The sequence below is a fragment of the Dermacentor variabilis genome, chromosome 11 (assembly GCF_050947875.1).
Source record: "Dermacentor variabilis isolate Ectoservices chromosome 11, ASM5094787v1, whole genome shotgun sequence".
In the NCBI taxonomy this organism is placed as follows: domain Eukaryota; kingdom Metazoa; phylum Arthropoda; class Arachnida; order Ixodida; family Ixodidae; genus Dermacentor; species Dermacentor variabilis.
In genome coordinates this window covers 37,222,100-37,331,163 of record NC_134578.1, presented here as the reverse complement: position 1 = coordinate 37,331,163, position 109,064 = coordinate 37,222,100, and the positions used below count along the sequence as shown (strand labels likewise).

General features: G+C 42.1%; 3 protein-coding genes across 5 annotated transcripts; all 3 read right to left on the bottom strand.

The window, feature by feature from the left end:
• Positions 1-2,334: 2,334 nt before the first annotated feature.
• Positions 2,335-25,206, bottom strand: LOC142563933 (uncharacterized). Its single transcript, XM_075674661.1, has 9 exons — positions 25,155-25,206; positions 22,321-22,534; positions 19,977-20,066; positions 14,604-14,669; positions 10,336-10,470; positions 9,060-9,176; positions 7,323-7,456; positions 5,524-5,602; positions 2,335-2,448 (listed from the first exon to the last, which is right to left on the bottom strand). Exons 1-9 carry the CDS (start codon positions 25,172-25,174, stop codon positions 2,383-2,385), a joined length of 921 nt encoding a protein of 306 aa, XP_075530776.1. The 5' UTR covers positions 25,175-25,206; the 3' UTR covers positions 2,335-2,382.
• A 26,275-nt stretch (positions 25,207-51,481) lies between these two features.
• LOC142563563 (uncharacterized) lies at positions 51,482-108,740 on the bottom strand. Of its 3 annotated transcripts, none has more exons than XM_075674147.1 (6): positions 108,572-108,740; positions 106,169-106,213; positions 61,549-61,762; positions 56,405-56,497; positions 52,697-52,768; positions 51,482-51,675 (listed from the first exon to the last, which is right to left on the bottom strand). In XM_075674147.1, exons 1-6 carry the CDS (start codon positions 108,589-108,591, stop codon positions 51,490-51,492), a joined length of 630 nt encoding a protein of 209 aa, XP_075530262.1. In that variant the 5' UTR covers positions 108,592-108,740; the 3' UTR covers positions 51,482-51,489. The 3 variants fall into 3 exon arrangements, with proteins under 3 accessions (XP_075530262.1, XP_075530263.1, XP_075530264.1); XM_075674148.1 differs by lacking the exons at positions 106,169-106,213; positions 108,572-108,740 and adding exons at positions 62,943-62,987; positions 65,647-65,717; XM_075674149.1 differs by lacking the exons at positions 106,169-106,213; positions 108,572-108,740 and adding an exon at positions 65,647-65,717.
• LOC142563562 (uncharacterized) lies at positions 73,548-101,467 on the bottom strand. Its single transcript, XM_075674146.1, has 9 exons — positions 101,410-101,467; positions 96,241-96,312; positions 95,100-95,228; positions 93,038-93,151; positions 81,604-81,678; positions 80,523-80,600; positions 80,344-80,436; positions 76,102-76,164; positions 73,548-74,007 (listed from the first exon to the last, which is right to left on the bottom strand). Exons 2-9 carry the CDS (start codon positions 96,298-96,300, stop codon positions 73,891-73,893), a joined length of 729 nt encoding a protein of 242 aa, XP_075530261.1. The 5' UTR covers positions 96,301-96,312; positions 101,410-101,467; the 3' UTR covers positions 73,548-73,890.
• Positions 108,741-109,064: the final 324 nt, after the last annotated feature.

Here is a 109,064-nt window from a genome sequence, read left to right as displayed (position 1 = left end):
GACGCCTGCCGGACAAATATTCTGATGCAAACTGCACACACCACTCTTGATGCCTTAACTTGGAGCTCTGGGTCCGGCGATCTCATTTAATAACACTAAAACAGAGAAGTCATTTTTTTCATCTGCCACTGCGCGAAATTTTATCATACTTGTTCAATTTAATAGGAAACTTGGAGTAATGACTCAAGAATGCAAAATTCGTTGTTTTCTTGTGGCCGTCATTTCTTTGACAGAAATTAGGGAAAATTCTAAATTCGAAAGAAAGAACCTTGTGTAGAAAGTTCGGCGGTCTATAACTTAGTATAAGTAGTGCTATAACAAATCTATAAACTTTATATATGGAGATACATAAAGCGGGCAAAGTTTATTTAATAAGCACCACTTTGATGTATACCAGAAATTGGTGAGTGGGAGTTATTGCAAAATCTTTTTCGGTATTGTAACGATTTCACTTAAGCAGTAAATTTATATATCAAAATTTGTTCGCTCATTTGTTTTATTACATACCTGCCTTTCACGCGGAGTTGCGGATTTTCGAACTCCCTGTTTCAATTTTTTAGATTGTGCCAATTTCCAGGAATTTTCCTGAAAACTTTTAAGTCCTGAAATAATGTTTATATTTTAAAGTAACTATGCCATAGCTGTTTCTCTCAAATCCAACAAATTTCAGACAAGGGGGTCAAGTGATTGTCTGTTCAAAACATTTCTCCATTTTCCATGTATTTTAGTAATAAAATTGCAGTTGCCTTCGAGCTAAAGCGTGTTTCTAACGATGGGGTATCGCCCAATGTTGTGCGCAGATGCGCCTGATTACTTATTGTCACATGTGAGCATAAACCGGGCAAGGTGTGGGTTCCTGTAAGGATTAAAATCTTGTCGCATTTTGTTAACTTGTTGAGCCCTAGATAGATCCACGTCGTGGCGTTTTAGGTGCCTTTCTGTTCAAGCGCTTTTTTTTGCTGCAAGCTGTGATAATCTCACCATGGTGGATGTTTCGCTGAGCCGGTGCCATGATTTGTCGGTTTACCCGTGTAACAGAACGTGTCGACAAATAGAACCATTGGAACTACCATGTTTTCAGCGGGGGCGTGATGCCAAAATGATATTCATAAACTTATCCATGGTACGGGTGTCAACTTTCCCCACGACTGGTGGTAACACAAACATTATTCAATGGAGACATAATGTCCCTTCTATATGATTTCAAGAAAACCTTGTAAGTAAGTTGTAAGTAAGTTAACGTGGCATACGGTATACTGGCGAGGAGCCAGGCTTAAATCACCACGAACAATATTTATTTTCAGCCGAGACTCTGGCCACGCGGACTCGTGAGCCTAGGCTCCCTCGTGGAAGGAGGCGCTTCTTCTTCTTGGATCCAAGACAGTGATGAGCTTAATTCGATACCCCATAACTTCGATGTCCAGTGATTTTGTGATTGATTGAAACGATTGCATTGTTATTGAGCTTATTGAGCTGACCTTCGTCTATAGTTTTGGGAGTATGTGGGTTTTAGACAGAAACCCAAATGATCGGACGGAATTTTCGATGTCATGTTTTTATGTGGTATATCGGTTTGACCGACTGCATATATAATGTGCTGCCCCTTGCATTCGATTTCGGAAAAAAACCCTAGTAAGTAAACCCGTATATCCCCATATTTTTCCATACAATAATTCCTTCATATTTTTTTAGAAATACCGGTGCTAATATGGAAAACATCATGTTCATGTGACATTTTTAGATACGAGGTTTGTGGAGCATATGAGTATTTAAAACATGAAAAGCGCCATTATTGTGGGGTTCTTCTGGTGATTACATCGCCGGGGTATAATGAGCGCAAAAAATTCAAAAGACTTGAATAACTACGACAAGGCGTATTGATGTTTAACGTTAGCCAACACACGGCAGGATATTTCATTACACATTCATGGAGTGTCCATTGTTTCTATCATTTTTATATGATCAGGGCTTATCGTTGCTATTCATGAGAGTAATTTGGGAGTACGGCGCTGAAATATTGTCAGCCTTGTTATTAATGTAACGCTGTTTTGGATGCTTGCAACAAGAGAGAATACTACAGGATTCTCATTTCCATTGTTGACTTCCTGTGATTGAACGCATGCAGTTGTAGTAAACGCGAATTGGTTGAAGAAAGCTATTGCATCGGCTGCTTTAAAACAGATTACTGTTATTTCCTCAAGAGGTAACGCAGCTTCTTTGAATGCATAAGAAACCATCTCCCCTGCTATTTAGACAGATTTCTGCAAAATAATCTAGTGTAGTTATTCACGGTGCACTGTTAGCTAGCCAATCGACCCCAAACGCTGAAAACAATTCCGTAAACTAGAAAAGTAATATTTCCCAGGCGAATTGTTATCGTTCTCAGGAAAGCCTTTCGATAATCTTCAGCAATGGTGGTTGTATTCGATTCATCGTTTCTTCTAGTGCCTGCAATAAATAAAAACGCTTTTGTCAGCAAATAAACAAATGTACATTACTCTTATTGACTAATACTCTCCTCACGAAACTGCTCCTTCCGTAAAAAATAATGCGACAAATCACAAACGCTCAAACAAGATATGTCGTACGCGATACCTCTTCAACCTTGCCGCCGACAACCCTCTGTTTGCCAGTTGTTGTCATTATTGCTTTCACTATACAAGTGCTGCCACCGTTTTACAGTGCTTGAAGTCTAAGCGGCAAGTACATTCGGATATGTCAATGCAACGAGCTGAAAAACATCCAGCGTTGCCTCTTTTCAAGCTCTTACGTCCAAGCACCGGGTTTTACGTACCAAAACGACAGTATGATTATGAGGCACGCCGTAGTGCAGGACCTCGTAATAATGTTTCACCAGTTGCGTGCATATGATTATAAGTGCACGAAAGCTTTTTTTTTTCTTTTTTTTACAGTCCGCCCATCGAAATGCCGCCACCGCAGACGGGGAGGGGGGGGTACCCCGATCTCAGCAACGCCCTAGCCAATGGCATCTCCTCTGCAGGTAAACCACTTTCAAAATAAGACGGCTAAGTCTGTATTTTGGCCGGCATACTAGGGACAATCAAAGGAATAAGAAACAAAGCCGTAAGCCGAAAACGGTTAACCTCGTTCTACAGAAATTGTTCTGCAGTTGTGTGGAAAGCACCACACACATGCTATAGGAAAAGGCTAAGGATTAAAAAAATAATGTGGGCTCGTATTCAGCAACAAAATTGATGCTTTCGTTTTTATGTGGTTTAATTATTTATTTATTTATTTATTTATCACCAGTTCATTTATCTTTTTCGGTTTAGAACAATAGGTTAGAATTCAACCACCAATGCTAAGTGCTGAACCAACAGGAAGCTAGAAAAGCACACTTCTTTCTACAATAAATTTACGTTTTCTTATCTTAAGAGGAAGCTTTAACCCGGGGGTTCCTGTCTAAATAGATAGCAAAGAGAAATGGTGCTTTAGCGCAACCACATCGCCAAAACTGACGACATTTGTTCCACTTATTAGAAAAAAAAATAAACTGTGGTGTCTGTCCTGAACTAATTTGAGATTTATGTCATCAATTTTTTTTTCAGATTGTTGAATATTGCAAATTTCCAGAACACAATATTATCAAATTCAGAACTGTCTAATTCACCAACGAAAAACAATATTACAGTTCTGTAAACTGCATGCAATAATACATCTAACTCAGAGAAAGTTAATGTATTATACATGACTCTCAAGCAGACCACTAATATATGAGAAGGACGCTTTCAAAACCCTCGTAAACAATTTAACAAATTCACGTAAGGTATAAATTGACAAATCGAATTTGTCCGCTTTTGGTGGTCTTAAGAATGGAGCTTATAGAACTGCGATATGTGGTTTTGGTGCACAGCTACGAATCTCTGAACTTCGTGTGTCCTTTCATCAAAAATCTAACAGGCCCTATAATCTAATTTATCTCTCAAATGCAACAAATGTTATTAAAATCGGTCCGGTGGCCACCTCAGGAAAGTATTTATGTGTTTTTCGTGTATATGTATAGGTGGCATGGTAGTTAGGCCCCAGCTCAACATACCTGTTGAACCTTTGGTTAATAGTTCATGTCTGGCATGAAATGAGGGTGACACTGTAATGCCGCTGTGGTGTAATAAGTGTTGGTCGACTCTAAGCTAAAGCCTAAGATTATGATCATCAAATTAAACTGGCTTTCTATCTCGGCATCATTGCGAGTGCGATTTCAGACACTGCTCAATCTGACTCTCCGTAATTGACGAAAACAAATATGTCAAAATGTCCTTCGTTTGCTTCAAGAGAGCCTAAAATCGTCATTTATTATTCCCTCAAGTAAACTGAGTGAACTAGCCAGAATCGCTAAAGTTAACGTGAGTATACTTATATAGTGCGCCCTACAATATAAATGCCTCTGATGTTTATGTGATTCTTGAGGCGTCATTTGCGCACAACTGCTTTGTTAGCCCGTAAAAACATTTTTCAGAGTCCACAACAAGGAACAAGCGTGACAGAATCGAATAAAGTAAAACCTAAATTAGAAGTTCTAAGGGGCAATGTTTATTTTTTTTCTTTGCTAGGTACAAATGCTGCAATTCTCACTCAAATATATTGGCACAATGGTAAGTCAAGGCTCAATACAGCACTGTTCCTAAACCTTTTAACGCGTTAATCAGTCAATAAATTGTTAAAGAAAATCACAGGGTGTTTTACGTGGCTGATTGTGTGGTAGTGCTGGTCAGTGAAGCGGTTCACCTAATTAGGACACACGAAAGGGAATCGTATGAACGCTCACAATAAAATATGATGGTCATAAAAGCTCGCTCAACAATAACTAAAGGTAAAAGTGAACTTATGCGGTTGGTGTTCTTAACAAGGTATTTATATTGCCTAGTCGAAATCCCGAGCAGCGATATTTCTTTAGCTGAAATTGAGTCAGGCTTGCGTTTCTATCTCGTTTGCTGTGGTTCGTTGAGTCTGCTGACTGATTGCCTGTCGTGGATAATGTTGTGTACTGATGGCCTGTATCACTGAGGTAACACTATTGTGGAAAGAAACACATGACACGCAAATAAATTAAGAAACATTCCCCCTGGCTCCCTAACACGAATATATCAGCTGCAAAGTGGCCTTGGAACACTGCAATAAACTTAATAAATCGAGCTTAATTGAAAATCCCAATTTCTAATAAGAAAATTGTTATTCTGTTGTCATTGTGTAAAGAGCGTGAACAGCTCTTTTGCATAGCAAGAAAATGACGAATAAAAAAATCCAGGCAGCACACCTCTTTCTCACCATACACCAGACGAGGACGTGAGATAGAGTGGCAGAATGAGGTGATGTGAGGATTACGTCAACTTGTCTGCATTGGCGCGGGAAATTCAAATTCACGAGCAGCAAAAGGACCGTCGGTCACAATTTTCTACGCAGCAAGTTCATATATTTGCCTAAAAAACGATGATCGACTTTTGACAAATAATCTATCTATATGACTCAGAATGTTATTTTCCTTAAGTGTCGTTTTGAACTTACGTGAATTCTTTCTTTCAGTTCCTGGACGTCAGCCATCAATTCCTTCCTTTCATTGCTGTCATCGCTTTTTCTCTGTATTCTATAAGTATATTAGAAGAGCAGAGTTGTTATTATGACATTTATCGCCATTATTGCCTATTTATTGTTGCTTTTTGGACCCCTCTCTCCAAAACTTCCCTTTTGAAGGTTTACACAGAACAAGACAACTACAACAAATGTGTCCCTGAATTGACAAAACGGCGTTATCACTGTTGTAATCGTTCACTAAGTACTTGTATTTCGCATGCGCCATTTCACTGCAGGACTTGTGTATCAAACTAGCTTTCTTGAAAAACTCACGCGCAGTTTGATTATATCCATACGCGCTTCCCACTTCAAATAACGTTTTTCATGAAACTGTAAAACCAGCGGTCTTTTCTGCACTGGGCGACTACCCTTGCATGTAACGGATGCGCTTACTGTCAACCGTCTTAATTGCTCCCATAGCTGCTTTCCAAAGCATGACCGCCATGACTTCCAGCTCCCGAAATCGCTTCCGGTTCATGCAGTCGGCAAAATCAAAGCCTTTGAGATCGGTCTCTTGCACTCAAATCCACCCATCGCTGGCGCCTGTATTTGGACACCCCTTGAAGGCCCATGGTTGTAGTGCCAACGCACGGGAAATCGGACGCACCGACCTTGGTTTCCGAGATCGCGTAACCTCACGGGTGCGCATGCTCAGAGGATGACAGCGGTCAGCATGAGATTTACGACAAGCTGTTCGTGAGGCAAAACCTTTTGCCTATTACCATGGGTCGAAGTTATTTACACCGGAGTTTATCCAGAGCACGTTAACATTTTCAGTACGCTTCATAGACCCGAAAACGGTGATACCTATTTTGGTATTGCAGTCATCGCTTGTGCATAAGAATTTTCTGTGCTTCCCCTGCGGCCCGTCTTATTTTTCGTCATGTAATCAAAAGCTGTGATAGAAGTGTCTTTTTTCGTGGGTGCAATATATTTTGGTATTTTCCCGTGCTATGTGCATTAAACTTCTGCAGCTTGTGAAAGCGAAAGTAACCAAATAGTGGGCAAAGCTAACATCTTCACTGCTAGGTAGACTGCTGCACGGTGGGCTCAGGTATACCGCTTATATTAAGAGGACAACGCCAAAACAGCTCTAAATGAATGTCGTTGGTTCAAAGCTATAGATGTGCGTGGAATGGAGGGGCGTGGGGCGTGCGACACACACTAGAAGGGGCCTAGTAGAGGCGCACAATAAAGATGCGATTCCTATTTCAAAGAAAGGATGGGATCCTTTTTTTTAAGCTTCAACAAATCTGATCGAGAGAAAGACAAAATGTACATGCATTAACTTCTCCGGTTGAACGCGAATAAGTATAGTTGCCTGTATAGCTTTACAAATATTCACGTGTCTTCTGGTGAACTATTAGAAGGTACCTATCCTAACATATTATTATTCTTTTTCTGTGCATCTTACATGCACACGTAATACTGTACTACTTCGGATCCTAGACTCTTTGCTATCAGCCTAAGTGGAGTAGTAGGAACGTGTTCCGTAGATGCCTAATGAAGTTTTTGATTCACGGATTTATTTATTTGTTTATTTATTTATTTATTTATTTATTTATTCTGCATTAGAAACTGATCGACAAATACTGTCACCTTTTGGCCGCTTTAGCTCTCATTACACATAGACACATCCAGCTTTGTGATGCCACGCGAAAAACAAATTAATTGCTGATGAGATAAGGAAGTTCTATAATGCATGATTTCGCTTAAGAAAACAGATCGCTCACCTGAGCTTGTCTGTTGTCTTTTTTTCTTTTGCGGGGCACAGCGTCTTCGTGTGAACGTCCAAATCTTTGGCTGCCATTTTTTCTTTACAATTCGGGCAAGTCATATTACGGTACAGGCACGTTGCCTCGTGCTCCTGCAATTTCAAGGGACATCTGTAGAAACCATTCACCGCTGTTGTATTTCTTACTCACTTAGTTAATATTGCTACATCCACGTTTTCTACATCCGATGTAGCTAACGATGTAGCAACTTATTTGACCGGCTGGTCAAATAAGTTGCTGCTTCTATCAGCAGACACAAAACAATATCGAATGTTGTTCCTCTGCTCTTGAAAGTGCACCATAGCGTGTCAGTTAACAATAAAGGCAATTGCCTTTAATCATTATCTAGTGATTGTGAACATTAACCTCAACGAATGGTTGTTTGAAAGAGTGACCACCAATTTTCACATGTTAAGGGCAAGTTTAAATTTGGAAGTTAAATCGTGTCACCATTGACGAAGTAAAAGAAAGATATTGAGCTCACTGGGCGAAACTAATAGACGAAAAGTCGCGACGGCTTTACTGCTGAACACGCTGTCAAGAGGAGGAGGAGACAAAGGGGAGGAAAGACAGGGATGTTAGCCAGTGTAAGTACCGGCTGGCTACCCTGTGCTGGGGAGAGGGGTGAACGCAATAAAAGGCGATAGAAGAACAAGAGGAAAACCTGCGTCGGTGCAGGGGGTAGGTCTATTGACCACGGAGCCATTGCTAGTGAGCGCGTTTCCTCTTTGATCGCGGTTGTGGCGGAGCATGGCTGTCTACGCCGCTGAACGCACAGGCGGGTCACGTGTCGCATCTTGGTGGTGCAAAGATTGGGCGAGCTCAGGTGGCTGGTCTCGTCACATGCGCTGTCTTTCCGCATGCGTAGTGTTGTAGGTAGCCGCGTAATCTCAAATGCGGCACATGCGTTGAAGTGAGAGACAGCTCAAGGCAATCGGTGTCCGTGGCCAGCGTTGACCCCCCAGTGCTGTGAAAGCGAGTGTTCGCGGTCTTCGAGGGTGATCTGTCAATGTTTTCTTGTGCGCGCGAAGCACCATAGTTGTGTGTTTTGTTGGTCCTTTCCGTAAGCGCATGGTGAGTTTTATGTGCAATAAAAAGTACGGGTACTGTAGACCGCAAAATTTTACTATCGACAAAAGAAATCACCAGAAACAGTCGAATACAGGATTTCCAATGCAAGCGTTAAACCCTAAATCCACTGATTTATCTGTGAAAGTTGTTGGTACAGCGCTTCTTCTCCTTCTCCGGTAGTCATGGCGTCTGCACGCTATTACTGAACTTCGTGACACTCCGGCAATGTACATTTTCGTCGCGCGGTGGTCACGGCGGCCTTCCATTGACAGCAAGCCTCGCCTCGTATTTCCTCTTTCTGTTCCTTTCCACTCGTACTCGCCGCAGCAGCACACTAGCAAGCCGCCTCTTCGACTCACAACCTCTGGCGTAATCTCCGCCCTCTAGCGTAACGTCAGCGCCTCTCCGACGAACCAGTGACGTGCGGACACCGAGGCGCCATTCCCTCTACCCTTGTAACCTCATTTCCATACGTTGACTCCGCCTCCGCAGCAGCCCTCTCCTCCTCCCTATGGCGCCGCACCCTCTTTATTCCACCGGCGAAAGAACTTAGGCCACCAACCGCGAAGGATGGGAAAGAGCCGAAGGAACTCATTCCCTTTGAAATGCAAGATTATTTCTTACTTCGATGGCTTTCTTTTCCAGTGGGGTGTTGCAGTGTTTACAGGTCCCGATCTCATGGTCTAGCTTTTCCTTATCAGGAGCACCTGGAAGGGAGTCTGACGAGTCGTCGTCAGTCATCTGCAAAGGAAATTGGCTACAAACACCTGAAGTATCCCAGAAAGAACATCGAAGTATGCGAGTTACCCTTACCTATGATTAGTCATTGAAGCAAAGAAAACAATTATGCAGATCTAACGCAGATTTGAGAACATATGCGAAGTGAAACTCTTTTGGAGCATGCAGTTCTCTTTTTTCATCTCACGCCGTGTGTAGCCTCAAGTAATTTTTATGTTTGTGCACCCAGCTGGTCACAACTTCAATGTCATGCAATATTTATGCTTGTGCACTCCACTGTTCCCAAGCTAAGCCGAAACACAAACACCAATTCTTTCCACAACACTGCACAAGTCCACGCAGTGATGTCACGTGCACGAAGGCGATGTTCGATGTTTCCCGAGGGAAGAATGGCGTGGAGACAGTTGTATGTAGAGCGATAAGAGCGAATATATATGTTATATGGGTACGTTAGCCTATCGAGAGGCCTGGTATGCTGTTTCAGGAGCTACTGTAGGGAGAGCCAGTTATAAGAGATGGATGTACATGCTATACCCCAAGGAGAAATGATTATAACAGATGTACCCACACATAAGTTTGACACATATCAGAATAAATTTAGCATTCGGTATTCCTTGTTCGCATGAAAACATATGCGTCGCTATGAAATTATTCTCTATGGTAGCGTTGGAATCGTTACAGGAAAACCATTCCCTTTATGTAAACCATTGCAGATGATCCGTGTTTTCGCTGACCACGTAATGAAATCTTCACTTTAAGATGGCGGAATTCTTGCAGAGGAAAATAAACAAAAAAATTTAATAGCCGCATTCAGAATCAAGCACCGTAGGATGGTATGGAAGGCAGCAGTCCACCAAGAAGATTTGAAACCACAGTCGATGTTTAGTGAGGGCGTTTCCGTACGACTGGACTGCGGCTGCAGCCTACACCGTGGATAGGCATGTGAGAACAGTGTGGCGTTTTTACTACCGTGGTAATTTTCACAGCTAATAAAATCTCTTGGGGACCGAGATACTAGCAAATTTCTTTTGAAGAAATTGTTAAACTGCACCTCACCTACGGTAAGGCGACTATTTGTTGTGGTAAAGATACCTCTAGAATCGCCACCCTGTTGCTGTTTGTGGCGGTGGCTGCAATTTTGTAAATTCAAGATTGCTCGTACCATTTCAGTGTCGCATTGTGCGTCTATGCACGCATGTCTTGGTGATGGCACCATGTTTTGCATATCTTCGACACCTCGTTGCCTTGCTTTTCCATCGTCCTTAAAGGAGTCATTCCCGGTGTCGTTCACTTCTCTCTGATTTATGAAAGCAGGGACAAAGAAGGAATTAAAAGGAATAGGTTGCCAATTTTTCTAACTAATCAAGTTTCCAAAATTTCCCGAAATGTCATCTTCAACATCACATTTCACTACGCCTACATTAAATGATCTCGTTTATGACCTCATAAACTAAGGCACTTTAGGAAACTCCGTGCGGTATGCTTTCTCTCATGCATCTAACTTGATAACAATAACAAAACCAGCTGTAAGCCTAACATTCTGTGAACTATGCGACGTAAACGTTTTGGCCTTCGCAACACTGTAGTCATCGCATCAGGCGAACCTATTATGAAAAAATGGTGTCTGCGCATTATCCAAGGGTGTTGATAAGAGGCTTTTACTTTATGCGTTCGTCAAGTATTTCTCACACTTTACACAGAGTGCTTATTTGAAAAGCCAGTTTTTTTAACATAGAACTCTCCTTTGAGGATAAGTTGCCTTAGTATTATTGCGTGATTGTATATGACCGAAAAAACTTGGCTAACACAAACTCACTGAACTTGAAGTGGATTGCAACAAGGTGTACCTTTCCGTAATCTTCGTTAGTCTTCAGTTTGTCTGTTGGTCTAACCTCTTTCTTTATTGTCGGCAGGAATTGAAATTCCTGTTCTGGGATTATACGAAATTTCACTTCTGGTAATGTTCTTTTAAATGTCCTAGTTCACTACTGCTGCGAAACATAGTTAACCTTTTATAATCTTGAGAAGGGTAAAAATTCAGCATTTTTGAGACGAGGTACTGCAACTGAAGCGTAAAAATCAGTACAAAGGACCGGTGCTATAGGCGTACGCATGTGTGATAACCTTGTTCGATCCTTGTATTTAGCCCTTCACTTGCAATTCTATTTCATAGTTACGACTTGAAAAAATATAGATTTTACTCGTGGCAACAGGGAGACTGTTTCCATAACGCAAAGTGTTTCTAGTATTCCGGTCACTGATGACATTTCCCTTTTGATACGGTCCTTCCAGTTTCATGTAACCTACTTATACTTGCGCACAAGCATCCATCACAGCCTATGGTGTTTATTGGACACATTCACTTGCCTATGACCAGGTAACAACGCGTACGTGGGTCTGGATAACCTCCCCTGCATTTCATCTCGTCTATTTCTCATTCTGTTTCTGTATTTTTCTTCCTTTCTGCTCTCTCACTGCGCAGTAGCCAACTGGACAGTCGCTCTGGCTACAATTTCAATTTTTTCACTCTCAGTATTTTGGGAGGCATACTGCTGCTGTTGTGTAACAGTGGCTGTCATATTATATTTTGTGGGGTGTCTATAAAAATGTGTACAGGTCAGAATAACAACTTTATCAGCTATGTCTCCTTTTCTACTGACAGGCCACAGCAAAGTGTGTAAGCAGGCCAACTGCGATCGTCCAAAGAAAAAAGGCCTCTTAACCAGGTTCGTGCGGTTCCGCACGAACTCTCTGAAATCTCTGCAATTAGTACATAAACATTCGCAAGTCTACACTCTTAGAAAAAACACCATAAAATTCGTCGGTGCTTATCTTGTCCGAAAACAGTAATCATCAGCTATATCGTGTGAACTTCCCATCTTTTTGCGCAATATGCGCTACACTTTCTGGTCAGGAGATACTTTTTTGCCTCACGAATATGCGCAACTCGTTCGTCACCTGAAAATAGATTGCTGTAGCTATCTAGCATACGTGACACGTTACCCTGCCACGTGACACTTTACTGCTCCTGGGCATGCGCCACCTCTCCGCGGAACCGCACGAGACCAGTGTTTTAGCATAACGTCATGGCTTACCGTAGTGAACCACAATGTCAAATTATTGATGCTGTGAGGAATTACAACTGAAATTTCCCCATTGAAAGCGCATCACCAGCGCTATTCATATGGTGCCATCTGCTCGCTGCAAACTAAAGCCCTTGATGCCATCGCCTTAAGTCTAGGAGCTTCAAAACGTAAACCTTATCTGAGTAATGAAAACAAAGCATTCCTAATGTTTTGCACTCAGCGTGAGATTAGACTAAACGGTGGTTGATTTTACCAATTATTTATTGGGGTCACGCCTGAGAGCAAGTAGAAAAGGAAAATTCTGATGAAGGACGGTGGCCGAAATTCGTCTGGGCGCTGCCATGTTGTTATGCAATCGCGGTAAGCTACCGCGGTAGCCAGTGAATATAAAGCACGCATGCGCGGTGGGTCTGACGGATCACGTATCACGCGAAGCTAAAGTAGTCTATTAATTTGAACGCGTCCTTAAAGAAAGGAAATACGTGCAACACAGATTGCAAATGCTATTTGTGGAAAAAATGAACTCCGGAGGGTAATCTTTTTTAACGCAGCACAACACAGTCGCATGTTACGAGGAAGCTTTGATTCGGAGGCTCCTATCCAAATGCACGCGAATAGAAAAATCGTTTTGAAATCGTTCTTCTCTGGAACCACTGCGAAAAACTTGATGAGGCTTGTTGCATTTAAACATAAATGTTAAAGTCTAACGATTGTCGCAAGCTGAATTGTGATTTAGGGTGGTAATGGTTTTATCGAAAATGTTAAAGATTGCCATATTTCAAAACCGAAACTATCGCATTTCCAACTCCGTTACACAGCAATGGAAAATGTCATGACGATTCTGTACACTGAACTTGCGAATACCTCTAGAGCGGACAAAATGCATGTACAATACACCACTCTAGAATATAATTGAACTAGTGTTAGTGAGACTTTTGCAGAATTCTGTAAAAATTCTAACGATTTCCAGTAAGCTGCAAATTCAGCAACTAAAAACTCCGCTTTCGATGCTCTAACGCATGCAGCCTACAAAACGTCGATATCGGATTTTGTAGCGTAAAGCTACACTACGCGGGTTGGAGCCGAGCTTCACGTGCTTCTGCGCCTGCCATACTGCGCATGCGCGAGAGCAGCGTGACGTCACGAGAGGCGCAGCTGCGTCGCCCTCGCCGCTGCCGCGGCCGCAGCGAGCGCGCGCTCATCGCCGCCGCCGACTGTGGCGCATTCCAGAGGTGTGACGTCACAGTCCTCAAAGACGCGCCGGCGCCGTGCGCGTCCAGTGCTACATTTACGATTGCGGTGCCGCGCGGCACACCGCATAAGCGAAGAGGGCGCACCGTGCGTATATATGCGCGGGAGAGACTGTTGATGCAGCGCGCTTGACATAAAGGTTAAGGAGGGTCGAGCCGCTGCCAGTCGGCGCAAAAGACTGGAAAACCAAAATTCTTCCGACCCCGAGGTTGTCGCTTGGCAGTTGGCCGTCGAGCGTCGAAAGGACGAGCGTGCCAAGGCAAAACATGCGGTCGAGACACCGGAGCAGCGCGAAGAACGCCTAGCGAAAAGACGTCGCCAAGAAGCTCAACGCCGCGCCATGGCCTCCCAACAACAGCGGCAGGATCAAGAGAGTGTCACAGACGATCCTAAGACTCGTCGCTTCACTGAACATGCTATGAAACTGGGTGATAACCGTACGTTTACGCTACGTATATCCTAGCATAGCCTGAGCTAAGCCACTGCCAATTTTTAAGTGCACATTTAGAAATTTCTAAAGCTCGTTTTCTCTTTTTATTGAAGTTTCCTGTTTTTGGCTCACATTTTAAAAAAACTGCAGGAGATAGATAAGCCAAAAATATGCTTCCTACAGCCCTAAAATTAACTTTTGTTCTCAAATGCCACCAATTGTTGAGATCGCACCATGGCTTGTCTCATGAAAACATTTCTGTGTTTTAGATTTATTTTTATAAGCGACATCGCTGTCAGCCCCTAGCTAAACCATCCTCCGAAAGGAAATACTCTAATGGGTGGCTCCCACGTTATTTGCGCTTCAGCTTCAATTGACGCCTGAATCAGTGTCGATGCAGTGTGCTAGTTTCCACAATGCTGTTAGCTTCATTAATTGATTCATTTGCTGCAATATGGGTGTTCAATTAAAAGAGGGAAAATTTGCACGTGCTCTGCACTCATGTATTCCTTTTGACAGTGCATCGAACTGTACAAGAATGCGAAACAATGTGTCGGGAGTGTAGAGAAAATGTATACAGAGTGACTAACTTTCTATAGGGTAACACCCATAGGGAGCTATTTTATTGAAATTGTTCCGGTCATTCTTGGGAGCAACACTCACCTGATACCGCTTAAGCGGTTCGTCAGCGTTTTCAAACAATTCCGGATGCTCAGACCTGATATGTTCCTGCAATCAGTTGGCAATAAGCGCAGAATGAAATTAAGTGCTCGGTACACTGTATTAATACTCGAAAGGTAAATGAAAAGAAAATTAGGTAGAGCGGTACGTTTCAATAAATTATCTTTCCACGCAACGACATAGCCACTTTCACCGTGGGAAGACGCTAGATAAGCGAGAAAAAAACGCTTCATTACATTTGGAAACACGCTTTATATGCTTGTTGCCGCTATTGTCGCCGACCAGCTTTGACGGAGATGCAGATAGAAATCGTCGTCATCAAGTTTTTAAAAAAAGTTGGGTAACGTCACCATCTTGATGTTCCTGCACCAGCTCGACGCGATGTCATGTATTTTAGCGGTGGCTATTTGAGCCCAGGGTTACTCTACATGGCTCCCGAAGGAATCCAAAATTGCGCGTCTCTTTTGCGCACGATGCTCATATGCCACTGGCCGAGCGCAGCCATGCAGAACTTCAAAATTTTGAGAAGAAGCCGACCTTACAGGTTGCGCGCAACGCCGTCCTTCCATCTCGTCTCGCCGATGCCGGCGCTACTGCCATCACTGCAGCACAGTTTGAGCACTAGGTTTGGGCAGCGTCGTTTGTCACCTACGCAGCTTTCGTGCGAACTGCATTTGATGTTTTGGTGAGTAGCCTAGCGTCCTCCTGTGTTGTGCCTGTACTTGAGTTCACAGTATGACATACTGCAATGCACAGTGGCGTAGCTAGGTCGTCTGGCACCCGGGGCCCTTAGCTCTTCTTTCACCCCCCCTCCCCCCGGGTGTGGTCGAGGAAGGCGAAGATATCGAAAATTTTCGGGTGTCTTCAGACGTATATGACAACACCCCCCCTATTGGCCCCGTGCACCCGGGGCCCACGGCCCCCCGCTGTTGCTACGCCACTGGCAATGCACCCTATTGCGCTAATTATAGTGAAATCGTCCAGGCACTTTACTAAGTTCAGTGTGACTAGGTCGCGAAGCTTAGGACAGAAAGCTGTTCAGACCAAATGGCCACCGACATCGGCATGGATGGTTATGCGATCAGCGATCCAAGCGCGACTATGTGAGGAGGAAACGAACAGTGGGAAAGAAAATAGCATAAATATTGAAAGCGACACACAGCTTGATTAATTCAATGACAATAATATTTCTAATCAAGTTTATATACGCCTGGAGAGAAAACAACACACAGCTGTAACTTACTTTATCGTTACCAGTAACTTTCTTCAGCGCCCCTCTCCCTCCCATAAGAGGGGGAGGGCCGTTGATGCTGCTATCATTGCAATGCAGTGCAGCTCATGGGTCCCTATAATGTAAAAACATTCCAATGTGTTTTTATTCCAATCTCCTGACGTCAAGTTTGCGTAACCGCCGATGCAAGCACCGGGCAGTCACCTGCAGGGTTGTCTGAAGAGACCAACCAAAAGCTCTGTTCATAGGAGGTCACTTTTGTTTGCTTCAAAAAACGAATAAAGTTGCCTTCACTGCGTGGCTTGTCGTATCTAATTGGCTCACAAGAGGCGAGGAGCACGCTCAAGTGGAGAGGGATACGATGGGGCTGAGCCACTGCACTGAAAATCGATAACCGGGTGAAGAGGGTGGTACCGGCGCAATTGGTCCGCTTTCCCTTACTTAGCTTGCGGTGGCTCGTCGACAATCGCGGCGGCATGCAACGGAAGCTTAAAAATGACGCTAAAATGGATCCTCAGCAAAGAAGAGCTGGTAGAACGAGGTCGTAACGTGCCGAAAGTTCTCGATAACCTTACACGGCTACGAAAAAGCTTTATTACACGCAAATAAACCTATGCTCTCCGGCAGGTGCGAGTAGCCAGTGCCTGAGCAATCGATGGCAGCCATCTTTTATTTCTTTTGGACCGGGGCAGCCTGCGGCTATTCAGAAGAAAATTCACTTTTGTTCGGCATAATGATTTGACTTTAACGCGCACACGTCACCTTGACTCGATGAGTTGTCGCGGTATTGTGACGTCGCGTGGCAGGCAGGTAAAGTGGGTGCAGCCCGACAACTCTTGACCAATAGCCGATTAATGGTGAAAAGGCGTCGAATCAGAAATAATTATTGTTCTTTTGTTCGGTCAAATCAGGCATAATCAATGTGTACACGTCATATCAGACGGGGAGCTACGACGGTTTTCCTGACGACAGACCAAGTGGAGAGACAGGTCAAATGGGAGTGGTTCAAAATATATTTGACCATTCGCGGAGGGCTGACTGCGGAATCGGAATAGAAAAGGTTGGAATAGTTTTACGTTATAGCGCGCTTGAAGTGTGCAGAAATGCGCGCTTGTAAAGTGCACATGTTCAATGCGCCCCCCTCTCAGGTTGTGCTGCTTTGCTTCTCGACGTGTGTCCGAATTTGATGGCGCTTGTTTTTTCACCGTTCCTTAACCTGTTCATTCAAAAGTAATGAGTCACGACCTCCAGATAATTGTTTACTTAAGCTATTTTCGTGTGGCTGCGCCGGCCGATGGGCTTGGCGTCCGACGATGGGACCAGCACTCTACACCTAGAGCTTTCGTCGGCCTCCAAAGAAAATATGTTCTGGGCAAGGGTGCGATTTCGGCACCCTTACGGCTGGCCTTCCGCTGCGTCGCTTTCCCCATTGGAAGCTCGAAACGCTAATCAGCTCGAATGGCGGTGCATTTGAATACACAGCTCTAATGGCAGGCCACCAAAACAAATTTCGTGCTTATGGCAACAATATTACGTCACTTATGATTTTTAACGGATATTGCGTCACATTATTCTTTATTCAGTCGGAAGTGTTTCCTCATAACACAGATGGCGCTAAGCTCCATGAACAGCCGCTGAACAGCCATGTTTTAAATTTACGAGCTTCTATGGAAGCTTCCCTAGCAGGTTATATATTTGCCTTGCATTTTACTATGTATCAGTCAGCACGGTCTGCCATACAACGTCAACTGCGATGGCTTTTGTGGATTGACCGCGACTAGTCAATTCTTAAAGTTGCAAGAATATGAGGGGTGAGCTAAATATACTAAACAATGGGAAGTTAGTTCCTGTTTGTTAGGAAATGCCATTAGGTTGCATGTTTTAAAGCTTCAGGCACAAAACCCGTAACACAAGAACCCGCCATTGTAATGACCTTCTTGCAAATATTCTTATGCTGCAATGACAGGTATTTTATGGCGCCTGTGTGCTGTGGGAAATGAAATGACGAGCGGGAATGTTTCACTTCGTGGCAAGCCGCTAAACAAGCGTTAAGTTCTGCTAGCGCTCTCCCGTTTTTCTTTTGCTGCATTTAGTTTTCTCAGTAGTTTCCGAACTATTTCCTAAGCTAGGCTGTCAATTCCACGGTTGATTCCGCAGTGTGGTGGCATTCTGCTGTTGTGGAGCAATAGAGAAAATTGATTTTGCATTACCTGTGTGCTGTGTGGAATAAAATATGAAAGGAAATAGTGCACACGGCGAAACCTGCCTTCAGATCGAGCAGTAATGCAAGAACTTTCGTGTACCGGGATTTCGGTGTACAGCGCTGGGGCTTCTTCAAGGACGCCAGATGCTCTTGAGCCTTCAACTACGTAAAACACCACAATTTCACTTTATTGCAAAACGGACGCGACATATCACATAATTTCGCTGCTTGCATCCATTTGAGAGATACGTTTATCAGCATTGTATGAAGCTAAAGTGTGCAGCGCTGCATTCTAAACTGCACCAGCAAATTTTCATCGTTCACAGCTAGTAATTTTGGAAGGAAGCGCTTGCAATTAGCCCTAGTTTTGCAACCAAGCTACTAACTGTGCATTTTGACGTGGAATAGAGGGTGTTGCTGGAATCACGTTAAATCACGAGTAGCATAATGTTCTTTACGCCTTCTTGAAGATACATTTGAAGCACATGTCGGATATATTCCGCTGAATGAAACGCCAGATAACCTGATTACACCAAAAAGCTTCTAAATGTGCGCTATATACGGATCACAGTTTTCGTCCAGAAAATCACTCAATTTAAAGCATCAAGCAGCCCGGCGCGGCATAATCTTTCCCACAGGACAGTCACAGTTAAAAACTGTTTTACGTATGCATAAATGTAAATTTACGAACGTATTACGATAGGCGAACGCAGCAATGTCAGCAATAAGTCGGAAGGTGGCGGACCTTCGCACACTGTTACACTTGGTAGCATATACAGGAACTCGACTTGGGCTCAATTATTCATAAATGCACTACATCCTATTGTAAAGGAGAGAAAGGCTCAACCAAGCAAGTTTTATTGCGTCACAATGGCGTAAACGCAAAGAAAAAAAGCACTGAAATGTGTGACGTTATCCTGACATCCCGCCTTTGGCGTTCTGGTGCGAAATCTAAAAATCTGAAATTTAGCTACTTATTTTCTCTTCTAATAAACAACCTGTCCCTGTTAAGTGAACGAATACGAATTTTGGTACTTTATCAGTTTAAGCTAATTTAGTGCACTTCATGAGTGTTCCGTTAAGAAGAAGTGCACATAACATCAGAGAGAGCTGGAGAGAGAGGAATACAGGAAGGCAGGGATGGCACGGCGGAACACAAAGGTCTCACGCATATGACCTGAATCTGCAGCACAGTTACGGGAACATTTCGCCTTCCACAAACAGATTCTTAGAGTATCTTCTACAAGAATGCGCGTGCGCATGATAAACTTGAGTATTAAATAATGATATGCATATGAAGTCTCATCGCCACAAGACATGTCTGAAGTTGGTCATTATGAAGTTTTACGGTCGAAATGTTCTGTAGAGTAATGTGCATCTCATAAAGCTACCAAGGGTAGTTCAGACTGTTTGAGTGTATAGGTTACAAACGTCTCCTTTAAAGCTGTGATGCGATTACCGAAAATTCTTCCGCATCATTATTCTGCCCCTCTCTACACCAGGTGGCACGTATCTACCGATCTACATTGCAAACGGGACTGTTCCATCAAATCCACGAACTACAGTTTGCGAACGTGACATCTTTGTAGGACATTATGACTGAATGAAAGGTCCCAGTGTAACCGAATACAAGGCGAATATCAAGTGAAATTAGAAGAAATTGCTCAGTGCGTTTTCCAACAGCCAATTTTTGCAGAATGTCCTTATCTGACTTTCTTGAAGTTTGGGTAACGTCTAGATGATTTATTGCGCACTTTCGCGTTTCTCCGCCTTGTCTGATATATTGCTAGCTAAGTCATTGATATGGAGTCACCCCGCTGATAGTAAAGACTCCGTCATAGCAAACTTTGCTTTTCCTCAAGTCGTTTTATGATACAAGGATTCGCGACATGCGTTACGGCTACGATTGAAAGTTTCTTACGACCATATAGTTGAACGGCATTGGGTTTGGACATCTTGGACAGTAGAGACGCACATCCTGTATTTCGGATGTGGAACTCCCTCTTCTTGCCTGAAAAGTAAGTTGGAACGTTGTATTTCAGAACGTTATCCTCAAAAACTCGCAAAACATCGCACTAACTCAATGTCACTTGGAATTGAAATAAAATATACATCTAAGTTTCAAACCACGGACCATCTTATTATTTCTATTTTTTCGCCAGGCAGTCTGCTAAGGTAGGGGCAGCATTGTAAGTTCTTGGGCCAGCGTTTCCGTGTTCCGTTTGTGCATATTGGGAAGTGGAAACAACAGATGTCGTGTTCGTATCAAACACATACAACGGAACAACACTGTGTCATTCTCACGTGGACGTCATTCAAACAATAATTGGTTCACCAATGACTTGATCTGTCGATAAAAGAGTTCTCCCAATCAAGGCGAATTTCTGTATGCATACGTTATCCCTCTAACGTCCACACAAAGTTTACCGTTAAGGAAAATTGAAACAAATTCTTGACATTTATTTCTGCCTATGCAGAGTACATCACTAGAAAAACAAAGAATTTCTTTTTCAGTTACAACTTCATTACTGTACTAATCAATTACCAAATGGTTTGTTGCACTATCTGCGGTCGAAAATTTACTCCAGCACATTAAAAATGCAATTATGGGCTTTTTGTTAGTTTTCCCTCACTGTAATCAGCATATTTAGGCAGCAAACTCGGCATAGCATATATGATGCATTGGCCATAACACGGTTCATTCACGGCGCTTCCCGTAAAGTCACGGTCCCAAATAGTATAGAAAGAACAAGGAAAAATCCTGTTCCATCGGTTATGCGGGACAATAAAATATTATGTCATTATTGCGTTTTCCCTATGCTTTATCTGACGTCACAGTTATAAGGTGAAAGAAAAGTTTGTCCTACACCGGACGGTGCCACTTACCAATAAAGGAAACCCGTACGAGTTCCCCAGAAAAAGAGCGTCGCAGATGTTGAAAAATGAATAACTAGGCGAAATATTATACATCATAGGCTTCGCATGCTATCTGATTGTTCTGTGGTTGTTGCAATGTCCTGGCACTTTGTGTGACATACACCACAGATACGATAAGAGTATCTAGGCAATCTCTTATGTATCATATAGGCTACGCATGAATTAGGATGTTCCAATATTATGGGCTTTTTCCTGTGTCCTGGCTCTTGGTGGGACGTCGCAGACCACGAAAAACATTTTCAACGAAAACTCCGTGCACAGTATCGTTCGGAGGATGTTGGCAGTTCCCCATTTTCCGGTTATCACATTTTGTTCCCGCGCCTAGTCGGCATGCTTCTTGATCACTTGTCATCACATTCTTTATGCCAGTGCACTATCTCTCATTCCACCTCATCGAATGCAAATGAGTGATTACAGTGTCAACAACCTCAATACTGATGCTTCAGTCTTAAGCAAATAAAACAAAAAGAAGTGTACAAAAGTAATTTGGAATTCACAATGGGCCTTACCTCGGAAGCCTGATCATCAAGTCGAGATTCCTCAAAAAAAAACGAACTCGCCAGACGATGATGAACATAGTCTTTTGTGGCGCAAGGGCCAAGTATGACAAAAGAGCGCCCGGGAAAACTCGCCACAGTTCATTGTTCATACATTTCATTGCATCGTGTGGAATCAGCTTACTTTCAGAACGACTATGTAACCTATTTGCGCAATGAAATTTGTGTCTTCATAAAATATAGTCAAATTTACCTTCCCCAAAATAAGGAAATATTGTTTGCAATATTCTAACAACAAATACATTGACACATACATGAATAATATGACCAAAGGCTGGTTCATAAATTACTATATTGCTCAAAAAACACAATTTTATGGACTTTACATGTTCGTTGCTAACAAGTATTGCAGTTTCCCACTCGTAAAAGAACGCTAAATTGCACCATATGATACTGAGATATACCCTCACAAAATAATTCTAGTATAAATGTGAAGTTATACAACCTGCAGTATTTCTTAGGTATGAGTATAATATAACGCTCATATATATATATATATATATATATATATATATATATATATATATATATATATATATATATATATATATATATATATATATTTATATATATATATATATATAGTGTTAAACTTATTGAAGTTATTGAAAAAGATGAGTAACCAACCATAAAGTGCTATTATTGGTCATGAGCCTAGGACGACTGCATGTATGGTCCGTTGCATGATGCCAGCTACCCTTAGAATACGCAAAATGAGAGCAGATATTTGCTTCCGAGGGATGTGGGAAAAAGAAAAACTACGTGCAGTACCTGGTCTTTGGTTGTCCTCCAGTGGTCCTGTTTGCAGATGTAATCGATGCTCGAGTTGAAGCATTCTTCACACAGCTTGTGTTTGCATATTAGGGTAGCCCGTGTTTGCGTATAAAAGCCACAGTTTTCACAGAGCGGAAGATTCCTCTTGTCCTTTTGAAAGATTTCGCATGGAATACGTTTTCCTCCTGATATTCCTACCATCATGAAGTTGCTGTAAAATACAAAAGTTGTGCTACGATTTTGGCATATACTAAATTGGCGCAAATCGGTTTTCATGAAAGCAAGCAAAATTTTTCGATGGTACTTGTATGTGAAAGCTTAAGTGATACTTGTGACATCTTGAACTCAAGCACCATTCAAGAAGCACGGAGTCTTTCGCCTTTTATTCAAGTTAACGGAATGCAGCTTGCAAGAGCTCAGTGTGGCAGGTATGCCTTGAATGTCATTGGCCATTCCTGCTTGAAAGAGAAAAGCACGCTTTACAAAAGAGCGAGCATTCGTCTAACATAGCCGACTTCCATGTCTTACTTCAAGAAAGAAAGACACGAATGAAGGATCAAGGCTTTACCTGCGGAAGTCAACACCCTCTCCTAACGCGTTTTGACCACAATAATTCTTTCGGTTGTCTGTCGTTCTCTGGTCGGGAATAAAACTTCATTTGTTGTGGAAGTGGCAATCGCACGTGGTTAAGTGTATAAAGGCACGGACTATTTCTTCTTCCTCTTTTCTATGCTCATCGCTGGCTTCGTTTCCGATATTGCCCCTCGGTGATGGTTCAGAGCTAACCTGTAGAATGTAGCGTCAGCAAGTCGCAGCAGCTACAGCGGAGCGGCTTGACGACTCAATGCGGGCACAGTGCTTTTCTTTTTGTAGCGCCCGCTTTGCGAGAGCGCGCCTTTCCACACATAAAACTACTACCAGTTTTCTTGTAGTAGTTTCGTGCCTAAAAGAGTGTCAATAACACGAAACACACGGTGATTTCTACGTAGTTTTCAGACCACTGATGTGTGATGTGTTGGCTAGTGTAGGTGCAGTTCTCGTAGATAATGTTACACTAGATACAGTAAATGCAATGCAAGAAAAGAAAAGAAATAGCGACGGTTTGAGAAGTAAAACCCCATACTTCAGCTCTGCGGGACATGGGTTAGAATCCACTCGGAGCACTCTAAATTTTTAAAAATATATTTTATCAACTGACAAAGCACTTGATATTTCTTCGGCAGACACCAGCATACACCGGGAGTAGGCAAGTGACAAGTATTGCTGTAAAAAAACTGCTCTTAAATTTTATTCTTCGGAGAATGTACGTGATCTGGCATTGCTTGGTGTGCAAATTTTATGTTGTGACGCACAATTTGCTAAAGGACACTTTTCGTGAACTATGCTTTAGCACGTTCTGACTGTATTGATGCCCCGTTTTAATATTCTGTCTCGTTTACTTGATTTTTGATCTTTAGACAGCCTATCATTCCTTTAAGCTGCTTGCCTAATAAAAAAAATTAGCGCTTATCACCCATGATCCCATTGGGCCAACTTCTCAGGCACATGCATAATTCCCTTTACCAACCAAATACAAAAAACTTGGCCAAGAACTTTTTATTGCTTTGTTTATTCTTCATATTGCCTGAATACGTGCCAAATAAAATATGGAAATTTTTCCACAACTAAGCGAGATACAGTTGGTCAACAGTAATGCTGACCTACCGGTTAATGGGTAAGGATGGTTGTCTTGTACATGCATTCACAAGGTCAATGTGTGTTTTTGAGAAGCACCTCTATGCCGAAAAAAATAAGAGCTTGCCTAAACAAAGTACATAATTTCCGCATCGGTGAGAATGCGACCCCCAAGTGTTCTAAGACAACGGCGAAGCGTGCCGGTTTTGTCACTAAGACATCTGCTGCTGATCACGGTCGACATTTTTAAGAATACCATAGTTGAGCAGGTAGCTAAATAAAGGTAAGTTTGGGGCCAGACTAATAGTCACATTTGCCTAGTTTTATAGACTGTGTTGTTAGGTCAGTAATTCGTGTTACCTCAAAGTACAGCGTTATACAGCGTTACACAAAACTTCCGGGTAAATATGTGCAAAAGTACAACGATCGTGCCGTATAAGTGATATTTTGCTTCACTTTACCGACATCTCAACATGATTAATTTTAGAATGAGGAAAAAAATGCGGAAGATGGCAATTAAGCTAAATCAAACGCTATTGAATCACATTTTGACGTTTATCACAGACCACGTTAGTGAATGTGTCCGTTTTTAAGAACAAGATAGCTAGACCCAACACAGAAAATGTATATGAATGCGCACCGCCGATTTCAGCGCTTCCAATTCTAAGTTACTCAACATATTTGTGTGGACACATAAATAACAAAAATGTTATTAACCGAGTTTCTATACCACAACACACAATTATAACATAGTGTACACTGTTATGGTATTTTAGCATTTCTGCAGTTTCGATATTTCACTTTATCCTTTATGTTCACGATCTGCCGATTCCTTAGAATATTGAACTTGTGCGTAGCCATGACAACGACTTGTGTGTTTGCAGGACGCATTTGAAATAACCCATAAAGCGGCGGCCATTAATTGTTTCAACAGTTTCACAACAAACGCAATCCGTAGGAGACGCAATATGAATAATTACTAAACGCAGCTTCAAACAAATTTGCCGAAGTTCTTTTTTCCGCTGAAACCTACCAGACGAATTGCATAAGCAGTGCATGTAAAATTAACTCATGCTATTTCATAATCCGTGCCAGCTATCCCTTCATAATAAACACAACATTTGTCAACGAAAGACATTTCAAATCATGGAACGAACCTTCCGGTGCTCTCAGCCATCTTGCAGCAAGCTGAGCGAGCAACTGTGCCGATAGCGGATGGTACGATAGAGCGGGGTGTGACGCTTGGCGCCGTGCGCAAAACCACCATATCGCGAGCAGCATTCTTTTCGTTTTGTTTTCTGAAGCCCGGCTTCAATTGCTGTCGCGACAAACGGTGACTCAAAAAAGCGAAGGCTACAGCCGTTGTGCGAGTTCAACCGGCGCTTCTTGGTGCTGTAAAGAGATTTCTTTCTTTTTTTTTCAGAAAGCGATTATGCTCTCTTTGAATGAAGCGAAAGCGGAAACACTGTGATCGAAGTATTCTTATGTCAGAAAGTTAGAACTTGCTGGCAGAGTGTGCGAAAAACCATTATCGACATCACCTTAAAATAAGCGAATGGCACGGTACTCAAAGTACGAATACCTTTAGTGTCTTCGTTATACCACAGCTTGGAGGCCGTGGTGGTAAGTTAATTATGCTGAACCGAATGTATGTCAGAAATGCCACATAGTGCTAAATTGTTCTGAGCAATATTTTTTTATCAAATGCTGCCGGCTGCCCATTAGCGGGCAAGGCAGGAGTGGGTGCAAGTTCAAGGTAGAGCAAAAGCGAACGTACGCTACTGGCGATAGCATAAAATTACAAAATGAATACTGTGCATGACCCAGAGCAAACAACGCTGGTGGAAATTAAGCGCCACTTGGGAATTAACCAATGAGGATTGTGAAGAGTTTTCCAGAACAAATAGGAACAACGCGGTAAATCTGTTTTTAAGGAATACATTTCTTCTTGCTTTCCATTTTGTTTCATTCATTCTTGGACCAGCCCGTATATACTTACTTTCCGCTCCATTATAATGTGCGGCCTCCGGTACTGTCGGCGCTAAGAGAAAAATCTCGGAGGCAGTGTAAGGCGGCCTCATAACTGGCGCCGTGGTGACGTTGCGTGCAAGAGCGTTTACTCCCGTATTCTTACATTGCTTGTTCAGTGAGTCCGCACTGCATGAGGTCCAGCTGTCCACTTAGGCGGTATCACGTTCCTAAAACCTCTATGTAATCGTTTTTGTTAGAGCATGGACAACTTTCGCCGAGCGCTTTCTGCCACTCGGTGTCCGCTTTCTTGCTTCCACAAGAGGTTTGTTGATAGTACGTCGACGTGAACCTAACCTAACATTCTTCCAGAAACTGACCAACCGCTCACAAAATGCGTATTTCCGTTTTGTTAAGGGCGCAGATACGCGGGAGATACGCCGTATTAACCTGTCCCTTGTGCGCAGGCTTGAGTACCGTACAAAAATTTGTGGGGACTGTGCCGATGTACTAGGGAGAAAGACACGCTGAGCTCCGTTTGTCCCTAGCCGAGTACAAAAGAGCAAGCTCTCTCTCCACTCAATCAAATTTCAAGCATATCGGAAACATATATTCTAATAGTGCGTTTGTCAGCGGATGGATGAATACAACTTTCTTGTATGTCCGGCAAGGTTTAACGCGACCCGGGCTCAGGTCTCCCGCGGGAGAAGGTCAAGGCCCTGCCTCAACGCCGCCTCATGTGCTTGCTGGACTGCCCACATCTGGATTCCGAGGTCTCAGCTGCGCAGAGCGGCGGCCCAGCTCGACGACAGCGTCTCCGGAGCAACTGAAATCCTTCCTATAACTACACTGCACTCCCACAGCATGTATTTGAGTGTTGCTGGTCATTCCTGGCACAATTTTCACGTGTCGTCCTGATGGTTATCTGGGAAGCCACGTTTCAGACAGAATGAATTAGGGAAGGTGTTCGTCGGGAGCTGTCTCCAGGCGACGGCCTGCCTCCTGTTCAATTTGGGACTCCGCGGTGGGTATATCCTTCTGGCGTTTAGATATGCACTGGTTGTATCTGGTATCTGGTGAGCCTGTCCCGTTATGCGCGATGAGTGTTCGCTATCGTGCGGGAGGCGTTGCCCTGTTCGGCGCGGCAGGTCACGTCTCGCGCCGTCCGGTGCACCGTCTCGTTTAGGTTCGGCAGCGCGTCGCCTTCCGTGGTGACGTGTGCGGAGAACCATATGATCCTCGTTCTCGCGGTTTGGATCGGCCCGATTTGACCAGAATGAACAGGGGTTTCTTGGAAATTCTACCTTTGGCGTGATTCTTTACTGCCGTTTGCGAGTCGCTTAGTACAACTTTGCAGTCCTGTTCTATGGGGGCCAGCACGATCGCTACTTCCTCCGCTATTTCCGAGTCTTTGGTGTATACACTCCATGCGATTCTGTTTTTGGAGTTTGTGTCTATGACTACTGCGGTGTATTTTCGGCCGTTTGGATATTCGACAGCGTGGACAAAGCGCGCGTTTCTCTCCCTGCCGAATGGACGGAGCAGAGCCTCGGCTCTTGCCTTTCTTCTGCCTCGGTTGTAATCGGGGTGCACGTTTCTTGGCATGTTTGCCACCATAACGATGTCCCTGATTTTGTTGGGGATTTGCATTTTCTGGCCGTGCTGGTTGCGGTACGTTATGCCGAGCTTGTTCATAATGTACCTTCCCGTCGTGGTGGTCGACAGGCGTTGGAGCTTCGAGATGCGTTGAGCTTCGGCAATTTCTTCCAGGGTCTTGTGTATGCCCAGCTGGGCCAGAAGCTTTGCGTTTGACAAAAACTCAAAAGATTTATACAACGGAACTTCAAAAATTATTATGTAACGCTCTTCAACTCTATTAACACGACAAATTTTGATGTTTTGAAACATTTCGTCTCTCTAGTGGATTGTCTCTCAGAGGATGATTATTCTGCTTTTAGTGGACCATTTCCCCAGCAAGAAATCTAACTTGCCATTGATCAGTTACCACTTTCCAAAACATCAGATCCTGATAGAATGTCAGGAGAATTTTATAAAGCGCCTAAATCGGTATTACACACTCCTCTAAATATATTCCTGCTAGTTTGGATGAAAACTGCCTAACACGATCCTGTACCAAGAAATATTATTTTATTCCCTATAAGTAGGCAAAAAGAAAAGTAACGATCTGTAGAAGGCTATAGACCCATTACACTGGGAATCGTAGACTACAAATTTATAAAGACGTCTTGTCTGATCGACTCCTGTATGCACTGTCGTTGCTATTGGACCTCTCCAGACGTGCGGACTGAAAGACCCTTTCACACAAACCAAATTAACCTAATCCGGACAGCTATTCAGTATTGCTCGTCCCTCCGTAAGCGCTTTTACTGCTTCATGTAGATTTAGCAAAATGCCTTATTCACGTGAACCGCAATTCGCTTTTCGAGCTTTTCGAATACGCTATTCTTGGATCCATTGTTTACAAAGGTGTTCGTGTGGGCTAAACTATCTGTTCTACGGGTATCATTGTTAATCGTAACGTTTTAAAGCCAGCCACATTTATTTTTGTTATCACCACTTATATTTACTCTTTATTTAGACTAATTGTATATGAGGATTCTAAAGTGCTGTAACATTCATGAATTAACTATTCTGGGCAACGAACGCAAACTGTTGGCTTACGCAGGTGAACGTCCCTTTTTCTGCTCACACAAACCGACCATTGACAAAGTTCTTTCGTTGACAGAAAAATGTTGTATGGCTTCTGGTGCCCAGATAAGTTGGTCAGAACACTCAGGTTCTCGGTTTTGCTTATTCTGAGGTATGCGATGATCAAGCGTACCATCTAAATAACTTCGTGTTCCTTTTGATGCATACAACTTTAGTGCACGTTTCTGTCGAGAACGTTTACGGGTACGGCAACGCCATGCGGATACTCCTCACCACTTTTCTGTGTTCGGTTGTGCAGCGGCTAATAACTGGGTACTAGCTACCAAAATATGTTACGTACTGCAGATTATTTATTGTGACAGGACTTATATTCAACCTTCTCACAGAATAATCGCTACTATTGTGTGGTCTTGTAGATATTATATTTTATATTATAGATTGTACATATTGTCAGTTTGAGCACCACAATTCCTATAAGGTTCAAAAGTGTGCCTAGATATTTGAAAGAGTTCATTTTATTCCAAAATTCTATTATCCGGACTTTGTCGAAAATTGTAGTAATCTGCTACTTAGTTCTTAGAATGCCAGATGCCCATACTTTGTTTTCTTTTCATTCATAGTAAGCTGATTAGAGGTAAATGATCTCTGAAAATCAGTAAACTCATCATTTAAAGCATCTTCTAGTTCCTCCTGTGAGTCGCCTTCAAAAATTGACGCTGTATCATGAGAAGACATCAGAGCCTCAGAATAGTTCAAGAGAGACAGGAAATCATTGCCCGTCGACTAAGAACGAACGGAGTAAATCGCATCTTCCTATACGTTGTACCTAGGCAAACGCACATTTCACTAAGCAAAAGTCCGCACATTTCACTTTCGCAACTCGCAGCAAGTGCACAAGCTTAGGGCGAAGGTGGCGCATCTTTCGAATGTCTGCGCTCTTCACTCTTAAAAAAATTCACACCCTTTGAGGCTTATCTTGTCCCACAACAATAATCGTAATCTGTTTTGCGGAGATTTCTTTTTCTTACCCCTGAGCGTCCGGTACTTCCCGGACATCAAAGATATGCGCTCATCAGTGTGACGTAGCATTCTTTGATAGGAACGTAGAGAGTGCATTGTTTTTAACAAAGGAAACGCAAGCAATGCAGATGACGATTATTGTTGTGGCGCAAGATAAGCCCCAAAATGGCGCGAATTCTTTAAGACTAAATTGACAAAACGGGAACTCACTCGAAAAAATTACCTGATAAGTGAACCCCGATTCCGTTGTCACTGGGCAAGTATCGCACAAATACGGAAGAGAATGGCAAGAAAATGCCGCAATTCCGGTTATTCCGAATGTCATCTTGGAGAACCAGGAGATGTTCAAGACGTGTCGGGCTAACGTGCGTCTGTCGGTCACAATGGTTGACCCTACTGTAACACCATGTATATTGAAGGTTATTTGCCTCTGTTAATAGATACAAAATTTGATTTTATTATTATTACAGCATAAAACCTTTTCCTCCCTTCTGCAAATACCGAAACATTAAAGAACGGGCGGGCAGGTCAAGTTGCAAAAAATACGACGAAGTATGCGCGAACTGCAAGTATGTTCCAATCGTACTCTCATGTTTTCTTACCTTGCTTGCTTTACGATATGTGGGCGAAGATTATTGAAAGACGTCAGACGAGTCAATCAAAACTACCGATGAATTTGTTAAGAAAAGTTTATCTGAACAACCATGACGATACTTTAGGCCTCGTCACGTTATAGAAAAACCTTGCGTGAGAGTCATTCCGGTGATGGCGATGCACCTGTCGGGAAACTCGCGTAAACAATGGCCCCAGATAATCTTCAAGGTAATATTGCAGGAACCTCTAAGCTTTCGGTGTTTTCCCTCAAGGATCGTCGCTGCTAGGACTAAGACTTTGGAAAGAAGCCTAATAAGCATCGACATAAAGTTTCTACGGCCTACTCTTCTATGCCTGACTTTATCCTTGTCCTTTGCAGTGGTGTTTTGCCTTGGTCGGTAATTAAAAGCCACGTCTAGCTATTGGGGCACGGCGAAAGGGAAAAAAATGCATTGATGGGCTCCTCTCTATCCATAGCTGTTGGGAACAATGGGGGTAGCAATCTGGGTTAGGCGTATAAAGCGCCTTCTCCAGCTGTCCTTTTTGTTTGTTTGTGAATGCAAAAAGAAAAAAGATACTAATAGTAGCAGTAGTAGTATAACTACTGCCATTACTACTCTAATACTACTACTACTAACTACTACTTATATTACTAATAACTAGTACAATAACAATAAAAACACGACCTGCCTACGCCGGTCAATATTTTCTCAACTGTTTCTTCTAGCCTCAATTAGGCGCAGTTACATTAAAAAAGCTGAAAGGTAAACGAAACAAACAAACGCGGCAGGTGATGCCACAATTACTGGCCACCCAAGACAGGGCGCGACCACGAGCTGTTATGGCGATATTAGGTGTGATCAAGATGGTACGTCACCTGGCAGTAACACTATATAAAAGAACAGAAAGATATGACCCTCAGTGAAATTCACATGGGTAAATACGCAAAGGCATTTGGATTCTGGGCACTTAAACGCAAATGTAGCGTAAACTTGGTGATTTCATTCACGAGTACGTCTGCGGATAATTCAATTGCGGAATAATTGCTTACAAATTTTGAAAATCTTTCGACAACAAACAATTTCACACCTCTGAATCTTTAATAAAAGGACCTACCTGTGTCACATTTCCATTTATTTATTTTATTTTTGCTTTTTTCTAGTTTCTTACTCTTTGTTGACACAAAATTATTTAGTGAATATGATTTTCAATATTTTAGCATTACTCCCACAACATCAAACACATATTCATTAAACAAAACCACTATTGGTTTTTGGAAAGTCGCTGAATGATCTTCCGTAGAGGTATTTCTATCTCCTCAAGCCTTTCTTCTAGCATCTGAAAAAAAAACAACGATTATCTCATTACATGTTCCTTCAAGACACCTTTGTTCAATAGGCATCAATTATTTACCCAGTAGCTCCTTTAAAATCATACTGGATTGCAGGACTCCTAATTGACTCGACAGGTATAAAACCACTTAATACTGGCCTACGTGTTTAGTACGGGCTCATGCAGGGTAAGAAAAAAAACAAAGTCACGTTGTCCTTATCTCAATTGGTGATTTTCCACACGTATGCACATAATAAATCAGAACGTTTGTTTTACGCTTTTACACAGAGTTTATATCTGGAGGTCATACACTGGGTGTACATAAACATACATGAACACCTAATTGCAGCTCACGCTGCAATCATCTGGACTGTTAAAAGGAAGCAAGACTACATTACGCATATAGGTAGCAACAGATATCAATGCATGACAATATTGCGAGCAGTGGTGCCACTTCTTTTTCGTTGCATATAACTTAACTGAGACAAAAAGTTCGGCGGCCTGTTACATTCCTCTAACACGTGAAAGCCTTCTGCACACTTCGTAATGCAATAAGTAATACGATTGAAGGGGTCAGACTTCTTGAAAGACGTAACGAGCCGTAGTGCGAAGTACACCTGCGGCAAGCCGTCGTCTGCGTGCTTCGGTCTCCTGTCTACGCTGCCTTCTCGCATCGTCGCGTTGCTGCTTTCGTAGTTCGGCGTCTTCGGCTCGTTTTCTACGCTTAGTTGGGGCTTCGCACTCACGAATTAGGGGGGTCCGACTCGCTCCAACGACGTTTCTCTTCGACTTCACGTTGCATCCTCTCTGCACGGAAAAGCAGCACTCGCTGTCGAACGCCGTGCTCCCGCTTCTTCGCAGGTCGCACATCGTTTCTCGTTTGGAGAGCATCCTCGGCCGTAGCGTACTTCCCAGGGGGGTAGGCAATGCGTTATGGATGGTTCGGATGCTTGTTTTGAGCTTGTTCTTTATTTAAACGTATGCTCCTCTGTGTGTTTCGTGCGTGTTTCCGATGAATGTGTGAGCCGTTGAAATTTTGCTTACTTACTGGGGTATGAGCCATTGCTGCTGATGATAATTTTTGCACTACTCGAATAGGCGCCGCCTTAAGGAGGTATGAGCCGTTGAAACGAGCCACTTCATGCCCTCGCCTTAAATAAGTTGATACATTTTGCTTTGAGATAGCTAAAGTTGTCGTGACAACTCTCCAGTAAATTTTAAATAACGTAGGAATTTTGGTTAACTATAACATATGCTAACGGGGCGAAAATCACCTACGGTAGCACTTTATACATGTAGCTTCCGCGCAAGTGAGGAATAAACAGTAAATGTATCAGCAGGTGTGCAGGGCTTCTGATTTTCTACTCTATCTGGAAAACGAGTAAAAAGGGTAACGAGCAAGGTAAAATTTTGAGTTTTTTATTCAAACTCTGTGGTTAAAAATAAGGGATGATCAAAAAAACAACAAAGGTGACCTGATTTTCCAAGGCCGAAAAGTTAGGGCTCCTTGTACCGCATTATTCCTTCTGATTTTGTAATTCCCGGCACTTGTGAAAGCCGAACAAAATTCTTTGAAACGCGCTTGACCGAATGTGTTTAACACGACGATAACACTTGCTTGATCTTTATGTAGGTTTACTTCCGATTCGGAGAGCCCGTGTAACGTTCTAGACGCAATGCTCCCTCTCCAGATCATTCGTCGTAGGTCAACTGATAGGCGTCTTCTCCGTGATCCATTTGGAATTTTCGTGCACTATTGATTTGTCCGAACGTTGCGAGAAGCACAATCGGTGCCTTCATATTACCGCGAACGAGCCCAGCCACAATTATGTGTACGCCTGTCGTCGCTAGCACGTCATGTAAGCCTCGCAAGACTACCGCGTTGTGCATGAGACACAAGCAGCTCGTGAGCACCACCGAAGCTAAGGCAACCATTGCTTCTTCATGGTTACCGAGCCCGCAAAACGTACGTCATATGTTGGCCCCTTGCTTTGATACCATCCGTCCTATAGCAGCCATTTTGAAGCATGTTTCTTAAATTTAGTGTTGCTAAGATGTCACTAATTTTCCTGTCGTCTCGCTGAAAAATGTCATTGATCACTCAACAAAAAACATTTGTCGCTACAGAGACAACAAAGCGAGAAAGTCGCTAAATCTAGCGACAAAATTGATAAAGTTACAACACTGTTCAGAAGTATAATAGCAAAAAAAGCGTCATTTTAGATTATTATAATACCATGATTATTCATATCAGTGAGAGCACGCAAGCAGACATGCAGTCCAAGAGTCGAGACAAAGGAGTCGTTTTCTCGTTCGCTAAGAGATCTTGCCTGTCAGCGATTGGATTGTTAAATTGTTTCATGAAAGAGTGAATTGCTAATATTGCTTAGCTGCTTAGCTGAATTCACGAGTCTGTGTTCCATGATGTAACAGGAGTTCGTGTCCACTGCAGGATGAAGGCGTCGCTAGCGTTTACTTGCTTCAGCAAAGGTCATGTACTGCTTGCAAGTTCTCTCATTTCATCATATCCTCTAAACCTCTCTGCTGTTTTCCGTTGGGTTTCATATTGCTTGGCACGCGTCCGATTGCTCAAATAGACCACCAGTAATCTGCTCCACGCAACGCATCAGCTGCCAAATCAAATTTACACCTAAAGACAGTAAATTAGCATCCTTCGAGGTTTCATAACTTGAAGATAAACCTTTAGTGTTCTAATGAAAACTTTAACTGCGTATTCGCCAAGAAGCCTTGAACACTTCAACTTGTGGTGCAGTGCTTTTCTAGCACCGAGGCAGGAACTCTGCCGCTGTTACCACACGCAAGGGCAGCTGGCCGACAGCGGCGAGGCGTTCAAATGGCCACGTGGGCCCCCACAGATTCGCGAGATGGTTCGCAAAACACTGTGGGGCTTAATTCTTCAAGCAGCTGGGCTTTGCCACCAGGCTGCTCTATGCGCACTGGCAATGATGGTATGAGGGGCAGGTTTACAAACACTTTCGAGGAAGTTACTACTAAAAGGAACTACAGACAACTTTTATGTAGTCACTGTGTAGCATACTGAGAATAGTCGCCTTCCTTTTCTGCGTCTATCCTGTCTCCCTGTTTCGTTACTCCCACTGCTGACTATCGTATACAGGTGTCAGTAGCCCAAGCTATAGACAGTTTCAGTGCGGTGAGCAGTTGTTACTTCGCTCCCGTCTTAGTTCTTTTTATTTTATTTATGTAATAACAAGCAATAGTTTACTACCACTGAGTAAAGACATCTACGTATAGTTGGCCACAAATGTTTTCAGTACACAAATTTCGTGAATTCGGTAAATTTGTTTGTTCAACCCGCCCAGAAGTTCTACGTTTAGCTATTTTTATTCATAAAGATATCTTTTACACCCCGACTCCCATTTACGCTATATCCAGAGCCATGTCACTGCTTTGCTTTTGTCCACAGGTTACTGCATGCTTAAACTGAATTCTAGGCTCTGTTCGCAGAGATCGCGGAAATTTAGTTTTCTTGTTTCTCCTGTTCTTCTTTTTTTGTCGCGAATCCCGTGGCCCATACAGCTTTGTGATCGATTGTGCATACGGCCCCGTGTTATATGTGTGGGCGTTACCGGGAATTCGTTCGTATTTTCAGAGCTTGTGCGTGAAGTATGCTTTTGCGTAGACACTTGCTGAAGAAGTTATGTCCGCTCAGAAAAATATGAGCAGGGTTACAACCACTGATGTTTCTTATTTCGCGCATTGTGTATAAAATATTTACTGAAATAAGCACATATGTAAACTCTCACATTGGTTTTGTAAAACAATGCGAATATTGAACATTTGCAGCACCAATTTTCTATCGTTCTTTTTTATTCTTGGTAGGTAATACAGGATTTATGAAGACATAGACTATATAAGGAAGTATGATTAACTTCTTGGATTGTCATGTACATGTATCAGTCAAAAATAGAAACAAAACATGTTCAATATGTTACATGCTTACCGCACTTTCATACAGTAAGAATGAAGCAGGAATGCAAGGCCTAGTTGTAATTCAGCGATACCGCGGAATATATACACACACCAGAATCCTGCGCAATCTGCTAGTTGTTGCTGTGGAATAGATATTCTGTCATTGTTAATTTCATTTTCGTTATTTTAGGCACACACACAATGCTCGCATAGTGCTCAAGCATTCTCTTGCTCTTTGTTTTTTTATATTTCCTTTGTGCTAAGGCGCCCAATACATTAGGATTGGCGTGTCAACCTAACGCTCATTCACTTAGTTCGGTTCTTGCCTCCTTACAGAACCTAAAATATTTAGTTCAATTTTATTTTCCAAAAACCTCTCAAATTAAGGCTGGGAAGCCTCATTAATTTACCTTTATATCTTGGAGAAATTTATATACCACGCGATTTATTTTAACCTCAATAGATTTTTTTAAATCGCCTGCAGCATTTAGCACAAATCTACTATTGACATAGAATACTCCAGGAGTTAAAGCTTACGTACACTTGAAATCATCACACGTATTTCACTAATTACCAGTTATCCATAATGAAATTGTCAATTAATTTCTTTAACACATATACTGATAAATACGAATTGTAGCCAGTGATTTCACAAGGCACATCCACATGCAACGAATTTTGAGCCTAGCACGAGTTTTGAGATAAGCACCGTCACACTTACCGTAAAAGTGCAATGTTCTTGCAGTAACATTTTTAATAAAACGCCTTTTTGTGCGTTGAAGCTCTAAAATTCCTAGAACGCCCTTGCATTGCTTCGCAAACATTAGGAATGCATATCAGAAAGCTGGTATAGTCCTCCTAACTCGTTAAAATTTGATTTCACCGTAAAAGTCACCGGCTACAATTCATACATTGGAACATGTGGCATTTTAAAAATCAACTACCAAATTTTTATTACCCAAATATTTACTTTAGTTCTTGTGCAATATGTGTCTGCCTCTAACTGTAGTCTAACTCACGAAGTAGAATTGGGCTACACGTCATGGGCAATATTTAAAGATCCCTTGGCAACAAAATATAATACCGGGTATATTGAAATCAGCCTGTAAGGAATTATTCGTATGCAAAATTTTCTGCATAAAGTGTTTTTTCTCCACGCAGTTCTTCTAACAGTTCGGTAGCAACGCTACGCCGTCCATAAATATTGAATGCTAGCTTCGACGTAGTAGTTCTGCGGAAACCCGCAAGGTGGAGAGAAGCAATGAATAAAGGGAAAATGAGACATCCACCCGTTCGTAGCAATTGCTACAAAGGAAACCCATACGGGTTCCTCGAAAGAAAAGCCTCATAGTTGAAGAAAAATTCGTCCTGGTCCGGGACCAGGAAAAATTCGTCCCGGACCAGGACGAATTTTTCTTCAACTATGAGGCTTTTCTTTCGAGGAACCCGTATGGGTTTCCTTTGTAGCAATTGCTACGAACGGGTGGATGTCTCATTTTCCCTTTATTCAATGCTAGCTTTGTATTCTTTCTTTGGGAAACATCTCGGAGAATGTCTTAACTCAGCCACATGTTAAGCAATACCTTAATAAGAGACGAGGTAACCGGGGCCATGGGATAATAACCCCTGGTTGGTGGACAAGATGCATCTCAACTCACTTGTATTTTAGCCTTAAGTCCTTGGATTTCATCGTCTACTTTCTCGTCTTCACTCCTGCCATCCTCTTCTTCCTTAACCCTAAACCATGAAAAAATAGAGGAGAGCTTTCACGTTTGCATTTTTTTACCATGATCTAGAATTGCAGTAGCAACGTTGAAAAAGAAAGCTTAGAGTGTTGTCTCACAACCACATTAAAATGTCAAAACAAGCCTTGAAAAATTTTATTTATTCAGTAAGCAACCTAAGTTTGGCAATGCGTACTTTATATCTACGAGGGGCAATTCAAAGATGCATAGGATTGCATAGTGATAGCCAATACGAAATAGTAGGCTTCTTCACAAAGGTATTCACCGTAGTTTCAACGTAGAATGTGCTACATTCACCAACTATTTTCTACTTAAATGTCGAACAGCTTCTTTGATTCTATCATTGTACATCGTGGTGACTTCATTCCCACCAAAATCCCATGTCAGGTTCTAAGCCAGTCGTTTGAAACGTTGGTCAAACTCAAAGGCTCAGGCCCACTGACCTAAGCTTTGAATCCTCGTCCCGCTGCCGGCTTAGTAAACCAGTTCAGAGTCATTAAAGTTTGTTTCATTAGGGATAATAAGCTAAAGGTGCTAGTGTTTGAAGAAACCTATCGTTTGGTCTCACTTCCTTGGTACAATGATTGCTACTAATAACAGTGTATACCCTAACACGCCCTCATATTAGAACTATTCTAAAAATCCTGCTTTTGATAAATATCATGTTAATAAAACAATTGTGAACAACATTTTTAGCAGCGCAATTGTACTCAACAGCAAAGAGAACATTAAGAAAGGCCAACAGCTGGTCGGCGTTTCTAGAATTCGCTTCCTGTCCCACAGTTTAATACAGCTCCTCCTCCGCTCTTCAAATAAATGATCTGAAGTAGCGGAAATTATTATTGCGGCAAATAATCTAATGTGCGGCGTGTAAGCGTGAACACTTACCCAAGCTTTCCTGCGCCTTCATCGCAGTGTTCTGTGACGCATAGCCCGTTGTAGTGTGGCGCGAAATCTTTCTCTGGCACTGCTATATTGTAGTTTTCGCATTCCCTGGTACGGATTTGGCTGGTTTTCTCCTGCTCCCGCTAAAACAAGGAAAAAAAGCCAGTTTTATTAACCTCAGTATACCGTATCTACAGTACGGGCTCTAACCTCTTGCATGAAATGTGTGGCATAATCTTCAGCTTGAAACCCTCTGCCTACAGCTTGCCACAGTATGCAGAATTGAGTACTCAAAACCTGAAGCCAAATGTATTACTGTTTTTTTACTACAAATAGCATTATTAGCGTACTTCATCCATTTCGAGCCTGTCTGTCTGTCTGTCTGTCTGTCTGTCTGTCTGTCTGTCTGTCTGTCTGTCTGTCTGTCCGTCCGTCCGTCCGTCCGTCCGTCCGTCCGTCCGTCCGTCCGTCCGTCCGTCCTCTAGAGCTGTCTCCGTAGCACAAGTAATATACTTGCTTGCGCCACGAGGTATGTGCACGTGGTCGTGATGCAATGGAGTTGTTCCATCACCGTCATGCGAGCTTGGGGACGTTCCTCTCGGCATGCCGTCGCCGTCAACATTTACCTGGACTGAGTGGCACAATTTGACTAGATGCTTGGGCCACTAGGCAAGAGCTCGTGGTGGTGATGCCATCCTGGCCGCTGCATCGTCGTAATTGCAGCTTTTTCATCCAATTCCCATCACACCATCGTCGTCACGCATCGTCGCCACACAGCTGGTCATGCCGTCATTGTCGCGCTGTCATTTCATCATTATCACCACTTTAGGTGACGTCATCTCATTGTTGTATTGTCGTCGTCTTCGCCTTCGTACCGCCTTCGCCATTCTATCAAAGTTATTTTTTTCCTCCTTCTATTGTAATCATACTGTCGTAATTCAATCGTGATTATACCGCCCCCGTATTGTCTTCCCGAGACCGTCGCTATCATGCATCCTCTGTCAGACTGCCGTCGTCATGCCATTGTCGTCTAACCAACTTCGTCATCCGTCTATAGTCACGTCGTCATCGCCAGGCCATCGTTGTCATACAGCTTTTACGATACAGTCATCGTGGCCACATTGTCATTACACCCTCATCATCATAGCATTGTCCTCATACCGTGGTAAGAACATCGTTGGCATTTCACCATCGTCATACAAAGTCGTCGTCATGTACTTGGGCACACCACCGTTTTCATGCAATTGCCGTCGTAAATCGCCCTTACTGTAACTTTGGCATCCGATTCTCGTCATCCTGCGACGTCAGCCATAGTCGTCGCACAGTTTTTGTCATACCACTGATATCGTGTCGTCATCGACACGCTGCCACGTCATTTCTTTATCGTCATCACTTCATTAACGCCATCGCATCGTCTCAATCCGTCGTCGTCATACCCCCTTCGTCGATAGGTCGGACGTCACTCCTTACTCGTCATTCTATCGTAATCATGCTGACGTCCTTCAATCGTGATTATGCCACCACTGTAATGCAATCGCAGTCATTGTGTCGTTGTCAGACAGACGCTATCATGACTGCGTTTAAAGCCTTCGTCGCTATGCCACCGAGGGCTGGCCATCATCATCATTCCAGCTACTTCATCCGGTTGCCGTCCTACCGAAATTTCTTCAGGTAAATCTTTAACTAATTGTTTTACAGTACAATAATTTTAAGTTTTAGTGAGTCAGTTTGCAACGCTTGTCAAGTTGAAGCAAAGTCTCGGGAAGGAAGCAAGGAAAAGCTTTATTGCTCTATTTGCAGCTTTCAGCGGCTAACTGAGGTCTTCATGGTTTGCTGAAGTCTCCGTCGTCTTGAGTGGTCGGCGCCCCTATTCGAGAGCACCGCTGAGCCTGGCCACTTTGAGAGCGTGTTGCACCAATCCTTTTTGGACTGTGAGCACGCCGCTGGTGAGTTGGCCCTCCCACTGTTCCGCACTGGGTTTTTTTTCTTTGTGGAATGAGAAGTTGTTTCTGAACTCCCATGTGATGTGATATAGTGTTGGGATGGCCCAACACCATGGGCATGTGTCCCACTATTGACAGGGAAACATTTTATGTAGGATGTGTAGATTGGAGAATGTTCCTGTCTGCAGCCTTCGCCAGCCGACTGCTTCGCGTTGTGTTAAAGATGGGTGGGGTGGTGCATATATTATCCTTTTGGCTCTGTGATGGTTTAGTATTTCCGCCTACGTTGGTTCCACCGTCATAGTGGTATCCGGCTCCATTGACTGTCCCACTCGGTATGTAAGCTCGCGAGCTAGACTGTTGGCCCTCTGGTTACAATCTATTCCGGTGTGACCCGGCACCCAGAAAATCGTATGCAGTATCTTTTCGTTTGGAAGCCCTGCCTCGAAGAGGATTCGCAGCGCCCCTTTGTTGATTTTACCTGCCGTGTAGTTATTCTGCATGCTTCTTTGGAGTCTGTCAGTATTATCAAGGATCTGTTTCTACGGTAAACCTCCGCCGCTGCTAGAGCCACAGCTGCTTCTTCCCCCTCTGTTACCGTACAGCTCCTTAGGGTTGCGCTGCTTATCAGCTCTCCCGTGTGATCCATAGTCACTGCCGCAACTCTATGTTCATTGGTGTTGTGGTCCCACGGGTATAGGGCTGCATCCGTGTATACCACATTGTTTTTAGTGGCCAGGTGTTTTTCTACGTATTCTGCTCGCGCCTGTCTTCTGGCTGCATGCAGATTCGGGTCCATATTCTTCGGTAGGGGGCTAGCTTTCAGTGTCTGGCGAAAAGAGTCTGGTAAGTCAGCCATCATATCCTTCGTTGCTTCTATCTTTCTATAGACTAATCTTTTAAGGAGAGGCCTGCCGGTGGTTGACTGCTGGAGCCTTAACAGCTGCGCACCCAGTTGTGCGTCCTTGCGCTCCTCAAATGTGTTGTGAATACCTAGGTTGAGTAGCTTGTCGTTCGACGTGCTCCTGGGCAGATGAAACGCCGTCTTCCCTTACAAAACTTTTTATAGAAAGTCCATAGACAGTCTATAGACATTTGTCTATGAAGTCTATAGACTGTCTATAGACATTTCTTTAGACTAGTCTATAGACAGTCTATAGATTTATGGCCATACACTTTTTATAGACTAGTCTATAAAAAGTCTGAGTCTATAGACTGTCTATAGACATTTCTTTAGACTAGTCTATAGACAGTCTATAGACTTATGGCCATACACTTTCTATAGACTAGTCTATAAAAAGTCTGAGTCTATAGACTGTCTATACACAGTCTATAGACAGTCTATAGACTTATGGCCATACTTTTTATAGACTAGTCTATAAAAAGTCTGAGTCTATAGATTGTCTATAGACTGTCTATAGACTTATGGCCATACACTTTTTATAGACTAGTCTATAAGAAGTCTGAGTCTATAGACTGTCTATAGACTTATGGCCATACACTTTTTATAGACTAGTCTATAAAAAGTCTGAGTCTATAGACTGTCTATACACTGCCTATAGACAGTCTAGAGACTTATGGCCATACACTTTTTATAGACTAGTCTATAAGAAGTCTGAGTCTATAGACTGTCTATGGACAAGTGTATAGGCTTACAGTTCTACTTTTGTAGACTGAAGTCTATAGAATGTCTACAGATGAGATTTGTCCGTAGACATTTTATACACTTCAGTCTACAAAAGTAGAACTATATATACAGTTCTACTTTTGTAGACTGAAGTCTATGGAATGTCTATATACAAATGTATATAGATAGTCTACAGACATTCTATAGACTTAAGTCTACAAAAACAGAACTTTATAGTCCGATACACTTTTTTTCTATGACATTCTGCAGACATTTGTTAACAAATACGAATTTTTTTTTTAATCTATAGGCACTCTATATACACAGACATCTTATAGACAAGTCTACAAAGAGTGTATAAGGCCATAACTCCATAGCGGCTATCTACAAGTTAGTTTACATTTTTGTTTACATGCGGTAGCAAAAAGTTTTGAATGTATTTATGCATGTGCACCTGTTCCTTTTCATCTGCACTTATGCATTACCGTTAGTAGATTAATAATGCTTCTGAACCAGCTGTACTTTCATATATGTTGCACAAACAGAAAGAATTTATATAGTGCTGAATCATGCAGTGCGAAAAATAAAACAAATGCGCCAGCAATGCATTCAGCGTTTTTATTGCAAGATATAATAGATGATTTCCTTAAATTCATGTCGTATGCTATTATGGAAACAGATTAAATATTTACACTACTCCTTGGCAAGCATGGTCGCCAGGCTGGCCTTGACCTTTGTGTCATTAGTCCCAAAGGTGCTGCAGGTGTATGCTGCAAATAAGTAGATGCAGCAATATGAGGCAAAAATAACAAGTGTATATTTTTTGTGTGTTCATTAAGCAGCTTAATATATTTGCTCAAACCATCGAAGTCAATACTTAATGCGGTTTAACTATGACTAATGGCTGCTTGTCAATACAAATCAGCACCTTTATAGAATGTTTTATTGCATGGTATGGTGAACAATTAAACAGTCACAACTGCTGCTCGTGCCAGCAACAGTATGTTCCCTTTTATGACACGTTCATATATGATGCATTATTGTACTTATCCCAAATGGTCTCTATATTTATTGCTGAAAACTTACCCAGTTGGGCTGTCTGTACATTTTTTTTTTGGCTGGTAGTTAAGTATGCCCGTGCAGAGGGATATTTTCAGAAGACGTGACTGGAATATTCACAGTACCATGCCTAAGATTGTAATTTATTTTGCTTAATACACATTTAAATGTCTTTCTCATACTTTTAAATGAATGGGTGATTGGCCATAACTTCAACGGAAGGCAGATGGGCTGATTGTATCGATATGGTCACTTAATTTGTTACAGGTAATGAGGCCTCTTGGGCGTGCTAACAGGTTTCCAAGTTAGGTATACCACATGAGCACCCGAAATACCACACGAGCACTTTGTGTCATGGCACGACAGATATGCACCTCCTAGGAAACAGAACTGATAGTATAGTTCGAATGAATTCTATTACAGTAAATTATTTAAGGTGCTTTGAAAGATGAAAATTTTTTCTAGGCTATCGAGGTTCAGGACGTCTAGTTAACGCAAAAAAACACATATTGAGTAAGAAATGCCTTGTCAGTAAGCTTGACTTTCTTTTATTTTTCAATAAATGGAACCAATTTCCTTCAATTTTTATCAGGTGAAACGTTTTAAAAATATATTTAACTCAGAGATTCTCTGGAAACTTTGTATGACATATAACAAGACAGCATACCTATGTGGCCATTTTAAAATTTCCCGATCTTTTTCCAAGCCTTCCCTGGCTGTTCTCATGAAAATTTCCTGGCAATCTATGACGCCTGCAGCTTAAGTGCAATAAAAAAAATATTGTGGTTTAATGCTTGCCAAGTACTGCCAGTCCATAATATTTAGATAAAACGAATAACACGTCAGTCACTTGACATGCAGTGTTAGATTCAACTGACTTGAATCCCTTGATTAATAAAGCTGACAAGGGCTTCGGCAAGTTCGTAATTGATGGCCACACGAGTACAGCACGGAAGACACAGAGACACACGTAAAGCAAATGCAACAATGTGAGGAAAAACTATACAATGAGTTATACAATTAGTTATTTTTACGCTTCAGTAGTAGTTTTCAATATAATTTGCTCTCATCACTTATGCCTCTAGTTAACTTTGTTTACCTCTGACTAAAGACTACATGGGAATATTAATCAGTACCATTATGATGTTTCGTTATACTACAGTATGATAAGCAGTTAGACAACCGTAATGGTCGCCGGTGCCAGCAACGGTACGTTTCGTTTTAGGACAGGTTCATGTGACACACAGTGTACTTATAAAAATAAAAGAAATGCGAGAATCCCAAACGATTCCTATAATAATACTTGTTGAAACAAAGATACCCGGCTGGACTGTGCACATTTTTCAGGTGTTAATACAATATGCCCGTGCCGAACGAACATGCTCAGCATACTGACTGCAGTTTTGAACAATCACGTTAAGATTTGCAATTTACTTCCGCTTAGAACAGTCTGCAATGTCTCTTTTCTCATACTTCGAGATGAATACATTTGCCACACTTTCAGTAGAATGCACATGAATGGGGGCGTACTGATCAGGTTACTTATCAACTAAAACATGTTACGATCTCTTAGGTGTGTTGATAAGGGTAGAACAAATGCAATGCCCACTGAATTATTTGAATAATCTGTGCGTTATCTACTTAGAAAAGACCACCAAATTGATAATCTGGCTCTTTTTTTCTTTTCTACAGCGCATATTGTATGCAGTCTGTCCAAGACGACGGCGCTACATGCAACAGTAATGAAAACCGGAACACTTACTACGCACGACAATGGCTTCATACCATGCATGATTAGCACAATGCGAATCTGCGCCAGCAGCTGCCTTGTGATTAAGAGCACGTAAACTACAGAACGCCGAAGCATCGGAAGCCGCTTAACGCTTTTCATATAGCTCGAAAGATAACTTCTGCTGCTAAATTGTTTAAAAAAGAGACAAAAAACAAATCTTCCAACTACCGTCAAACGCAATGCCTTCAGTTTGAAACGTGTAAAGGTGTTCCCGGAGCGACTAATTTATTGTTCTCTAATTTTTTCGGCTAAGTTGCGGAGCTGCAAGTGACTAAGCTTATCGCAGGTTTCATGCTCCAAAAGCGTTTGTGGTTGCATATAAATATATTGGGTGAATCTAGAGATTTCTACTAGATATTTCTTCAAGTCTCGTGTTTTGCTTGCTGTAACCTCCCAAAATTATTTAGATTGGTTGCCAGGAACCTTAAAAATACTGCTACTTTTAAACTATGCGAAAACGGCAGCGCACACACTGCTGATGCATGCCCCGCAAACACGGCCTTTCATCCTAGTACGCTAGCAGTTATTCAACTATGCCTGTCTGTTTGAAAATTCTTGATGCTAACACAATTTCGAGATATGTGCGTAAAGCGTGTCACGAGAATTTCGCTACACATACGGTGCAGCATTCATCGCGGCCGGATCAAGCGCCACTAAATGAGATCTACCACACTGGCTGCCCAACACACACAATCCGCTTAGTGGTAGCTCAGTATCAAGTTAAAACATGGTGTACTTCCTTTTTTACGCACCTAAGCTATAATGATAAAATCAACAAGCACGAGCGATCGCTCGCCGTAAAACATTCCGTATAGTAGAAGCGAGAACGGGAGCGCGTTATCAAACCATGTCAACGACAAACCGACACTATACCCGAGTCGCCTGCGCTACGTGCAGCCGGTTCGCGCTACGAAATGCGCTCACATAATCATGAGGTATTGACGCAAAACGTCTTTGATAAAGCTTACCATTCAATGTAGTTGACTTGTGATGCCACAAAGAAGACACGCATACACAGACACCAACGTTCAGGGAGACACCGCACACCGGCACAACCGTTTACGTGCCTGGCGCGCTCGTTGAGACGGCGCACCGCCGCGCATGCGCAAGAACTCCGAGCATGCGCAGGAGCTCCGCGCGGAGGGTGTGCGCGCTCGGAGGAGTGTGAGCGCCTTTTCCTCCTTCATTTTTTTCTTTGTCTCTTTCTCTCTCTCTGATGCGTCATGCGCGCCGGAACGGGTGGCTTTTCTTTTCCGTTATGCATTTTTTTCGTGGACGAAGGATATGCGCTGGCAGGTTGTAAGACAAACGCTGTGGGCTATCGTATCAGACTGGAACGCTAACATGAATGCGCTGTTTGTAAAAGCCGTTACGGTGCCCTTCAGACGTTTTAGACGCATTATTGTCAGCGTCGATGAGTAATACAGCGTATTTGTAGCATATCGTCCAGCGTACCGCTAAATGTGATGCCTGCACGTATGTTAGTGCTAATTTTCTGTTCCGATGATAGGTCAAAGCAATCAGTACAGCATTGAGGTACTCATATGCGTGGCTGCGCAGGCATACCGCCGGCGAAATACTGGGTGGGCTCAGAGAATTTGGCACCTATTTTAAGTGAATGAGAAACGTTGATGAGTTTATAGTGCAGGATATTAGGCAACAAAAGTGGCCCGATGTTAGTGACGCAGCCGAGATATGAAGACAATGTGAAAAGTATCCGAGAATCGGACGACACACAACGCGAACACCACATGCGCGCGACATCGGTTCATGGCACATTCACAAAGTCCGCGTTGTCAGCTACAAACATTACGAGTGTCTTTGCTGTTAGCTTGATGCCTGTTTCGAATCCACTTGTATCTGAAGCTGGCGTTCATAACATATATTTTAACAATTGGATCGGCGTTTTGCTTCCGTTATTCTACTGCCGCAAAAGTGATGCGACAACTGTGAAGACTGTCTTGGGATTGCCGAGAGTGACTACGTAGATCATATGTGGTCAACAAATGCGGAGGTATACACTATGTGTATACTAAAGTCTACAAATAGGCTCTATAGCAATCTCAGCAGTGTACAACTTTAGTGGCTTATATCAAATGCAGCTATGTATTATCCACCGGTACCTGCGCTTGGTTACAGCGTACACGGGTTGGGCCCAGATTAACGATGTTTGTCTATTGTTAATCTATAGACATGCAAGACCACGACAACTCAGAGGTGGTGAATTCACCACCTGGTCTGCGGGCTTTCGCCACTTATTCACCCCCTTTGCCACATCTTCACCATCTGACCTTCACCACCTGGTCTTCGCGAAGTGTACGTCCCGGAAGCAGCCGGGTTTAGGGCCTTCGGGTGCCTGGAAGACCTTGGTGACTCGGACGGTGCCTGCTCCGCCGCGATCCTCGTTCGGTGCAGCTGCACCGAACGCAGACTAGCAGTCTGCACGGTTTGCCCGCCGCGCCAGGGTTGCGGTGCCGTCGTGCATGAACCAGTGCCATATCATCGCGTTCGCAGAGGGCGCAGGGTATGGGAACTCGGAATTACATATTATCGACTTTCTTCTATAGACATTCAATACACCAGGAGTAGAGAAAAAAATAGAAACCTTGTCGACTATTGTCCATAATATAGAGAGTCAACAGACAAAGTATGGACAAAAATAAATAGAAACTGTATCGGCTTTCGTCTACAGGTAGCCCATATAGAGGGGAAGTAGACAAAGAAGAAACAAACTCCCTATCGAATTTTTTCTATAGACCGTCTATAGACTGCGAGTAGACAAAAAGAAATAGAAATCTTATCGACTTTCGTCTACAGAAAGTCTATATACAAAGTATATGGACAAAAATAAATAGACACTGTATCGACGTTCGTCTAAAAGTAGTCCATAGAGGGGAAATAGACAAAAAGAAACAAACACCTTATCGAATTTTTCTATAGACCGTCTATAGACAGCGAGTAGACAAAAAGAAATAGAAACCTTATCGACTTTCGTCTATAGAAAGTCTATAGACAAAGTATGGACAAAAATAGATAGAGACTGTATCCACTTTCGTCTATAGGTAGTCCATAAAGGGGAAGTAGGCAAAAAAGACACAAACACCTTATCGACTTTTTTCTATAGACCGTCTATAGACTGAGAGTAGACAAAAAGAAATAGAAACCCTATCGACTTTCGTCTATAGAAAGTCTATAGACAAAGTATGAACAAAAATAGATAGAGACTGTATCCACTTTTGTCTATAGGTATTCTATAGAGGGGAAGCAGATAAAAAGGAAACAAACACCTTATCAACTTTTTCTATAGACCGTCTATAGACTGCGAATAGACAAAAATAAATAGAAACCCTATCGACTTTCGTCTATGGAAAGTCTATAGACAAAGTATGGACAAAGATAGATAGAGACTGTGTCTACTTTCGTCTGTAGGTATTCTATAGAGGGGAAGCAGACAAAAAAGAAACAAACACCTTATCGACTTTTTTCTATAGACCGTCTATAGACTGCGAGTAGACAAAAAGAAATAGAAACCCTATCGACTTTCGTCTATAGAAAGTCTATAGACAAAGTGTGGACAAACATAGATAGAGACTGTATCCACTTTCGTCTGTAGGTATTCTATAGAGGGGAAGCAGATAAAAAGGAAACAAACACCTTATCGACTTTTTTCTATAGACCGTCTATAGACTGCGAATAGACAAAAAGAAATAGAAACCCTATCCACTTTCGTCTATAGAAAGTCTATAGACAAAGTATGGACAAACATAGATAGAGACTGTATCCACTTTCGTCTGTAGGTATTCTATAGAGGGGAAGCAGATAAAAAGGAAACAAACACCTTATCGACTTTTTTCTATAGACCGTCTATAGACTGCGAATAGACAAAAAGAAATAGAAACCCTATCCACTTTCGTCTATAGAAAGTCTAAAGACAAAGTATGGACAAAAATAGATAGAGACTGTGTCGACTTTCGTCTGTAGGCATTCTATAGAGGGGAAGCAGACAAAAAGGAAACAAACACCTTATCGACTTTTTTCTATAGACCGTCTATAGACTGCGAATAGACAAAAAGAAATAGAAACCCTATCGACTTTCGTCTATAGAAAGTCTAAAGACAAAGTATGGACAAAAATAGATAGAGACTGTGTCGACTTTCGTCTGTAGGCATTCTATAGAGGGGAAGCAGACAAAAAGGAAACAAACACCTTATCGACTTTTTTCTATAGACCGTCTATAGACTGCGAATAGACAAAAAGAAATAGAAACTTTATCGACTTTCGTCTATAGACAGTCTATAGACTTTATATCAAGAAAAGTCCAAATCTATAGAAAGGAAAGGTCGTCTATGAAAAGTCTATAGACTTTCTATAGACAGTCTAAAGTCATTTTTGTAAGGGTTGTATGCTTTCGTGATGAGAGCCTCGGCTTGTTCTCTCTCTTGCTCGGGATAGCACCGATATTTAGATATCAAACATCAAATTTACAGTAGTGGCACTTCGTCTTACTGATTGACCTTTTTAACAATAGGCCGATTTATTCAGCGAACCGCGAAAACAAAGAGGACTATAATGTGTTTTGTCACGCACCTTGCCAATGGGCACATTGAAACTGGTGTCTTCCTGAGAATTCGTTCAAAGCGGAAAGACGTTAGGAGCTTACTACTCATAATTCATCAGTTGCAATATCTGCAGTAATGTAATTAGTTTAAATTTTAATTAATTAAATTTTGTAATTATTAAATTATGCATTTCACGTTCTTTGTGCAAGCGCAGTAGACCTCTCCACCCACGTCAGGGATAAGAACAGCTCTATCTGCCCAACGTCGTATATTAGAATGGTTTATAAACAAGTAAACGCACAAATTACATTGAGGGAGCTTCTAATACCATACCTTTCTGTCGCTTTGCTTCAAATGCTGCTCGCTACAAAGAGACCTCAAAGGCTTGCTGCGCAGTGTGTTGCCAGGATCTTCCTGCGCTGAGTCAAGGGAGTCGTCTTCGGTAAACTGCAAGGAGGGCGAGCGCCTTATGACACTTAATCTTACCATTAAACTGCAAATAAAATCTTACAAACTGACACACATTACTTCTTAACACAACGTTACTAGCAACTATATTATTATTCAAGGGGAAGAAATAAGTACAGTAACGAAGAAAATATACGCAGCAACACAGCGAGCGTTTCCTGCAATTTCATTTTGACCATTAGACCTTCGAGAAATACGTGAAAATTACAATCAGCATATGATTGTAAACAGAAATGCTGTACGAGTACCATATACAATCAATATGTAAACATGAATTGGCAACCTGAAGCAGTGGCTTAGCGGCTAGGGTGTTGCGCTGCTAGGCACGAGGTCGTGGGATCAAAGCCCGGACACGGCGGCCGCATTTCGATTGGGGTGAAATGCAAAAAAAAAACTCCCATGTCGCATGCCGTGCGGCCGCGTTAAACATCCCCGTGGTGGTCACAATTATACCGGAGTGCCCCACTACGGTATACCTCATGATTAAGTCGTGGATATGGCAAACAAAAGCCCCAGAAGCCAATTATATTCAAAACTCTATTTGCAAGTCTTGCTTAGCCCAGGGTTGTTTTATTGAACTTCTTTTCCAGATTCAAATACTCGTTCACGTAACACGCTTTCATCTTGGCGCTGGACATACCACTCTTGAAGGCGGCTGGTCAATCGCAAAGAGCACTTATGAAACAAAGGCGTTGTAGTACGGTCCCTTATCTTTCTGGCACTGTTGCATATAGCTGTTTGGTTTTCAAGCTTTGTAGTGGAAGCCAATACAATCAAGCGCTTTGGAGCCTCTCGCCATGCATTTTGTTCCTACGTTTATTAACCCAAAATGAATGAAAAAGAGTACTTTTAATTCTGACTCTGCATTATGTACATAAAAGGAATGAAGTACTGTAACAAATATCTGCAGGTAGTAAGACAACCACTGATAAAACGGCACGTGCACGCGCCCAATAATTTTTCGCGTACTTTCCCTTAAATTTCTGTGTACGAAACATTAAAGTGTTTAGGCTAACTTGAAAGGCATGCATAAAGTATTGTTTTTCTGGAGATTGCACAAAAAAAGCCGACTTTGTTTTTTCAAGACTTCGTGCTTGATAATTTCACAAAAACGCATTTGTGCCTACTGTATGGTTTCTCTATCTGTTGTCAGTGAAAAAACAATTTTCGTGTTTCAGGTTAATAGATGTATGGCTTTACGTTTACGGTAAAGCTCTCAAGGTTAACGTGAAATTCTTAGCACGCAATAATAATAGCGTGCACTTACCTTGAGCTCCACCTGTCGTTGTAGAGATAAACATTTTATGATTATGTCCTGAGCTAGTTTTCCGTCCCTTTGTTTAGCCTTTCAGCTACAATTGTGGTAAAATTACGTAGCATGAATATTTTGGCGGGCCGAAATACGAAGTTAGAAAAAGTACTGTTTATGTATCGCAAACATTTAGCATTTTAGGAGTGAATAAATATTTAATTATCCGGTTATGTCGCCTTGAAGAAAGGTTTCGGCGTACTTCTGCGGCCTCTGTGTATCTGTTAAGTATAAAAAAATATATCACACAAATGTGCTCCTTTATACGTTAACTTCTGCCTAACGTCGAACATGCACGTGTTTTGTTTTTTTCTAGCAGTCCCAGCGATCATATGAATTAGATCATAGAGAGCTCTTATAAGAGGCTATCGTTTTAATCCTACAAATAAGTCGTTTTTCAACTTTATCTGGCTCGCTAGCTCAGGCTCGAAACATTTGTAAAATATGCATGCCTGAACATGCACATGCATGCCGACTAGAGCAACAACGAATGTGTCATCTTTGTGAGAAAAAATGAAGCTCATGTTTGCTGAGCTAAACAAAGAGCCGCGACACCGATTATATAGCTTTTTATGCGTCGATGGGAATATCATTGCTGCGTTTCGAGTAATTTGTCAGCGTCCGTACCGTTTTAGTGCACCCGGCAGGTTGACGAAGTGCCGGCGCTTCCGACCTCAGCGATTCCTGCTCTCTACCATCCAAACTTTGGAGGTTCTTATCATGGTGATTCTTGCTGCCGCAGAATTCTGTTCCATTCTTCGTTCATCGAAACAAGAAAAAAAAGGCGAAAGAAGAGATTAGTATACTTCGCAGTAAAGGTAGTGAACAGTTATACGGCACATTGCAGATGTACATAGACAAAAAAAATGATGTTACTAAATCGTATCGCAAATATTCAGACCTGAACACATAATTTGTAATCCAAAGATCTATACGAGTTCGTAATCCATATGGCAAATAGTCATGTTTTTAACTTATAGTGGTCCATCGTATTGTTGAAAGAATACAGGCCGATGTGCAGAAAATCACTTTACCAAAGGGACCTTCTATTTCCATAATGACTAGACATACTAGCACCACTCGAATTTTTATTCTCTGTTTATGAATGATCAGATACGACCACGACTTAAAAGTTACGCTTTTATTGTACGCTTTGACCACTTGTACGGTGTGTGTAACTATAGAGTCTTGCTTACGTACGCAAGCGGAAGCAAAATATCGAGCCCATCACGCAGGCAGGTTCGAATAATTTATATTTAATTTATATTCGTCGTTTCTGCACTGACACCTCATCTTCGCCAATTGAAAATACTTCATTCGCTCCCATCCACTCAATGAAGGCTTGTATGGCTGGAGAGAAATGCACAGGTCAGCTACCATGGAATGTATGCTTATTCTCCTCACTAGAATTTCTGTATAGGCAGTCTTCGCAAACGACCAGGTTCACAAAGAGAGACGTTTATTTCTATTCGCCCGGTTTCATTCGCAAATTCCCTTAAGCAGCGCAGATCACGTGCCCTTCATAATTAAAACATTTATCGCAGTTATATCGCTCGTTTAGTTCCTTTGTAAAGACGATGTGCGCAAAGCTAGAGAGGCTAGATCTTATGTAAGCTTTATTTGTTTGATAGATATTAGGTATTCTTGAACGTAAGCAAGCATTTCGTTTCATTCATTTTCTATTCTTCGTCTCCTGCTTTCACACACTCAAAATCAAGCGCTCTCAGTCCCCAATTTCGTCTTGCGTAGCGCACAGTATGTCCTATATATAACTTACCTGAGGCGCCGACTTAGCTGTCGCACTGGATTTTTCAACAATAAATTCTGAGTGCGTCACTTCAATGTGTGTCTGGAAATAAATTATATAGGCTTCAGATTCAAGCTTAAAAACATTTAGCTTAGCCAGTGCTAAGTTTATAGTAGCAAAGACATTTTTTCTCAGCGATCACTGTGTGAATTTGATGAGGGTTATTGGGTGTAGAGCAATATAAAATTCAGCAGCTGTAGGCAATAGATTCTTCAAACTTAGGCTACATATTTTCTAAGGAAATAAATTCTCTAATGTTATATACACCGTCCTAAATTCAGCACCAATTTGTAAGTAGAACTTTTACAAAGCCCTCGTAAACATAACAAGAGATTTAAGCATGTTGTGAACTCATATAGCTAATTTATTCGCTTTACAAGTTCAAACATATACTCTACGTAAGCAACCTTAAAACAGAACAGACCACATGCCACACAAAGCTCGAACTAGCACCTGTTCATATCTTGCTTCAAAGTGCATCTTTTAACTGTTTAAAACAAGCAACTGTCATATTTTTTAAATCTAACTTCCTGCCCCAATTATAGTGCTGCTCCCAAATTACGACACGTAATCATGTAAATTTACTCATGGCTGCTACTAAAATAAAACTAATGTATAACTAGCCCAAGATTGCTCCCTGCTGGGCTAGCTGTTTCGTTATCAATCAAGATCACAATCAGCGCAAGATGCCGATAAAAATGTGGTTAGAAGGACGTTGACAAGGCAAACCTCGTCTCTCTTGCATAAAAAGCAGCTTTTTCTCTTCGTGTTTCTAACCTTCTCTTCATCTTCATTTCGCTCTCGTTAATCTCTTATGACTAAATGGCCTACCATGTTTCTATCTACGAAGAAAACTTGAGTCCTATAACGTAAATTTATTTGATTCTTGTTTTATTCAATCTCGTGACTTCAGTCTTACGCAGCCGCCGACGCATGGGTGCTGTCCTATAATGTATTTTTTACTTCATAATTGATTTATTGGTAAAAATACAGAAAATTACATGTGCGTAGTATACATAAATTCTCATAGTCGAAGACTGTATCGGGAGCTCCTGTTGAAGCCACTTATGATGGTATACAGCGGATCGGTCATCCCCCAAACGAAAGCAACGCAGACAAGGATTATTGTTTGGGGAGAAAATAAGCCCCGAAGGGGGTAAATTTTCTTTAGAGTGATGTGATCAGGCGTTTCTACTGCCTCTCACCACCCCTGCCTACACACTACTGCCGCCTCTTAGCATCATGTGGTTATAGTCAGCACAGACACAGCTACCACTAGTGATCATCCAATTACATTGTTGTATAGATAATTTACCACAAGAACATAATTATTCATGCAGTGAGGGGTTAATCCTAACTGCATGAATATGTATTTTGTTGTCGAAAGAAAGATGTGCTGATCGAACGCTCATCTTGGAATCTATGGGAAACGAAGCATTCAGGAAGCGGTTAATGAAACATCAAAAATTTGGCCGTTTCGTTCCTGCATCTTTGGCGTAAAGGAAACTGGTGCGCCCGCATTTCCTCCCTGTCACCCAAGTTGCAGAATGCGACACACGCGGCGCTCATCTCCAAAAGCAACCTAAGTGACAAGCGCTGACAACTTGATACAAAATTACATGTACGCCATCGAACTAAAGAAAGTTGTATAGATGCAATGGCCAGTTAGGTTCCCTTATTTCCTTGACGTTGAGCCGTTTTCCCTGTTTAATATGGCTGCCTTTCCCGCTCCCATATAACTGGTTTCAGGACGAAACCTGAACGTTTAGGACAAATATAATGGGTGGCCATGATATCGCTACATAGCCCAAGGTATATTTCCGCCGAAGAGAGGCCAGTCTGCTTTATCGCTTATGGCTAGGGGTTGCTTTCGCGAAATCTTACTCATTTCGCACTGGAATGTCCGACAACGCTCTCTGCAACGCTTGTCTTTGCGAGGAGACGATAGAACACATTCTGTGCGACTGTGCTGAATATAATGTTCAGAGACAGTCCCTGGCGTCCGTTCTAGCGCACCTTGACAATAGACCATTCTCCGTTGAAAAGATTTTCACATGTCGCCGACAGAAGACATCAAACCTGAAGGCGATGAAGAGACTACTTCGGTTTTTTTAGAGACGTGCCTGGACAAGCGGCTGTGACATTGCTGTCACGTGCCACGCAAGAGTGACGGACTGTAACTGACGATGCGTGTGCTGCGCTATGTGCTCTCTCTCTCTTCCCCATCTTTCATCCCCCCCATCCCACTCCCATGTGTAGGGTAGCGAACCGGTTGTGCTAAACTGGTTAACCTCCTTGCATTTCCTTCTCCACTTTTTCCTTCCTTCCTTCCTTAGCTTCAAACAACTACATTTCATTTTACAATTGGCTTAGCATTTACTTCAGCAGAGCAAAGTCGTTAGGCTACGAGCGGACTCTCCGATGGCTCGGCTCTGTTTCAGAGGCGAAGGGCGGGAGCACTGTGTTTCTGCAGGTGGACCTTGTTCGGTACTTGTAGGCTGTCACTGACTATAGTTGGCATTGGCAAGATAGAAGTATTCCGGCAATTGCGGTCTAATGGTTCGAGCATGGGGGTGCTGTTCTGAGAGACAGTGGTCTGATTCCACCTCTGGACACGTAATTAAATTTTTTTGTCTGCATGAACTCTTCGACAAGATGGAAAGCGCACCCAGTATCCCCCAGCAGCCATGGTCGTGATATTCAGGGCAGGTTTGCAAGCAAAGTTTTCTTTTAAAGATAAACAAACCTTGGTTTAGGTCGCATATGCCCAAAGAAACGTACATTTTCTGTAGAAATGCATGGTTGCGTTTTAAACAGTTTCCGCGTGTCGTATATAATACACTATGCCGGTAGCGACATGTTTTGTGACCATAGAGAAAGGCATTGGAAGTGTAAAAAAAACCTGCAAGGATATGTCGGAGTCACTGAAAAGCCTTGAAACCTTGCTCTAAAATATGCCATGTATTTCTGGCATTTCCATCTAGTGCAAGTACGTTTAAAATTTAATAATGTCATCCTTAAGTGACTAATTCGTTGCCCCAATATCATGACCGTAACCTTTTATAAGAATTGCTTTTATATGGGCCTTTGCTACGCATTGTGCTCGGGAGCTCGATGCAAGCCAGAGGAATGTGTCATTTTTTTTCTTCGTTAAGGAGTATTTTTTGGTGCAGTTGTCATTAACTCTTGGGACACGACAGGCCCCAGTGTGTGTTCATTGTAACTGTACTAGTATTGATATTACATTCTGTAGTATAAATATCACAGCAATTAGTGCTTACCTCACTGAACAACCGGATTGTCCCCTTCGTTAAAAATGCTACTGTAAGCTGATGAACAGTGAACAATTAATCCGGTGCGATTGAGTGCCGGTTTCTTGTGCAAAATAGCTCACAATAATTTCTTTATTTACGAACTTTTTACGTATATTGTGACGAGCCACCGCTATGCATCATCGAGAAGGTAAACACGCACGAAGGTTTTCACAATTACGGTCACAACGGGTTTCAATGATAGACACAACACAAATTCCGGTGGATATTTATAATGCTCTTTCTATTAGTTCGTAATGAAATTTCATAAATTATTCTATCGATGTGATACACCACATGCTGGAAGGTTTAGCTATGAGCTAGAACAAGACTGCTAAAGAGGTCAGCAAAGAAAATGCAATCGCACCGCAATGAGAGACAAGTCCCTTAAGGCTGAGCAACCTGGACATTCGATGAGGATGTCTTTGTACACCTTGTAATAGTAGCTTCCTGATTTTGCCTGCAAAAAAAAGAAAGAAAGTTGACGCAGGTTTTGCGGTAATTAGCAAGAAATTGGGTTGCTTCAAACAAACTTCTAGTGATAATGCAATAAGGCTTTAGGGAGCAAGCACAATTTAAATAGGAAGTCAGGATCGTTTTGTTTTTTATTCGTCATCATAATTCGAAAACTATAAGGGTAACATACCGATAATCTTTCGTTGTCTTTTTTTATTAATGTCTAGCCACACATCATCGAGCAACGAGTGGCACTACTACATATGGCCTGACTGAGGAGAGGCCGTGAAACCTGCCGCGCTAGGGACTTGGGCGGCAGGGCACTTTCGGCTGCAGTAAAGGGATACGGACACAAAATCTGAACATTTTACGAAAATACTGGAAATGGGTCCTCAGTGTGCGAGTACACTGAAAACAAGTAGTCATTTGGCTCATTTTTCAGCGGATGGCTTTATTTTTGGCGTTTTTGTGAGCACGCGCAACGCCGCCCGGCCCAAGCGAGTTGGAAGGCGTGACGTCACGACACACTCGTCGGATAGCCAACCGGCCGGCCGCGGTGATTCGAGGCGCGCCGCCATCGCGAGCATCCATTCAGGTTCTGGTGCCTCTGCCAGCGATGAGTACACGTCTGAAGACCACGACCGCTCCAGCTTGGCAAGAAATGTAACCGATGGCGGTTCCGAGTCTTCCTCGTCAAGCGGCGAATAAGAGCAGGCGGCCTGGAACGTGCCGGTCAGGCAGACCGGGCAGCAATATGGTGGGCTTTTTTTTAATTTTCTAGTAAGCTTGAAGTGGCAGCGGAAGCAGTTCGTAAGGTTATGTTACGCAGGATGCAAAATTCATAGTTTCGTGACCCACATTGAGGTAGAGAGGTAGCTATTACGGCTGAATCGTAGGTAGCGTCGCTCGTCGCTTTGTGCTTACCTACGCTGTCGGCTTTCGACCGCTGCACACTTCGTTTCTGCGTGACGAGGCACGGCATGTGTAGAATTTTCCAGCCGTTTCATAGCCCTGCGTTTACGGCTACTCTCCCATTCACGCCATTAGAAGCCATTTACTGGTTGAACTCGTTGACATGGGCGGCTGCGCTAGAGACCCGTCGACCAGATCACTTAGCTACATCGATTCTGTGGCCATAGAGAAAGGAAAGACTTTGGCTGTAACATTTACTAGGGAAATGCTGTGTGAACAATCAAGTCAGGAAACCCGACGAATGATCATGCAGAGACCTATGAAAATCCCTTTTTTTCCTTCAGGTTGAAAAGCAACGTGTGAAAAGGCAATGTAGATAAATGTGCTGCGCATATTAAATTACTAAACACGCATGCTCTTGTCTGGCCTTCATTCACAGGCTGTGTATTGTATATGAATATGTAATGCCTTATCATTTGCTGTCATGTTAAGTTAAGAGAGAGGTGGTGTCTTTATTGATAACCGAATCGGTTTGCATTGCTGACTTCCCGGCATTCCGTACTCCATTGAATTCAGCCATATGGTGGATTCCACTTTCTTGCAATGCTTTGTTGGCTACCTTTGTCTATCACTGAATTTGCATGATTTCCTTTGGATGCCACCCATGATATTGTACCTGATACGCCGTCGACCACACCTTGAGCTACACAGAGCCGTTAGACTTTGCAGCAACGCCGCGGCTTTGTTATGCGCTCTGAAGACGGCCTCAACTAGCTTTTATAGGCAGTGCGCCTGCTTCCTTTCGCAGGTTCGGCGCTTTTAGCGCGTTTGCGTCATTTTTCATGAATAGCATGCTAGACGATTCACCAGGCAAGCTTCGATGCTGTGAGAAATGGGTTGATTCGTTTCACTCTTCAATAGCCGACTTCTTACTTCTCTTTTCCCGCTTTGCCGCATTACGCCCTTCGAAACTGAAGAAGACACAAGTTCATGACATTCTAGCTATCATACATGTTCGCCCCCAAACGCCAATTCGGATAAGCTACCGTGCATGCAACTGCAGGAATTGCTCATTTTGTGTGCAAAAACGTAAAAGAAGGTGCAATATTTTCATTTCCTGAAAATCCCTTTTGCTGAAATATTGTCTGCCGTATACATTCATTTGATTTTAATGCTCCCGGAATCGACTCGACGTTTCTCTCATTTTTTGATCATGGTAATGCATTAAACAGGAAATTTGTTGAATTATCGTTATCTCTTGGCTTAAAGCAGGTCGTTCACAGTCCCACACGTGGTGACGCAGTACTGGATTTGATTTTTCTCAGACCCGCCGTGGTTGCTCAGTGGCTATGGTGTTGGGCTGCTGAGCACGAGGTCGCGGGATCGAATCCCGGCCACGGCGGCCGCATTTTGATGGGGGCGAAATGCGAAAACACCCGTGTGCTTAGATTTAGGTGCACGTTAAAGAACCCCAGGTGGTCAAAATTTCCGGAGTCCTCCACTACGGCGTGCCTCATAATCAGAAAGTGGTTTTGGCACGTAAAACCCCAAATATTATTATTATTATTTTTCTCAGCACTGATTTTGCCAAGACGGGTTACAAGTACGAAATAATTGATGGTATCTCGGATCACAATGCTGTTTTTCTATCTGTAAACCGGCCAATCCATAACCAAAGTTTTACGCTGTCCACGTTTCGAGACTTTTCCAGAGCTGATGACGTCCGTGTCACGGATGAACTATCCAATAATTTCGAAGCATTTTTGGCACTTGGACTATCTAGTGACGTTGATGCGCTCGTGGCGTGTTTTGAAAGCATAGTAAAATCATGTATATATCGATTCGTTCCTTTGAAAACTAAGAAAAAAAACATTAACCTTCCCTGGATGAACCGAGAACTGCTGCACTCATCGCGACGTGCTGGTAGACTTCGCACTAAACGCTCGAATAATCCTGAGGCATGCGTTTTGTACGCTCAGGTAAAAAATGAACTCCAGAAAAAAACCACCTCGGCCAAAAATTTCTTCTATCATGTTCAGTTGCCGAAACTGCTCAAGTCTAACCCCCGTAAATTCTGGTCTTTCATATCTCCTGGCTCTTCTTCTTCCACATCTTTTAAACTCAACAACAGTGTTGTTAACGATCCACTAGAGATTTCAGAAGCGTTTAATACATATTTTCAGTCAGTATTCGCCTCGCATGATTCCAGTAGTTCAACATTTGCAACTAACGATTCATATGCAATTGATGATATCAACATTAGCCTAGAAGGTGTTTTGAATCTCATACTAAACTTAGATACTAAAAAGCCAGCCGGCCCTGATGGAATTCCGAATTCCTTTTTAGTACGATTCTCGCAATGGACATCTAAATATCTGTTTATTATATGTCAGAAGTCCCTTAATAGTGGCGTTGTGCCTTCTTCCTGGAAAAGAGCTAAAGTGCTACCTTTATATAAATCTGGTGACAGGCAGCTTTTATCTAACTATAGGCCCATTTCTTTAACTGCAACCTCATGTAAAATACTAGAACACATAATCTATAAGCATATAATACTGTTCCTTGAAAATAATAACCTATTGAACAGCTTTCAGCACGGCTTCAGGCGCGGTTTTAGTACTGTAACACAACTTACGGAGTTCACTCATGACCTTTCCCATTACATCGACTTAGGTAATCAGATTGACACCATTTTCATTGACTTTAGCAAAGCTTTTGACACTGTACTACATTCTAAATTGCTTTTGAAACTCCATAATATTCTAAATAACCCTCAGTTAGTGTCTTGGATTTCCAGTTTCCTTTCTTTGCGTTCCCAATTCGTGTGCTATGATTCTGCGGATTCGTCGGTAGTCGATGTCACCTCAGGAGTCCCACAGGGATCCGTACTTGGCCCTCTACTATTCTTATTGTTCATTAACGACCTTCCAGACCATGTTACTTCTAAAATACGCCTCTATGCAGATGATTGTAATATGTACAGCCCAGTTGACTCACTCGCTGATCATCAGCGCCTTAAAGATTCCTTTGTTTCATTTTGTGACTGGTGTGCGACTTGGAAAATGAGCATAAATTTTGACAAAACTGTTCTAATGTCTTTTACTCACAGACACATGCCCGTATGTTATGATTATAAATGCAACGGTGTACCACTAACACGAGTTTTTCAATACAAATATTTATGCATCATTTTTACAGCCACCTTGTCTTGGTCTAAACATATAGATTACATTTGTAGTAAAGCGTTAAAAAAACTTGGTTACATCCGCCGGACGTTGTCTCCTGCTCCGAGGGACACTAAATTAGTAGCATATAAAACACTGATTCGCCCAATTTTAGAATATGCTTCCTCCGTATGGAGCCCATATAAACAATGTGAAATTAATTGTATTGAGTCTGTCCAGAGGAAGGCTATTCGTTTTGTTTACCGTCGCTTCGACCGAGACTTTTCACCGTCAGCTGCTCTTACGGAATTAAGCCTCCAGTTTCTTTCTAGGCGGCGGCACATAGAATCTCTGAAGATTTTCTATTCTTATAAGAACTCTCTTTGTCACCTATCAGATCCCTCCCTTTTAATGCCTGCTTGCCCGACTTCAACTAGAGCTTATCACGCCTCTAATATCAGACCACTCCATCCACGCACTAACGCTTTCAAATACAGTTTTTTTCCCCGCATGATTGAACAGTGGAATTTGTTACCTGCCGAAGTTCGTTTGTTACCGATTTCTCAATTTTTAAATGCTATTGCGGATGTATAGTTCCTTCAGATTTTTATATTTCGTTTGTTACCCATTTCTCAATTTTTCTAATGCTATTGCTGATGTATAGTTCCTTCACATCTTTATATTTTAATGTTCTTGTTTCTCCATATCATAATCAGTTTTCTTCGCATGTAAACCCACTCCTGCCATAGCCCTAACGGGCTGCAGTATGTATAAATAAAGAAATAAATAAATAATTAAATATTGTGCTTAATAAGTATAACAGCAGGTGCAGACCTCGTCAAGGGTTTGCTGCTGTTTGTACGCGTGCCTTCAATGTCTCCGAAACCGAAACTTCCAACGTGAATGTTCGTGCCCCCCCCACCCCTTCTTTGTCATACACCGACTAAAGTTCTGAAACTAAACAGAACACATACATCACCTGAAATTTTGTGGTCGTTTCTTGGTGGAAGGTACAAAAGTACTCTTCGCGTTCAATGAAGCAACCTTCGCACAGACAATGACCGCATCTTAGTGTGGCCCATTTCAGCGCGCAGAAGCCACAGTTTATGCATTGTTCGAGGCGTGAGGCGCTCCCTGCGTACAACTTGCACGGAACTTGATGGCCATTTTTCAGCTCCACTTTGACGTGAAGGCTGCAGTCAGAGAAAAAAGTAAAAAAAATATTAATAAGCTCAGCAGCTTCAAACAATCACGAACAGCAGCTTTATCACGCATGCAAATAGAAAAGCTACCTTATCAACCGCGCGCGCTATGATAAGCTGTATACTTCTAATTGTAATACTATTGAATCAAATCTCCTCGTACAGGATGTGCCAGCTAACGTTTTTCAAGCTGTGGAGTAGTCTTAGTTCAATATCTGCTGATGAACATTATGATGCGTAGTCATCAGTCTGCTTTTGACACCAGGATTAAATGTGCAGTTAAATATAGCATATTATTTGGAGAAGTATCTACTTCTTGAAATTATGGACGTCAAATATATAATGAGTATTGTTATTGCACCCTAAAATATCCCTTTCGGCAGTCTTACACGTGCTGTGTCCCCTCTAATTGCTTTTCTCGCACTTGTAGCGAGTGAACTAAGACACGTGACGTGCGATCACGTGTCCACGCTACACGATACCACTCAGTCTAGAAGTGACCTATTGTAACTCCGCTTCTAGCGTGTCTCGCACACTGGCTGGTGACTGCGCAGGATTCTCGCAATTTCAAGATAGTGCGAACAACGGGAGACCAGGGAAGAAGGACGCAGACTTACCGCTGGCCTCCCGTCGTGTGCGCCGTTTAAAAAATCTCAAGTACGGGCGCATCCTGCACGAACTCGGCCAAGCTTTCACTTGAGCAGCGTATAGGCTGCGACGGTCACAAAGACGCTCGATTTCAGCGCAAGCCAGCACGAACACCCACAAATCGCCGCTTCCACAGACGGCTTCTTAGTCGGGCAGTCAGCTGAGTTACTCAAAATATAGTTACACAAGAGCAAGCGCATGGAAACCTATTGGGTGGCATGTCTAAAGAAAACATAACAATTCTGCTATAAGAAGTCGCACCATAATTCGAAAATTAGAATTTTATTTTATATTTTATAATTAGCCGTTAGTGCACGAAGGGTTTCCAGATTGTAAAAAGAACGCATGAATGAACACGGCTGGTCGCAAGAACATATGTTGTACCTGCACTCTTTTTGTTAACATCATGGCTAACGTTATCTGGGACGCCCCTGTATAACAGCGCCATATACTGCCCGTTCCATACGTAAGCATAGCTATAGCCACCGTCTTATTGACTATCTCTACAAATTGAAGTAACCACCCGTTCAAAGAGTCCTGTGGGCGTCTTGCTTCTGGTTCGCAATAACTGAAAAAAAAAAACAAGAAACGCATTTTAAGCTACAAAAAGTAACGAGACATATATGTTCTTGGTGTTGAAACAGATAAAGATTTGCATGGTTTCTATGCATCCTTTCGTAATAACTAAGCGCTCATGTGTAAGTCCTTCACGTCGAGTTCACGTTTACATTTCTTTAGTTTCTAACTTAATCTTGAGCATAAAGCTCGACTGCAGTCTTGCACCCCAATGCATCGCGCGATTACTTTATCCTTCTAGTATAGGAAGATGTAAACATGCTTAATATATAAACACTTAAACACTTAATATATGCATGTATGGGCTGTTTAAAATCACAGCACCTCAGGATATATGGGTACTGAGGCTTTAATTTATTTTCAAAGCAAGAAATGCTAACAGCTTCTGGAAGAAAGTACCCTATACAAGCAACTGTTTTGAACTGGAAGGCAGCACCTCTGACGAAGTGTAAATTCCTACTCCTCAATTCAAAGACGGCTCAACAAACTCTCGCGTCTGATGAGCGCATGCGTGGAGACAAGTTTTCCTAATCGCATTGATCGAAGGATCAGTTCCGCTAAAATTCCATAAAAGTTTGTGCACGTTAACTCTTTGGAGGATTGAAATGGATGTAAGCACCCCGCAATAAATTGCCACGAAACTGTTTTAAAATAAATTATACAAAAGCGCATCACAATAATCTCTCGTTCCTGAATGAGAAGCAGGAGATTTTGGAAACGATTATTCATCGCGAGGACAAAGCAGTACTATAGATATTTGAACTAAATCATAGGTTTGTAGGCAAAAACTGCAATTTGTAGACCCCAGGGCGCCGTAAAAAAATTCATAAATAATGTTTCTAAAAACTTTATACAATTTGCGAACTGAATTTCTGCCTCTAATTTAAAACGACCAAATTAAACTTCTCAGTCCAGTTTCAGAGCCACCTATACTTACAGAGACAAAGATTTGTACCTGTCTTATTTATTATGATGAGCTTTAGAATGCTTCAGCTTTGAAATGCTGGGCCATTCAGTGTTAGCGAAGAATGTAGACCACTTGCGTAATCAGTTTTCTACCCACAGCAGGCTCAAGTAACAAGATACGTAAAATATAACTCTTCTGCAGTATACTATGGGAAGTGTTCAGGAGAAGACAGGTAGAATTGCGGCACTAAAGACAACCAAAAGGGTAACGGAGAGAAGGAAAAGAAATTGGGGAAATAGTAGCATCATGCAGTATATGTATCCCACATATACACATACGCAATTGGCTAATTAAATGGCAATCTTTATGACAGTGTATTTTCTCCCCGACAGTTAATATATCTTAATGCCAACGGGGAGATAAACAGGACATAGTGATATCTCTTTGCCATTGTGTGCGACTCACGCTTGTTAGCACACGTTGCCACAATTATATATATATATATATATATATATATATATATATATATATATATATATATATATATATATATATATATATATATATATATATATATATATATATATATATATATATATATATATATATATATATATATATATGTGTGTATATATATATATATACAGATATGTGTGTGTGTGTGTGTGTGTGTGTGCGTGTGTGTGTGTGTGTGTGTGTGCGCGAAATTTGATACGCAGCTATGCCTTAAAGACGCATTGTCCATCCCCTGGACACTGGCTTCTATCGTTTTCGAAGTTGAACTACAAACGACAATGGAACCATTTCAGCTCTATGCGCGTTGATAAATACCACCAAATTAGTCGTCTTGATGGCAGTGTGACATCATGGCATAAATTCTACTTCGCCTTGCAGGATTATTTCTACACCAACACTAACGAATGCGTATTAAGAACAATTCTACTGATATTTTATCCAAGAAAAATGTCAGGAAAACGTTGACTCAGCTGCCCGTATCCACGTGTTTAAATGAGGAAGGCAGTTTGTCTGCAAACTAGACAAATATGATCCACGTACACGGAGATACTGATGTGTGCATATATTCGTGTAGTTTGATCACCGCGTTTTCAAGTTTCATTATACGGGGTGTGTTTTTTTTTAACATCACCAGCTTTTCAATGATTGCCTATTGCAGGTATCACAATTTTAACCCATTGCTTGCACGGCAAATCAAGGTGCTCAACTGAATAATTAACGTAATTACGCTCATTAACTTATAATTAACTTACGCCACATATTTCAATCTACGAATTGTAGCCGCTGAGTTCGCACGGAGTATCCATTTGGAACGAATTCTCTTGACAGCACAAGTTCCAAGATATTCATTTTCAATTTGTCCGTCTAAATGCATTGATGTTCCATTTGCTTTTGTGCTTCAATGCATAAAACTGTCGTTTCTTAAAAAACAAACGCATGGAGTCCGAATTCCGCAAACTTGGCAAAACTCGCCCAACAATTGAAAGTTCTAAACTGATCTTGCATCCACATTCATTCTATTATTATTATTATTATTATTATTATTATTATTATTATTATTATTATTATTATTATTATTATTCCGAAGGTGAAGTTGATGCGGTGAGTACCACATCAACTTGCCATTGATCTTCGCTACAAAAACCATTGCCACCTAAAGTCACCTCAGAAAAACTACGCAGTGGCTAACCACATCATGCTCGTAGAATAGATCAACAAACCAACGAACCTTCGGGGAGCCCCAGACATCTTGCAGCTGTGTCAAGCGACCAGGCAACTGCACCGGAAAGCCGCCCTGATAAGCCGACGCGGCTTTCTACGTGCCGTGCGCACATGCACGATGTCGCGACAGAGTGGCATTTTTGCGATTTTGCAGCCGCGGTTCCGCGTCATAGCGGACGCGCCGCGAGCACACTTCCCGCGCGGCGAACCCGCCTATCGGCTTCGTCATCAGCCTATTTTTTCCCCTTTAACACAGAGCAAGTTAAGTGGGGGCGAGGACTTGCCCACCTCCGAATGAATCTGGCGGTGGCTGCTGAACAGTATGTCGCTAAGACGCGCCGTGCCTAGCAATTGGCTTTTCTACCCCTTACATCCTCTATTCGGCGCACTTTGCAAGCGCGCTTTCTCCCCTTTCTTTTAATACTATTAGCAGTTGTTGAGGGCTTACCCCAGCTTGTGGCCCGTCTCCATCTCTCTATGCATATATGTGCGTGCCTAACCTCTTTCTCACCAAGTTGGGTCGTTCGGTGGTTCATAGTCGAATACGTAGGGTACCGTGCTGCTGTTCAGCGGGAACCAGATTCGAAACCGACCGTCCGACCAACTTGGCCACGACGTACGTAACTGGGGTCACGTGTGCTCTTCAGTGAATCTCTTTGTTACACACTTGGGTCACTGGATACGGGCAATTGTTATGAACCGCTGTTATAGCACTTTTATGTGTCAACCAGGCTTTGACACCAGGTTAGGCCGCATTGTATTTATGTGCTGTTCTTCGCTAAACATTTTTGATGCCAACTTCGGTCAATGCGTATGTGTCATCTTTCATAATAAACATTATACAAAAACTTGTCGTAAACAATTACCCAAGAACCATAACATAGATGGCTAACAGCACTAAATTCGCCAACGATCCCAAAATAATGGATGCACCACCAATTTTTCTGCTAACTGCAAGTGCTAGATATGCGCTGTCATGTACAGACATGTCTGGTGCCTAATTTTCTTTTTTTGTGCGTTTGTGGGTGGTAGGGCGTGTAATGGGGGGCCAATCCCCCGTGCCTTCAAGAATAACAATTACAGCGTAAGCTCTTATGCGCTCATTCCATTAGCCATTACAGTTTACGACAATGCCTTCCGCCGCCTCCTTCGTTGATATCCGGTGTCCGTAGCACATATTGCCGGGAACAACAAAAATATAGCCAGGTCCTGCCTGGATTGAACCCAGACCAGCTGTGTGGGAGTCAGAAAATCTACCACTGATCACGTCCGCGCTTGCTACCATGCAGCGGGAAAATGCCGTATAAATGTGTCCACGTGTGCGAGGAGACATAGTGACGACAATGATTTAATGGCATCCCCTTTGAAATGGGGCGGGGGAAAATAGACACCTAGCCTGTAGAAGGATCGTCATTTCGGGGAGTTGGTACTGGTTGAACATCTTTAAGAGGCAGCACAATATGAAGAAGATGAAGCCAGAAGGCAGGAACACACAGGACAGTGCTGAACTAACAACTAACTTTATTCGAAGGCATACACACACTTATGTACACAACTCATAGCGAAGTGCTCTCCCATCGATGGAGTCATTATCACTGCGCTGGCAAAAACGCACAATCCTGTAATCTAATGCTATACTATATAGGCGGCTTAAAAATTCAAATACACTCTCATACAAATTTAACGATGGCATGCTTACACAAAGCGACCCATTTTTCCTCATATAGTAGGCCTCAATTTTCTCCCTCATGGTCTGATTTCTATGCGCAGAAAGTATTGTAGTGTTTTATAGATAGGAGTGCACCCACGATCAGTGCAATGCCGCTCGACGTGTGAGTAGGCAATACCCGTTTCTGCGCCATGATAATGACGCCATCGATGAGAGAGCACGTGTCTATGGGTTGTGTACATAAGCTTGTGTATGCCTTCGAATAAAGTTAGTTGTGAGTTCAGCGCTATCCTGTGTGTTCCTACCTTCTGTCTTCACCTAGCCTGTTTCATTTATTCAGGTATGCTATACATGTCTTTTATCTAGAATTCTTGTGTATATCTCCTTAATCCTTCTTTTTTCCTTCAAAAGTTACCTCGTATCGCTAGCCATGACTGTAAGCGATCCGGTCGTATTAATCTGTTCCCTGCTTTTTTGCCACCGATACACTAAACATGTCTTGCTTATATCGACTGCTGACCGGTTGATGCTTCCGTCCACTTTAAACCCAAGTGCTTCTGGAAGGTGTACGTTACCTACGGTTTTCTCTGGGTGACCCTCTTCGCTTTCCATTAGGATGTGCTGAGTCGTCTCCGGATTTTTGCTGTAATATACACGTGTGCCTCATCTATATCTGAACATTTGCTCCAGTATGTTTTTGTCTTTAGGAAACCGGCTCGGGCATCAAGTAGCAAGGCACTGCCCTTTGTGTTATTGTGCAAATCTTCCCTTCAAATTTATTTCTCCTCATTCTTGTAAATCGCCGTCGTCCTTTTTGTTTTCATTGTTTGCAATTACTTTCTCTGTTTCATTCTCTTTCTGATGACTCCTTATTGCCTGTTTACAGATTCAATTCCCTTGTACTTGGTTGCCAACTTTCTTGACCTCTTCCTCCGTTCTGTGTCCACGCTTTTCATGCACCGATAATTGTGCACTTTGGCTGCACATTTATTTTCATCCATGTCCCTGTGTCTTTCTTTCAAACAAATTTTGTTCTGTCCTTCTCTGACTTCAAAAGAGGCCCAACCCATGTCACCGTGCATTGCCTCATCTGTAGTTTTACCGTGGGCTCCCAAAGCCAAGGTAAACCAGTGTTTGGGTTGTGGACGTTCCCTACGAGTCTTACTGGTTAATTATAGCATGCCATTCAATTGCAATGTGCTGGCTTTCACTTCAGCAGACACATGCTTCCTCTTGTGGCGCATATTTTCACCGCTATGTTCTTGTATTCAGGCACATACCTTAAGCCTCAAATAGCAATGTGCTGCCTTTTGTGTTACTGTACAGATTTTCCATCCTCACAAGATTTCCAATTTTAAGCACACAATGGCATTTGAAAACGTTGGCGCGGGCACCGTTGCTTCTTTACGGATTCCACACATCACCTCATACTTATTGTGGCCCGCCATTGCTTTGCGTTTCATTATTGTAGCATTCTGCTTCCCCTTTATTTTCAGCTTCTCTTGGCAGGTGCTTAAGTATTTCCTTTGATGTGACATGCGCGCCGCGAAGCGTCGATACGTGCACATTTTGCATTGCAGTGGCATATTATTACACCAGGTAAAATATCGTATACCAGAAGCACCGATATCGGTACAGGAAGTTAAAGAAGGTTTGAGGAAGAAAAAGAAGAGTTAATGAGATGCATGCCAAATCGCTAGAAAAACTATATATTTTGTACCTGAATAAATCAAGGTGTTTCGAAGGGATGCCAATAAATCATCATCAACATCATCATTAGCATCCTATTCTCCCACTTTTCCCAATCAACCTGGCTAGGTGACTATGTCTCCGCCGCATTTCAAAGGGACTGCCAATGAGTCATCATCATCATTAGCATCGTATCGTGCCAGCTGCCTTGCGATGCGAGATGCGTGCCACGTAGACTCTGCACCTTCGCCCTTTACCTTGCAGTTCCGTATTATAACACCCCGTGGCATGTCAGTAGCAGTTGCACAGGTAGCGGTACAAGGTTGATAAAAAGTATCGAGGAAGAAAAAAAGATTATCGAGGTGTACAGATATTGATGTGATGAGAAACATGTATGGCATACCTAATTAATTTGAACAGGCTAGGTGACTGTTTGCCGTCGTGCTGTTTCAAAGAGAATGCGATTAAATTACCATCATCATCAGCAGCATCGCATCGTGCCATTTGACACGCGATGCGATGTGCGCGCCGCATAGCGTCGATACGTACAAGTTTTCCATTGCAGTTGTGTTGTATGCCATCAGGCCTTCCGACATGTGGCACTTGCATACAGCTAGCATTCGCGTGATGCATGCCGCTGCACCTAGTTAGCTCAACTAGGCTAGGAGACTATTTTCCACCACTCCATTTTGAAAGAGATGCCAATAAACCATTAGTAGGATCCTCATCAACAGCAGCGTTACATGCCACGGGTCAAGGGATGTTACATGTGCGCCACGTAGTCTTGATACCTGTGTTTACTCTTCGGTACACGATATGACTCCTCCTCGGCCTTCAATAAGACCCGCAATGACTCTGAAGTGCGTGGTGCCGAAAAACGTGGCCGTCACCCGGCGCTACCTACATCTCATCGGCCGGGCGGACAGTGCGAATTGTGAGGAGCGCGGTATTCCTGAGACGACAGAACACCTCTTGTGCATCTGCCCGCGATTTGATGTGCAGAGAAAATGCCTGACCGACGTCTTGTCAAAATTTGTCGTTGGACCACTAACTGAAAAGGCTCTATTGGGATCTTCGCCCGATCCTCGTCAACAGCCTGATAGTCTGAACGCTCTCAACAAGCTTTTAAGGGGAAAGCCTTTCTAGGCTCAAGGTGAAGCTTGTGTCAGCAGACGTGACCACCGGAGTATCCGGCGAAACGTTATCACACCATATGAAGAGATTAAAGACAGATTAAAGAATGAAAAATGATTGGTAGTGACAGTTCGTGAATGACAACGTTGTAACAAAGATCGGTAGAGGTTAATAATGACCAGTAATGACGAATAATGACTACTTAACATTTGTAATGACTACTTCCGACTCCGAAATGACCAACATGTGCACAAACTTGTGCTGACCGCAAGGAAGGAAAGAGAAAAGCAGGAGGCAGGGAGGTTAACCAGAATAATGTCCGGTTGGCTGCCCTACACGGGAAAATGGGAAAGGGAAAACAAAAATCGCAGGGAGAGAGAGGAGAGAAGGAAAGAAGCAAATTAGCGGTGAGTTCGCAAACGCGTGTGGTCTAATAGAAATTGCCCTAATTGTCACAAACCGCAAATGATTACAATGACCAAATAAGCTTGGTATTGAGCAGCAATGACTAAAAGAAAGAAGAGAAAGAGAATAGGCAAAGAAAAAGAGGCAAATGATAAGAGCAGGAAGAGCAGGCTTTCGCCACTCACCTATTAAGAGAGATCGTAGAGACCCTGTGATCTTTTTTTATGAGAGCGGACTGGACAAGAAGCTTTCAAGAGTCTGGGAGCGTGAAAGATGTTCCCCATCTTCATCCTCATAATCAACGTCTTCTTTATTCTTTCTTTCTGCACCCTTTACCCTTCCCCCAACGCCGAGTAGCCGGTCAGAACATTGATTCAGGCCGACCTATCAGCTTTTCTATCATAATAAAATACCTCTCTCTCTTTCTCTCACCGCTCACGGCGCCAGACACGACATCCGCGCGATGCTGCGTGCCATTTATACAAGGCGGCCACGGGAGATGACGATGGCGGCTAGAATAAGAAACCGGCAGAATATTACCGAAAAAAATAATATTTAAAAACAAGGTTAAGCGAAGATAATCTGAGAAGGGCTGCAGATGACGCATCGAACGATCCGAGCTAGTTCGTTCTATTTGCTGAATGTGTACAATGGTAATGAAAGCAGGGAGGAAAGCAAAGTTATTGTGACAGATTACTTCATAGTAATCGCTCAGTCACTTTCGTGGAGTAGCAATAAGAAACAGTAATCAATTAAATTTTTGAAGAAGCAATTATAATGGTAATCGTTCAGTTACTTTTTTTCTGTAAAGTATACAAGTTTATACAAGCCTACAAGTGTTGTGAGCACAAACACAACTAGACGACCTAATATGAGCCACCTGGTTCTGTGTGCTGGGCTTCTTCGCAAACGCCTCTTACTGCTGATTTGGGTGGCAGGTTCTCGCTTTTTGTGCCGTATCACTTCAATATGCTTCTTGTGTGCAGAACGTTGGAATTGAACAGCGATTTAGTTAATATTGGTCTAGCTATACTGAACTCAGCGGACAGAAATCCGCGTCGTGTCGGCATATAGCGTGGTATACCAGCAGCGACTTTACAGTTAGCTTTGCTTCGTATTCTTAAAGGTTTGAGCCTGCGTATCACCCGTGACCATGTATATTTCAAGCAGCTGCTTCACCAATCAAGTGTGATCGCAGAAGCAGTCTGTATACAACGCTTTCAATAGGTACATGATGCGCACAGAAGTTTATCTTTTTTGACGGAAGCAAATCGCGCTTATCACCGTCAAATGAGGTCAGGTAAAGTTGATTTTGTTTTTTGAAAGCGGGAACGGAAACAAAAGTTGGATTGGCTTCACGGGGCATCGATCGGTGCCCCATACTATAACTTCTTGGACAATCGGATTCGCAAAGAAACTTTTACCACATTGCAGTATACATTACCCGCTGTATTGAAGCCTAGTACATGGTACAAAATATCGGTAAGTAGTTGACATCGGAAGGACAAACATAAATACATGAATAACTCAAAATACCGCACTAACAGAAGAAGTGACACATAAACAAGCGCAATTTCTTTCCATGTATCAAGGATGCACGACATCCAATCATGAGCTCGAATAACGTAAGACTGCATAAAACATCTCCGAGCAGTCGAAAATGCCAGCTCGTAATTAGAAGTTGTGCAAATGAAAGTGCCTGTCCCAAATAAACCTGTCAATCGTGCAACACGAAAGCGCACGATATAAACGACATACTGCAAAGCTAAGATCCTTTTCTAGCTCACACTATAAAATTTAAATAAAATTATAGTTTAGAAAAATTTTTTTTTGTTTCGCATAACCTAGAGCGATGATCAAAGTTCGCATGTTCAGCGTTCGCATGTGTTTGCAGGTGAATAAGGTTATAACATCTGCTAACAAAAAGGTCGGTTTTTTAAAACGCCAGTTACGAAAAGCTCCTCCCCACGTAAAACTACCAGCATACTAATGATTCGTCAGACCTAAACTTGAAAACGCTTCTGCCACCTGGTGCCCGCATCAAATTTACCTTACTAATGCCCTTGAAGCCGTACAGAATTGCGCTACTAGGTTCATTCACTCACCATATTCTTACGACATCAGCCTATCATCCAAATCCGGTTTACCAGCTGCTCCGCATCACCATCGCATCGTCAGCCTGTCATAATATCATAATTTTTTTACAGGCCTCTCGCCATCGCACCATACATTTCACCACCGGCACGAACACCACGCCGCACAGGTCATTCATTGAGTGTTGCTCTTCGCAAAACGCGCAGTTGTAAATTTTTCGGATTCTTTTTTTTCCTCGTGTAGTTGTAGACTGGAACGGCCTTCCTTACGACATTGCCGCCATCACCAGTTCATCTTCATTCACAGAAGTGTCAGCGATTCTCTCACTTTTTACTAATATTGTTTTAACTATTATTGTAATCCCTCCTCTTGTGTAATACCCACTATGTGGGATCTTGAAAGAAAGAAAGAAAGAAAGAAAGAAAGAAAGAAAGAAAGAACGAAAGAAAGAAAGAAAGAAAGAAAGAAAGAAAGAAAGAAAGAAAGAAAGAAAGAAAGAAAGAAAGAAAGAAAGAAAGAAAGAAAGATCAAATTATGCAACGCATTCGGCGTTGTTGGAGCTGGTCGGCAACATGACATCTGTCCTAGAACTCTGTAAGCAGCCGCTTCTTTTTAAAGCAGTTTCTCCAAGCCACGTGAACAATTACCTCTGGCCAAATTCGAAACACGTGATATTGCCGTCAGCTATTCGGCAGCTCCACCTTACGTGGGGAATATATGAAAGAATGAAATCAACTGACAAGGCAGCACGTAAGGATTTCATGAACCCATAATTAACAGTTAGTGGTTAGGCACGCTCTAACGAAAATCAAAATGCATCAGAAAGGAAAAGCCATGTGAGAAGTGCTGCTTTCAAACAAAGTTTATTAAATAAGCGATAAGAGCTAGCAAACGACACAGGAAACCAACCTCAGCCACCTTTAGCCTTTGACAGCTTTGGAATATAATGCAATCGATCTTTACCGAGTAAAAATTAATAAGACCTCAGCAGAAATCCGTTAAAATTTATGCCGTGATGGCGAACTGATACGCAGACTTGACGGTACCGTCGCCATGTGTGATTCGCTGATTGTTGTGCGTTTTTTGTAGCTTTTTTTGCAGTCTTTCTTCGACTTCCTATGCACATTCTCAGGTTAAGACATACCTTTTTTTCATTGTGAAAGGGTGATCTACTAATAAGGCTGAAAAAAACTCTCTCTTTTGTGTCTCTTTACCTCGCCATAAAAACGCCGCAGTGAGGTATGACAAAGTTATTTGCAATCATCGAATCTTCGCTATTTCGGCCAAAAGCTGCTCTAGCGGCTCTTCAAAAACGGAGCGCTGGTTTTCCAGGTTTTGGATTCTTGTCACCAGGGCTTGCTCGGTCTGCTGCATCTTCTGTAAAAAAATTATTATGAAATAGCAAACGTTGCAAATATCTATCCTAAGGTTTGCATGAGGAGAAAGAGGTCAATCTCAATTTAATATCACCACCACTTTTCCGCGTTGGTGCCTTCTTAAGCCTTTTTGCCGTAAATCATCGTTGAAGCGTGATTAGAACCTACTCATGCTTGCCGCAGGCCATGCATAGACTTTACAATAGGCATAGTATGTGTATTCTACGGCGTGATCATATTCAAGTTTAACTGAATTTTCGAAAATCACCTGTGGCCGATAACATAACTACAATGCCTCACCTGGATTACTCAAAGAGGCGGACATTACTTTCACGCGAAATTATAGCAGATATTCAACTAATTAACAAAAACTTACTTCGATTCACTTAGATACGCCAACTTTGGAAGCTCCCCTAGAATAAATTTCCAGGATGAGACCAGCTTCGAGATATGCGCCATCAAACTCGCAGTAACGATGCAGTGTGGTTCCACTTACTTTCTTTAACAAAACAATCTCTTCTGCTCTGAAGCACAAAAACATTCCTGGAACAAATATGCTTTTCACTCATAGTTTGGTAATTATTACCTACAGACTGATGTCATCCTGGAAATTCATTGCAATTTAATACGACCTGCCAACTCACCGACTACAATTCGTAAATGACTATATGTGCCTTAAATATTTATTTAGTTACATTACCAATTTGTTTGAACTGTTCAATGTGTTTCAAATTGAGTAATCCAGCTCAAGGGCTAAACATATGCTATCTGCCACAGGTGATTTTGAAAAATTCTTCTAAATTAAACATGACAACCACATATATGCAGCTTTATTTGATGTTCACAGTATGAAGTTGGGTTACATTTCTTTTAACCAATTGCAAAACGTTATATTTTTGTGTGTATGTAACTTGTGACTCCACTTCCTTACAGTTTGTGCAATGATTTTACATATCACCACTTTACGAAAGGCAATACGATGTTTGACTGGACGTTGGACGTCTCCTATTCTTTCCGTAATATTGAAGGAATAGGTTAACAATAAAGCTGGTTAGTTGAGTAGAAGCATTATAAAACGTTGTTTCTGTTTTCGATGTTTTAAACATAATATATTATTTCGTAAAGGAAGCTTATATTTCAAGAAAATGGGAGAAATGTTACGGGCTCGGCAAATAAACATAGAAATCTCATGTTTTTTCCTCTTTATTTTTAAGTGTAAACTAGTAGTGTAGTCGCTTGGACCGCTGTGCTGAATGAACTAAATATCGTACCGTGTCTATATTTCTGTAAATTAAAGGACACGTTATTGGCAAGGCTCAGGCAAAGTGAATATATTTGGGGTTAATCGCACTCTTTGCACCAAATTACGTATTTCAGAGCTCCAAAGTTTTAGGACAGAATTTCAAGAGCGATGCGAAAATTAGCCCTCAATGATGGCATAACTACAAAAACCACCAAAATCATATTTGGGGAGAATGGGAGAACGCTATTGCAAATTTCTGTTAAACTTTATGAGCATGTAGACAGCTTTTGCCCAAACTTTCTCCCCTGTCTTTTTTTTTCAATGGATGTTGTAATGTTTGGTAATAAGGTGTAACTTACAAACATTTATCAACAGTCCATCGCAGTTCGTGACTACAGGGGCTATTCTAGGTATTTTCGGCCTTTCGAATCTGCGCTCTTACAGGAAGTCCTTTCTTCAAGTATTCCATCACACTGACGGAAGTGCTTTCCGTAGGACCAGTAAGAATTTATAGAGCAATCAATACTATAACAAGAAAATGTGCGAAATAAGAATTCTAAAGAGCACATAACTTTAAATCCTAACAGAGAGCATTTTACGTCGTCAGGAATATCAGTGCTGCAATATTCGATTGTTTACTGTGGTTAAAGAAGCGTGTGTGTTTTTCTGTGTTTACGTGTGTGTGTGTTGAGCAAACTAAACATTCCTAAAAGTTAAATTGCTTCATTCAACTTTAATAATCTCTGAGTTATGACGAAAACGTGTGATTGTTAACACTGCTCATATTCGAGCACCGTGAAAATTATTAAATTAGCAATGCAATTGTACATATTTTTGTTTAATATAACTTACCCGGATTACATCCTCGCTCTCCGAAATCATCTTTCGGAGCCCCTCATTTTCCGATCTGAGTTCCTGCGCCAAAGTAATGACGTGCGAATGTTAACAATCTCATCCCAATAGGAAGACAAATATTGATACCTACTGCGTTATAATGATAATACGTGTAATGACTTCGTAATAAAAATATTAGGAAATTGATCTTTCTTTTTGTAATGAACTCATAACCGATGTACAACGCGCCAACCCCACTCTCTGATACCCCCTTCCCCATATTTACTGACACACGTACAACTCGCTGCTTTCGTTCGTGTCGTTTTCATATTTTACAATAGTTCTATTTACTTACACTCACATAAAAGGAGCAGTGACCATTATACGTATATAAATCTTTTATATATTGTGTTAAAAAACATAGAGGCACCAATATGAAACAATAAAATTAAGATATTCTTACAACACTCAAATACTGTTATCCTAACAGGTAATAGTTAATAATGCGGAAGACATAGACATATGTGGTGTGACACGTAAGTTGGGCCAAAATTTAAAATAGGTGAGGGCCCCGTGGCTGGACAGAACCAAAGTAATGTTATTTGCTGTCACGTGGGGCAAGTCATAACATTTCTTGTATTTCCCCTAGTTACACTATTACTTATTATTAATAATTACTTCTCAAATATTATACGCAAACTAAAACTCTCCATAAAGAAATGTAGACCATGTTGAACAACTCCGTATGGATCTTTCTGTGGCTCTGTACGTGCTACAAAAAAGTTTCTTTTCCAAGCATCAAAGAAGCACGTGAAAGCACGCGAAAAGTAGCGCATTATATCGTCGGATATTTTTTTATTTAGTTCTGCGGGCGTCTTTAGGCCTTGAAATAAAGTTTTATGTAGCACGTTTAGAGCAATAGAAACATGGATCGGGGAATTTTTCGTGTTGGCCCACTATTTTTTATTGGCAATCCTGCTTGGATTACAACATGTGATAAGTTCATTAATAATAACTACTTGTAATTAGTCTAAATACTGAATAAAGTCTGACTTACTCCAAGCGAAGGCAAATCTTATCTTGGTTGTGTCCAGCTACTTGGCACTCGCGTATCTTTAAGCTTTGGCATAAGTTACGTGGCAGACCCTGTACATACTCCTGACTTACGAACTGGAAAGACTTGGAACATTCGTTGCTGGGGTTTGAGGTAACTAAATATATTAGGCGGGTAGCTGAACCGTCGGTTAAATTTCAATCCGTAAAATGAAAATGTGTTGTTGTCCATAAAAGAGAAATACTTACAGATTAACACATTTCTTTCTACTAATACTGGCGAAACGTGATGTTACTGCTTTTGTGTTTTAAACGCTCTGTGCAAATACACCTACACCATGAATTCTTAAATGGTAGAAGTTGCTTCGAACAATATTTCTGCTTTAATTCGGTTTAGTATAATAATTCTAGTGTTGCGTAATGCTTCACGTCATAAAACAAACTTTGTCGAAACTGTTTTACAGTGTTTCTCACAGAACAGAAACAACGCTTTTTCACAATAGCGGATAATATTTACCATGAATGTTGCCATTACTATACGAAGCGTGTTGTTTTGCTCAGTATATTGAACTTTTAAATGCACCCGCCGTGGTTGCTCAGTGGCTATGGTGTTGGGCTGCTGAGCACGAGGTCGCGGGATCGAATCCCGGCCACGGCGGCCGCATTTCGACGGGGGCGAAATGCGAAAACACCCGTGTACTTAGATTTAAGTGCACGTTAAAGAACCCCAGGTGGTCAAAATTTCCGGGGTCCTCCACTACGGCGTGCCTCTTAATCAGAAAGTGGTTTTGGCACGGAAAACCCCATGATTAAATTAAACTTTTAAATGCATGCAGAAAAAAATATTTTTTGCATTTCCTCTTCGTCGTCTAACAAAATGCATTCTGGTGTATGTCATAGCTCTATAATATAGCATACCTCCTGAAGAAACAGCCTGCAGGTTTTTTTATACATTCTAGAAACATATATCCAAGTGTGGCAAGGCCATATTAGCATAAGTACATTTTCATGATCCATGTACAAATATTAGACAGCGATACAGTACCCGAAGGGCTTCCTCTGTCTGAGAAGTCCTCCTCCTTAGCTCATCATACCCTGTTCTTGCATCCGGCGCCAATTATGTCGAATTATATCTAATTATTCCTTGCGCCGCCATCCATATGCATAAAATTCATGCAGTTAAAATCATGACGCGCATATTGTTGCAACAAATATGTTTTAATAAAATTGTATTTTTGATCACCAGATAATACATTACCTACAAACAATTCACCATTTTGCTAGCTTAATAATTTCTTTTGTTTCACTATGGAGAGGGGTCACTGAAGTAAATGTAGAATATGTTCTCGTTGAACACACGAAATATTTGCAATATGCAGTTAGATACTCTCTGGAATATACAAGTCACAAGAAGACAACAAAAGCAGGTATCTTAGTAATAAATAACAAGATATAAGGGAAAGATAACGATATTGGCCGGTGCTTATGTAAGACCCGTCAATAGTGACAAAACTATTTATTCTAGTTTCCTACATTTTTATGTGATATTCTGTACTACCAGGATATGTGACTTTTTATCAAACGAAAACACGCCCACACATCTATACATATTTTACAGCCAAAAAGTACACAGTAAGTATGTTATTGCTTTTCTAATTTAGGTATTGCACTAGTATGATGCTGGTTTGCTATTCTCAATACACGTTGCAAAGTGCTAGATATTGTCAGCTTACTTTTTGATTTTTCTCGATGCACGATAGGCACAGAAATTTGTCATTTTCAAATAGGTGACAAGTTTTCGGGCTGTGTGAACGAAACCTTATTGTTTTTAAAGCAGACGAGCAGCCGTTAATTTGGCTCCGTTGCAAAACCAACTGTTACCCTTTGTTGTACTATACTGCTAAATGACGTAATGGCGCAATCGGTTTGGAGATAATGTCGTTTCTAGCCACAGAAAATTCTGAGCCCTTCTACGAATATCTATAACAGGATACACACATACATCTTTGTCGGTTGTAATAGGGGCTTGGTTTCCCTTTAACATCCCCATCTTTAACATCCCCATGGTTTACTGGCAAAATCGTGTCGTTAGCCGAGAAAACAATATTTTTCTGACAAACAGATGTCACAATGTCTTTTTGTGCCAGGCAATTGCATATACAAAATAACCTAAGTAACTTATATTTAGCTGTTTCAATGATGCTCGGTGAAGCCATTGCAGCTGAAAGAAGACGTCGGACACAAAGAACATAAACCGAGAGACCGGAGGCGCGTCACAAAAAATGATCTATTAAAATCATGTAGAAGCCGAGCATAAATCATACAACCAAATGTGCATGCGCAGACGTTCATCACAGCAAAAGAAAAACAACGAAAACTCACTAGCTCACAATAGAACACACAAAAGTGTTACGGACGCAATCTCTTCTATCCTGGCATAAAAAGCATCCAAGAGTTTGCGTGCCGAAGACGATCGAACGGTCAGTTGTTGTGACGATTCTTTTGCAAGTTATTATATGTGTGATTTTTGCATTTCAATGAGGTACTTGAAAAGCTCTTTGAAATAACTGGCCACAAGGCAGCACCTCCTACAGTTCAGGACAACATTCATTTGGGCTAGATGGTGCATACTTCAATAAGGAAGGAACAGCACCAACTAAGACGATCACAAGTGGCGAGAATGACACAGGACAAGCGCCTTGTCCTGTGTCGTTCTCCCAACTTGTGATCGTCTTAGTTGGCTCTGTTCGTTCCTTACCTCTACAGTGGCCGTGTCAAACATACAGGGACAGCAGCACAAAAATGTGTTCTTCAATATGCTTAATTTTTCTTCCTCATTCCCTGCAATTTCTTGGCCTCTGTTATTTTTGATGTCTGTGTGATGTATTTTTTCGTTTTGTATTTACGCATGTATTTCTACGTACTCCTGCGAAACTAGTAGACACTATCAGTAGCCTGAAATGCATATTACTACCTCGCACTGTCACTCTATTACCAAGCATTTCAGTCAGCACTTAGTGATCAGAATGATAACAAAGTCCTTAACGACGGTATCTGTTATCGCAGATTTAGTTCCAGCTCGCTGTCGTGTACAATCAAATTTTCACAGCCTTAAGGACAATAGTGTCAGGTGTTGAACAAAGGAGCACCCCAAACTTTGTAACTTTTTAAGAGCGTATAAGCTGAGAGAAGCCATTCTTCCCGTACCAAGAGCTTTTCTTCAAGATCCAGAAATCGGTCGACGAAGGACGTCACGTGTTTGCAAGACGCAGTATGTTTTTCCATCTCCTTGTTGGTAGCCTGGGAAACGAGCAGAAATATGGTCCTTTCTTATGTTGTTTGTTTCAGTCTTCTCGTATTGTAATGAATATAATGCAGAGCAGTACCTGAAAATTACATCCCAGTCGATAGTAAGGACACCTCATGGGTTTCAAGGGACAAACCGCCAAGTGCTCATCCCGCAACTTGAACAGGAAAAGATTGTATTAGTTGTAATGCTCACCACAAATTGTAGTCACATAGCAAATCATTGGTTGAATGGGAAGGCTTCACAAGAAATAACAACTATGGAGCTTCCAGAAGCACTGTGGTGGACGTTCTTTCACCACATAGGTTTGTAAATCAGGTGTGTCAGAACATTGGAAGTTTTCAATGAAAATTGAACAGTCTTAAATATTTGGTTCGCATTTATTTTAAAAATTCTATACTTGAACTTGTCCAATATTCATTTCTTTCAGAACACTATTCCGGACAACAACAGTAAGCATTATGCCTCATATTCATCTAATTTATATTAGACAGCTTTCTTGATAGCGAGGCACCCTTACATAAGACTTTCTTAAAAATAAAATATACAATACGACTAGCGTTAAGCACATTTGCCTAAAGTGCTAAAGCTGGGTTAACACCACGGGGACAGAAACCCAGACGAATCCGTCACATCACGTATGACGTAGATCCGATCGCTGAACAGACAACACTCACGCAACAACGGACGAAGGCAGATGACAATGCGTACGACCTTATCTTGTACTCTCGCTTTTCAATGCATGGGCGGACGATGAAATCACCCGTTGGAATGTGATGCACGTTCACTCATGGTCACTGAACTAATTGTATCAAGCACGCGTTTCTGCACACATTTTAATTCAATACGGATGTGTGGCTGCTTTGTTGAAGGTGGCTGTTCCCAGACGCTTGAAGTGTTTGTGAGGGTTTCCGCCAAAATATGCACAGCTGGCAATGGGGGCGTATTATCCCGTATACCCACTCTGCCAATTCGGATAGCGATTTCCTCCGTTGCGTGAATACATCTTACAGACTACGTGAATGAGAGTTCGTTCAACATTTGCTTCATTTAATAAGCTTACGTCACCGGATTCATGAATCTGAGTTTGCGCTAGTTGGATGGGCAGTTGTACATATATCAGCGAAGGCGCACTCAGGGTGAAATTACTTTCAACTTACCTCGGCAAATGTATTGAACTCCCTATTGCAATGGTTAGAAGTTGCTGCAATTTGGTTACATACGTCCATGTGATCCTGAAACAACAGAAGGCGAGGGATGAGCGCCAGTGCCAATTGTCATCAGTAGATAGGATTTGTTGTTTGCAATTTCAAGACACTTTCTTGATTTTTTTTCATTACTTCAAGGTTGTGTCTTGATGTTGCAGATTACGGAGACACATTTATTCTTGGAGAAACACTTCCATTTTGCTAGTTCAGCCAGGGTCTGTCTTCAGGCACTGTCCGGAACGTCGAAACTTAATGTATGAATGTGCTCTTCTACTCTGGCCCCTGCAATGCTTTCAATTTATTAAGCGCTGGATAGGAAGACCTACTTCTTTCATATATATATATATATATATATATATATATATATATATATATATATATATATATATATATATATATATATATATATATATATATACAAGGAGACCGGCTTCTCAGACTTTGAACACGTACACATAATTCTCCTTGGACACTAAGTGCTAATTCGGTAAAAAGTTAGGCGGGCTGACACGGATAAAATGACAGGCAAATGGGCAGCACAAACGTTTCCCTCTGCTGGCGTCATAGCTGTATGCACGAGCATTTTTAGCGTGATTCTTTACCAACAAGATCAACTTTCTCTCGCTTTAATATTTACCCCTAACACGGTAAAACGAGACGTTCAGGCGGGGTGATCGCCGGAAAGACCTTGCGAGGCTATATGCGGCTAGCACCATCTTCCTCCTACTTTCCAGAAGAGGCAAGACAGCAAAAAGAGAGGCTTTGCGTGAACTTCGTCGCAAACGTGTGTCGCGCTTTTTTCGTGCACTAGAGTTAAGCAACACCCAACGCCGGGTGCGTCCTTACTGCCGACGACCTGGGATGATTCCGGATATTACGTAGTTTTTCCCTGACTTTTGATTACACATCCCGGGGTAATACTTTATTACGTTTCCAATAGAGGCGCACTCCATTTGAGCAGAGGCTCCGGTTTAGGAGACGTTTTTTTTATATTCCATGCGGGATTGCACTCTTAATCTTGAAATGTTCCGCAAAAATTAGAATTTGAAGGGACAGCTTCTTTTTTTATAAGGACATAGGAAGTCTCCTGGTTGTATGTCTGGTATCTCGCTACTGTAGTTTTATTGATGTTTCTCTTCATGCGGAGCTTGTAGACCTCCTGTCCCTTGACAGTTTTCCTTCAGCGAGTTCGAGGTTGTCTAGGAGGCCTAGCTCTCGATCTGCAGGAAGTAAGAGCGCTGTACCCGAAGTGGCAAAATGAGGGCTGCAGCCTAAACCAGTGGTTGTTGCGACTCGGGGTTCAAAGACATGGGATCCTCTTTTCTCGTGGAGGAGTGATGTGAACGTGAGGCTGGGCGCGATATCCAGGACGTTTGACAAACACGTATGTATTTACATATGTACTTGAAGAAACAAAGTATTACAGAGACGATGATGAAGTAGTAGTCGCCGATCACTCACACCGTCCGTAGCTTCTTTTACGCCTTGCGTGAACATTGTTTAGTCACTTCCCCCAATCCGGTGACAGGAGGCTGATGACATCAGGTCCCACCAATCCGCTGTCAGGAGACCGATGACATCAGGTCCCACCAATCCGGAGGTAGGTAGCCCTTTCCCTAAAAGGGGAACTTGGTCGGAAACGCAAACACATCCTGGGCACAAACAGGGAAAAGAGGGGAACGCACGCTGGCTCCGATCGTATTCTGAGAGGTGATGGCCGGATCATCGCACTGACGGTGTCTCCGGCTTGGACACGTCTGTTTGTGCTGCTGACAGGTGACAGCCGTATTATTTCAATGACCACGTCTCCGGCTTGGACACGCCAATTTGTGCAGCTGACCGGTGACTGCCGTATGATTCCTAATTGATCCAACCTCTCCCGAACGAGGTATTTGCGGGCTGCTCATAATTCATGTGTGTCGAGAACCATTTCGACAAGACCGTCAGCCCGTTTCCCACAATCGTGCGAGCCGTGACCGAAGGGTGTCCCGGGGCGAACGGCCGATCACAACATGGTGTACTATCTGTTGTGATGTTTGACAGCGGCCTCGAGACAGCACTTCCAGGCACCGGCATAGTCTGGATTCGTTTTATCATTTTATTATTATTATTAATAGACAAGATATAGTACAAGGCAGTAATATACAGGAGGAGGCCCCGAGGTCAAAGACTGTAATGAGACCTCCTGTACAGCGTATAAGTAAAAATATGAACAACAACAGTTGCAACAAATAGCGTAAAATATTCAAAAGATAACAAACTTATTATTGTTTTAGGTTTGGCAGTACTAAAAAAATCAGCTGCAGACATGCTATTAAAAAGTATAATAATTATTATTACATTCGACTAATTACAGAATTAGAACACCATTCTGAAAGTAAATGGATAATGAGACCTAACAAAATGAACTTTAATTTGTGTTGCGTAGCCAAATGTACATTTGGAGGGGAAAATATACTTATCAAAGTGGTTGCAGATGATAAAATGTGGTGTTTTAGTTGTTTAAATTGAAATAATTTGCATGACTTGATAATAGGAGGTAGTGTGTTCCAGAAGGAAACGGGCAAAAATAGACACTCTGCTTACCATAATTTGTGCGAACCATGGGAAGAATGAAGTTATTGTTTAGTGCAAATCGCGTAAGATTCGTATTCATTAGACAAGAATGAGGTATCAGACTGTTGCGGTAAGCGTTATTTAGTTGTCGATATAAAAACGTACCAAGACTAAAGTTAATAAGCTCGTCCACAGTAAGAATATTATAGTTATATAATAAGTATTTGGGACTGAAATGGTCAGGACTAAATGTAATTATTCTAACAGCCTGGTTTTGTAGTACTTGTAATGATTGTAAGTAGGTACGATACGTATTGCCCCAGCATGCAATGCAATATTTTATATGTGAATGGATAAATGAGTAGTATAAAGAGAGTAGTGTTTCCTGGTTAAACACAGATAATGTGTGACGTCTCGTATGGCACATTCCGCTAGGCCATTTTTGCGGCTGGTATGGAGAAGAATACTCGATCATTATGCCATGCTTCTGTGCCCACTTTGATAATTTGGCACTCCGGATAACCGGCCCGTATTCGCAAACGAGCGTCTGTCTGTGTTTCAAACATTCAGCCTTGAGGAGATCTATTACGCTGTTTGCGTCTTTGCCAGCTTTAGCCGCAATCGTTCTTGTACACTAATCTAAGGAGAAAAAGAAACCTTGCATTCGCTTGACTTTTTCACCCTTCTTTTTGAGCTCCGCGAAGTCCAAATGAATTACTTTGAATGGGCCGCGTGAATATTCAGGGTTTGTCAAAACGTTTGTCGATTGCTTGAAGTTAACTTTGTTCACCTGGCAGTGGTTGTATGTGCGGATGTAATGGCTGATGTCGTTTTAAAGCCCGCCCATGTGAGACCCATGAGCTATTTCTTATAATTGCGCCAAAAGCCATCATGACCGTCCTATCCAGGAGTGTCGTGGTACACATGAAGAATCTTGGAACCATAGTTGATGGCAGGTGATACTTTACATTGATGAACTGGAGCTCTTTTGTACCTTACCACAGCTTAATATGATCGATTGCCTCTGATTTCTTGCTTTATTTGTGTACAAGTTATCTTGATAGTGTGTCAGCGTCAGTCAGGGGTGGGCCAGGACGGTGCGAAATTACGAAATCAAATTATTGCAGATAGTTCACCCATCTAGCAATGCGGGTTCTTGCCTGGGACATGCTCAGAAATCGAGTCAGTGCTTGGTGGTCAGTGAAAAGTATGAATTTGGCACCTTTCAAGTACGAAAGTACTGCGCAGCGTTTAATACGGCCCGAACTTCCTTTTCTGTGGTAGAGTAATTGATTTCAGCGGGTTTCACGGTATGGCTATAATACCCCACAACATAGTGTTTGATTAGGTTAGCTTGTTTTGAGGGTTTGCGGTATAAAAGGGCACCGGTAGCATCATGTGATGGGTCCGTGTTTCACAAGAAAGGCAGAGAAAAATCCGGTATTCGCAAGATGGCGTCCAACGAACTTTGTTTTACAAGCTCACAATAGACACTTGCGCACTCCACGTCTCATTGAAAAGCCATGTCTTTCTCAGTTAAACGTGTGAGGCACCTTGTTTTCAGTGCATAGTCTTTGATAAGCGCCATGAAGTGTCCTGCCAGGCCAAGAAGAAGGCGCAGGGAGTGCACTTCATAAGGCTTTACCAGCTTGGAGATTCTCTCTACCGATCTTTGCTTAGTTCCTTTAATGTGTCCATCAAACACCCTGCCAAGAAATATTAGTGTATCTTCAAAAAACGCACTTTTCTTGAAGTTGACTTTGAGTTGGGCAAGACTGAGAGCGCGAAGAACTTTTGAAAAAAAGACTACGGTGTTCTTCCTTTGTCTTTCAGTAGATGATTGTGTCGTCGATGTTCACATTGCAAAATGTGCGCAAGTAAGGTTTCAGAATGTCGGTCATTATCTTCTGAAACAACACAGGGGAGTTTTTTCAACCAAATGGTAGGCGGTCATACTCAAACAACTCAAATGGGGTTATGAACGCAGTGTATTTTTTCGCTTCTTCCTTTAGTAGAATTGGTGAGAGGCCCTTGCAGAGATCAATACATGAAAAACAATGGTAACCACCAGCTTCCTCAATGATGTCGTCGATTCTGGGCATTGGATATGGCAATTCAGTTTGACAATTGAGAGCCCGGTAGTCTGTGCAGAAGCGGAATGTCCGGTCTTTTTTTTGTGCAATAGTTATAGGAGAAGCATATGGGGATACAGAAGGCCGGATGATACCTGCGTCCAACATTTCTTTTAACTTTTTCATCAACCACACCTTTTTATCTCTAGACATATGATAGCGGGTCATACCAACCTCTGTTTCATCTGCGAGATCAAAAGCAACGACATGTGATTTCATCGCTGGAGGATAGTTCCCCGTGCATGTAGGCTCCGGGTACTTTGTCTTGATGTCTTCTTGGTGAAAAATCAACCTTGACACACTAGGTGCTTCCCCAGGATCTTGTGTTTTTATGGTGTCTTCGGCCATTACTTTGTCGTCCCAATAAAGGTCTATCTTAAGTTTTTTCATGTCTGGGCGGGTTGAAAGAAAGTCATCGGTGACATTGAGAATTGCCACTACGTCACTAATAATTGATTGTCCTTGGAATGCAATAGCCAGGGTTACCCATTCGCTATGTATGGTCACTGGCCCATCGTAGACTTGGACACGCAATGTTCTACCAGCGTGCAGACGACCGGCATCCACTTTAGTCTTGTTGATAATGGATACCGAAGTCCCACTATCAACGACAGCTTTCACATCAATGCCATCAACATTAATGGGGGCATACAGTAAGCTTGAACAGACAAAATACACGTCTCACTGAAGCTCTTTTTCTGGGACTTGTGGTCGATGGTAGTGAGATAATGTGGAAGTAGTTTATTGTTAACTGCGGTAATTGCTTCTTCACCATCCTCACAATCATAATTGACGCTTGCAAGAGGTTTGTTTATAAAACTATCTTCACATTAAGATGATGGCAACGACTCAAGACGTTCACTCAGCTTACGAGAATCAAGTTTTCCTGTTCTACCAGCTGGCTGTCTTTTTAATGTAATTCTTGGCACTGAGGTATGTAGAAAGTTGAGAAGGTCATCAAATGTTCTCGGACCTTTGCGCTTGACATGACTAAGGATCTCTATACACAACCCTTGCGTTATCAAGGCTACAACAGCAGGAGGCGACAGCTTCGCTTCTGCAGAATACAATAGGCAACGCTTCTCACGACACTACTCAAGCAGAGAGCCACATGTGTATCCGGACCATAGTGCGGCATCCCGTCTTTATATTGCATTGCCTTCGAAACCTGCGAAAAAGTTGCTTTTCCACAGTTTCAAACATGGTGGTTCATGATCCACGAGTTGCACATCATACCATTTTCCGGCTAGAGCGCCCAAATAGCGGCGGATATTCAAAATCTTTGTGTCGTCGGAGCGCCAGATATATCTTGTCACAGGCGCATTCAGAAAACCACAGCCAGTAGTGCACACTTTGCGAATTACCTTCAAAAACATCCGGTTCAACAATACCTCTTGCTGAGTTTACGTTAAAAGATTAATTATTATCTAGCCCCTTTGATGTGGCCTACATATGCATCCGTGTTGTTGGCCTCCACCGATATTTCCTAGACAAGCTACTGTCGTACAGCTGTCAGTATGCAAAGCTATAGACGGCTCCAGTCCGAAAGGCAGTCGTTATTTACCTCCATTCTTTCTTTATTTGTAGTACTTATTTATTAAACAACCAATTCGTTATAATATTGTTCAGTATTGGCATCTACTCACAGTTGGCCACAAAAGTTTTCGGAACGCGATTTCCGTAAATTCCATAAATCTATATGTGCAACCCTTCCAGAAGTTCTAGGTGTAGCTATTTTTATTCATAAAGATATCTGTTACACCTCGATTCACATCGATGCTTTATGCAGAGCCCTGTCACTGCTTTGTTTTCTGTCCACAGGTTGTTGCATGCTTAAATGGAATTCTAGGCTATGTGCGCAGACATCGCAGGAAATTTAATTTTCATTTTTTTTCCTTATTTCTATTTTTCTTCTTTTCTGACGCAAATCCCGAGGTCAAGACACTTTCGTGATTCACTGTACATACGGCCTCGTGTCATATGTGTGGAAGTTAAAGGAAATTCGCTCGTATTTTCAAAACTAGTGCGTGAAGCACTAGATTACGCTCTACGTGAACTCTTGCCGAAGAACGTATGCTTTCTGAGGAAAAATATGAGCCACATTAAAACCAATGACATTACTCATTTCGTGAAATGTGCATAAAATGTTTATTCAAATAAGCACAGATATCAAATGCCATATTGGTTTTGCAAAAAAAACGCGCACATTCAACATTTGCAGCACCAATATTCTGTCAGGTGTCTTACTTTTGGCAGGTAATAGCGGGTTTAGCGAAGACATACCATATATAAGGAAGTATGATCACCTTCCAGGATTGTCATACTCATACATGAGTTAAAAGTAGAAACCATATTGTAGCAGAAAAAAACATTGAAATAGAACATAATTGAAATGTGATATCCGTACCCTACTTTTGTATAGTAAAAATGAGGCAGGAATGCAAGGAGTAGTTTTAATTTAGTGACGCCACGCAATAAATTCGCACACAAGAATCCTCTGTAATGTGCTAGTCATTGTAATGGAATAAATTTTCTATCATTGTCACTTTCCATTTTTTTATTTTATGCACACACATGTTCGCATGGTGGTCAAGCTTTCTCGTGATTTTTGGTTTTTTATCTTTCCTTTGTGCTAAATCGCGTATTACATTTGCATCGGTGTATTAACCTAACGATCTTTCACTTAATTCGGTTCTTGGCACCTTACAAAACCTGCAACACCAAATTCAGTTTCATTTTACAATTACTTCTGAAATGAGGTCTGGTAAGCCTCACCAATTTACCTTTATATCTTGGCAAAATGACACCGGGCGCTTTTTTTTAACTTATGATTTTTTTCAAGATCGCCTGTAGCACGTAGCACAAATTTAATTCTTGACTTGATAAACGAAATCAGGTATAAATTAGGTACACTTGGAAACGTTACACGCATTTGAATAATTACAACATTCCACTATTTAACTTGGAATTTAGTTATTTCATCGCACATCTTGCTATATATCACTTGAAGCTGGTGATTTCACACGGCCCAGCAGCATAGAATGAATTTTGAACCTAGCCCCACTTTCTAGATAAGCACCGTCAGACTTACCTTAAAAATGCACTGTTTCTCCAGTTGCACTTTTGATAAACCGCCTTCTTTGCGTTCAAGCTTCAAAGTTCTTAGAACACGCTTGTATTTCATCGCAAAGTTTAGGAATGCATATCACAAAACTGGTATCATCTTCAGAACTCGCGCAAATTAGATACGACCTTAAAAGTCACCGGCTGCGACTCGTAAGTTGCAACATGTGGCGAGGGGCGCCGTCCCTACTTTAAAACTGTTTTCACAAACTGTTTCATACACCCAATTATTTACTTTCGTTCATGTGAAATTTGTGTCTGCCTCTAGCTTTACTCTGTCTCAAGAAGTATAATTGTGCTACACGTCAGGAGTGATGTTTAAAAATTTTCTTATCCACAAGATGTATCATCTGGTATATTGAAATCAATGTGCACAAAAAAATTCGTATATAAAATTTTCTGCATAATATCTTCTTTCTCCGTGCATCCCTTTGAACAGTTCGATAGCAGTGGTACGCAGTCCATGAATATCAAAATGCATACTGTTTTTTTACTACGAATGGCCTTAATAGGCGACTCCAGCCATATTGAGCTTATCTATCTATCGTGCTCCTGATAAAACAAGACAGACAAGGCGTTTCTATTAATCTCACTATACCATATGCATAGTACGGGCTCTATTCTCTTCCAGGAAATCGATCATCTAACGCGGACTCCATAGCCCAAGTCGCCTACTTGCTTGCGCCACAAGGTATGTGTTCCTGGTCGTGATGCCGTGGAGGTCGTTCCATCCCCGTCATTCCAACTTTTTCATCCAACTCTCGTCATGCCGTCGTCGTCACGCATCGTCGCCACACAGTTGGTCATGCCGTCATTATCGCGGGGTCATTTTATGATTATCACCACTTCCGTAACCTTACGTTACGCAGAGTATTGGAAAAAGGTGAGCCTAATTGACTACCTCTATTTTGGGATTCATAAAACGTACACCTATCCAATTGTAGGGGCGACCTCAAAGGAAACTTTTAATAAGTTACAACTAGAAAAACCTGGCTTCAATTATTGAACAGAATATCAAACATCCAATAAGTTATCTAACTTAAATATGAAAATATACGTCAGTATATTATACATTTTCATACAGCCAACCTATTACAGGCAAAGCAAAAATATTTATGTTGGTAACTGCATTAAAATTTTTAATATTATTTTAGTAATTGCAATAATAAAAACAATAACAATAATTATCCTGTGCACGTCAGCACGAAGGATGATGGGGTCACACGATGATCTTCACTTATGGCATTTGCAGCAACCGACTACTCTAAATGCCTGCAAATTTTCTAAATATGTAACGACACGTGGACTCTTCCACTGAGTACACATTTCCTTGGTAACCGTTCTGTTAGTCCCGTAAGATATTGGTTACCTGTTCCACGCATTATATCAGCTGCCCAACACGGGTCTTTCTCTGAATTTCAGCTTGAATATAAGCTAAAGCTAGTGCTCCTAAATCTTCAAGGGTGTCCTCCTGTCTCCTTGAAGCATTATTCACATATCGTTCCCTGATTTGTCTCTTAGTTGTCGGCGCATATATTAGTGCGATCAAAACTTGGAAAATGCACTGACAGTACAAACTACGATAATGACAGAATTATTGACAAATTGACACAACTGCAATTCTTGTAACGTACATCGCTCTCTTCTTATAATCTAAACTAAGAAAAGCTCGGAAGGTTATTCTTTTCACTAAACTACATCATTTACGCGTTAGAAGGTGAGTGCACGATTACACAACGTCCTAGATTGCAGCCACTATTTGCTCTTCAATCTAGGATTTCTGCTAGGTCATAACTTTTTTTTACATGTACGCGTAAATGGCCCGTCTGTAAAATCGGCGAAATTATATTTGTCGCCACGAGGGAAACGAGCGCCGGGCACGGAAAGCACCTGAAGGTGGAGAAGGGAATCGCCACGTTCGCGCCTTTCCCGCCTGTGCTCATAGTGTTCACTGTGCACGTTCGTAGCGTCTCTTCTTTGCATCTGCAGCAATATGTGCTTTTCCTGTAGCAAGCCAGGCGCCGCATGGACGAGATGAACGTAGCATCCGCGACCGTATTCATTCTTTTCCCGTTAGTGCTTCGATGCCGTGTTACTCGCTGTGAATGTTCACGGCGTCCATACGCTTGCGAGTAAACCGCGTTCCCGAAGTGAAACGTCACTGTCAGTTTTTTTCTGGTAAGCACCATTCTCTTGTCCTTCTCCACCTAAAACGCCTGAGTACAGTTTGTCTAATGATACAACTCCTTTCCAGCGGACCTGTAATATCATAGTACTGCACGACCAGGTCATTTCAGCACATACGATTTTTTTTAATTGCTTGTACTGGATTGAACTAATCGAACTGGATTCTTTGAAAGGATGAGCGTAACTTCCATAATAAATAAATGGCACAATTGAGTATTTACAGAAACTTCTTTAGGTAGATCTTTAACTAATTGTTTTATGGCTCATTAACTTTAAAGGTTTAGTGAGTCAGTTTGCAAGGCCTGCCAAGTTGATGCAAAGTCTCGGGATGGCACCGATATTTAGATATCAACCATCAAATTTACAGTAATCGCACATCGTTGCACTGCTTGCTATTTGTAACAGGAGGCCGATTTATGCAATGAAGCACGAAAATAAAGGCAACTACAACGCTTTTTGTCATGCCCCTTGCCAATACACACTTCGAAATTGGTGTCTTGCTGAGAATTCGTTCGAAGCGGAGAGACGTTACGAGCTCACCACTCATAATTCATCAGTTGCAATATTTGCGGGAACGTAATTAGTTTAAATTTTAATTAGTTAGATTTTGTAATTATTACATTATGCATTTCACATTTTTGTTCAAGTTCAGTACACCTCTCCGAGAAACCCACGTCCGGGAAAAAAAAACAACGCTATCTGCACAAGGCCATATATTAAAATGGTCCATAAACAAAAAAATTGGAGAACGCTTAAGTTTCGCCTTCAAGAGTGGAACGCGATAGCGTTATCGCATCCCGTTCGCAACGCCTACTCAAACGCGCTACGCCAGCCGAACGTCGCGATTGGCAGAGATAGCCGGGCCCCGACGAGCCATGAAGGCGGACGCGGTCATGGGGCGAGTGGCGCGCCACGTGTCGGGGCAGCGCCGTGCATTGCGAGGAGAGGGTCTTCTGTGTTTGCCGCAAGATGGCTCTGCGTGTGCGCAGAGCGCAGAAGAAATTTAGCGGAAACGTACTTCGCTACTCGTCAAACTGGGACTTCTGTAAGTTACATGGTCATAATTACCGATATACACCGCAGTATATCTTTCTACGGCACGTTTCTAAGGCAACACCGTATTCACTAGAGGCGATTTTGTGCCGTTTCGAAGGAACGAACTCGTGGCTGAGTGGTAGCGCCTCCGTCTCACACTCCTGAGACCCTGGTTCGATGCCCACCACCCCATCTTGCAAGATGTTTTTTATTTATGAAGTGCCTTCTGGGATTTATCGCTCACGGCCAACGCCGCTGACACCGACGACACCGGCTTTTCTGCGACACAAGCTCCTTAACGCTGTCGCGTTAAAAACGCACAAATTACATTGAGGCAGCGTTTATTACCATACCTTTCTGTCGCTTTGCACCATTGACTGATCGCTGTATAGAGACGTCAAAGGCTTGCGGCCTAGTGTGTTGCCAGGATCTTTCTGCGGCGAGTCGAGGTAGTCGTAATCGATAAACTGCAAGGAGGGTGAGCCTCTTATGACGCTTATTCTTACCATTCAACAGCGAATAAAATATTATAAACTGACACACATTATTTCTTAACACAACGTTACTAGTAACCATTTTATTATACAAGGGGAAGGAATCGGAAGGAAGCGTTTTCTGAAATCTCATTTTGACCATTAAACCTTCGAGAATTACATGAAAATTACAATCAACATATGATTGTAAACAAAAATGCTATACGAGTACCACATACAATAAATATGTAAACATGAATTTGCAACATGAAGCAGTGGCTTAGCGGCTAGGGTGTTGCTCTGCCAGGCACGAGGTCGCCGGATCAAACCCCTGATACGGTGACCACATTTCTATTGGGGTGAAATGCAAAAAAAAAGAACTTCCAAGTCGCATGCCGTGCGGGCACGTTAAACATCCCCCTGGTGGTCACAATTATACCGGAGTCCTCCACTACGGTATACCTCATGATTAAGTCGTGGTTACCGCAAACAAAAGCCCCAGAATTCAATTCTGTTCAGAACTCTATTTGTAATTTATAGTCTTGCTTAGAGCAGGGTTGTTTTATGGAACTTTTTTTCCAGGTGCCAATACTCGTCAACGTAACACACTTTCATCTTTGTGCTGGACATAGCACTATTGAAGGTAGCTAGTGAATCGCAAAGAGCAGTTATGAAAAGAAATCCTTGCTGTACTGTCCCTTATCTTACTGCTACTTTTGCATTAAGCTGCTTGGCTTTCAAGATTTGTTATGGAGGCCACTACAATCGAGCGCTTTGGAGCCTCCCGCCGTTTATTTTGTTGCTACGTTTATTAACCCAAAATGAATGAAAAAGAGCAATTTTGATTGTGACTCTGCCTGATGTACATAAAAGGAATGAAGTACTGTAACAAATACGTACAAGTACTAACACAACCAATGAGAATACAGGGCACGCGCGCCCGCCCAATAATTGTTCGCGTACTTTCATTTACATTTCTGTGCATGAAATATTAAAGCGTTTAGGCCAACTTGAAGGGCATGCATGAAATGAATTTTTTCTGGAGATTGCACAAAAAAGTCGGCTTTGAGTAAATAAGACTTTGTGCCTTATAGGTTCACAAAAACGCATTTCTCTCTATTGTGTGCTTTCTTTATCTGTTGCCTATCAAAAAATTTTTTTCGTGTCTCAAGTTATTAGGTGTATGGCTTTACGTTTATGGTAAAGCTCTCTCAGCTTTTATTGGTTAAAGTGAAATTCTTAGCACTCATTAATAATGGTGTGCACTTATATTGAGCTCCCCCTGTCATTGTAAAAATAAACATTTTATCATTATGTCCTGAGCCAGTTTTCCGCCCCTTTTTTAGCGTTCCAGCTAGAATTGCTGTAAAATTATTTATCCTAAATATTTTGGTAGGCCGAAGTACGAAGTTAGCAGAAAAGTTGTGCCATTTGTGTACAGCAGACATGTATCATCTTAGGAGTGAAATATTTTATTATCCGGTTGTATCTTACTGAAGAAAGGTTTCGGCGTGCTTCTGCGGCCTCTGTGGAGCTGTTAACTATCAAAAAACATATCAACAAATGTGCTCCCTAATGCATTACCTTCTGCCTAACATCGAACATGCACATTGTTTTTTTTGTTCTAGCAGCCCCAGCGATCATATGAACTTATAGGATAAGGAGAGCTCTTAGAAGAGGCTATTGTTTGAAACCTACAAAGAACTCGTTTTCCAACTTTATCTGGCTCGCTAACTCAGACTGGAAACATTTGTAAAATGTGCATGCCTGAACGCACACATGCACGAATACTACAGTGACAACGAAAATGTAATATTTGTCAGCAAAAGCGAAACTCATATTTGCTGAGCTAAACAAAAAGCCACCAGACCGATTATATAGCTTTTTGTCACTCAATGTTAGTATCGTTGCTACGTTTCGAGTAATTTGTTAGCGTCCGTACCATTTTGGTGTTATTGGCACGTTCAGGAGGTGCTGGTGCTTCCGGACTAAACGATTCCAGATCTCTACCATCCGGACTGAGGAGATTGTTATCATGGTGAACCTCGCTGCCGCAGAATTCTGTTTCGTTCTTCGTTCATCGAAACAAGAAAAGATAGGCAAAAGAACACATTAGTAAACTTCGCAGTAAAGATACTAAACAATTATAAGACACAATGTAGATCTACATCGACAAAAAAGAGAATATTTCACGCTTGTCTTCCCGATACTCAGACATGAACACATAATTTGCAATCCCCAGATTCGTACGAGTTCGTAATTCGTAAGGCAAATAATACCATTTTACCATGTAGTGGTTCATCCTATCGCTGAAATAACAAAGGCCGATGTATAGATAATCTCTTTAAAAGTGGACCTTCTTTTTTCATATTAATTAGACATACAAGCACCACTCGATTCTTTTATTCCTTGTTTATGAATGATCAGATACGACCACTTCTTAAAAATTAAGTTTTTATTGTGCGCTTTGACCACTTTTACTGCGCGTGTAATTATAGAGTCTTGCTTGCATATGCAAGTGGAAGCAACAGCGCGAACCCATCACGCAGGCAGGTTCGCATAAATTATGTTTAATATATGTTTGTCGTTTGTGCACTGACCCCCCATCTTCACCAATTGAAAATGCTTTATTCGCTCCTATGCACTCAATGAAGGGCTGTATGGCTGGGAAAAAATGCACAAGCGAGCTATCATAGGATGTATGTTTAATGTCGTCACAAGAGTTTATGTAAGGCAGCCTTCACAAACGGCAACGTTAACAAAGAAAGTTGTTTTTTTTTATTCGCCTGGGTTTCATTCGCAAATGGCTTTAAGCATTGCATATCACGTGCCCTTTATCATTAATACATTTATTGCAGTTGTATTGCTTCTTTAGTTCCTGTGTAAAGACCGCGTGCGCAAAGCAAGAGAGGCTGCTTCTCATGCAACCTTTATTTGTCTAATAGATATTAGGTATTCTTGAGCGTAAGCAAGCCTTTCGTTTCATTCATTTTCTCTTCTTTGTTTCACAAACTTAAAATCAAGTATTCTCAGTCCCCAATTTCCTCTGGCGTACCGTAGAGTATGTGCTACATATAACTTACCTCAGGCCCCGACTTAGCTGTCGTACTGGATTTTTCAACAGAAAATCCTGGGTGCCTCATTTCAATGTGTTTCTGGAAATTAAATTATATTGGCTTCAGATTCAAGCTTAAAGACATTTAGCTGACACAGTTCTAAGTTTATAGGAGGAGGAGGAGGAATAAACTTTTATTGTAGAACCAGCACTTCATGATGGCCGGGCCTAAGCCTCCCACGAAGGGACGTCGAGGGCTTGCCTCGCCGCCGCCTCGCGGGCGTGCTGGGTCGCCCAGGTTTGGTCGTCGAGGGCGGAGCTCCGCAGAGCCTCATGCAACCTCGACGAGAAAGTCGTGGTGTTAGTCTGTGTGTACTGTGCTGGGCACTCCCATAGCATATGTGGAAATAAAATTTAGCAGCTGCAGGCAATAAGTTCTTCAAACTTGGGCTACATAATCTCTAAGGAAAATTTTTAAACTTGAGAAATTTCATAACGCTCAAGTGTCAAGTATACATATCTATTAGTAAGAATCACAATACCAGAATTTTGTAAACATCATAATATTACATCTAGACCTAAGAAAGTTGATGTTATATACACCGCCCTAAATTTAGCACTAATTTGTAAGTAGAGCCTTCACAAAGCCCTCGTAAGCACTGCAATAGATTTAGGCAAGGTGCGAACTCATATAGATAATTTATTCGCTTTAAATGTTCTAGCGGATACTCTACAAAACATCGACGTAAATTTTGGTGTAAAGTTACGAATTTTTAAACTTTCTGCTTCGATTTTGTTTGTACCTTCCCGAATTTCGAAAATTGTTAAATATTTCAGGCCCTATAGCAGTATTCTGCTTGTTAGAGTCCATGCAGCAAATTTTATTCAAATGATTCCAGAGCACTCCTGCGTTTCACATGTACTTCAATAGGAAAATTAAAGCTAACCTCCAGCTAAGTTCTTTCTTACCCACAAAGATCATATTGAAGCAGCGATATAACATAACAGTTCGGAGTTTGATAACACATAAAGGCCGCTTTATTTGTCACCCACTACCAGCCGTCGTTCCTTAGTGACTGTGGTGTTTGGCTGCTAAGCGCGAGATGGCGGGATCAAATCACGGCGATGGTGGCTGCATTTCCATGAGGGCGAAATACGAGAACGCCCCTGTAGTTAGAATTACGCGCACGTTAAAAAACTACAGCTTGTCCCAGTAATTCCGGAGTCCCCCACTTCGGCATGCCTCATAATCATATCGTGGTTTTGCAAGTCAAACCCTATAACATATTTTAATTTTTCCCTGCTTTCGCTTTAACACCAATAGCCAATTTCATCAGCCCTTAAATTATATGTTGTTATGAATACTCACCTACGGGGAAGAAACCAGGAGGTTTACGAAAAGAGTTCTACTTAAAATCAGGACGACGCAACGAGCTATGGAAAGAAGAATCATGGGTGTAACGTTAAGGGATAAGAAAAGAGCACATTGGGTGAGGGAGCAAACGCGGGTTAATGACATCTTAGTTGAAATCAAGAAAAAGAAATGGGGGGGGGGGGGGCATGGGCAGGACATGAAACGAGGAGGGAAGATTACCGATGGTCATTAAGGGTTACGTACTGGATTCCAAGGGAAGGGAAGCGTAGCAGGGGGCGGCAGAAAGTTAGGTGGGCGGACGAGATTAAGAAGTTTGCAGGGACGACATGGCCACAATTAGTACATGACCAGGGTAGTTGTAGAAGTATGGGAGAGGCCTTTGCCCCGCAGTGGGCGTAACCAGGCGGATGATGATGATGATGACGATGACGACGACGACGACGATGATGATGATGATGATGATGATGATGATGATGATGATGATGATGATGATGATGATGATGATGATGATGATGATGAATGCACTAGCTATTTCGCACAGGAAGCAACAATAAAACAGAACGGAACACATGCCACACAAAGCTCTAACTAGCATCTGTTCATATCTTGTTTAAAACTGCATATTTTACTGTTTAAAACAAGCAACTGTTATATATAAAAGAATGTGTAACCTGCTGCCCCAATTATCGAGCGGCTCCCGAATTACGACACGTAATCATGTAGGTTTACTGATGGCTGTTACCAAAATAAAAGTAATGTATAACTAGCCCAAGATTCGTCCCTGTTGGGCTAGCTGTTTCATTATCAATCAAGATCACAATCAGTGCAACATGACGATGAAAATGTGGTTAGAAACAGGTAGACAAGGCAAACCTCGTTTCTCTTGCATTTTTTTTTTGTATTCGTGTTTCTAACCTTCTCTTCATCTTCATTTCGCTCTCGTTAATCTCTTATGACTAAATGGCCCGCCATGTTTCTATCAGCGAAAATAACATGAGTCCTATAACCTAGATTTACTTCATTCTTATTTTATTAATTCTCGGGACTTCAAACTTACGCAGCCGCCGACGCATGGGTGCTGTCCCGTAATGTTTCTTTCTTAATTTCAATTTTATTAATTGCTGAAAATACAGAAAATTACATGTTCGTAGTATACGTAAGGTCTCACAGTCGAAGACTATATCGGGCGCTCCTGTTAAAGATACTTATGATGGTATACAGCCCACCGGCCATCCACCAAACGCAAGCAAAGCAGATGACGATTATTATTTGGGGCCAAGATAAGCCCCAAAGGGTGTAAACTTTTTTAGAGTGGTGTGCTCAGGTGTTTCTACTGCATCTAACCAATCCTGCCTACACACTACTGCCGCCCGTTAGCATCATGTAGTTATAGTCAGCACACACATAGCTACCGCTAGTGATCATCCAATTACATTGTTGTATAGATATCTTCACACAAGAACATAATTACACTTGCAGTGAGGGATTAATCCTCACTGCATGAATATTTATTTTCTTGTCAAAAAAAAGATGTGCCGATACGCTCATCTTGGAAGCTATGGGAAGCGAAGCATTCGGGAAGCGGTTAATGAAACGTCCAAAATTTAACCGTTTCGTTCCTGAATTTTTGGCGTTGATGAAATTGGTGCGCCCGCATTTCCTCCTTGTCACCCAAGTTGCGGAATGCGACACACGCGGCGTTCACCTACAAATGCAACCTAAGTGACAAGCGCTGACAACTTAAAAATACAAAATTATATCTACGCCGTTGAACTAAAAAAAAAAGTTGCATGGATGCTCTGGCCAGTTAGGTTCCCTTATTCCCTTGACGCCGTGCCGTTTTCCCTATTTATTACCGCTGCCTTTCCCGTTCCCATGTCACTGGTTTCAGAACGAAACCTGAACGTTTAGGACAAATATAATGGGTGACCGTGATACCGCTGCATAGCCCAAGGTATATTTCCGCCGAAGAGAGGCCATTCTGCTTTATCGCTTAAGGCTAGGGGTTGCATTCGAGAAATCTTACTCCTTTCGCGTTGGAATGGCCGACAATGCTCTCTGCAATGCCTGCCTTTGAGAGGAGACGCTAGAACACGTTCTGTGCGACTGTCCTGACTATAATGTTCGGAGACAGTCCCTGGCGTCCGCTCTAGCGCACCTTGACAATAGACCATTGTCAGTTGAAACGATTTTCACGTGTCGCTAACAGAAGACATCGCACCTGAAGGCGACGAAGGGACTACTTCGGTTTTTGAGAGAGACGGACTTGGACAAGCGGCTGTGGCAGTGCTCTCATGTACCACGCAAGAGTGACGGACTGTAACTGACGATGTGTGTGCTGTGCTATGTGCTCTCTCTCTCTCTTCCCCATCTTTCATCCCCCCCATCGCGCTCCCATGTGTCGGGTAGCAAACCGGTTGAGCTAAACTGATTAACCTCCCTGCCTTTCCTTCTCCACTTTTTCCTTCCTTCCTGCCTTAGCTTCCAACAACTACATTGCATTTTATAATTGATTATCATTTCGTTCAGCAGAGCAAAGTTATTAGGCAAAACCGGAATTTCCTAGGGCTCGACTCTGTTTCAGATGTGAAGGGCAGGCGTACTGTGTTTCTGCAGCTGGGCCTTGTTCGTAAAGGTTAGGCTGTCACTGGCTATAGTTGGCATTGAACACATAGGAGTATTCTGGCAATTACAGCCTGATGATATGAGTATGGGGGTGCTGTTCTGAGAGACAGTGGTCGGATTCAACCTCTGGGCACGTAATTCAAATTTTTTGTGTGCGTGAACTCTTCGGCTAGATGGAAAGTCCACCCAGTATGCTTCAGCAGCCACGGTCGTTATATTCAGGGCAGGTTTGCAAGGAAAGTTTTCTTTTAAAGATAAGCAAACCTTTGGTTAGGCCACACATACCGAAAGATGTGTACATTTTCTGTAGAAATGCATAGTTGCGTTTTAAACTGTTTTCGCGTGTCGTATATGATACACTATGCCGTTAGCGACGTAATTTGTGGCCATGCAGAATGGCTTTGGAATTCTATAAAGCCTGCAAAAAACTATATTGGAGTCATTAAACAGCCTTAAAACCTTGCTCAAAAGATGAAGCATATTTCTCGCATTTCCCCTAGTACAAGTACGTTTAAAATACAATGATCTCATCCTTAACTGACTAATTCTTAGCCCTAATATCTTGACAGTAGCCTTATATAATAATTGCTTTTATATGGGCATTTGCTACGCATTGCCTTCGGGAGCTTGACGCAAGCCAGAGTGTGTTTTTCTCTTCCTCTAGGAGTATTTTTGGTGCTGTTGTCATTATCTCTAGGAACACTACAGGCCCCAGGCTGTGTTCATTTTAACTATACTAGTAGTAATGGTGCATTCTGTGGTGCAAATATTACAGCAATTGATGGTTACCTGACAGAAGAAGCACAATGTCTCCTTCGTTAAAAATGTTACTGTAAGCTGATGAACAGTGAACAATCACTCCGGTACTATTGAGTGCCGGTTTCTAGTGCGGAAATTCTCATAATATTTAGTTTATTTACGAACTTTTTACGTATCGTGTGACGAGCCACCGCTATGCATCGTCGAGAAGAGAAACACAGGCACAAAATTTTTACACAATTACAGTCGCTATGGGGTTCAATGCTAGACACAACACAAATTCCGGTGGATACGTATAATCTTCTTTCTTTTTGATCTTTTTGATCCTAATAAAATTTCACGAGTTATTCTATAGATATGCTACACCATATGTTGGGAGGTTTGGCTATCAGCTGGAAAAAGAGTGATAATGAGCTCAGAAAAAAAACGCTTTCGCACCGCAATGGTATGCAAGTCCCTTCGGTTTGAGCAACCTGGACATTCGATGAGGACGTCTTTGTACGCGCTCTTATGGCACCTTTCTGGTTTTGCCTGCAGAAAAAAACAGAAATTTGACGCAGGTTTCGCTGTAATTACTAAGAAATTGCGTTGCTTCAAACAAACTTCTAGTCATAATGCAATGAGGCCTGAGGGAGCAAGCATAATTTAAATAAGAACTCAGGAATGTATTGTTTTCGTATTTGTCCTCATAATTCAAAAACTGTGAGTATAACATGCCGATAATCTTTCGTAGTCTTTTTTTTTAATTAAAGCCTAGCCAGACATCATCAAGCAACGAGTGGCACTGCTACAGCTGGCCTGACTAAGGAGAGGCCGTGAAACCTGCAGTGCTTGGGACTTGTGCTGCAGCACGTATTCGACTGCAGTAAGAGATCACCAGCGACTAGGAGTGTATTCGACCAGCGGGCGGTCTGGAGGATCGTCCCGCGGCGTATGATTTTCTTTTTCCTATCTCCAGGGAGTCGGTGCTACTGTAAAAGCTATAGATATCACTCTTGATAGCAGGCTCTCTGTCTGTCCTGCGATACACACCATTCCCTTATCTCATCCAAACAACCGACCTAAGCGCTATTCTTTCTAAATAAAGGTTTTGTGAGCGCCATTTAGAGGAGTACCGCTAACACACGCAGCGGGAATGCTCAACCACCTGTCAGCGCCCTGTAAGAGATTATCGCGACCTTGACGTTCCAACCGACAATGTTGAGATGCGTGGTCCATGCAGACACCCAATAAGTGTTGTCTTCTTTTCAACACAATATTACATGGTTGTCATTTAAACAGAAAGGCTTATGTTTGCGTTCTAGGTTCAGTTTCATTCTCCCGCTTAAGTTTTCAGCATTTTCCACCTAATTTGCATACATCAGAACCACATTCGTAATGTTCGGGTGAAGGTTAATCTTAGTCGTAATTATTTATATCTGACGAAAATAATTCAATGGGCGGGTAGCTTACGGTTTTATCTTTTGTTCTCATTGCTGTGGCGCTCCAGAAAATACCGCACAGTCACGTGTGATATGAACCTTAAAGCTCGAGTTTCGACTGTTCGAGTAAGTGTGCCGTCAGATTGCGTTCTTGGCACGCGAATATCGAAACTAAACAAGAGTACTAGCTATTTTCTCCCTGCATCGGTGTTCCGTGCAGCATAGAGTTTTACACAGTAATTTCTAGACGGAACTCTGGGGCTGCAATCTTTAAGCCACAATTCTTTTGGTGGCTGAAACTGCAGCTTATGTAACCGTAAGATTTTCCGGGAAACGCTGGCGGCGAACGCTATGTACGAAGGGAAGCTCTCTGGTAGAAACGCGGCCTCTTGCTTGGGTCAAACTCCTGTTATTGTTTCGCACTTTTAATATTTCAGTCTGAGAAGGACTAACATAAAGAATATGTGCTGTCAGTGTTTTTTTTATTACATTCGTCCCTGGGCTGCCATTCTGAAAAGTCTGATGAATAAGTTTTAACGAATGAAAGGCAAGGTATGAGCAACATTGGTGGTAGAAGTGTGGTTGGGTATGCATGGTTCGGAATTTCGCTCGACATTCTTTTTGCCGTCGGATTTTCATCTTCGACGCCGGAGTTTGTGCGACACAGGGTCCTTAATGCTATAGCGTTAATATGCAGAACGCAAGCGTCACCAGCTGGAATGGCCACCAGAAGCTCTCCGCACTTGACACTCACGAACAATTCCTACAGCGTCTGCAGCTATTCGCGCACTTTTTAGGGCGTTTTATGTCTAATCGCCACGCAACTCGATGTCTTGTCTCCTGGCCCACCACATTTTTGTCTATTCTTTTCTAATGTATAATTCTCAGCAGCTGCAAGTTACATTTTTAGTTTAATATGTATTGACTTATTCCTCGCTGTCATATTAAGTTAAGAGAGAGGTGGTGTCTTTATTGAAAACTGGATGTAGTTGCCTGGCAGACTTACCGGCATTCCCAACTCCATTGAATTCCGCCATATTCTCAATTCCACTTTCTTGAAATTTTTTGTTGGCTCCCTTTGGCTACCGCTGAATTTGCGTGATTTCCTTTGGATGCCACCCATGATTTTGTACCTGATACGCCGTCGACCACACCTTGAGCTACACAGAGCCGTTAGACTTTGCACCAACGCCGCGGCTTTGTTATGCGCTGTGAAGACGGCCTTCAGTAACTTTGATAGGCAGTGCGCCTGCTTCCTTTCGCAAGTTCGGGGCTTTTAGCGCGTTTGCGACATTTTTCGTGAATAGCATGCTAGACGATTCACCAGGCAAGCTTCGATGCTGTGAGAAATGGGTTGATTCGTTTCACTCTTCAATAGCCGACTTCTTACTTCTCTTTTCCCGCTTTGCCGCATTACGCCCTTCGAAACTGAAGAAGACACAAGTTCATGACATTCTAGCTATCATACATGTTCGCCTCCAAACGCGAATTCGGATAAGCTACCGTGCATGCAACTGCAGGAATTGCTCATTTTGTGTGCAAAAACGTAAAAGAAGGTGCAATATTTTCATTTCCTGAAAATCCCTTTTGCTGAAATATTGTCTGCCGTATACATTCATATTGTGCTTAATAAGTATAACAGCAGGTGCAGACCTCGTCAAGGGTTTGCTGCTGTTTGTACGCGTGCCTTCAATGTCTCCGAAACCGAAACATCCAACGTGAATGTTCGTGCCCCCCCACCCCTTCTTTGTCATACACCGACTAAAGTTCTGAAACTAAACAGAACACATACATCACCTGAAATCTTGTGGTCGTTTCTTGGTGGAAGGTACAAAAGTACTCATCGTATTCAATGAAGCAACCTTCGCACAGACAATGACCGCATCTTAGTGTGGCCCATTTCAGCGCGCAGAAGCCACAGTTTATGCATTGTTCGAGGCGTGAGGCGCTCCCTGCGTACAACTTGCACGGAACTTGATGGCCATTTAACAGTTCCACTTTGATGTGAAGGCTGCAGTCAGAGAAAAAAGTAAAAAAAATATTAATAAGCTCAGCAGCTTCAAACAATCACGAACATAAGCTTTATCACGTATGTGAGCGGAAAAGCTACCATATCAGCAGCACCCGTTATGATAAGCTGTATACTTGTCGCTGTATACTTGTACTACTCTTGAATAAAATTTCTTTTTACTCGATGTGCCAGCTAACGTTTTTCAAGCTGTTGAAAAGTCTTGGTTCAATATCCGCTTATGAACTTTATGATGCGTAGTCATTAGTCTGCTTTTGACACCGGTATTATTCTGTATACTAAATGTATAGTAAAATATAGAAAGCATATTATTTCGAGAATTATCTTATTCTTTTAATTATCGCCGTCAAATATATAATGCTTATTGTTAGTGCACCGTAAAACATCCCATTCAGCAGTCTTACACGTGCTATGTCCCGCCTAATTACGTTTCTCTTACTTTGCTCGTAGCGAGTGAAGTAAGAAATGTGATGCGTGATCACGTTACCACACTCTGCGGCACCACTCAGCCTAGAAGTGACTTGAAGTAACTCCGGCTGGTCACTGCGTAGGCTGCTTGCGATTTCAAAACAGCGCAAACGACGGGAGACCAGGGAGGAGGAGGAGAGTTTAATGACGAAAGAGGAGGAGAGGTCGACCTGGAGAGCGTGTCTCTAGCCTGCTACTCCAGTGGGGATAGGGGAAGTGGGAAATACAGGGAAACGTAGGTGGCGGCTCATTATGTTATGGCACAATGAGCTACTATATGCCGTAGCAACGTAGCAATGAGCTACGTTGTCCAATACGCGGATGCGCACTGTAGACGCAATACACGCTAGAGCAAACTTGTCCACACGGAAAGTTATTGCGCAAAAACATTTCACGCTGTTTGCACGTCTCACAGGTTCTAGAGGCGATCGTCTAAACCAGTCTCACGTAGAAAATAAAAGAGTGACTTTATGGCCCGATGGCCATTATCAACTCTTCTCCACGCGCCTAAAAGTTTTTCTTCCCAAAAGGGGCGGGAGTCCAAGCAGTCAACACTAGACTGAAGTGTTCTTCGTTCGGCCACATGTTGAGGGCACACGCAAAGTATTTTTCTCGGGAGTGTGACAGATGGTAGAGTCAATTCGGTCCCGTGCCTGTCCAATCTTGTGAAGGTATCGGCTAGTGTACGCCACACCCTCCGTAGTCGATGGATGAGTGTTTCCTGGCCTCCCGCCGTTTGCGCTGTTCAAAAAATCTCGAGTTCGAGAGCATGCTGTACCAACTCGGCCACGCTTTCACTTCAGTAGCGTATAGACTGCGATGTTCACGAGGGAACCCGAGTTCACTGCAAGCCAACACCGACACCGACAGCTCGCCACTTCCACAGATGGCTTCTTAGTCAGGCAATCAGCTGAGTTACTCAAAATATAGTTGCGCAAGAGCAAGCGTGGGGCAACCTATTGGATGGGATGTTTAGAGGAAATATAACAGGTTCGCTGCGAGAAGTCGCACCATAATTCGAAATTGAGAATTTTATTTAATGATATTTTATAATTAGCCATTAGGGCACGAAGGCTTTCCAGATTGTAAAAAGAACGCATGACTGAACACAGTTGGTCACAAGAACGCATGTTGTACCTGCACTTTTCTTTTCCCTAATCTCATAGCTAAGGTTATCTGGGGTGCCCCTTGATAACAGCGCCGTATACTGCCCGTCCCATATATAAGCACAGCTAAAGCCACCGTCTTCTTCACTATCTCTACAATTGGAAGTAACTACCCGTTCAAGGAGTCCTGTGGGCTTGTTGCTTCTGGTGCGGGATAGCTGAAAAAGAACAAAAAACACACTTTAAGCTACAGAAAACCGAGACATATATACTCTTCGTGGTGAAATAGACATTATAAGCGTGTGGTTTGTATGCATCCTTTCGTGATAACTCAGCGCTTATGTGCAAGCCATGCGCTAGAATTTAAGCTTACGTTTCTTTAGTTTCTAACTTAATCTTTAGCATAGGGCTCGAGTGCAGTCTCGCACCCCAATGCATCGCGTGATTACATTATCGTTCTAGTATAAGAAGATGCAAATATGCTTAATATAAAAACACTTAAACACTTAATATATGCATGTCTAGGCTATCTAAATTCACAGCACCTCAGGATATTTGGGTACTGAGGTTTTAATTCATTTTCAAAACAAGAAATGCTGACAGCTTCTGGAAGAAAGTACCCTATATAAGCAACTGTTTTGAACTCAAAGGCAGCGCCTCTGACTATGTTTAAATTCCTACTCCTCAATACAACGACCGCTCAACAAGCTCTCGCGTCAAATGAGAGCTTGCGTGGAGACAAGTTTTCCTAATCGCATTGATCGAAGGATCAGTTCCGCTAAAATTCCATAAAAGTTCGTGCACGTTAACTCTTTGGGGGATTGAAATGGATGTGAGCACCCCGCAATAATTTAGTCACGAAACTGTTTTAAATTAAATTATACAAAAGCGCATCACAATAACCTCTCTTTCCTGAATGAGAAGAAGCAGGAGATTTTGGAAACGATTATTCATCGCGAAGACAAAGCGGTACTACAGATATTTGAACTGAATCATAGGTTTGCAGCCAAAAACTGCAATTTGTAGACCCAAAGGCGCCATAAAAAATCCATAAATAATGCTTCTAAAACCTTTACACAATTTGCGAACTGAATTTTTGCCTGTGATTTAAAACAACCACATTAAACTTCTCAGTCCAGTTTCAGAGCCACCTATACTTACAGGCACAAAGATTTGTACCTTTCTTATTTATTATGATGAGCTTCACAATGCTTCAGCTTTGAAATGCTGGGCCAGTCAGTGTTAGCGAAGAATGTAGAACAGTTGCGTAATCAGTTTTCTACCCACAGCAGGCTCAAGTAACAAGATACGTGAAATACAACTCTTCTGCAGTAGGCTATGTGAAGTGTTCAGGAGAAGATAGGTAGAATCGCGGCACTAAAGACAACCAAGAGGGTATACTGGAGAGAAGGATAATAAAGTGGTGAAATAGTAGCATCATGCTGTATATGTATCCTACATACACAAATACGCGATTGGCAAATTATATGGCAATCTTTATGACAGTGTATTTTCACCCCGATAGTAAATATATCTTGATGACAAAGGGGAGATAAACAGGACATAGTGATATCTCTTTGCCATTGTCTGCGACTCTCGCTTGTTGCCTCGCGTTTCAATATGCAGGGTGTCTCACGTAACCTATGCCAAAATTATATATATATATATGTGTGTGTGTGTGTGTGTGTGTGTGTGTGTGTGTGTGTGTGTGTGTATGTGTTTGTGTGTGTGTGTGTGCGCGCGCGCGTGTGTGTGTGTGTGTGTGTGTGTGTGTGTGTGTGTGTGTGTGTGTGTGTGTGTGTGTGTGTGTGTGTGTGTGTGTGTGTGTGTGTGTGTGTGTGTGTGTGTGTGTGTGTGTGTGTGTGTGTGTGTGTGTGTGTACTGTGTGCATGGAGGTACTGATGTGTGCATATAGTCGTGTAATTTTTTCACGAGGTTTTCAGGTTTCATAACAAAGGGTGTCTTTTTTTAACTGCACCGACATTTTTAAATGATTCCCTATTGCAGATCGCACAATTTTCACTCTTTAAGTAAACTACTCGATGAGGCAGCCATCACTTCTGTGCGCAATCGAAATGTTCAACTGAATAATTAACGTACCTGCACTAAATACCTTCTTAATTAAGATACGCCACATATTTCAACCTACGAACTGTAGCCGCTGAGTTCCCACGGAGTATCCACTTGGAGTGAATTCTCAGGACAGCACCAGTTCCGACATATTAACTGTCAAAGCCTCCATCGAAATGCATTGGTGTTCCAGTTACTTTTGTGCTTGGATGCATATAACAGTGGCTCTTTGCATAGCAAACAAAAGAAACGCGTATAGCCTGAATTCTGCAAACTTAACAGAACTCGCCCAAAAATTGAAAGTTCTAACTGATCTTGCATCCGCACTCATTTTTATTACTATTATTATTATATGATATTATTATTATTCTGAAGGCGCAGTTAATGTGGTGAGTGTACATTTTCGCTACAAAAATACTTGGCAGCTAAATGTCACCTCAGATAAAACTACGCAGTGGCTAACGACAACCTCAAGCTCGTAGAATAAGATAAACAAAGCCACGAACCTACGGGGAGCCCGAGACATCTTGCAGCCGCGTCAAGGGAGCAGGCAACTGCACCGGAAAGCCGCTCTGATAAGCCGACGTTGCTTTCTACGTGCCGTGCGCACATGCTCGATATCGTGGCAGAGCCGCATTTTTGCGATTTTGCAGCCGCGGTTGCGCATCTGAGCGGGCGATCGGCACGCCACCCTTCCCGCGCGGCGAACCCGCATATTGTCTCCGTTATCAGCCTATTTTCTCCCCCTTTAGCACAGAGCAAGTTAGGTGGGGGCGATGACTTGCCCACCTCCCAATGCATCTGGCGGCGGCGCGCCAAGCTCAGCAATTGGTTTTTCTATACCGCTGACATCCTGTTTTCGGCGCGCTTTCTCCCCTTTCTGTTAATGCTATTGGCAGTTGTTGGGACCTTACCCCAGTTTGCGGCACGTCTCCATCTCTCGATGTATCGATGTCCGCGCCTAACCTCTTTCTCACGAACTCGTGTCGTTAGGTGGTT

What these genes read in the sequence shown, in the direction of transcription:
- LOC142563933 (XM_075674661.1), bottom strand. Translation starts at nt 25,174, where the DNA reads ATGGCTGAGAGCACCGGAAG. An exon ending in GGAGGACAACCAAAGACCAG is followed by an intron (nt 20,067 to 22,320) that starts GTACTGCACGTA and finishes CTTACTTTTCAG; the next exon opens with GCAAGAAGAGGGAGTTCCAC. An exon ending in AACTGAAAGAAAGAATTCAC is followed by an intron (nt 2,449 to 5,523) that starts GTAAGTTCAAAA and finishes TATTTATTGCAG; the next exon opens with GCACTAGAAGAAACGATGAA.
- LOC142563562 (XM_075674146.1), bottom strand. Translation starts at nt 96,300, where the DNA reads ATGAGGCACCCAGGATTTTCTGTTGAAAAATCCAGTACGACAGCTAAG. An exon ending in GTGCCAATAACACCAAAATG is followed by an intron (nt 93,152 to 95,099) that starts GTACGGACGCTA and finishes CCCTCCTTGCAG; the next exon opens with TTTATCGATTACGACTACCT. An exon ending in ATCTTGAAGAAAAGCTCTTG is followed by an intron (nt 76,165 to 80,343) that starts GTACGGGAAGAA and finishes ACTTTGGCGCAG; the next exon opens with GAACTCAGATCGGAAAATGA.
- LOC142563563 (XM_075674147.1), bottom strand. Translation starts at nt 108,591, where the DNA reads ATGTCTCGGGCTCCCCGTAG. An exon ending in CCACAGGACTCCTTGAACGG is followed by an intron (nt 61,763 to 106,168) that starts GTAGTTACTTCC and finishes CTCTGACTGCAG; the next exon opens with CCTTCACGTCAAAGTGGAGC. An exon ending in GGGACTTGTCTCTCATTGCG is followed by an intron (nt 52,769 to 56,404) that starts GTGCGATTGCAT and finishes ATTTATTTCCAG; the next exon opens with ACACACATTGAAGTGACGCA.